The 144,179-nt window shown below is 39.3% G+C and overlaps 3 long non-coding RNA genes across 3 annotated transcripts; 1 reads left to right on the forward strand and 2 right to left on the reverse strand.

The window, feature by feature from the left end:
* The first annotated feature begins 13,654 nt into the window (after positions 1-13,654).
* On the forward strand, positions 13,655-99,457 carry LOC134296299 (uncharacterized). Its single transcript, XR_010002990.1, has 2 exons — positions 13,655-15,297; positions 94,389-99,457. It is a non-coding gene; the product is annotated as an uncharacterized LOC134296299 (long non-coding RNA).
* Positions 46,057-47,563, reverse strand: LOC134296298 (uncharacterized). The gene is made up of 2 exons (XR_010002989.1): positions 46,528-47,563; positions 46,057-46,394 (listed from the first exon to the last, which is right to left on the reverse strand). It is a non-coding gene; the product is annotated as an uncharacterized LOC134296298 (long non-coding RNA).
* A 21,780-nt stretch (positions 99,458-121,237) lies between the features above and the next one.
* On the reverse strand, positions 121,238-122,789 carry LOC134295833 (uncharacterized). Its single transcript, XR_010002428.1, has 2 exons — positions 122,222-122,789; positions 121,238-121,592 (listed from the first exon to the last, which is right to left on the reverse strand). It is a non-coding gene; the product is annotated as an uncharacterized LOC134295833 (long non-coding RNA).
* Positions 122,790-144,179: the final 21,390 nt, after the last annotated feature.

Below are 144,179 nucleotides of genomic sequence, written 5' to 3' on the forward strand. Positions count from 1 at the left end.
CACTGGGCTATTCTGGGTGTTGCCGTCCAAAAGAGTACCATAACTTCTGCAGGCTCTGTAGTTTGGCTTTTCCACTGCTTGAGGTGATTATATTGCCCAGTAAACATAGTGGGGAGGGAGAATGGAAGAGCTTTGAAAAATTCCTGCAAATGGTGAGGATTTCTTAAAGTGTAAGGAGAGGAAGAGAGCCTATGGCTGACATTTGGATGATAGACTTATCAGCTCAGGCAAGAGCATGGGAGATTTCTCAGTTTAATTTCTAGCTTCTCTGTAAAATTTTGGGACAAACATTGGAGGTAAACTGCCAAACCCGTGTATTTTAAAGCTCATGCTTTGGCTCTCAGATTCCATTCCCAGCTGCATCCATGTAGAGCCTGGATGCAAAAAATTCACTCTTTCTCACCTTCACGTATTCTGGATTGTCAGTCCCAGGGGGAAGGAAAACAGTTACTAACAAAGTCCCAGTAAATAAATGAGGCCTTGCTCAGAGGCTGTTGATGGTTATGAAGACTAGCTATCAATGGTAATATTTGCATATGGATCTTTTTCCTATAAGAGGGAAATTTGTTTATTAGGTTTGGAAAAGACCCAACTGTGATATTTTCATCTCCCTCCTTTGCTTTCCTCTTTTGGTCCCTTTCACAAACAACATCCTAATAATTTTGAAGGACTGTTAATGGCTATCTTTTCAAGCATACAAAATACATATCTTTGTAAGCCTAGAAGAAGCAAAGGGTGGATCATGGACTATAGGTTGGTAAGCATGATTAGACCTGATAATGAGGAAAGCTGATATACTGGTGACTGGACCAAAAATGACAGTTCCACAGGGAAATGGTGTGATACATTAGCCTTGCTTCTTTCTCCACATCAAGACATTCAAATATGAGCTTGTCAAGCCATTGAGCCATGTGATATTTTTCCAACAGGCACAGAAGAAGGCAGGTTGGTGTCCAGATTATTAGATTGGTAATCCCAGAACCAGTTCGAGGTCCAGATAGTGAATAAGCAAACCAGAGGATGACCTCAAACCAGTTCCAAAATCTGTATTTGCAGCTTCATAGCCACATGTGACAATGCAGGGTTTTGTTTCAATTCCCCTCTTCAGGCGTGTACATGTGTGCAACAGTGGAGTGCTTTGGGTGTCCACACAGCAATTCACATTCTGCAGATCCAATTTTGCCATACAATGTAGTTAATTCAGGAGAAATATATTTTCTGATTCCCTTTTACCAGCCAGATCACCATCAATTTTTGGTAACCCTTTCCCTATTTTGTTTTTGCCCTTCACATTTTGACGAACCATTTTTCTTCATGCTCCTGAACCACTTATGATGATCACATGCCCTGGATTGACTGCCTGAGATCCTTTCATGAGTTTGGAAATGTTGGAAATGAGAAGCTGCTGGAAATGTCCTGTTATGCTGGATCATACAGACAAAACCAATTCACAAGTAACAGTGTTTGGTTTGCATAAATTGTGATGAACTCATTCAGCACACCCTATCATTGGATAAATGTCAAATGATAAATGTCAAATGCCATGTGTATTTTTATGTGAAGCTACTGTTCGTCATTGAAAATAATTCACTTTGAGGAAACTGCAAGGTGGATGGGTGGCCCCATTCTCCAACCCCATTGATTGCACTGCAGAAGGCAGGAGTTGTGAGGCAATTTTGAAAGCATAGTTGTGGATGAGAAAGGAAAACACCACATTAATTCAGACTAAAGAGGATGTAATAGGTCATTTTCTCCTATCAAGACCAGATTCCTCTCTAGTGTGTCAAACCTGGAGATTGTTGTTTGCTTTTCTGAGCTGCTACATTTGGACTTGATGTGACAAAGGGCATATTTTCTGAGTGAAAAATATTTTTACAAAATTCTTTGTAAAACCTTCCATAGACAAAAAAGTAATAAACAACAGAATTGCAATGAGCTTTTTAAGGACTCAACTGATGGTGAAGTAAAACAGTGGCTGCTACCTAATATTTAATAACTTATGATTTGTATAACATTGTCCGGCATACAAAACTTCACATTTCATGAGCTTCTTGGGCTTGTTAAAAGCATTTTTGTCCCATGTTGCTGATAGAGTAACTGAGGCTGTTAGAGAGGATTCCTAAGACTACCAACTGAACCCTGGAATAAGTCAACCTGATATATCTGTTCCAGAAACTTGCCTGCTTATTTAATCATATCTCCATGGGCATTCTGATTCATAGGCTAGCCACCTGTACTAGCTCATGATATGCTGAAAATTACTTGCTTATACCTGTAACAAAATTAGAGGATATTTTGTTTGAAAAATGATGCATTGAACAACAATAAATGGATAAAAACAGATGCAGATTTGGAATCTCATGCATTATGAAAAGCCTTTTAGAAGATGATTTGGCATATTAAAAAGTGATTTAGCTAACCATTCTTAATTTTCCTCATATTATATTTTCACTCCAAATCATTATTTACCTTTATCTCGAAACAGCTGTATCAAAAGTCCATTAGAGTGTTTTATATATATATATTTCTGGTTAGAACATCTTCTAGAGGTGTAATTAATTGGCAGGTTTGTTCCTGAAGGAAACAATGAATAAGTTAAGCCAAAATTTTTCCTAATATAACAAAGTCTTCCAAAACTGCAGTTTTCAAAGATTGCACTATGCAACATGATTTTTGTTCCTGGGTTATAAATGACATTTCCTAATTGGTTCTATCATAAAAACATGGAAAAAGTTTATTAAACTGCAAAAGCTTTCTTTGTGCGGGACATCCTGCAGCACATAGTTTGTGGCAGCCATAAAAAATGAAGTTTCTGATGTATAACAACTATTTTCAAAGTTAGTACTACAAAATTAAACAGCAAATAACGTTTTTAAGCCAGGAACAGAAAAAAAATTCAAATTTTATTTCATAGTGTTCGTTAGATATTGGAAATTTGATACATATGCTGCACAATATCCTCATGCAATGGCTTTCTGTGGACAAATACATTTTCTACACAGAAAATTATATTTATGAAGTATCTGTGTAGAGAATGCTGAGGGATTTTTCACAAAACTATGATTTTAGAGCAGAATATGTAACAGATAGCCATGTTTTTCATTAGTCCAGTTTTTTCCTTGTCAAACCTGGCTGAAGCTTAAGAACCATTTAAAAAAATATTTTCTAATATTCTTTCCATCCCTACTTGTGACACATCAGTTATTGAAGGCTACAGCTTTGTAGCATTCAAAGGGACACTCAAAGCAATCTCTTTACTCTAATGCAAAATCAGGATCATAGAATTACCAACCTTCCAGCAGTGGGCATTTTTATCTCAGTGTGGAGGAGCTGTTATGGCCCCCACCACATATCTATAGTTGCACATAAATGTACAGGAAAAATTCTTTCATGCCAGGGCAAGCTCAAGGCATCTTGCTGCCAAAGAGGGAACAGACATTCCTCCCACCCTCAATCAAGGTGCACAGTCTTCAACTAGCCAAATTATTTTGGCACCTGAGATACATCATCTCCTCAATGCCTCTCTGCCTTCCTGGTGGTAAAAGTGGAATAATAATACATTATATGACTAACTGTTTGCTGTCTTCTCATGACATCTACAAACTGCTGCTTGAGGCAACCACCTCACCCCATGTAAGCTTTCCACCTGGGATATGCCCTGTGACTGTTCATCCCAGAAGATGTTGGCCATTCTTTTAGCCTCCCCTCCTATTCCCATAACTCTGGTTTTAGTTTTTGCTTTATATATGTACTTTGCAGAATTAAATCATAGCTTTTCAGTCCCCCAACCTTTGCTAAAGAATGCTCTAAGACATTTTTAAAAGTTATGAGATGATATCCATCAGGAGGAAGTTTATTTAAACACACTTTGTAGACCACAGCCTTCAGAGAGATGACTCATCTCTCATCTCTTACTCTTGATGAGCTGTCTCCAGGCTTTCACTTCCTTCCTTCCTAAATCTGTCCTCTGATTACTGTTGGTTTTGGCTCTAGTGTTTTGGGAACAGGCAAGTTGGCCTTTGAAACAGGTGTATTAGACTGATCCAGACCTCTTTATTTGCTTCATTGTCTTGTGTGTTATGCCAAAGCTGTGAACACTTGATGGTTAGAGTTATAGGAGATGTAATAGTGTATGTATGTATACCCACACATCCGCACATATATGGATTTTTTTTTTACTCTGTTTAAAGCTGCTTAGTGTAGTGCAGACACAGGGAAAGGGGAAATTGGAACTGCCAGTGTTGAAACATGTTGGGTCTGAAAAGCACCTTTGGCTCTATTCGAAAGTCCTTGACACGGTGTGCTACAACACCGATAAAGAGTGATCTCAAAAAGTGTGGGAAAGTCTGCCAGATTGATTAGGCCTGGCCTTCTTCCTTTGCCCCACTGCATGCTCACCCAGGAATGCTGTCTCTTATTTGCACTGAGTGGTTAAAGTCCTTGTGAAAAATGGGTGGCATTCCTCCCGGCCCCCAAGAGGTGATAAATGAGACTGTGGTGTGTGTGTGTGTGTGTGTGTGTGAGAGAGAGAAGTATGACTGAGGCACACAGAGATTAATACATACAGATAAAGATGTTTAAGGTGAACAAGATTTGATGGAATGCCCACAGTTTTATTTTATAATATCATTTTGCTTGGTCTGGAAGCTGAGTAAATAAAAAAAATCTAAAGAAATAAAAAGCATGGACATATTAGGCTGCCCTTTTCATATATTTTGGTATTGGAAACAACTATGCGACTGAGCAGCAGCAGGGACCATGTTGGTTTTATGCTTTAAAATTACACTATGATTTTCAGTTCACTTTATTTGTTTAACAGTATGACCATAAACATATTGATAATAAAAGTGTGAAGAATTCTAATATTATTCCACCATTAATTGTATGATTCCATGAACTCTGCAGTAGATAATATACTCCAGTACTTTACAAAATAAACTCCCAATTTGTGTAATTAGAATAAATTAAACCAATCGTTAATGTAATATTAAATAATTATGCCCGCATTCCATATCTGATTTCATAAAATACAAGATTTTGGGCCAGAGATTTTGGGCATGGTAGGAAGATGTCATTTAAGATTTTCCAATGAGTACAATGAGCTACATGATATATTTTAGACAAACCAATGCTGAGTATTCCTTACCTAAGAAAATTCTATGAAATTCATGGGGTCACCATAGGTGGATAGGTGGCTTGAAAGCACAGACACATACACACACACACAGGAAAGGAGCAAGCCCATAACTTTTCTTGTGAACTAAGTACATATACATAATCCTCCTTTGTGTGCATATTTCTTAATGAGAAGAACAGAGGAGGAGATGGAAAAGAGAGAAGCTCAATGCTTTTCAAGAAAACTTGCACTAATGTAATAATTACTAATAAAAAAGAGCAGATTGTTTCAACATCATCATTAGATAGGATTAAATAAGGCTGATCTGAAATTATCCATCCAGTTTGGTGTTGAACGTAATCATTTTATGCTATTCTCCATCCCTTATTCATCTGGCAGCTGGCATTTCCTCCCCCCCTTCCTATATTTGCCTTGATTGGATGAGACAAAATATATGTATTTGTTGATATGACTTCACAATACCATATCTGAACATATGTAAACAGCACTATATGTCGTTGTGACCAATCAAATTAGATCATGCTGAGAGAAAACGAGACCAAAGACCCTTTTAGTTAGGCTGTGCCATTGTGCTGGCAATCACCAGTGAAAGACATGGTGTGTGGGGTGGCTCATGACACCCCACACGCCCTCCCTCCTCCCCTCATCACATGGAGGGGTTGGGAGAGCGTGCTTCGGCACCCTTTCCCTCCTCCCATCAGATGGCAGAAAGGGTGGCAACGTGTGTTACCCTGCCACCCTTTTTGCCATTACATGGCAAAAAGGGGAGGCAAGTGTAGTTTGGGAAGCTACGAAGGAGACTTTGGGGACTTGGGAGAGTAAAGAAAACATCTCTTGGGTGAGTGGGTGTGCTTTTCTTTAGGATGTCTCTGAGCCTTGAGTCACCCTTTAGCTTCTTCCCTTCTCTCCTCTCCTTATATATTTTTTTTCCTCCCTCCGCTCCTTCAGAAATCACTTTTAAAAGATAATTATTATTGATAATAATAACTCCAGCAAACAGCAAAGCCTCATTCTCAGAAAACTACTACTTCCCTTCATCTCTTCCTAAACCTACCACTAATACATTGTCATTCCTTTGCAAATAAGTTCTCTCCATTTATATTTCTCTCTGTACTCTCAGCTTTATTAATTTCAACTAATAATGTCAAAATCATAAAAGGTTAGTGGTGTTAATATAATACTCTTTGAGATTATTGTTCCAGAAAAGAAATGACAAAGTTCTACCTGCCTTAATGATACCAAACCTATCATTTGAAATCTCTCTGCCTTCTTCATTTCAAATAATAATAATAATAATAATAATAATCTGGCTGTGTCTGCCAACTAATAATAATAAACTGGTGAGCAGCCAGCTGCTAGCTGCAACAAATCACTCTGACCAAGAGATCATGAGTTCGAGGCCAGCTCGGAGCCTGCGTTTGTCTCTGTCTCTGTTCTATGTTAAGGCATTGAATGTTTGCCTTATATGTGTAATGTGATCCGCCCTGAGTCCCCTTTGGGGTGAGAAGGGCAGAATATAAATACTGTAAATAAATACTGTAAATAAATAACAAGAATAACAAAAATGTTGGGCTTCTGTGGAATCTTTTCCAAGCCAACAGATCCCATCTAATAAGGGGACATGCTCCTGCTTGCTTGCGGATGGTGGGCTGCTGTCATCTTCCAGTATGTTGTGAGAACAAGAAATGCAAATTACTAAAGCTTTGGAAGAAAAAGTTGAGGTTGTTTTTATTAGTAAAGACAGTGTAATAGTGGGTGGGCTGTGTGATGTGGAGGTGCATTGGCAGGAAGGAATGGTGCCCTGCTCCTGCTCCTGGAAAAGTTACAGGGTGGGGTTAGTGGGGGGATACTTTTTTGGGAATTTTTAAAAAGATTTTATTTCTAGAAAGAAAAATGAATCCTAAAATTCAGGGGACAAACTGAATGTTCTGAAACTTGATGGGCCAGCAGTGGTAGATGTGTCCTCCAAGTGTGGCCATTTTCATCCAGATAGCCCTGAAAATGATGGGAGGGGGAGCCCATGAAGCCCCTCATTGCTGCCAATGGGCTAGATCGAGCCACATTTTTCAGTTGCAGACCGAAAACTGCTATTCAGTTATCCACCTGTTTTTGGGAGAGGCACGAAAACAGAACCACACCCACCCTAATTTGTGTAGCAGAAATGGAGTGAGGTCCAGCCGAATGCACAAGCTTACAATCCCACTTTAGGATAAAGGTTGGATCCTATGGGCTACTTGATTTCATGTGAGAACATCCATAAAATATTATTTTAGTCTATAATTCATAGCAGACAACTGCTTGAAAATACTAGAGCTCAAATAGAAAAACATCAACAATGATACGGTTTTTACTACAGTTATTCCAGACCACGTTGGTTTGCAGTCACTTTCTTTTTCAAATGAATTGCTGAACACAAGCTCTTGTTTTCTGATTAAAATTCAGTATACCTTTAGGACAGAGTAAATAAATGTTTATTGATTGTACCTACTGTGATAGCCCACAGATATGCAATCAATTGGGCAATGGATACCCAAACTTCAAGATTACCTTTTCAGTGATCATTTAGCTCCCATCTACAAAGCCAAAACTGAAAGCGAGAAGGTGAGAAGGGAAAAAGAGGAGAGGAGAGGAGAAAGAAGGCTGTACACTTGATTACAAAATGACAGCTTGTGCTAGCAATTGCAGTTACACAACTACTTTTATATCTTTTATTGTTATTGAATAGTGTAGTGCTCTAACAGGATTCTTCCCTCTTTTTTCTTATGTTTTTTTCCTTTTAACTCTGAGTTGACATAATTTTTAGTCATTGTAATATGTGCTGTTTATTTTGACTCTCATTAGAAAGAAATTTATACATCAGAACTATGGAAACATCTGAAATTCATTCATCAAAATCCCATGAATGCTTTCAGCATTTTGTAAGCTACCCTATGGAAGTGGTCTGATGTTTTAGTCAGAAGTGTACAACAGTATTCAACTGAAGTTTGCAGAGGAAGTTGTCCATGGTTGTGCACTGTGCACAGTTACACATGGATGCACATGTGCATTGTGCATGCTTATTCCTGTACATTTCACGTGCAAATGCACAATTGGTTATGCATTCAGTTGTGCAATGTTGCAATTCACAAACTAGGTGACATTATACAACTGCTTTCAACTTTTTTTGATGTATGATTTTTACACATAATTATCTTAGGGCACAACTGCATGACACTTATATGTGGCGTTACACAATGTATTAGAATTTCACATCCCTTTTTATTCAGAAAACAGGGAGAATTGCACTGTATTCATAATGGAGATATGTCTGAGTTGGGAATCAGTGGACATATAAAAGTAGCCTGTTAGTTATGCAGCAAAACTCAAAATCCACAATCTTTTATCAACTGACCAAAATGCAGAAAATGCATCAAGCAAGCTTTTAAAATTCTTAATATGTGAAACATTTTAGTGGTCATAAAATACATGATATGCATTCAGGAATAAGTATTTGCTTCATGAGTCTACCTGTAAGAAAACACAACCTGGAGCTAAGTTATTAAATGTGAAAGAATTTGAATGATAGCTAGACTGATGATAATCGCTTTAAAAGTCATCATATATTGATTCTTTAGGTTTAGAATACCAGTTTTAACTAGCTGGAATGAAATGATTTCAAAGGTCTATGACTAGTATGGGAAATATAAATGTAAAACATTCCCACCTTCCTTGCATCACAGCTTTGACGGGATTTCTTGATTAGGCACATGCCTACTGTGTTGCAGAGACTTTGGGCATAAGTTACTGTTGACATTTGATGTTTAGCTTTGGCTAAAGTTTAAACAGGACTTATCACAACTGTGACACCCCTGGAAGGCCACAGTGGTTTAATAGTTTGTTTCAAGCCACATCCAGCTTTGAATTTTGCTTCTCTCTTCCTAACTTTTGAGAAAATAAGTTGGACTAGAACAGCTTTAGTTCAGCTGAATGGAGGACTGGGGGCTCACTTGGAAATCTTCTGGGTGACCCTGAGCAAGTCTTACTTATCCCAAGAAGGCACCCTCTGAATAAATCTCATCAAGAAAATCCTATGATATGGTAATATAAGTCAGAGTCAACTTGATGGTCTATAAAACAACAAAAAATAGCTAGTGGTAGGAATAGCAGAAATCATTAGGTCTGAAGCTTTATTCAGTTGACTAATATCTGAAGCCAATTTCTGGGCTGAATGAGGTTGAACAAGATGATACTCAAACCAGATAAAATCAAGGTAATTTTGATATGAACACTCTGTATGGAAATATGAGGCAAACTGGCTTTTGATGGAATATAATAACAATAACAATACTGCCCACTTCTCCTCTTGATGCTCGAGGTGTGGCACAAGAGTATTAAAACAATGAAATAAAACACAACAGTATTAAAATACATATAGCAACATACACACAGACAGCACAAATAACATGTAGGTTAAAATTCCCAATGGGTCATGCACCCTTGATGTCCTTGGTTCCCTAATGCCATTTAGGCTTGATTAATTTAATACATTCAGAGTACAGAATGTGGGTGCCTAATAATAGCATGACTTGAATCCATGCTAGCATGGTTTGTGTCGTAACTAGAATTTTGCTAGATGCCATTTCATTTCCAAGCTCAATTTTTCATGCTGGCCTTAACCTTTAATATTAATCTGTTTGGATCAAATTACTAGAAGTGTTGCCTACACTTATGTCAGCAGGCCTGCAGTTTAGGATGAGCACCAAATCAGACTCTTCTTGGGTGCCAACCAGGAAAAAACAAGTTGGTGAGCAAGGGAGAAATTGTTCTTGATAGTGCAGAAAGCATGGCCAGCTAGAATCAGTCAGGCCCTATCATTAGAGCCATTTAGGCAACTCTTAACACTTATTTTAAAAAAAATAAGAAGGGGGTTCAATTGACAGCTGTTGATTTTAGAAATATTTATTAGTGTTTACTATCTTTCGAGGCAGGATGTTTCACATCGTTATTGCTGGCTCTTGCCAATAGTTTGTGTTTCTGTATTAATGTTAAAATATTAATTTTGTTGTTAACTGCCAACAAGTTGACTTTGGATTATGGTGATCTTATGAATAAAAGTCACCCCATTCTCAAGAGACCTGCTCAGGTCTTGCAGACTCTGAGCCAGGGCTTCCGTGATAGAGTCTATTTATCTGTAATGATGTCTTCCTCTTTTCCTATTGCCTTCTACCTTATGAAGCATTATTGTCTTTACTAATGAGTGATGTCTTCCCATCATATAGCCAAAATATAACAATCCAGTAATAATGGCCTCTAATGAGAATTCAACTTTTGCTTTGCTCTAGGACTCATTTATATCCCACCTCATATCAAAAACATTGCAATCTTAGTTGTTTTGTTCTGTTTTGTTTAAATTTAGAAGTTGCACTGAAAAGGTCTTTTTAACCTTATAGGTGGCCTGTACATGTTCAAAATTAATGCAAATAAACAATTTTAGAGAAATACAGTAGGGGTTCCTGTCCATAGAAGTCTATAAGTTAGATTTTGCTCATCCAGATCTGCCTGAAATCCATTGATTTTCCCTTATAGAATTTAATAAGCAACATGAAAGATCAAATTTGCTCCTACATCAAGGGCCTGTCCTGTTGGTTTTTTATGACATTACTTGAGTTTCCTTGGTAGGTACTTTCTTGCACTGATACAAGTGCTACAGCTGGGTGGAAAAGAACTATTAACATTGTGATTCCAAAGTGCATTATTGTACTTTTGTTTTAATCCAAACAACTTAATTTAAATGTTTATAAACTAAGGTGCAGGAATATCCCCTGTGTCACCATACAAAACATTGGGGGAACCAAACCCTAATGTGAAAGTTTTCAAGCTTTGAAGAAGCCACCCAGCCATCTTAAAAGGGTTAATTTAGTAGCTGATATACAATATAAACACACATCGAGTGTTTTCTCTGTCATAAAGGCACACTAAACAGCATTGAAGTAATTGAATTTTATGCACCAGCTGGTATGACTAACAATGAAGATGGCAATGGAACATAATTGGAATACCCTGGAAGCTGGTGTTATACTGGATCAACAATGAAAATAAGCTTTAGATATGACAGTCCTTTTATCTGACATCTGATAGTAGAGCTGTTTATTCTATTAAAGGTTTGCCAACAGGACATTGCTGAAAATTAACCCATGTTTGTCATCAGAGGTAATAATATCCTTGCTTTGTTGCCTGGTATAAATGTAGAGGTGAGTTTTTATAACATTAAACAAAACCCACAAACAAAGTAAAATAATGTGGACCCCAGATTTCTATATGCTGTGACTTTGATGTGACAGAAAACAAGTTTGTTTATTCATAATTAACTTCACCCTTGCAAGTTTCTTTAGAAAAAAATGATATTTTGCAGGCATTTTGCCCATGAAAACTCTATGATATTTGCCATTCTTACAGAAATTACTTTCACAATCCTCCCATTCAAACATGAAAGAAGACCAAGTAATTTCCACCAAAATATGACTGTCATTGCCCATGAAAACCCTATTTCTATTCTGAACATTTTAAGTTTTCACAACCAGGAACACTTCTGTTAAATATGTCAGTTTCTTAATATTTGATTGCACCTCAAATTCTTGGGGAATACACATATCCTTTTTTGGCTCTCCTCCTAACTGAAAGTTTGTTTTTATTGATGCCCTGACTTGCCGCAACTATGCCCCTGAAGAGTAACAGGTTTGAATCCCTGAAAAGAGGACATTGTTTCTGCAATATTTTTTAATCAAATTATGAAAAGTTTTTTATCGTGTGAGAAGTGACTTGAGAACATACTGCAAGCCACTTCTGGTGTGAGAAAATTAGCTGTCTACAGAGACATTGCCCAGGGGATGCCCGGGAGGCTTCTCTCATGTCCCTGCAAGCTAGAGCTGACAGGCGAGAGCTCACTTTGTCGCACGGATTTGAACCAGCAACCTTCAGGTCAGCAACCCAACCTTCAGGTCAGCAGTCCAGCCAGCACAAGGGTTTAACCCATTATGCCACTGCAGCTCCTTATTAATTATTATCTTTTCATTATGCAAAGTGATTAAATGAAAAGATAACATCTAGGATACAGAAGTGACAGTTGATGGCTTCGGTGTTAGGGAAGGTTGAATCTACTCTCAGTTTTATTCCCTACATTAACGTAGGTTTCCAGGGTGCTGAATCCTCACTTGAAAATAGTCTCAGCACCTCGGATAGCTCTTTGAAATAGAAAACACATTGCATTCCTGGAATGGAAGTTACTCTCTATCACTGGAGACAAATGTTTCTAAAGATTGAAGGAGAATTTTTTTTGCCTCTCAATAAATATAGGAGGCTGAAATAGTTTCTAAATGTAAAATGTCATCTCCTGAAAGCTTCTCCAGGTGATTTTAAAGAGAATTATAAGATGATCTTGAGCCATTTCTTCACTTTAACTGTCATGGCAATATCCTATGGATTCTTAGAATTGGCAGTTTTTTACTTTACAATCCTCAGCCAGGGAGTTCCTCTTTGGCCATTCTAGTAACACCAGGTTTCCATAGAAGGAAGGCATAGCAGTCAATGCAGAAACTTAATGCAATAATTGCATAGTGTGAATGGGCTCTTCTGTAAATAAAACACTCTGAATTTGTTTTGTAAAATGAAAGATTAAAATCAAATTTCTATTTTGCTTTTAACTATGCATTTTTTTTGACAAATATTGCATTAAATGCATGTTTGTATTCAAACAGATCTATATGCAGGTAAGATCATCTTACTTCCCATTGTTTAGACAAACATATTCCCACTAATAGGGGGCCCAGTTCTCCAAAACTGTATCTTTTTGATTGCAACATAATTATTCTTGTTTACTTTGCAAACAACAAACTTTACTTTGTCGTATAGTTTGTTGTCCATCGCCCACACAAAGACTGAATATATAGTAAGAAAGTTCTAAATCCCTATGTTTTTTGCTTCCAATGGCAGGAAGAGTCCCCCCTTTACCTGCTATCATATTGAAGGTGGGGAAATGAAACATTCCGAACTTTCCTTTTGTTGCTTGTTGCACAACAGAATGAAAGTTGGAGGCCAACTTCCAGCCAAAGCATTGTATTGTAATGGAAACCATGGGTAACTGAAACTACAGAAATTAAACCTACAGATAACAGGGTTACTGTCTTTTACTTGCTGCCCCTTCCTATAAATTCTGTGAATTCATCCAGAAATCTGGATGAGATTTGTGGGTGTACAACTGCCAGTCTAGAGCCTCTGTGCTTGATTGATCAGGGTTCCCAATCATATGATAAGAGCTTATGCACAGACTCTGCTGAAACTGTTGGGTGAGTGCATGGAGATCAGAAGCAAGGACTTTGGCTCATCTAAAACCTGACCCAGCTGTCTTGAAAAGCCTTAATTTGGGGGTACAGCCTGCTTTTGGATTCCCTCACCCCTGAATTAGTTTAATTTGGGGGTAAAGTCATAATAAGCAGTGCTGTACCAGGTTAATGTGGATCAACCCTATATGGTATTTTGTCATTGTGGGCTGACTGCTTTGCACACTGATCTAAGTGCTCAGTGTAGATGTACCCATGATCCTCTTATAATTTAAAGCCCTTTGAAATAACTAGTAGAATAATTGCATATTTTTCTGTGATAGTACGTATTCCCACTACCTACCACATCCATTCTCTGTTGAATTTTGAGAAAACTGTGCAAGGAAATTCATTCATGCTGGACTACTTTAATAATGGCAGCAATACAATTAACCTGTGAGCTTCTCTCTCATCATATATTGTACCCTCAAGAAATTACTTGGATAGCTTTAATTATGTTTGTGCCTTTACTTTCAACCCTCTTTTATCTTTTTTTTCATTTCCTTTTAGGATGGGGGAAGGGTCTCAGATTCTCTGAAGGCTCTTTGTTTTCCTTGCTCAGGTATTAAATTGATGGCACAACAATCTTGGAATACATTAGGTCCACTTCCCTGCTCTGTCTAAATGTAGGCCTTGTATTATCTTTCACTCCCCCTCCTTCTGTGTTCACCATTTTCCACCAAGTGTAAATCTTATGCAGGGCACCTAAAGAATGAGCTGCAGGAATGTACCAGAACAGAGACAAATTGTTCATACTGTGTGAAGAAGGAAAAAGAAAAGAGGAGGGAGGACGATGAAGGGGGCAGTTGGGAAGAGAAGAAAAGCATCCCTTGTCAGTTGAGGTTCTTTGGAGATATGTGGAGAATAGCAAAGTTGATTTTTTTAATGAGAAAAAAAAATCTCCTTCCAACAAGAGCATGGCTTTGCCGGCACAGTGGCCTGCACAGAAAGGTGACATTTGAGAGAACAATTGCTAGGCTGTTTCTCCATGCCTGCTGCTATGAAAGAGGCTTAAGAAAAGGTGTCCTTGGACTGGTGTTAATAGTCATCTTCATCATTCCTTCCTTCATGTGCGCTCTAGCAAACACTGCTTTATGAAATAGGGGCACACTGCTAATAAACAAAGCACTATAAAAGATCAGATGGTAGTACTCTCCAGCCTCACTTCCTCTCTGCTCGAAGGACGACAGCAGCCGCCTCCTGACTGCCATAGCTCTCTTTGCATTACTATCCCATCTGTTCTGAGTTATCCTTTTAGGCCTTTCTTTATCTCAGTTTTGTTAATCCTGGTTATTTTTCCAGGCTAGAAAACAAGCTTAACATAATGGCAAAACAATTTGGTATGGAGCATGCCACTATTCTGTTTGGAAGAGACTTTAGCTTTCACTTTTGTTTTGTTTTCAAAACCACCTTTTGAGCATCTGTTTTTCAAAGCTGGAAATTTGAACCTTGGCTAGTGGGAAATACACAATGATCTCTTGGTAAGACAATCTGCAGTGAAGGCCTAGTTGGCTTCTGAAACACTTGCTGGACACCTTACCAGCTACATTAGGACAAGGTTAACAAAAGGAGAAAACAACTATAATGGCATTTTTCTATACCAAAGACTGTAAAGGGTCCTAACCTGTGGAAAAGTCACCAACATGCTATGCTGCAATATACAGAGAAGGCCACTGGGATCTTATTGAAGATACAATTCAGAAAAGAAAGCAAGCCACATCCTACTTGCCCTGGAGAGCTGAAATGTACCTTCTGTCTTTTTTTCAGGAATGAAAAAGAATTTACGTGGAATAGCCAGAACAGAAGGTAAGAACAAATAAGTCCCTTTACAGAGTGCAACAGAAGTCTTTGTATCTGGAGAATTTTGCTGAGCAGAAGATTCTGAGCTCAGTTTTTGAAACAGGCCTTGACCTAAGAAAATCATTATTAGAAACATACTGAATAATAGTTCCACATGCGTAATCATGCATATCTAAAGGTTTCTAGTACTCCTGACAATTATTAATTCTTTTGATTAATTTCCTTGAATATTGATTAAAATTTACAGTATTATTTGAGCATATTGTGGGGTTGTGTTGGCAGGTGTTTATTTACACTGACTAGCTATAATGTTCAGGGAGGGGAGGGGCTGTTGCTGTGTTAATCTGTTGCAGTCTAACACAGCAAAGTGTATTGCAGAAAACTAAGGATGAACATCTTGTATTTGGCATATGCTTTTCTACTAAATGTGTGCTGAGAATGTGAGCTCATGAAGTGAGCATGTGAAATGGCCAAAGATATTTTGCATGATGCTATTTGTCTGTGATGTTGCCCATGTCAAATGAAATTTATACTCTTCTAGCATCCCATGGTGCAATGGGGATTTGACCATTTATTTCCAAAAATGTGGCAACAAATGGCTCGTAGTCTGGAAATTTGTTATCTTCTACCCTAGTTGCAACCTAATTCCATATTCTGGTTGTTTCTCTATAAGATGGTAGAGCATCCATTGCTCACGTTCTATGAAGTGCTTGAGTTCTTGTGCTTTCAGTGTGAGAACATCTATTCCAGGACACTGCTAAGTCCCGAAGGGCTTGTTCAGGAAATAGCTTGGGATTGTAGCTCACATAATGGCACTAGGGGAAGGGGTGGAGCTCATTCAAGGTCACAAATATTGGTATTGACTAATCAATATTTTGAAGTAGTTTATTTTGCCAGTAGGGAGGCAACCAGTTTTTAATGTAAGGATCTTATCATGCTTGTGAGACAGTGCAAGTGCTATATTTAGTGCTATATCAAACAATTCCAATATCATGGTAGAATTTCTTGTAGGGTTTGGAAAACTTACATTTTTTAAAATTGCAAGCTACCAGTCAGCCAACTGGACAAAAAGGGAACTTTTTGTAAGCTTGCAATCATATGCTCAAAATGATCATTTTGAAGAAATTAGGACTGTAGACTTTCTGCCTTCATCCACATTGGCCAGCTAGTATAGTAATGCTTTCTTAAATATATTTGTGTTAATTGAGACAGAAAGAATACTAGCCTGTTAAAGAGCAGTCAGAAGGATTTATTCACAATGAATTGTACCTGGGTTTGGAGTAATATACTCTCCCCCATTTAATTAATATTTTTTAATTTAAAATGTATTCTCACTCTTGTTCATTCCAGATTGTTGTCAAAAGTCTCTTTGTAATAACAATTAGGAATCTTATTCAAATTGCTTTCTTACTGTAGCATATCAGTTTCCAGAAATTCAATTAGAGAAACTATGAATGGGAAACAAGACATCATTCATTTAATTAATCACCCATTATTGATTGCAACCTATGTTTAAGAAACCAATGTCTGAAGGAATCAAGAATGGGTTAAAAACTACTGCATCAACAAAGGTTTCCTTCACAGCACAGACTAGTGTGTGTTCGGCTTATACGGTGGTTGGGTTTGCTTCGGGGGTGTGAGGATTTGAGTGTTGCTGGAGCTATGTGAAAGAGGATTGGACTGTAGCCATGGACTGTTGGCAAATAATCCTAATAATGTTTTCTGTGGTGAGTGTGTGTGCTTGTGTTTTAACGTGATAATAGCAGGACTGTGTGTTTGGGCTCCAGTATAAGACAGTTCAGGGAGGTGAGCGCGTTGAGTGGCTAGTAGGATTTAATTGGCAGATGCCCCAGGCTACAATAAAAGGAACTGAAGCCAAAGTGTTTAAAGCTTTGGCCATTATAGCAAAGCAGTTTCAGTGTTGATAGGAACTGAGATGGGAGTTATGTCTGGGAGTAAATGAACAATGTACTGTGCTGCTTTCTGGGAACAGTGAGAGCAAGTGAGCAGCAGTTATAAAGGTCTTCTCATAACTTTGGAGCTATGAGTCTCTCTGTGTTAGACAGCCAGTTAGAGACTCTAGAAGTCAGAGGTTATCAGACTTGGAATAGATGTAAGCAACAAATCCAAATCCCTTCTATCAATCCAGAAAATACACTGAATGAATGACCTTGGAGCTATTCCCAGCAGGCTGTCTGCCTATCATGCAATGCCTATCCTAACCTAGATCCCTCAAAATATTTGGTTCTACATAAACCCAGACCATTGCTCATGCTAGAAGCTGTATATCCCAAGTATCTAGGAACTTCCCCAGATTGAGGAAGACTACATAATTCAGCCCATCCTCTGTATTCACATAATCAGTACCCATGGATTCACAGCTTTCTTTTAAAAAAACAAAACAAAACAAAACAAAAAACCCCAAAAAACCCCAAAAGGCAAGCCTTGATTTTATAATTTTATGGAAGGGATACCATTTCACTATGCCATTGTATGTAATGGGACTTGAGCATCCATGGATGTTGGTATCCATGGGGGTCCCTGAACTCAATCTTAGCAAATATGAAGGGTCATTGTAATACATGTACCCACAGTGATCTTCCTTTGCCCTCTTCCAGCTTGACTGTCAAAAGGACTTTGGAAGTGTTCCCTTCCCCTTTGAGTTAACTACACGTTGTGGTTTGTTTGGGGCCAGAGTTGTGATCAATGGAAACAACAGTTGCTAGATACTGGAAGTTTTTATTTTAATGAAGTCATCATCTTGAGAACATTCCTTTAGCTAAGAATTAGAATCCCATCTAAATGTGTGAAGGTAAATAGATATTGTTTAGAGTGTTGCATTTGTCTATAGTTAAAAAAGATAAAGTATATATTTCTAGAAAACGACACGGGTCACTGAGGACACCACTGCCACAGTCTAACCTACCCACTTATTGCAAAACCTACAATGTAAGGGAAAGCTGAAGGATGTACCATGAACACCAACTTGATCTTTGAGAAAAGTCTTATCTTAAGGATGCCTTTGTGAAACTGGGAGAATAATGTTTTACCATTTTCCAAGCAATACCTGTCATCCATTTGAGCTTACATCTACAATTAGAAATGCAAATGTTATTTCTTGGAATCATAAAATCAAACCTCCTGCTATACAAAACTAGGAACACCATGGGTAACTGCAGAAAGTTCACCTGCACTCAAACTTTTCCAAGCAATGCTAAAATGTCAATCCTGTTTTCTTTGAATAAAAGCATTGTCACTTTGCTTCTGTTCAACACATACATGAAAATACTATATATGCACAAGTGGCAAAGAATGAAGATATGGATGCAAAAACATTGAAAAAGCAATTTGGTTTCCCTTTAGTATGTACAAATGAGCGTGGAAATTGTTTTACAGAACAGCATCATGGCCCCACTACATTAATTTTACCTTAATCATCAAACTTGATAACAGCCTGACAGCTCTAAGGTTACAGACACCATCATGAGATCTGATGGTGTTATCTGTGAGGTCTCTCAACCACTTTGGTTGCCTATATCTTTCTGTATTCCAGTTCCTTTGCATGCAGTCCATGTGAACAGCTAGAGATGTATTTATTTGGCTGTACCAATCAGTAGTTTCAGGTAGGATAATGAGCTTCAAATGACATCCTACCCTCCAACCATGTTTGAATGTCAACTTAATTAAAGAAACAATAATGCAAGAAAGGGTGAAAAATAAGAACTGAGACCTACTCTGGAAACAGCCTGGCTTGGATATGATCAGAGAGGGGGTGGGGGGATCTTGGCAATATTTTTAATGTCTTGTACGTGACTTCAAGCAAACTCTGATTGAGTTAGAGAACCATTATTTACTAACATTTTGATATCTGCTTTGCTTTTTGTCACACAAGTGAAGGGTTATCTTGTGTGAGGAAAAGCAGCATTGGTTGTGAATTGAAAGTAGTACAATAAAAAATGTCTCCTGGACAGTTTATGAATCAATCTGTTTAGATAAGTTCACATTTTACGCCAGAATTTCACAGTCTAATATCACATTGGCGTTTTAAAGCAGAGGTACCCGCTTTGCTATCACCCACTTTGCTCCTGCAGATTTCTGGGAAATGTAGTTTAAGGTGGGGATTTTGGAATTCTCAGCTAGAGAAGTACTCAGCTTCCCTAAATAATATTTCCCAGATTTTTACAGGAACAAATTGGGCAATAGCAAAATGGGCAAAATGAGCAGAATATCACTAGCATTGGGCTCAGTAGTGTTTTCTTTCTGACAGTGGGAGCTGCATCTTAATTCCTCCAATCACTCCTCATCACCCTATTGTTTCATACCACTGGGACCTGCAGTGATGGAAAATCATAGAATATGACATGGATAAGTATGCCTAAATATTAGAGAGGAGTGGATGCTGGATACAAAATGGCATTTTGTCTCATTCCATCCTAGAAAACTGTTGAGTGGGCCTGGCAGCATGTAGATGCTGGAGAAGAAGACAGAAGATGTAAGGCAGAAGTTGTAGGCAGGCTTTGTGTCATAGCCTTGTGCTCTACTGCTTGTGGTCACATCCATAGTATCATAACTCATGGCTGTCAGTGAGCACATGTGTGGCAAGTTAGCTATCCATGAGGAACTTTTGCACATTAGGTTGCATCAGTGTAGATGGAAATTTGAGGCACACCTTTGAGTGAGGTGCACTATTAAACCAAGAGGGTCACAAAAAGTAACTCAATCTTCATGTTTTCTTCTAAAAATCTTGTGGGTGGGAACTTCTACAATGACACAATGAAGTGATGGATTGCTTCATAGCTTCCTTGCCATATCATACTTTTTTGTCTTCTTCCTGTTAAAAAAGCAGAGATTTTATTAGAAGGCCAACGGCTCCCTGAGCTCAGAACGATTGTTCTTAATGTACTCATAAGTGCATGGGGAACACTTTCTGAGGCAAACTTCCCTTCATCCAGCCACAGCGAGAGCAGCTTAGGGTAACTGAAAGGGAGTTTGCATGGGGCTGAAGTGAGAAGGGAGGGAGCAGATAGGTGACAGCTTGAGGCAACCTGAGTTCCTTTCTCTGTTCGAGGTAGATTAGATTTTACTCAGCAGGGTGAATTCTTAATTAGAGCAGCCCCGTCCTGCAGCTGCAGCCCTATCCTTCGGACCCCTGCTCTGCCTTCTAAAATTTCATGAGGGAAGTTGTCATGCCTTATTTCCTGAGCTCTAAAACTCGAGCAGTGAGCTGTGATTTCAATGGGAGGAAAAGACATGTAATTTAATCATCTTTATTAGAGTCTGGGTAAAGAGGTGGGCACATTGAGCAGGTCCTCTACTTGTGTGTTGACTTTTCTAGTAGCCCTAAAGGACACTTGATAGCTTCTTTGATAAGGAAACAAGTCCGGAAAGTGCAATGATAGTGTTGGTATTTTTTTTGAAAAAGAAATAGATATTGAATATCATTTTAAGTGTGTCTTGTCTATTCCCTTTCTTGTCATGAGCCAAACGGGTGCCTGTAATGGATACATACATCATGTATTTATTAATGCCCAACTGTGATTTGAATCTTTGGCCCTTGGACTATGGGGTGTGCAAATCACAGCAGCCCAGCTTTTTGAGCAGACTGTTCCAGAATAGTGATGTACAGATAAAAAATGAGCATGAACTCTCCATAGCCTGGCTTAAAATTTCTCTGAGGACATGTTCACAGCCTGATGGGTGGTAGGTGATGGAGGCAGCATTTGTTTATATAAGCATTTTCCAGTGTGGTCACCTGCTGGTTCCAGAGGAAATGGGTCATCATCTCTGAGTCTGACTTAAAAGAGGCGAAATGGTTGGGATAATCTATTGGCTTCACTTAAAGGTTTATGGATTCATTTGCTTCAGATTTAGAATCATTTTAAAGACAGAAAAGGCCTAGGCACCAACAGGATATCTTTGTAAGTGACCACGAAAGCTGAATTTCAAATACCTATCAATTTAATCATGAATGAAAAAAATGCATTGATCTGCATATATATTTCATTTAAAAATAGGTCTCCTTATTGTTTACTGTATTAAATGAGCGACATTCAAAGACCTCAATCAATTTGCTTTTTTTCAAAGGAATCAAAGGAGAGCCATCCCATCCTACACACTTCATTTCTGTTTCTATTTAAGTATCTTATTGAAAGATGTAGGGAAAAAATACAAACTGAAAGAATTATGACTTTTGAAAAAGATCCAACACTTTTGGTGCTGAAAATATCTTCAGAATGATACAATCTAAATTAAAAAAGGTAAAATCAGGCTTTAAAATACCCTTGTTTCCTTGAAGGATTTGTTGATTCAGTTATTATTTTGCCCCAATATTAATTTGATGTACTGACACGGGAGTGAACTGGAACATTCACTGGCAAACATTCACCTTCCCACTAAGGGGTTGCAAACTCCACTGGGTGACAGCATCAGAAGGAGGGATTGCAAAATTAAAAGGTAAAGGTAAAGGTTTCCCCTGACATTAAGTCCAGTCGTGACCGACTCTGGGGGTTGGTGCTCATCTCCATTTCTAAGCCGAATAGCCAGCGTTGTCCATAGACACCTCCAAGGTAATGTGGCCGGCATGACTGCAAAATAACAATTTATCAATAATTTTGTGCAGTGTTACTGCAGAAATGTACTTTAAATTTTAAAAATAACATTTTTGTAAGCCCAGCATTACAAAAAAAAAATCAATATACTGCACCTACAAGGTTAAATGTTCTGCCTATATACTTTTTGAACCTTCAAAAGTACATGCAGACTTCAAAGTTGTCTTTATTACTCAAGTACAATGGCATTTTGAATCATAGGTTTTTGTCTGCACATACTAAAAGTATTACTGTTTTCATCGCTGCTGCTATTTTTAAAATAGTTTTGTCAAATAGCCTGATATTTTAGATTCAATATTGTAGTTTGGTGTGATGCTGGAGGAGATCCATGGTGATGCGGGAGTTGCACCATGTATTACCACACTGTGTAGCACCAACCCTACTTGACACCACTGCTGGCAAAAAAAATCCACCTCAAAAAAGAAAATACAATAGAACCATTGATTCACTCTATGCCATGCAAAAGGTGTGAAGGATCCCCTAAAATTAACAGAGCTTAGTGACAATGTAATAAGCTTTTACGGGTCCCAAAAATAAGGCTAGTGGGCTGGATGTGGCCCTCCAAGGTCCAGCCCCCACCCTAATCTTTAAATTAAGGGTTGCCCTAAGTCTGAAACAACTTGAAAGCACACAACAGCAATAATCCTAATTAACATGAGTATGTCATCAGCCCAAAGCAGGTCCACACTTCCAAATGAAATATAGTAGAGTCTCACTTATCCAACATTCACTTATCCAACACATTTTTGTAGTCAATGTTTTCAATACATCATGATATTTTGGTGCTAAATTTGTAAATACAATAATTACTACGTAGCATTGCTGCGTGTTGAACTACTTTTTCTGTCAAATTTGTTGTATAACATGATGTTATGGTGCTTAATTTGTAAAATCATAACCTAATTTGATGTTTAATAGGCTTCTCCTTAATCTCTCCTTATTATCCAACATATTCACTTATCCAACGTTCTGCTGGCCCGTTTAAGTGAGACTCTACTGTACTGGTAAGTTTATGTTGGTTAAAATTGTTAATTCGCTTTAAATATTGTGTTGCTATTTCATTATTATTTTTTTGCACTGCAAATAAGATATGTGCAGTGTGTATAGGAATTTGTTAATTATTTTTCAATCTATAGTCTGGCTCCCCAACATTCTGAGGGTTCATGAATCGGCCCTCAGCGTAAAAAGTTTGAGGACCCCTATTTTACAGCAAGATGTGAAACAGACCAATTGCAAAAAGAGTTACAGTGCAACATCTTATGCTTGCCTACTTAGAAGCAAGGTTCAGCGTGGTCACTCACAGGAGCATCTTATTGCTCTTGTGGGGAAAAGGTGTTTTGTGCTGGGAGATACAGTAATAAGGGCAGATCTGTTTTCCTACTCTTTAAAGTGCTCCTGAGGTGTGTTTTTCTTTTATCATGAATATCTGCCTGCTTTTAATGGAGCATTATATATAGTACATTTTCTCAGTTGTGATTATCTCTTTGCAGCCTGTTCAAGTGGAAGTTTCTGAGACACCTGCATAGATGTTCTAATGTAAAATGAATTACTAGTTGAATCTCACTGGTTCAAAATGCTCGGGACCAAAAGTTTTCAGATTTTGAATGTTTATTTTTTTAATATTTGGACTTGTATAAACATATTACTTTGTCACATGGCCACCAGACATTTTGTGTGTCATTGGGGGGCATGGGGAACTTGCCGCCCTATGCTCCATTTCACCTAGCTCCAGTTGAGGGTGATCCCATGAGGTGATGCGTCAATCACACGGCTTCCCCTTGTAGTTGAGGGCGATCCCCCCCGACCAATAAAATATAATTTATAACCAGGGAATCAGGGAAATTTTTGCCAAGGACACCAGGCTGGAATGGTATAATGATAAGAGTTACACACATTTTTCTGTTCCTTGATGCCTTAGACTAGATTCTACAAAAACACATCATCCACTAGATAGCCTCTCTCTTTCTTCCCATTCTCTCTCTCTTTCTTTCTCTAACTACCTAACCCATAATCCCTTCCCTTGTGCCGGATTCCCTTTCCCATCACCTGTGTGTTTTTCCTTGTTCCTGGGCGCATCATCCCAGAATGGTCCCTGGATGGTGCCTGCTGACCCCAGGGACCCCTCCCCACCATTCTTTTCTATAATTTCACATTCCCTCTACACAAGAGGACTAAGGAAGATAGGAGCCTCTTAGAGAAACTTGTACATCCTGATCGGTGTGTAACCCCAAAACTCCATATTGAAAGGCCTCTGCTCGTACAGGTATTCCTACAGATTAGAGAGATGGACCGAAACTAACAAAATGAAGTTTAATAGGGACAAATGCAAGATACTTCACTTAGGCAGAAAAAATGATATGCAAAGATACAGAATGGGGACAATGCCTGGCTCGACAGCAGTATGTGTAAAAAAGACCTTGGAGTTCTTGTGGACAAGTTAAACATGAGCCTACAATGTGATGCAGCAGTGAAAAAAGCCAATGGGATTAATAGGAGTATAGCGTCTAGATCCAGGGAAGTCATGCTCCCCCTCTATTCTGCCTTGGTCAGGCCACACCTGGAATACTGTGTCCAATTCTGAGCACCGCAGTTGAAGGGAGATGTTGACAAGCTGGAAAGCATCCAGAGGAGGGCGACTAAAATGATCAAGGGTCTGGAGAACAAGCCCTATGAGGAGTGGCTTAAAGAACTGGGTATGTTTAGCCTGCAGAAGAGAAGGCTGAGAGGAGACATGATAGCCATGTACAAATATGTGACGGGAAGTCATAGGGAGGAGGGAACAAGCTTGTTTTCTGCTGCCCTGCAGACTAGGACAAGGAACAATGGCTTCAAACTACAGGAAAGGAGATTCCACCTGAACATCAGGAAGAACTTCCTCACTGTGAGGGCTGTTTGGCAGTAAAACCCCCTCCCCCAGCCTGTGGTGGAGGCTCCTTCTTTGGAGGCTTTTAAGCAGAGGCTGGATGGCCACCTGTTGGGGGTGCTTTGAATGAGATTTTCCTGCTTCTTGCAGGGGGTTGGACTGGATGGCCCGCGAGGTCTCTTCCAACTCTACGATTCTATGGATTCCTTACGTTTAACCCCCCCCCCCATTTTTATGATTTCTTTTTATGATTATATGTATTAATGTATAAAAATGAAGCAAGATGACCCCATTGTGAACTCTGGCTGACAATTCTAAGATCTGGGTATTTCAGGTTGCCTCAGACCATCACCTTTGTCAAAGGATTTCCATGCATCCAACACAGGGAACAATAGGCGATTAGCTTTTCTCCGCAAGTCTTGGAGGGTCAGAGACCAGACCACTTGGGAAGATGAGAACCCCTTGGACATGTTAATAATTGTTCATAAAGGACATTTCCTCAATGCGGGGAGCAGGGAATGTTGCAGCCTTCCCCACAGTGACATTTCCCCATCCCAGGAACTAGGATTGACAATAGGGCCCAGAAAAGGGCCAATCATAATCCTATCATTTAGACAAATATTTTCTGTTGGACTTGTCTGGAAGCTTGGTGTTTGGGACACTGGGCTCAATCAGAGACTGTACATGCAAAAGGACAATAAGAGTTTCAACAGACCTATTGGGGTTATTGTACCCACACACCAGGGATAGTTAATCCCATCATCAGCCATTGTTCAAAGATCTGCCAGCCCCTCTTTCATTATTGGACAGAGGGAAATTTATATCGAAGGTAGGCGGCGCTCTCTCATTGGCTCCAGGGAGCCCCTGCTGACGTCATGCTGGCTCAGCCAATCATGGCAAAGCTGGGTCTAGCTGGGGGCAGTGGGAATTTTGAACCTGAAAACTGTATAAAAGTGCAAGTCTTGCTGTTTTATGTATTTCAGCTTATTTTTGTGAATTATCATGGGCTGGCATCACTTTCAACTGAAATTAAATTAAATACCTCAATGGCTTCTGCTTCAGCTTGGTGAGATCTAGTCTGGAATTATTGGCTTCATTTTCTCACCAGGCCTAACCCACAGCTGCTTGGATCTCACTATCCACTGCTGCTCTAAATTGCTCGCTAACACCCTTATAGATTCCAATGGCAAAACAGGAAGTGTTATACCCCAGCTGCCTTTGGATGCTGAACCTGGTTTAGATATGAACTTTGACCAGGATAAAGCCTATTCTGACATTTCACCTAGTTCTCCTTCAAGTTCTTTCCGATTACAGACCCCAGCTGTGGATAGCTCCCAGGCTTCCTTAATTGGGAGAGATAATGATAACACTACTCCTCTGGAAGAACAAGATGTTTCAAGCTTCCCAGGGAATGCATCTTTTAACAGGAGACAGACTTTCCAGCAACAAAGATCCCAGATACAGCAGCTTCACAGGAGTCAACGATTGGCTGCTAAAGCAGATACTGGATAGCAGATTGCTTTGGGAACATTTGGGGAGCTTTGGTTCCCTTCGCTGTAATTAGATCTAACTTCTATAAAAGTGTCTTGCACTGTGAACCTCTTGTGGTGTCAATATAGCGACTTCATCGTTTCCAGTTCCTTGTTTTCTCCAAGCCTTTGCTGTTTCCTGGCGGCCAAGCCGAGCCGCGACTCCCGTTGTTAATCCGGAGTGAATTCACGCCCTTGCCTTGTTCCTGAATCCAGTTTGCTTTTAGCCTCGTCTTTTGCCTGCCTTGTAACCAAGACTTTCCTGTGACTTTGGACTTTGCTGTTTACTCCTGCTGCTTTGTTGTTTTTCCCCGCTCAAGAACTTTGCAGCAGTTTTGAGCGTGTTTTGGTTTCTGGACTTTGGACAATAATATTGGACATATCTCTTCAACTCTTTGGACTAATTCATACCATTCCTTAAAGGACTATTGTTCACCCTTCCTTTCCACTTATTCTTTCTTGAATTTATTATTGTTCAAATAAAGATATTATATGATTATTGGTCTCTGTCTGGTTTCCAGTGTTCGAGCAGCCTTGGGGTGTTACAGGAAGCCTCCCATGTTGCCATTATGGCAGCATGCACCAGCTCTTCCCTACTTCACCCGTGGAGCCCCGCCACATCATTGGGCTCCATGGATGAAGTAGGGTGGAGCCTGCATATGCCGCTGAAATCCGCCCTTTGTGATGAGTTCCATAGTGAATGAGGGATGGAAGGCAAAAAGGGTTCAGTGACTGTTTGGTGCCTGCTACATTTTCTTGGGGTGGGAAACAAATGACAGCCAATGGGAACACCCTCTCCTCTCCAAGTGACACTATTGGTAAATGTGACCAATGATGTCCATCCTTCACAGTGCCTTCTATGAGCAGCACCAAGGAAGGCAAAGTCTTGCCTCTCACCCCTCTTTCAACCCCCCCCCCCCCACCACCACCATTACTTCTACCTTGCTGGCATTCAAATCCCAGTTTGTTCAATCTCATCCACTTTATGAAAAACATTTTTTTGGGGGGGGGGATTGACTGTTCAAAAGCTAGATTTTTTCCCCCTCTCTCTCCCTGAATTATTTTTATTTGATTTTCAAAGTCAGGGCCAATGCTAGATTCCACTGATAAATCAGATGGAGCTATGGTAGCCTGGTAATGATTGGCTGTGCTTCAGCAACCAATTGCAAAGAGGTGGTATTCTGTTCTTGGACTTTCAAGGATCATCAAGAAATCCAAAAGCATATATTTGGTTCAATGCAGCATGCTACTGAATCACAGCTAGATACTACCTGGATGTGAAAAAAGTATGGTAACTGTGGTTATGTATATATTTTTTCTTAAAAGTAATAAATATTTTTTTAAAAGATACTACCTGGATGTTTCATGGACACCAAATAGCACTCGGGTGCACCTAAAAACCAGAACAAGGAGATTGGCAACAAGGTGATTGTTGCAGATGGTGATGCTAAACAACTCTATCTGCATAAACCATAAAACAGAGATGTCAGATACAAGCTGTGCACTACTTATCAGAAATTCAGAAAACTGAAATACTCCCAAATCTAAACTTATCTACCTAGATGGCTGAGTTATACCATATTAATTAACAATATTACAGTAGAGTCTCACTTATCCAACATAAACGGGCCGGCAGAATGTTGGATAAGCGAATATGTTGGATAATAAGGAGGCATTAAGGAAAAGCCTATTAAACATCAAATTAGGTTATGATTTTACAAATGAAGCACCAAAACATCATGTTAGACAACAAATTTGGCAGAAAAAGTAGTGCAATACGCAGTAATGCTATGTAGTAATTACTGTATTTATGAATTTAGCACCAAAATATCACGATATATTGAAAACATTGACTACAAAAATGTGTTGGATAATCCAGAACATTGGATAAGCGAGTGTTGGATAAGTGAGACTCTACTGTATTGAAGATATTGTGTAAAATTACATTCAGGCTATGAACATAAGGTATATAGGAAGCATAAAACATTTTTGCGTTTAGGATCCATCTTCCAGATATCTCATTATATATATACCATATGTAAGTATTGGTATTCCAGCATTTAAAAAATTTAAAATACTTCTGGGTTCAAGCATTTCTGAAAAGGCATACCCAACCTGAATGTGGAAATGCACTCTAAGATGAACCTATATTTGCTGAGCCCCCCCCCCCCCTCAGGCCAAAATGCAGGAGGGGGCATATAAAGATATAGTATAAAGTACACATACAGATAAGTGCATGCATGTCATTATATTATATTGTGATATATATAGCAAATTATAGTAGCAGTGTGTTTCCAAAATGTGACCTAAGGATTTGGAAACATCCTGGTGGATACGCCAAGAGGTAACCATAAAAAGGAGAGAAATTAGAAACAGAAAGTATTCCCCTTTCCTCATCAAGACTTCAGGTAAACTGGATGTTGCTTATTAAAAGCAGCAAGCCCCTGCTCTCTCTGCACGTATCCTCAGTTTCAAGCGACACCAGAAAGGAAACATTATCTAATGGGATCTAGCCATTTTGAGAACATTAGCTCTCCCCTGCTCCCTCCTTCCTGAGAACGCAAGAGGGCTGCAGGAGGAGGTAGGAAAGGAAAAGGGGGAATCAGGGAAGGTCACCTTACAGTGCCCTGGGAGGGTAACAAACCCCATACAAAGGTCCAGGTTGATCTCTCCAGGGTCATTACCACAAAAGCCTGTGAAAGGTTAGGAAGGAAAAGGCTTTTCGGAAGTCTTTGCCTACTAATTGATTGAGAGGGGCGGAAGGAAGGATGTATCAAAAAGAGGGGGGGGGGGGAGAGTGGAGAGAAAATGAGCCCCCTGCAATCTTTTCCTTCTCCTCCTGAAACGTATGATTTTAGCAAGCTGTAACTTTACCTGTAACAGGGCAGGAGGGAAATCAAATCCAAAAGGAACAGGGGTTTCCTTTCATTCTAATGACAAAGCTGAAAGAGATTGTTTCCTTTTACTATTAAAGAGAAAGGGAAATTTATAACAGGGACAAAGGTAAGCTCTGAGCGAAACAAACCCCGGAGATACCAACTTGCCCAAGCACTTGTGATAACATCAACTGGTCAAATGCAGCTTGTTTGCCTAATAATACAAGGAAATGGTGGTTGTAATTGTACATTGTGTACACTATGCCTAGGAAATTTCAGCTTCCTATTTCACCTGAGTGCACTGAAGTATTATTGAGTGATGTCTTTCAGGGGAGAAATTTAAACATTTCAATATTCAGATTTTTCTAGTAATTGGGATCACTTGAGCTAAAAATGTACCCAATTTCAGGGCTCTTACTCATCTTAATATGTACTAACTATTGTGATACCTTGGGAAATGAGGCCCAAACCTTGCAACACCCTCCCAAAATATTAAATGATATAGAGTCTTCTGCAAATGCAGCTATATCATATACTCCTTATTGCCATGTGAATCAGTCAGAGGTACAGCATTTGGTGGCTTCACTAACAGTGGGAGCAGTGAATCTTTTCTGTGTTTTAGGTTAGATTTAAGGGATATGCCTATGGCTGTAGCTATTGGGGGGGGGGTAGGGGTTCAACCCCCTTCCCCTGAACATTTTCAGTTTTTTTAAAAAAAAAACTGGTTTATTCATGGATTTTAATTGGTTAACCAAATCCCTATGAGTGTCCAGTGAAGTTTATCTGTCTTGAGTGTCCACTGAAGTTGATCTATGGAGCCTGATTTCTAAATTATTTTGTGTTATGGAAGTACTCTTCGTGGTTTGTTAAAAAAAAGTTTCACCTAGTCTGTTCTATGCCCCTAAACTACCCTTTGCCCTCAGGGGGAGTGAGCAGGGCTCTGTTACTAGTGTTGAAGTTAGATTTAATTCCCAATCCAGTTGAATCACTAAACCACCTATGAACACATCCAATCTTGCCTGATTTTTGAAGCTCAGCAAAGTATGATCTTCAAAGTCTGGCCAGTTAGTCTTGGTTTAGGAAACCACAGGGAATGCCAGAAATCTAGTAAAGGCAAAGAGAGAATCCTGTCTAAAATCCAGGAGAGGCCCTGCCAGTCAGAATTGGCAGTCCTAGTCTATATGGATCAATGGCCTGAGTCAGTATAAATTATTTTTGCCTTCCCCTTAGGCAGAAAAATAATTGAAGCAACACTGAGTACCATTGAATTAAATGATCTTAATCTTTTGCCATCTATCCGTTACTTAATATCCAATCTTCCATGGAAGTTTTAAGAATAATTGTGACACTAGATTTCTAGTAGCACATCTGTGTGTGCCTTCAGCTATTGCAACACATACAATATATTAAATATCCGAGATCTACTGCAGAGCTTTCCAAACGGTGTGTTGCAGCATATTAGTGTGTTGGCTGCAGTGTGTAGGAGTGTCACGAGGACAGAATGTGTGAAATAAGCAAAAAATCATATATTTAAAAATATATATAAAAATATTTATGTGAGATATGTTGTGTCCCCATACATTTCATCATTACAATTTATATCTGTGTCCGTAACTCTTATAAAGGGTTGGTTTAACCTCAGGTTGGCTAGTAAAACTGAATTGCTGTGTCATGAAATGATGCATGTCTAAAAAGTGTGTCACCAACATAAATCTCCTGGTGGAAAGAAAAAGCGGGGTATAAATAATAATAATAAAAAGGTTCTGGTCTACGCCAGTGGAAATGGGTAGTCAATTATTAGAACAGAATAAAGTCAGGTTACATTTTTTAAAAGTAGTATATATACTGAATTTTCCAAGACATGGTGGCTCCAAATGAATGCATACTGTGCACTAGAAAGAATTGTCTTTGAAGGACCAATCTGGCTTTGATCTCATTTTCATACCAGAATGAAAAACTAACTCAAAGAACAGCGGCAGATTGATTATTTGTTCTACAGAAGGATGTTCGAATATATTGCCCAGTATTAATTCTTTTCCCATATGTGGATGTCTAAACAGGAAAACAAATGTTTCAGTAGAAAAATTAACAAACACCGAAGTGCACAGAAGAAAATCAAAAACAGCAACACATAGATTTTTTGCTTTTATAAATATACAGTGTTCACACGAATGTTTCTTACATGTACCTAGGGAATACTACTTGAATAAAATTCCAAAACTATGCAGTAGAGTCTCACTTATGCTTAATTTGTAAAATCATAACCTAATTTGATGTTTAATAGGCTTTTCCTTAATCCCTCCTTATTATCCAAGATATTCGCTTATCCAAGCTTCTGCCGGCCAGTTTAGCTTGGATAAGTGAGACTCTACTGTAGTTTGAAAATAATGTATTTCCTTCCACTCAAAATGTATCAGCTTAACTATCAGAAAATCTAACTTTGGGTGGAAAATGCAGGTTTTTGAAAGACATCTACTAATTTTGAATGTGAATTTCTTTATGGTAGAATACAAAAAATGAAATTCATTTTTCAGAGTGTTCATAGCAAAGTCTTTGGGCTACCAAGAACATTTTAGCTGCATAAACAAAATTGGAACCCTGCTGTGGACATTTTGAAAGCCTAATTGAATATATGCAAATGTGATATACAGAGGTCTACTGTGATATTAGGCCTGCATACGTCTTATGATAGTTGAAGAAGAGAATATCAAGCACATTCATCCACATGTCTGTCCAACTCACTATCTACTGCATCATATAGTATCCAAGTGTTCCTTCAAATACCTGAAAAACAAGTCATCTACCTTGATTTATGGAGGTCATCTGGAAGTCCAGGAAGATGATGCCATCTCTGCATATCCAGTTACATAAACATATTTGGATGCTGCCTTGTGGTTTCACTTTACTGGCTACTGAAGAGTCATGTGTATGTTCTTGGTAGGGAAAGAGGTAGATGCAGGAATAGGAAGGACCCAGAGCTGTGGTTTGTAGAACTGTGTAAGATTGTGGTGATTGATTTACAAAATAATAATTAACAACTAGTGAAACACAATGTTCAATGCATTAATAGAGAGATTATATATCATTGGATCTGAATTATAAAGGAGCTGTTAGTGTTGTGGACCTCTTTAGTACCGTGGATAGCTCCTTCCAAGTTTAGATTGACAGTCATAATGGAGCTACTATCCAATTGATGTGGGTGCCATCAGCTATCACTGATTAAATGTTCTTCTCCAATAGCAAGTGAAATTACTTTACTTACTTTACTTTAATTACTTTTTAACAATTAAAATGTTTAACCAATTTTCAGTTGTGGTCTACTTAGCTACATAGCAGGCGCCAAGGAATCCTGTTACAGAATTGCAAATATGTGCAATGGGACATTTAAAAGAGTAACCTAATACATATCAGACTCCATTTCCAGGAATCTAGTTCTTCGACAACACAATCTCATTCTTGTTCAATTCTTTTTTACACAGACAGATCCACTTACAAACACATTAAGTATCCAAGTAAATTCCCGCCAATGTCTGGTCAACACTTAATTCTCATTAATTCTCATTAATTCTCACTTAATTCAACCATGTCCCAGAATAGGTTTAGCACTCTGGATAGTTCTTTGGAATTCTGAATTAAAATTTGAAATGTACTATTTACCATTTGTTGACTCGGGAGTCGCCAGCTGCTAATAGCTTGCTAACTTGATGACAAAGCTGAATGAAGGGCAATGTGAAATGTTGGGGGCAGGAGACTTAAACAGGTTGAGTAAGGAATATCATGAGCAAATAAATATTCTCCAGAATCTCAAAACAGAATATCAAAAATATCAAGATCTCTATTCTCAAAGTGTCCAAATGGGAAATTCCATTTTATATCTCCTGTTATGCACTAACACAGGCATGGGCAAACTTTGGCCCTCCAGATGTTTTCAACTTCAGCTTCCAAAACACCTGGAGGGCCAAAGTTTGCCCATGCCTGCACTAACAGGAGAAATCTTCATATAGATTATAGAAAATAATTAACTGTGGCATAGTAATATCTTTTACACGAGCATTGAAAGACAAAAAAGGCACATAGTGTTGCTCAGTGTATCAGAATATTTTGCAAAAAGGAAAGAAAATTAAGGGATGTATTCTTAAGTTTGACTTCCAGGCAAACATTTTAAAATGGAATAATAATGTGCCCTTTCATTTCAATTTTATACGAAGGTTTTACTTCAACTTGTAATGGAGATGGAAAACTCTTAAGTTTCTATGGCATGCTGCCTAATACATTCAGATCTCTCCTCCCATAATAAAAACATAGATTCCTGCCCCACTGCTCCCATACCCAGTCTTCCAATCCCCACTATAAAACAGGGAAGAGTTAAGAATACTGTAAATGGTGTAGGATGTAGGATATTATTCTTTGTAAAGTAGCGTCTATTCATCCTTGCCATAGAATTAGTTCATTAGCTGCCTACCAAGATCCGAAATGCTATTATGGTACCTTCCTTCCTCCAAAATATTTTTCAGTGTGTTTACAATAACTAGTGCTGAAACAAAACAGCTGACTTTGTTGACTAGTGTAGTTTGGAGATGCTGAAGGCACCTAACAAGCAAAGTAATCTTTTTGACTACATTGTACTAGAGCTGTTCAAGAGCCCCACAATTTCTGAACTTGAGTTATTAATTCAGATCCAGTACTGATCCAGTCCAAATTAATTCAAATCTCATCTGTTGAGTTAAAAACAATAATATTGACAATGCTAGTGCCAAGGGCCTACTGTCTCAGATGTTACTTCTGTTGTCTGTTGAGATGTCCTGGGTGGAGGCAGAGATCCCTTCTTGACCATGTAGGGGCCAGGGATAAAGGGTAATAAAACAGTCAATAAATTTCAAATGCATTACCAACAACAAAGTAAATTGAGATTCAGGATTCCTGTCTCCTGTGTGATGTAATTGTCCCTTTCATAGAAAAAGAACAGATGAAGTCTAAAATCCCAGCAGGATGGTAACACATCCGGGTGTCCCCTGGGCAACTTATGGGTACACTTATATTTTGGTATTAATGCAGGATAACACCACTTTAACAGCCATGTCTCAATGGCATGGAATCATGGGAGTTGTAGTCTGGTGAGGCACCATCACTCTTTAACAGAAAAGGCAGAAGACCGTGTTAAACTACAACTTCCATGATTTCAAACTGCATTAATTCCACAGTGCAGATGCACCCATTTTCTACTTCCTTAGATGCATCTGAGGAAGTAGCCTCAGTCTACGAGAGCTTATGGTGCCAATTTGTTATCTTAGTTTCTAAGGCAGTACAAGATCCCTGTTTATATTAGGTACACTTGAGGTTCCCTCCAAAAACATTTTGCCAAGAAAATGTGATAGGTTTAACTTATGGCACACAACATCAACAAAAGGCATACAACAACAAAAGAAGCAGTTGAAGGCCCAGTCTTGCAAGTCCATGCTGCTGTTGTCTTGGCACTATCCTTTTAGTATCTGGAGGATTTTCTTGAAGTGGCTTGCACATACCCAGGCTTTACTTATTTCCCCATATCTCCCTCACCCTGTTTCCTTTTGTTTGCCAGCTTAAGCCTCATGTGAAGGACAGACTGAAAACTGCCCCCGGGGATTCAGCACTCTTTGTTCCTGCATTATGGGTTTTGCCTCTGCTTCCTGGCTGTAACCAAGAATGTAGATTAGTTACCTAACAATATTAGGGCCCATGGGGGTGGGGCGGGGAATGGAAATGGTATAAGTTTCACTTACTAAAATTCAGTTTATCACAATACATATTATTACTCAAATGAATAAGAAGGCAATCAAGGGATTGAGCCAACCTACACAACAAGACAAAAACCTGGAAAATGAAAGACAAATTTTGCAAATTTTCAGATGATAACCAACAACCTCCAGCACAACTCTTTCTTTCTTTTTCTTTTTTAAAAATTTTTATTGAACAGTTTTTTCATGAATACAAATAAAAACATAGATTCACACCAAGTGGGGGAAGGGGGGGGGTATACAGGAAATAGTGGGAATTTCTATGAAAAAAGAAAAAAAAGGGGGGGGAGAAGGGGTGGAAGGGGAGGGGAGGGGGAAAAGTTATAGATCTTCCATTTTCATCGATCCAGTTTTATATCAATGTTAGTCCGTATTCTTAGTCCTTCCAATCTGGGTGGTTTTGTTCAGAACAGAGTTTTTTCTCCACTGTGTTTTTCAAATGCTGTTTATTTCTGTCTCTTTTTCTTGTATTCCTCGTATAATTTCCAGTCCGTTTGTCTTATGGGTTTACCTTTATGCTGTCTCAGTAGAAATGTTAATGTGTCCATATCGTATATGTCTTCTAGCTTATCAAGCCATTGTTCCCTATCAGGAGTATACTGCATTTTCCATACTTTTGCAAATGATATTCTAGCAGCTGTAACCATATAGGTAAATAGTATGTCTTCATTGCGATTGAAGTCTGTGTCTTCATCCATAATCCCTAACAGGAAATATTCAGGTTTCAGAGGAAAGGTCTTTTTCAGTATTTTTTGTGTTTCCGAGTGTATTATTTTCCAAAATTTTTGAGATTCCTCGCATGTCCACCATACGTGATAGTAAGAACCCACCTGGGTCTTACATTTCCAACAATTATTTTGTACATTTTTGTACATCAGCCCTAGTTTTTCCGGTGTGATGTGCCATCTGTGGAACATTTTCAACCAATTTTCTTTTAAGTCTAATGCATACGTGTAATTTTGTTTTTTGTTCCACATCTGTTCCCATTCGTTTAATCTGATTGGTCTACCTAAATTTTGGGCCCATCTCACCATACAGTTTTTAATCCCTTCTATTTCCGTAGACCATTCCAGTAGCTTGGTGTATAGTTTGGTTATACCTTTTTTCTCATTCTTGAGTAGTTTATCCCAAGTAGTTTCATTATCATTGAATCCGATTTGTATATCTCTTGTGTAAGCTTCTTTAATTTGGGCGTATTGAAACCAAGTTAGGTTACTGTACCTCTTCTTCAATTCTGTCTGGCTTTTCAGTTGAAATCCATCATTGGTTTTAATCAGTAATTCCTTATATCTAGGCCAGTTCTTCCCGCCTAAGATTTTCCTTTGAGTTGCTTCCAGGGGAGAGACCCACATTGGAATTTACCCGTACCAGAATTTTTTATACTTTTCCCAGACTTTAATAAGGGGGGACCGCATGAAGTGATTCCCAAAGTTTTTCTCTATTAGGCTCTTCCCGTAACCGATGTAGGTGTGCCAGCCTCGTCGTAAATCGAATCCTTCCAGATCTAATAATTTTACATCTTTTAGTGTCGCCCATTCCAGCACCCACGTCAAGGCAGATGCTTTGAAATAAAGTATAAGATTTGGAAGACCAAATCCTCCTCTATTCTTAGTGTCCGTCATTATTAAGTATTTGATTCTAGGCTTTTTGCCTTTCCATATAAATTTAGCGATCTCCTTATTCCATTTATTGAATATTTTAACATTTCGGATAATCAGGAGATTCTGGAATAGGTAGAGCATCTTGGGTAATATGTTCATCTTAATTAGTGCAACTCTGCCTAGAAGAGAGATCTTTAAGTTTGTCCACTTCTTTGAATCCTTACTTATTTCTTTCCACTTTTGGAAGTAGTTGTTTTCTAGAAGTTGTGCATTTTTCTTTGTCAACCAAATTCCCAGGTATTTAATTTTGGTTGCCACCTCGATGCCAGAAGACTGCTGTAACATTTCTTGGTTCTTTTTAGTAATATTCTTAGTAAGCATTTTAGTTTTCTTTTTATTAAGGTGGAACCCTGCTAGTTTTCCAAATTCTTCTATTTTATTTATCCATTTTTCCAGATTCTTTCTTGGCTCCTCAACAATGCAAATTACATCGTCGGCGAAGGCTCTCACTTTAAAGTCGTTTTGATTAATACGTAATCCCCGAATCTCCTTATCTTGGTTTATATTTCTTAGTAGGATCTCTAACGAAAAAATGAAAATAAGCGGTGATAACGGGCACCCTTGATGGGTGCCCTTCTCGATCTTAAGTTCTGCTGAGGATCTACCATTAATTAATAGCCTTGCAGTTTGATTCTCATATATTTTATTTATAGCATCGGTGTTTTCTTTTGGTATATTAATTATATCCGCTGTTTTCCATGAGTCCGGGACGTCCTGCCCTTGCAAAATTTGGTTCATAAGAATCTTTAGATACTTAATTATATCATCCTGGAAAGTTTTGTAAAAGCTTGCCGGGAACCTGTCCGGCCCCGGTGCTTTATTGGATTTCATCGCATTGATTGTTTTTCTTATTTCCTCTTCTGATATTTCTTTATTCAGAAATTCCCGTTGAGATTCCGATATCTTTTCTAATTTTTGCTTCCCCAGGTAGTCAGCTATTTTAGATGGATCTATGTCTTCTACTTTGTATAGCTGGGTGTAAAATTTGTGGAATTCCTCTATGATGTTATTATCAGATAGCAGGACTCTGTCATCTTTTTTAATTTTTATTATTTGTTGGTGTTGTCTTTTCTTTCTCACAAGCCTGGCCAGCCACACTCCTGGTTTGTTAGCATTCTCGAAATTGTTTTGTCTAATAAATTTTAGTTTCTTAGCCGTTTCTTCCATCTCCATACGATCCTTTTCTTTCTTAAGTGTTTTGAGTTCTTGCATTGCGTTATTATCATTAGGAAAAGTTTTCAATTGTTTCTCGTTTAGGTCAATTCCCCTCTCTATTTCTTTAATTCTTCGGAATTTTAGTTTGTTCTTGTATGCTTTTTGTTGGATTAGCCAGCCTCTTGTTACTGCCTTATAGGCGTCCCACACCACTTGAATTTTGGTTTCCGGTAGGGCATTTAATTTAAAATATTCTTTTGTAAGTTCTTTGTATCTAGTAATATCTTTTTCAGATTTGATTAAATTATCATCCATTCTCCATTTCGGCTGTTTAGGTTTATACTTGAAGGTTACTTCTATCGGGGCATGATCTGATCTATCTCTTGGTAAAATCTTTATTTCAGATATGTTTGTAATTATTGTGTTGGAGACCCAAGCCATGTTGATTCTCGACCACATGTTATGCCTGTGTGAATAAAATGTGTAATCCCGTTCTGTTGGGAAGAAAAAACGCCAGACATCTTGTAACGCAAGTTCCTCCTTCATTATTATCATATTTTTTGGGAGGGATCCTTTGTCATTCTTTCTATTTCTTTTTCCCATTGCCGATTTATCCAAATGTGTATCCAGTACCCCATTGAAATCTCCAAAAATCATTATATGTTCCACCTGCGTTTTTGCAATTTGCTCTTTCAGAGCTTTTGTAAATAGCGTTTTGGGCCCGTTGGGAGCGTAGATGTTACAAACCAAAATTTTTTGTTCCCTGATTTTAATTTCTACCCCCACATACCTTCCTTCTGTGTCTTTGAATTTCAACTCTGCTGGAATGTTGTCATTTATGTATGTTACCACCCCTCTCTTTTTTTTAAAATCTACGGAATAAAATTCCCTTCCCAGCTTTGTGTTTGTTAGGTGAGCGACGTGCTTTTGTGATATATGTGTTTCCTGAAGAGCCACAATATCATATTTTCCTTTGCTAATCGTTTTCATCAGTGCTCTCCTTTTATTTGGTGCGTTAATACCATTCACATTATTCATATAACATTTTGTTTGCCGATTTATCTCACACCTCATTTTTGTCATTTTCTGTGGGTAATTTTTCTCTCACATCTTCTTCAATGTAGTCCAAGTCCATAGGGTCTGAATCTTCCTTTGCAGTCTGATCTTCGGGGGAGTGAAATCTTGCTCTTTTTGTTTTAGTACCTTTCAATGGGGGTGATTTGGAAGCAGCTCCTAAGCTATCAGTTTTAAACTGGATGGTGGTTAATGTAGAGTTCCCTTCACTTGTCGGCTGATGGTCTGTACTTTCTTTATTTGGATTTTTTCATTTTTCTAAAAAAGTCCCTTGCTTTGTCCTCCGAAGTGAGCCAATATTTTACATTTTTGTAAGTAACCATGATCCCCTCCGTTTTCTCCCATCGGAATCTAATTTTCTGTTTTTTGAGCTCGTCCGTTAAAAAGAAGTATTTTCTTCTTCTATTCAGGATAGATAAAGGAAATTCTTTCAAAATTGCAATTTTAGTTCCTTTGAAGATTAATGGGCGGCGACTATTGTGGGTCAGTATTTCATCTCTTGTCCTTTTTTTCACCAGATGTACTATTACGTCACTCGGTACTTGGTTTCTTTTGGAATAGTTTGTATGAATTCTGTAAATTCTGTCCATTTCATGTTCCATCTCCGGTTCTGGGCGTTGTAGAAATTCGGCCAATAATTTTACTATAATTTGTCTAATGTCCTCGTTTGTGTCTTCTTTGATATTTCTAAACCTTAATTGGAACTCCAGTTCTTTTTGGTAACTATCATTTTTCTCGGCTAGTTTCTGTATTTCCTTCAGAATGTCTTTCATCGAAATTTCTTCCGATTGGGAGGGTCTTCTTGCCATTCCTTTGTTGTCTTTTAAATCTTTTTCCATCTTTGTTCTGGGACCGGCCAGCATTTCTAGCATTTTAATTTCTTGCTTCAAAATAATTGTCTTTTTCACTAATTTTAAGTGACCAGTGCTTTTAAATTTTTGAGTATTGTTCCAATATCGACCACTTTCCCTCCTACCTTTCAACTCCTTATGAAGGTTTCTAGACCCTTACTCCCTTCTGGTTAAATTGCGAATAAGTCCCTCCTTATTGTAGGCCTTTCCAATACTTATCTTTAATACTTCTCCACTCTATTCTTCTGCTCTGTCCGTTACTGCCCGTCTTAATTTATTGTCCTCTCTTCTTCCCTTCTTCCCTTCTTCCCTTCTTCTTCCTCTTCTTCTGCGTCCTCTGCTATCCATCCGGGAACTCGGTAGAGTCCTGAATAGCGTTACTTCTCCCAGATTCCTTCGTCGAGTCCTGTCTCTAAGATTAAAGTCCAGTATTCCTTATGTTTAGTTTCCTTGTAAGTTCCTGATTCTTTTCAGTACAGGGGGTGTCCGTTTCCTAACGAATCCCCTACTCTCCCAAATAAGCTCCTGTCATGTCCTTCAGTCCCGGTAGGTCTCAGGAATTAAAGTTTCACTAATTTGCTCAGCAGGGCTTTCTGCGCTTTCGCTCTTCTTTACTCCTGAATCTCTTCCGCCCTTCTCCTGGCAGCGTCTTGTGGCAGTTTCTGGCCAGGATAGATATCCTCCTCTTCCTGTATGTCACAGGGATGAGGATTGTTTGCAGAGTAGGAGAGGCTGTAGCCGTAACAGTATGGTGTTCAGGGTCGGTGGATTCTCGATTTATTTATTTATTTATTCAGTTAATCTCCATTTCCGGTTCAGCCTCAGATTTTTATTGTCTTTGTTTATAATGCCTTGTAGATCTTTAATTCTTAATCCTTGATTCTTTTGCGGTCCGCGCCCTCCGCAGCTTCCGCGGAGGCTTGCGTTCCCCCCGGTTGTTTCCCGGGGAGAGGGGAGTCACTCGCTCTACCCAACCGCCTGTTGTTGTAAATACAGTTCCTTGGGGGGCTTTTAACACTTCTCTAAGTTGTTCCACTTGTTACTTTACTCTAGCGTCCCAATTTGACCCGTTTCGCAGATAGGAGTCAGATATTGCGTTCCGCATTGGCCCTAGTGGACCTTTTATCCAAATAGTTTTTCAAATCCCCAACCAGCTTCTTGCCAGTCGATAAAAAAGTTTTTCTTCCGGAGACCTTGATCCCCTTTGTGCTTTTAGGCTTTTCCAAGGTTCTCTATTCTTTTTACTTTAAAATGAGCCGGGCTGACGGTATATGTGGAGGTTTCCCTCCGCTTCCCGACTGGCAATCCACGCCCTCCGCAGCTTTCTCGCGGACACTCCGTTTCCTCTCCAGAAAGAGGTAAACAACGGGTCCTTGGACGCCACCGGGGAGGCTTGCGTCCCCCCCTGATTCAATCCTCAGGGGGAGGAGAGCAGAACGCTCTACCCAATCGCCAGAAACGGTGACTTACCGAGTGAGGACTCGGCAGGTCCGTCCCGTCGCCATCTTAGCTCCACCTCCAGCACAACTCTTTCAATAACTTGTTACTCCGTGCTAAATTCAGCAAATAAATGAAGCAGTATAGGAAATATTTAGCTACATAATCTCTTCAATAAGCAATAACAAGATGGGAAAGTGCTGGTTTTTATTTATTTATTACTTATTTCATTTGTATAATGCCTTTTTCCCAAAGTGGGAACAGGGCCATTTCCAGAAAGTCAGTTTTAAAAAATGAATAATAAAATTTTAAAACAATTAAAATCAGCATATAGAAATGATGAGATTCTTGCCCTCTTTTGTGTGTTAGATATCCCTTTGAGCAAATTTCAATGCCCTTCCTTCTTCTCTGCATCACAACTTGGTGTCTTCCTTATATACTGTATATAGCCAAGATAGAAATACATTGTCCTATATATTTATTTATTATTTTTGTTAAGTGCTTTCACCAACATTGTAATAAACATAAACATAAACAAAAAGGGGGTAATGAGTGATTAGAAAAGAAAAAAAAGGGAAGGAATAAAATAACATAAGGTAAGTAACTTTCATCTATTGTATGGTGTATTTAGTAGCATTCAGTTCGACATTGTCTCTTCTCTCTAGTCCATCACAGGTGTCACAATCCTTCATTATTTCTCAGTCTGGAGCAGTATTCCTCGACCTTTTACCCTTTTAATATCAAATCAATATTTTTAATTTGGCTTCTTTTAAATAGCTTTTGATCAGTTCCCAGTCCATTTGTTTTCTTAGTCTGACTTGGTTATTTACTAGTAAATATGTCAGTCTGTCCATATTCATGATCTCAAGGATTTTATTAATCCAAGAGTTTATCTCTGGCACTTCTTTGTCTCTTCAATGTTTGGCATAAATCATCCTTGCAGCAATTACCAAATAATTATACAATATTTCCTTGTTCTTGTCTCTTTCTATATCTATCATTTCTAAAAGGAAATATTTAGCTCCATTTTAATTTTAATTTGTAACATTTTATGTATTTCTTTCCAAAATGCCTTGGTTCTGCTACTATCTGTCAACTGTGGAAAAAAGTCCCTTCTTGTTCCCCACACTTCCAACATTTATTCGACATATTTTTATAGTAATTTGATAATTTGGTGTGGGCGGGTGGGGTCAAATACTATCTATAAAACATTTTGATCCAATTCTCTTTCATGTCGACAGCATAGGTGAATTTTAATTTGTAATTCCTTGCTTTTTCCCATTCTTCTAATTTTATTGGCTTCCCTATGTTTTCTGCCCATTTCACCATGCAGTCTTTTATTAGCTCTGTCTCTGTAGACCATTCTAATAGTCTCTTAAAATTTTTGTTATAATTTTATTTTCCAATTGCATTATTTTATCTCAAAATGTTTCTTTATTTCCAAAGCCTAACTTTTTGACTATATTGAAATATTATTTCAGTTGCATATATTGAAACCACCCAATGTTTTTAAATTTTGACTTATTACTTCCTGTTTTTTGAGATCATAAATCCCATTTTCTTTTATTAAGATATCTTTGCATCTTGGCCATATTTCCCCACCTACTTCTCTTATTTGACATGCTTCTAAGGGGGAAATCCATAATGGTGTTTTTGAGTATAGTTTCCCCTTGTATCTTTCCCACACTTTTATTAAAGACGAACAAATAAAATGATTCCCGAAATTTTTTCAACTATTTTTTTACCATACCAAATATAGGCATGCCACCCTGTTCTTAAGTTTCCCCCCTCTATTGTTAATATTTTTGTCTTTTGAAGTGTCGTCCAATCTTTAATCCATGATAGGCAGCATGCATCATGGTATAATTGCAGATCTGGAAGACCTAGTTTGCTCTTTTTTTTTCATCTATCAAGTGAATTTTTTTGATTCTGGGTTTCTTGTCCACCCATATGAATTTAGTCAAATCCTTGTTCCAACTTTTTAATCTTTGCGTGTTCCTTATTAGGGTTTGAAAAAGGAATAACATTTTTGCAATATAGACATTTTAATTGCCACAATTCTTTAAGGGACATCTTTAAGTATTTCCAGTTATCTAATTCTTTCTTTATTTCTTTCCACTTGGTGTCATAGTTGTTTTCTAACAATTGGGAGGGTTTTTTTTGCTGTTAGTGTTATTCCTAAGTATCTGCTCCCCCCCCCCCTTAATTTGGATACCTGTTGATTCTGCCAGTTCATCTTGTCTTTTCTTTGTCATATTTTTCATTAATAACACGTTTTTTCTGTTTATTTTAAGTCCGGAATTTTTCTCAAATTCTTTAATTGTATCTAGCCAGTACCTTATTGTTTTTTATTGGATCTTCTATTATACATACCATGTTATCAGCAAAAGCTCTAATTCTATAATTTTCTTTTTAAATTTTCATTCCTTTTAATTGGGGGTCCTTTCTTATGTTGTTAAGTAATATTTCTGTTGCGAAGATGAATAATAGAGGTGAGCGCGGGCAGCCTTGTCTAGTTCCCTTAGATATTTTAAAGTTTTTGGATTCCAATGTGTTTACTTTGATTTTTGTTTCTTGTTTATCATAAATCCTATCAATTGCATTAATAAATTTAAATCCCACATCTAATTCCTTAATCAATAATTTGAAGAAATCCCAATTCAGATTATCAAAGGCTTTTTCCATATCAACTGTCAATAATAATAATAATAATAATAATAATAATAATAATAATAATAATAATAATACTTTATTTTTATTCCCCACCTCCATCTCCCTGAAGGGACTCAGGGTGGCTTACAAGGGGCCAAGCCCAGATAAAACAACAATTCATAGCTATTAAAATTCAACACTCTAAACTTATAAAATAATAATCATATTAAAACATATTAAAACATATTAAAACATAGATTTGGTACCCAAAATAAAAAGGATAAAAACGAACTGGGCAAAGTGCATCGAGTGAATGTTATAACATGAGGTAGTTGATTGAATACAACCATCAATTAGAAAGCACCTTGGGAGGGTGGACCCTGTGATTGTAAACAAACTGTTAGGGCAAGATAAAGTGCGGTAGATGAGGAAATGGCAGCCAATATAAGGTCTATCATAGGGATGGGGAGTTCATTCTCTGAGTTCCAGTTCTTCTTTATTGTTTATTTCATAGTGTTCTAATATATTTATAATTTCCCTAACATTATCTTTCAGTTGTCTTATGGGTAGAAACCATGTTTGCTCTTCCTTTATCAATTCCTTTAAGACGTCCTTCATTCTTTCGGCTAGTATACTTGTGAAAATGTTATAATCTGAATTCAATAAGGATATGGGTCTATAATTTTTTATGTTTGAGGGGTCCTGACCATCTTAATGGAGTATAGTTATTGTGGCAAATCGCCATGAATCCGGTACCTCCTGATTGTCTAATATCATGTTCATTTTTTTAAATAGGTGTGGGGTCTTTTTGTCTATGAATACCTTATAGTATAATCCACTTAGGCCATCTGAGTCTGGTGCCTTCAATAGCTCTCTTTGTTGTTCTGTTATTTTTGGCAATTTTTGATTGCCTAGAAATTTGGAGATATCTTCTAATCTAATCTGGTCTCTAATATAGAGCTTACTATAAAATTTATTGAATTGATTTGCTACTTCTTGTTCAGTGGTATAATCTTTCCTTTGGAAACTATTTCAGTTATGAATTGGGCCTGTTTTTTTCCTAATTCTCCAGGCTAACTATCTACCTGGTTTATTTGCATTTTGAAAATGTTGTTGTTTTATAAATCTTAGTTGTTTCGCCATTTCTTCCATCACCAGATACATCTTTTGTTTTTCCAAAATCTCTAATTCTTGTTTCATTTTTTTAATTATTTGTCTCCTCTTTTAGTTTTCTCACCCCTACTCTGATTCCTTTGTTTATTTTATTCATTGCCATATTTTTTTAAGTTTATTTTTTGTGTGCTTTTTTCTGAATAAAGTGGTCATGCATAACTGCTTTGCTGTCGTCCCAAATAATTTGGGTTGGTATTTCAGTGGAGTCATTCAGGGCAAAGTATTCTTTCAAAATTTGTCTTAATGTCTTAATGTCCATTTTTAACAAATTCCCATTTAGTCTCCAATTTGAAATTTTATATGTTTTGTTAATAATGAATTCTAATGGGCAGTAGTCCAAATTATTTCTGGGGAGTATTTTTATTTTTGCCACTTTTGGGATCAGTGATGTCATCCACACCATGTCTATCCTAGACCAAGACCTATGCCGATTTGAAAAGAAGGTATAATCCCTCTCTTTTAAATGATGTGTCCTCCAAGCATCTTTTAGGTCCCAGTCCTGTAGGACTTTCAGAAAGTTTAATGGTAGTTTGCTCTTTGTACTTCCTTTTGTATCATTGGATTTTCATTTTTGTCTATTAAAATCCCCCATAATAATTAATTCATCAAAATGTGTTGTTATTTTTCATTTTAGTTTTTTTAAAATAAAAGCTGTTTTAGTGCTGTTTGGAGCATAGATATTACAGATTAGTAATGCCTGGTTTACCACCTTTACTTTGGCCCCAACCATCCTGCTATCATCGTCTTTAAAGGCTAATTCAGGTCTTAATTTGGGATTTATATTCAGTACAACACCTCTCTTTTTTTAATTGACGAGGAGACAAATTGTTTGCCTATGTTTTTTTGGGTTAAATGCGCTATGTGTCTATGACAAATGTGGGTATCTTGGAATGCCACTAAATCAATGCTATAAGAATGGTATATATATATATATATATATATATATGAAAAACAACAACTTAAATGTATATACTCTCGTGTAGGTTTTAGCGTGTGTATTGTGGTATGCTAGTATATAGACTATTTTCTTTACAGTCCCAACCGGGTACTAACTTATTGTGAAACATATAAAGCAAAACACACATAAACCTCCAACTGAAAACAGTCCACAATTATGGTATATATACAATTATACAACCTTATTGAGTAACATATAAAGTAAAGCATACATCAAACTCAACGGAAAACAGTCCACAGCTGTTGTGTGTATGTAGAATAAAACTATGCAACAACAAGTAATCCCGAGTACACTGCCTCGTTTCGGGAAGTCCTTCTTCAGGTTGTTGTTATTTATGTAAGGTCTTAAATAGTCTTTTGATGTATGGTATTTTTCTTCTTACTGAGATTCTCAGAATCTTCTGCGGTATGTTGTGGATTTATTGCTGTCTCTTTAATCTTAATTACTTGCTTGGTCCTGCTTCAGTTCAAGGCTTTTCAATGTAGTCAATTTCTAAACATAAACATAGGTACATACTAATAGTAACTATGATGGTATACCAAAATAGATATTTATAAACACCCCATATGTTTTCCAATTCTTAATCTAGCACATAAAAGAGTTTACAAAATTACAATTGACTTACACGTCGTTACTCTTGCAGGGCTCTGTGTTTTTTCTCAAGTTGCAAGTGCCCTATGGCTTGCATGGTGAACTGAAATACTCAATTCACTAAAGATAACAGGTGAAATCAATCCTATCATTCAGTCCTTTGGGGAATACAGAGTTTAATTTAAAGGTCCAGAAAGACTCCCTTTGTAGAAGAGCCTACAACAATCAAGCAAAATAATCGGTTAAAACATAACATACAATAAAACATCAAATGACCAAGCAAAATGAGGTAATGATACAAACATCAACCACTATGGATAAAATGGGGTCTAGCATAAGAAAATACACAATTTCAAGGGCTTTTGATAAAGTGCATGGACAAGTGTCAGAGAGTTGGCTGGGATAATGTGGGGTAGGATAAATAGGAAGGAAATAAAGTGCTTGGAAGTAATGTATCAGTGATAGGGGTCTATCAAGTTGGTGGTTATTCAAACGCACGCTGGCAGAGCCATGTCTTCAGCTGTTTGATACAGACAGAGTTCCCTAGCCTGCGATAGTGATGGGAACAAGAGGAGGGCCTCCCATGAAGATCTAAGAGATCGTGCAGGCTCATAGGGGAAAGGCAGTCACGAAGGTAGATGGGCCCCGAACCATACAGGGCTTTGTAGGTGATTACCTGAACCTAGAATTGGGACTGGAAAGTGACCAGCAGCCAAGGGAGCTCCGTAAACAGGGGAGTTGATCGCTCCCTGTAAGTTGCTCCGGTTAGCAAACTGGCTGCTGATTGTTGGACTAGTTGTAGTTTCCGGGCCGTCTTCAAGGGCAGTCCCACGTAGAGTGCATTGCAATAATCCATCCTGGAGGTAACAAAGATTCCTTCATTTGATACTCAAGGTTCTTGGTTTCTTCAGTTCCTTCGTGGTCTTTGAAAGTGAGGTTAAGCTGCTGCTCTAGGACAGTTACCTGTCCATTCTCCCCTTTGTGACCTGCTGCCTATGAGTCCTCAGTCTGGATCTCTCGGCTGACCTTCTTGAGGGGGGAGGGCATCTCTTTGGATCATCGGTGGGGGACCCTTTAAGGTTTAGCTGTCTCCTGGGTCTCGATCCGCCAGGAGAGGGGGCGGAAAACAGCCCAACCCGGTCTTTGTGAGAGGCTGGTGCTTGAGAGCTCTCTGAGCACCAACTGCCATGCTGCCGCACCTGGAAGTCCAAATTATTTTTTATCAAATTTTTCCAGATTTCTTTGAACTGTGCCACCCCAACTGAAATAGCTGATTTTGATCAGATACAAATTTATCTGAATTGGTTTGATTTGCCTTATGTTTTGATAAAATCATTTACAAGTTCAGTACTCTGAACAGTCTAAATACACCACAGACTCAGTTTCTGGATGAACAGCTCGTACTCCTCAGGTTATCCTCAAACTTTCTCTCATTTTTGAGTATTATTATTTTTTTGTTGAAAAAAACAATTATGCATAGTTAGAATAGTGTGAGAATTCTAATATACACACAGAAGAATGTACACAAAATGACATAACCAACTGCTCATTTAAGGGTAGGAATCAGTGGAATTTCACTGTGGAAATGCCAATATTGAAATTAGAGGCGGATGAGTATCATAGCTCCAAATAACTGAAAGATATCATATTGATTTACCCCTGATTCTCTGTATTTGTTTTGGCATTTGGTGTTTGGTAATGGTACATTGCTGTCAATATTATACTCTTCAAAATTCTTGTCTGCTCTAAAAGTTCATATTTCTCCAAACCATTGTACCTGCTGCCATTTCTTTTGGAAGCATGCACCCCATGTTTTGTGGTTTCTTTTTCCTTGTTTAGTAACTTATTTATATATTAATAGCTGAAATCCTTTATCTATATCTATACAGGTTGAGTATTCGTAAACTGAAATGCTGGGGTCCAAAAGTGTTTTAGATTTAGATTTTTTGAATTCATTCTGTACAGAGTACACAAGCATTTTTAGTTAAGATTTTATGCTGTTTTCCAGGATTTAAATCCAGTTGTATTATTTTCTGAGTACAGAGGTTTGATTATATATTTTTCACATACCAGATAATAAATAATATGCATCAGGGTTTCTGAAATTCTGGATTTTGATCCATTTGGTGGGAAGAAAGATGGAAGAGGGGGAAATTCATCTTAAAACCTTAAACATTCTGAAATGTGATGCTAGTAGAGACCCAACATCAATAATGAAGGGAATGGGGATAAAGAAATGTATATTTTTAGACATTTCTTTGTGCTTACTGAAAAGAAAGGTAATTGGAGAGATAGAGGCTCTTGAGGAAAAGTTTCAGGTGGCCTGAAAGACAGCAGAGGTATATCTGGTGAGGGAAGTAGATGACTTTCCATCTCTTTCACTGAATGGTGCCCTTGGATGGTGCTGAGAGTTGTTTGTCCCATTATAATATGAACAAGTTGTGTTCATAATTCTAGCCAGGCCTCTAGCAGCAGAGTGATAGGAAAAGCAGAATTGAAATCTACACCAGTGTGGCTTTCCTCCTAACCATGGATGTTTAAGTGCAGCAGCTACTAGAGTTCACAAACAGCAGCTCTCCACAGGCAGAATTTATTTTAAACATGTGTTTCTTATTTGAAAATGTTCAGATCTAAAACTTCAGTCATCTCACACCTAAGGATTATTGTATATATGAGTGCATAGTTTGTTTCTGTTAAACGCTGGACCACATCCATGGAATAATGGATAAAGAGCATTGCTTTATGTTAAAAACAAACACACAAACAAACATGTCAATAACAAAAAAACAAAAGTTCCACAAGAAAGCCAGCTGGCTGTTTTTTGTTAACACAGCAAGGGAAATGGAGAGTTGAAATCTGATGTGTTCTAAATTTAACTTAGAAGACTTTGAAAGAGTTTATCTTATTTCACTACAGATTGCTTCCTGATAAATGTAAAGATATTTACTGATAGATAGCTTAATGCACTATTTCAATTGGATTTTGTATTCTGAGTTGCAGGATTAGAATGGTTGGCATAGAATTGTTTTATTTTAATAGAAGTGGAGCATGTCTGAAAAATAGTTTAGGATTTAACCTAAAATTGGCAGGGATAAGTCTGTGAGGGAGTAACTTCCTCCAAACTATAAAGCTGCCTTCAATTTGCATATTCTGGTATTCCACTCAATCAGTGGTAAGAAACGTGGATTCAGATTTTTGGAAAAGTTACTTTTTAAAACCACAGCCCCTGAAATCCCAATAAGCATGGCTGATAGGAACTGTATTCCAAGAGTAACTTTTTCAAGTTGTTGGTCTAAACCTGTTTGGAGGCATTTTCATTTCTCTGATGTCAGGCACAATGGCAGGAGGATTCTAGGAGCTGTAGATCAGGAAAGTAACTCTAGTGCAGTGGTTCCCAACCTTTGGTATTTTGACTTCAGCTCCCACAATTCCTAACAGCTGGTAAAATGGCTGGGATTTCTGGGAATTAAAGTCCAAAACAACTGGAGGACCAAAGTTTGGGAACCACTGGTGTAGTGGATGGTAGATTTGGTATAGGTAGATTTGAATTGAAAGTATTTGTCTCGTGTAATTGATCAGAGGTCAGCAAACCAGTGAAACTGGACTGACAAAGGTCCACAAAGCAGATTGTTGTAACCAATGCCACTTACTGGGGAAAAAGGGAAGAGGAAGATGATTAACAGTAAATTTTCATATCAAAGTCTTCAGATCTCTTAGCCTGGAATGCCATTTTATGTCTTTTGAGTTCTCATCCCCCAAACTGTGCAATGTCAAATAAGAACTAATTGTACATGAGGCTCCAAGGACAAACAAAACCTGCAGCTTCTCTGCTTCAGAAGCTTTCCATAAATGAATTTTCCCTACTCTATTGAATCCTGACATATAGATTATGATTAATGTGATATTGGCTGGAATCTTCTTGTGTTGTCAGAGATGTGCTTGTGCCTGTGTATGGGAAAAATAATTGTGAAGATTGTGCAATGTCTGGATCCAGTAGAGGCCTGCTGTCATGTGATGGCAAAGGAATGAAGAGCTATGGAATCAAAGCAACCTGCAAAATATGCAGTATGGTCCCTGATATGCAATAGATACATGATGCACATTGGATACAATGATGCATACTAGGCTATTGCCCCATTATGTATTTTAACAATTTAGTAACTGCATTCCTTAGCATCTCTGCCACTTTAGGTGAGTGAAAACAAATTTGCATTGAGTGAAAGTTCATACCGAATCTGGACTTAATTTTTATTAAGGGCATTGCAGATCTGAAAATACGCCTAACCTAAAAATTTTATCAACAGAAAAATATGAATTAAAAAGAAGAAAAATACTTGAAACTCTTTATCAAGCTGGGAATAATTGTTATAAAACATGATTTGGAGTTGCAAAAGATGCATTTGAGGATTTTTTTAAAAAATTGGTTATAGCATGATTCATTAATTAAATCATCTTTGCATTTTTCTCTCCCGAACACCCAAAAGCCAAGATGTGTTGTCTGTTTGGATGCATTACTATAATAATAATAATAACAACAATAATAATAACTTTATTTCTAGACCACCCTCTCTTCCCAAAGGGACTCAGGGCAATTAACATACATATAAACAGCAAACATTCAAGGCCACAATTTCTTCATTAATATCAAAAGTATAAAATGACAATGACATACACGTTATAATAAAAGTTCCACATTAGAAAAAATAATAAATTTAAACATGACAGTCAGTCAGTAAAAACATTATTGCACAGAGCGAGTGTATACTTGGACCAATTTAAGTGACCAAGTTGCTGAAAATGTTCACTCCTTGTTCTAGTTTCACTTAGACCATAACTTCTATGGGGTGGCAGTTATGTTAGTCCTCCTCCTCTCCATATGCTAAGATGCATAGATATGTCTTTAACAGTTTCTTAAAGGAGAGGACGGTGGGGCCATTTTAATTTCTTTAGGGAGGGAGTTGCAGAGGCGGGGGTGATCACGGAGAAAGACCCCTCTCTTGTTCCCACCAGCCAGGCTTGTGACGGAGGTGGGACTGAGAGCAGGGCCTCCTCTGCTGACCAAAGGGCCCGAGATTGTCTATACAGGGCGATGCGATTTGACAAATAGCCTGGACCTGAGCTGTTTAGGGCTTTATAGGTAACAACCAGCACTTTGTATTTAGCTTGGAAATGGACCGGCAGCCAGTGGAGCTGCTGCAACATGGGAGTGGTTCTCTCCCTGTACAGGGCTCCAGTTAGTAACCTGGCTGCCAATCGCTGAACTAGCTGTAGTTTCCAAACTATCTTCAAATTTTACAGGAAGTATATAGTAATATTTTGTAAACATCCTGTGTATATTTGTCTTTCTAAATTTCATTGATTCATAAAATCAATCAGGAAGAATCTCCTTGAATAAAAACCAAGAAATATAAGTGGAACGTAACTGATGTAAGTTGGTCAAATCCATACTACATATTTCACATTCCCTGTGGGAGAAATGCTGTGGAGTGAGGTGGAAAATAAATTCCTGTGTAGAGCAGAAAACATGTCAGGAAGACTTTTAATATTCTCTCTGACATGGTTGCATTTACTGCATTCAAGCAATTAGCTTTGATTTGGTTGTATTATCATAAGGTATTATGAGTTCTGTTATGGAATAATCAAAAGATAGGTATGTTAGTCTGTTCCAGCATGAAAGGAGGATGGAAAGGTTTGGACGAGGTGTGTTTTTTAATTATTTTTAAGTCTAACCGACTGGTTTTAACATAATATTTTGTCATGATCAATCCACAAAATTTAGCATAAACTTTCATGAATCTCATTCTGCAAAAAAAATCATGCTAAAATAGCCGTAAAATACTGTTAGATTTCTCCCCCTTTTCTTATGAAAAACCAGTTTGCAAGCCATGTCAGATTTGCAACAAAAACTGCATTTTACCTTTTTTGAAAAGTTTTGCTCCCGCACTGTCATCTTCCCTAAGCTAGTTTGCTTTCTTTGGGTCCTAGTTTTATAACTACTACTGAAAGAAAACCAAAAGTGTTTTGTCATCCCTGGCCAAATGATTTCTATCTGGTTTAAAAAAGAACTTGCTATTTCCTGAAAACCTACCACTTTTTTCCCTTCTCTAAATACATTTTGAGAATCGATTCAAATGCAGGTAACTTGATAAGGAATGAATGAAACCAAATGAATTCCAGCACACTGGGGAGAATGATAGTTGCACCGGCCTGGCAAGGGGAAGGGAGTTATTGTCTTGACTATGGAAATTCTCAGAAGTTGAGGCATCCAGCTGTATCATCATTTTTTAAAATGCTGTTTTTAAAATATATAAATAGGAAACAATTTTCTAAATATCATAATTGTATAAGACTGATTTTAAATGAAGGCTGTGATGGAGTTGTTTGAACAATGGTTTCACGGGAAGGTTTTGTTCTCACGAAAACAACATACTAAGACCTGGCTAGACTTTTCCATCCCCTAGTGAAATTTTAAACCTTTTTCCTTGTGTTTATTAAGAATGAAAAAAGAGAAGAAAATAGTTTAGATATTGAGTCCTTAATCCTACTCTCACATGTTTGGGCATAAGCATTACCTAATTCAGTGGAACTTGCCTTTGAGTAGTCACAAGTCTTCATTTAGGCAGCTTTTCCTTGTACACCTATCTGGGAATAAATCTGACTGAATTTAGCAGAATTTATTTCTGAGTAGACACACATAGATAGGTGTGTTAATCACATAAAGTTAGTGAGATTTTCAGTAGGCTTTCTCTTTTAGAAATCCTAGGGTTTGATTTCATCTCTTCTTTTATTACTTCTATTTTTACATCTTTACTATTTGTACCTGGCCACGCATTGATGTGGCCGTCTGGTTAAATGGGAAAGAAAGGAGAGAGAAAGAGCAGCTTTCAGATATATGCGATTACCCAATGCTTGTGGGTATGCAATATTTTTGGTTGATCCATTGTCTATGCAGATATAGAGATTGTTTGGTTTGCCAACTCTGGAACACGCAACATATTATTGTCCAAGTGAGAAGCAATCTATGTCTAGATGTAAATCGTTGAATTCTAAAGATTGACCCTGAGTGTAAATATAGATTGATGGATGGGTGGATGCTTGGATATAGATCTTTTTCCCCTTGGGAAGAATGATAGGGGGAGTGGCTTCCTCGTAGGCCACGCCCCTGTGTTATTTTCCCAAAGGGATAGGCCATAGGCCTCTCCCAGGGAGCAACCCTAATGCCTCCTCCTCCCTATTATTGTTGTTGTGGTTCTTGTTAGTGGGTGGGTGAGGCTCCAAAGAAGCCCTCCATCCCTAAGTGCAAGGATGCTCTTCCTAAATGCCTCCCTTTCTTTCCTTCTCAGTCACTCACAGGCCTTTTCACCTCTGCTATTGCCTTGGACGCGATTCCCACTCTGGCCCATTTCTGAGGCAGGAGGAAAGGCCCTTATTCCCCTATTCCATCTTCCTCCCTTTACTTTCACCTGCTGCATCCTGTTGTGGTTCAGTCTGATGATGATGAAGGAGGATTTGGGTTTCAACAGTTTGTTCCAGGAAATGTGGAACAGCAGTTTGTCCCAGGAAATGTTGAAGATTCAGAAATGCAGGTGGATTCGGAAAATGTTATGGCTTAGAAAAGCAGGCAGATCATGACTTAGAAAAGCAGACAGATCAGGGGAATGTGGAAAGCTCTGAGTTTAGTGATAAGGGTGACCTTTCACAGGAGTCCGAAGATTGTCAATATCAACAAAGTCCAGATGACAGCGAGGGGGATGAATTCTCATTAGACAGGAATTCTAGGTTAAAGTTGAGATCGGGTCTCAGATGCTCAGTGAGAATTGCAGGCAAGTGCGGGGAACCAGATCTCAGAGGAATGTGTTTCTAGCTTGCAAGAATGGTTAAAAAGGGATGTAATTGGGGAAAGATTTTAGACAGAGCAACATTGCTTTTGGAGAATCAACTCTTGCTTTGTTTCCTGGAAATATATCTTGCTTCATTTCAAGCATAGAATCAGTGTTTGGATTATACTTTTGGAGCTCATGTTACCTGGTTTCTTCAGAAGACTCCCTCCCTCCCAAAGTAGAAGAAGCCTCTTCCTAAATGCCTCCCTTCCCTCTCAGTCACTCACCTTCAGGCCTCAGGCCTCCCTGCAGATGTCTTCTGCCTCTTCCATTGCATCAGAGGCTATTTCCACTGTGGCCCGTTTCCATGGCAGAGGGAAAGGCCCCCTTTCCCCTCCGCCACCTTCCTCCCTTCCCTTTTCCTTGCCGCTTCCGGTTTTGCCTCAGCCCTCACCATCTTTATGTGCCCTTCTCCTCCTTCCTTAAATAGTTGTATGCAGTACAACATATGTTGCTTGGTTGTCCAGCAGATGGTGCTGTTTGTGAACCAAAGCATGATTTTACTTGTCTCAGGTGTGACATGTGTGTAATAGTAGGTATGTTAATGCCTAAAATCACTTGCCAGTTCGAATGCTACGTTGTGCCCAAATTTCGAAGTAATCAGTGACGTAGTTTGGGAGATATGAGGTCATTCACAAATGGACATTTACATTTTTATTTATATAAATAATTGAAAAGCAACTATTGGTTGTATGATGATACAAGGTATTATGTTATGCTTGATATGAAGAGACCTCTTTTTATCTTAAATTAAGCATTTGCATAAAGCAATTTATGCAACTTGTTTGGTAATAAAGTGAAAAAACTGGAAGGGAAGTTGGCTTCAATAGAGGTTTCTTTCATCATAAACAAAGCTTGATAAAACAAGGTATTTGATACCTTTCCCCTTCTTATCAAGACTGCTTTCTGGATGGCCAAAGATGCCACTGCAAATGAATACATGAAGAATGCTGGCACAAATATTCAGTTAACTTTAATCAAATGTTCAACTTGCTTTGACTCTTGCCAAGACAAATGGAATATTTTATACATTCTCATGTATTCCTGATGTATGCCTGGATCATGTATATGGGCCTTCAAATCAATGGTCACTGTATGGTGACCTCATGAATTTCACAGGGTTTTTTTTATGTAAGGTATCTTCAGAGGTGATTTTCCTTTTCTTTCCTCAGAAATGTAGCCTACATCACCAGGTATTCATTGGTAGTTTCCTATCCAACTTCTCACTAGGACTCAACTTACTTAGGGCCCTTTTACACAAGCCCTAAAATATGGAAATAACCAGGTTAAAGGTGGGTAGGGCGCCTAAATGATGCTACTGGTAAATCCGTGCTGATTCGCAGCAATGGCCAAAAATGCATGTTAAAAAGCTGTGCTCAAATCCTAATTCCAGCCAGAAAATGTCCATATTTACATCACTGTATATCCCTGCAGTCCTATTCCTTCCTTTCCCCATGAAGACTGCTCCAGCACATGTGTGCTTTTTAAAAGCCCAAAACAGCTGATCAACTGATCAGGCTGTCAAAAGGGCACACAGGTGGTTCAAGGGAAGCACAAGTGGAAAGTAATTAGAACACTCTGAAACTGCTTTTGTTTATATTACAATATTTGCATGTGCACATATACACTCCAGCCCTTAACGGATGGATGTTTTTAAAAAACTTCTCCAAGATATGCCGAGATCTGATACCTTTAGGGTATGTAGGACATTTCAAGCCATAAGTTTATCCCTTTACAAATAAGTATTAATGCAAAGGGTCTGTTCACATGACCAATGTGAGGTAAAGTCACCAAGTCACGTGAAGTCACCAAGATTCTTAGTGAGAAAATAGTTTGATGACACTTCATAATGATTCTGATATGGTGCCATGGCCAAGTGACACTTGTATGGTTGTTCTTGAGCATTGGACTAGAACACCAGGAAGGAATGCTCATTCACCCATGGAAACCCAGTGGGTGGCTTTGGGCAAGTCATGCTCTCTCAGTGTCAGAGGAAGGCAATAGCACACCTCTTCTGAACAAATCTTGCCAAGTTAAACCCATGAACCTGGAATGACTGGAAGGTACACAACAACAATACTGTTTTAAGATGCTCTAAAGAAGGCCTGCATTACTTGGCAGTAGTAAGGCACCAAAATTAAATAGGCTAAGCCTTTTGAGGCTGCAAATATGTTTTTAGCACCTCACTCCAGATTTGTGAGAGGGAGTCTTTTCCTCAGAGCAAGCAACAAAGCGGATTAGCCTCAATATCCCCACTTCCCCTCAGTGTAGTGATAAGTTGCAGTCCTTTTCTGGGTTGCCCCTGTCATCTCCTCCTATGGAGGGGAAAACTGCCAACTCTGCAGCATTCATTTCCATCATTTGTAAGGGAGAAACTTAGCTTCACCATGAAGACTCCACATCAACTTCATGCAGAAGCTACATTTCTCTCTCAAAAGTGAGAGACATGAACAGCATGGAGTTGGTGGTGTTTCCCACCAGAGGAGGAAGAGGTGACAGAGGCAACTTAGAGCCAAAGAAAAAGGAAGAGTAGCATAGCCAAGTGTCTCCCTCATAAGTGAATGGTGCAGAGTAGGAGGTTTTGTTGCTAAATGAGGGCCCTAAAATCCAAGATAAACTGGAATAAAAGGGGGGGGGGGGTGTGGCTAGATGTCACTTGCTGAAAATGCATGCTGAATTGCGCCATTGGCTGCAAAACACGGGTTAAAAAGGTGCGCTTAAAATCCAGGATTGCACATTTCACATCACTGTATATTTCTGCACTTAAGAAAAACATGGGCCTTTATTGAAATGCACTGGTGTGGACTGCTCCAGTGCATGTGTGCATTTTAAAATCCTGAAACAGCTAATGAGGGCTGTAAACCATTGGAACCAATTGACCTTCAAGTCAATTTTTGAGCTGATTTATCTCTTGGAAATAGCCCAAGATGTCTCCAAAATGTCTCACTTTACTTTTCTCATCCCCAAACATTCATGATCCTCAACACTGAACCAGCCCAAAATGGTGCGGGGAAGTATGTAACATCATATCTGGTGGAGGGACACATGCTTGTGTGACCTACATGCAGTTGCTCAATCCATTTCAAAAAGATTTCCATCAAAAGTAGTGAATGTTTATGTATGCATGTGTGATAACTACATTTAACAAAAAATTGCAAACTGCTAAGTGCATTTTTCCTTTTTAAGTACTCAAACAGTTTATTTTTGAGTAAGTCACTGGGTGCATTCATTTATTTCTGAGTGCTTTACCACCTTGTAGTTTAGTTTTCTGTTTACCTTGAGGTTTGGAATACCTCTGGTCAAGGATATGCAGTTTCAGTTAGTTACAAAGCATTTTACATGATGCAGCTCCCCAATACTAACCATTTTTTTTTAAAGCTGAAACTACCTCTCTATTTTTTAAAAAGGGTCTTCCATGTACTTTCTTTGGAATCTAGACTGGAAACCAACAACTGAGAGCAAGCAACTAAGGCAGTGGGAGTGAATGGAGAAGAAGGATATGGAGGAAATCAAGACTGTCAATAAGCGCTAAAAATATTTAGTGTGGCAGCTTCTGTATTTTCTTTTTTGTGAAATGCTGATTAATATTCAGTGGTTGGAAGTTAATGCACCATTCATTTTATTCCCTTTACATCCTTTGCACAGCAGTTGCCGTTCCAATTTTGACTCATAATTCTAGCAGGTCTGGTTCCAATCAAGATATTAGTAAGTCACTGAATAAGCTGGGGGGGGGGGGGGTGAAAAAAGAAGAAGAAGAAATAACACAATTGTTAAAACATGTCTTTCAATACAACCAGGAACACTTGCCAAAAGAAAAAAGGAATACAAATGTTAAAGTTCAGCATCAGGAGAGGATGTCTTTCATATGCTTATCTACAAGGTAAAAAGACATTTCATCATTGGGTCAAGGAAACACGGCAAGAAATGGGGCCGTTCAGTTTTGTCTTTCATTATTAATGCTGACACAATGGCAGCAGGAGATGAAGTTTAGGAGAGGTGCAGGAAAGAGAGGTCTTTCCCCTCCTTTTTTTAACACAACTGCAGATGTTTTCCAATGGTGATATATGAGTTACATGGAAATAAAGCAGCTTCTTAAGAGATGCATAATAATAAGGGGTGCTGAACAGTATATTTTCTTTCTTTCTTTATATATATATATATATATATATATATATATATATATATATATATATATATTTGCGTGCAGTACATTATAAAAACAAGGTAAATTAGTGAGGGTTACAGTTAGGAAGGGGGGGAAGGGGTTACATAATACTGGGATTAAACAAGAGGGAAACAGGGGAGGGAAGGTTGGGGTAGGGTAATCGAAACAAAACTTCCATTCTTTCCCCTTTCGGTACATTACTTTACATTTACATTTCTTACATTGTCCAGGTTCATTTTACAAATTAACATTTTCTATTAATATATAATTCCACTTTTTCCCAATTCGTCTTCTTTATCGGCTTTCCTCTAATTTCTTTCAAATACCAGGTTAGTTTGTCCATGTTCTTTATTTCTTCTAGTTTCTCCAACCATTGCTCAGTCCGTGGGATCTGATCTGTCTTCCATTGTTTTGCTAGGGTTATTCTGGCCGCTGTCGAAATATATGTAAAGAGTTTATCATCATTTGTGTTTAATTCTAAGGATTTATCCGTGATTCCTAGTAGATATAGTTCGGGTTTCATTGTAAAATTCTTATCTAAAATTTTTTGGGTCTCTATGTGAACCATTCTCCAAAATTTTTGTACTCTTTCACAAGTCCACCATAAGTGATAGAAGGAACCTTCAAGTGATTTACATTTCCAACAATTCTTTTGGTACTTTTTATACATTAATGATATTTTTTTTGGAGTCATATACCACCTGTGGAATAGTTTTAGCCAATTTTCCTTCAAGTCCCAAGCATATGTATACTTTAGTTTTTTATTCCAAATTTGTTCCCATTCTTCAAATCTTATCGGACGTCCAATATTCCTTGCCCAGTTTACCATACATTGCTTCACAGATTCGGATTCCGTAGACCATTCCAGTAAAACATTGTACATTTTCGATATTTCCTTTTTCTTAATTTGTAACAACTTATCCCATCTTTCCCCCTCTTCACAAAATCCCAATTGCCTGTCTTTTATAAATTGATCTTTAATTTGCGCATATTGGAACCATGATATATTTCTAAATTTAATTTTCACTTCTTCCAAAGATTTTAATATATACATACCATTTGATTTATTTAATACATCTTTGTATGTTGGCCAGTTTTTCCAGCCCAATATGTGCCTCTGATTGGCCTCTAATGACGACACCCACAATGGTACTTTACTGTACCAGTATCCTTTGTATTTCTCCCAAATTTTTAATAATGAAGCCCTAATGAAATGATTCCCAAAGTTTTTTTCCACCGATCTTTTACCATACCATAAGTAGGCATGCCACCCTCTTCTTAAGTCAAATCCTTCTAGCACTAAAATATTTTCATCCGTCAAATTTACCCATGATTTAACCCATTTTAAAGCACAAGCCTCATAGTATAATTTCAAATTTGGGAGGCCAAATCCTCCTCTGTTTTTAGAATCGGTCATCACCACATATTTAAACCTAGGCTTTTTGTTTTTCCATATAAATTTTGATATTTCTTTATTCCATTCACTAAAAATTTTAAAATTCCTTATAATTGGTAGATTTTGAAAAAGATATAGTAGTTTCGGCAGTACATTCATTTTAATTACCGCAATACGTCCTAATAGTGATATATTTGTGAATTTCCATTGTTGCAAATCTTTTTGGATTTCCTTCCATTTTGCTTGATAATTATTTTTCAGTAGTTGGGCGTTTTTCGCCGTTAACGTAATACCTAAGTATTTTAGTTTAGATGTCACTTCTATACCAGATATTTCCTGAAGTTTTTCTTTGTTTTTTTCTGTAATATTTTTTGTTAAGATTTTTGATTTTACTTTGTTAATTTTGAAACCTGCTAATTTGCCGAAATCTATTTTCTGGATCCAATTACGTAATTGATTTTTCGGTTCTTCAATTATACAAATTATGTCATCAGCGAAGGCTCGAATTTTATATTCTCGACCTTTTATCTTGGTTCCTTTTAACTCTTTGTCATTACGAATATTTCTAATTAGCGTTTCCAATGCAAAAATAAAAATGAGGGGTGAGAGAGGAAATCCTTGTCTTGTTCCTTTCTCAATTACAATATTACTGGATTGTTGGCCGTTAATGCTTAATTTAGCAATTTGTTTACAATAAATTGCTTCAATGGCATTTAAAAATTGGTGACCAATGTCTACTTCCCTCATTAACAATTTGAAAAAGGTCCAATTTAAGTTATCATACGCCTTCTCAGCGTCAATCGCGAGTAAGGCTGCCTCTTTTTCGTAATGTAGGTATTCAATAATGTCAACCATGCATCTTACATTTTCACATATATTTCTTCCCGGCAAAAAGCCTTTCTGGTCTGGTCCAATCCAAATTTGTAAGAATTCCTTGAATCTGTTTGCAAGGACTGTTGTAAAGATTTTATAATCTGAATTTAATAGAGATATTGGTCTATAGTTCCCCAAATCTGTCAAATCGCTGTTTTCCTTTGGAATGGTTATTATTTCTGCGTGGGACCACGTTTCGGGAATTTCTGCATTTTCCAATGCCTTATTCATAATTTTGTGTAAGTGTGGTAGAGTCTCTTCTTGTAGTGCCTTATAAAAGCTCACTGGGAAACCATCCGGTCCTGGAGCTTTATTCGGTTTTATTACTTTCAATGCATTCTTAATTTCTTCCAGTGTAATTTCTTTATTTAATAACTCTCTTTGTTGGTCTGTTATTTTTGATAGACGGAGTTCGCCTAGATATTGAGATATTTTTTCTGGGTCTGATTCTTCTTTTTTATATAAATTGGTATAAAACTCCCTGAATGCTACCAGGATCTCCTCATCCGACATGTGTACCTTCCCATCTTTGATTATTTTGTTTATATATTGTTGTTGTTTTTTCTTCCTTAATTTCCTTGCCAACCAAGAGCCCGGTTTGTTCGCGTTTTCAAAGTTGTATTGTTTTATATATTTTAATTGTTTAGCAGTTTCTTCCAATTCCTCTTGTGTCTTCCTGTTTTTCCAATTTCTTAAGTCTTTTAATGTTCCCATATTTGACGGATCAATTTTCAAATTATTTTCCAGTCTTTCTATTTCTTTTTTTATTTTGTCAATAGCTTTGTTCTTCTTCTTCTTTTTCTCCGATTTTTGTTGTATTAAATATTCTCTAAGCACTGCTTTAAATGTGTCCCATATTATTTGTTCTTTAATGTCTGGTGTGTTGTTCATTAAAAAGAACTCTTTTGCTAATTCTCTATTTTTCTTAATATCTTCCTCCAGTTTTAATAAATTCTCATCCATTTTCCATTTAAAATTCCTTTTTGGTTTATTTATACTCATTGTTATGGGGCAGTGATCCAATTTGTCTCTGGGGTGTATTTTGATCTCTTTTAATTTGGTGCATAGTGAATTAGAAAGCCAAATCATATCGATTCTAGCCCAGGTCTTGTGCCTGTCTGAATAGAATGTATAATCCTGCATACCTGGATTGTGGAAGCGCCAAGCATCCTGGAGGTCAAATTCGTCCTTTAGGCTCTTGAAGTTGCTTGGGAGTACTCTTGATTTTTCATAATTTTTACTCTTAATTTTTTTACTTGTATCTATCCCAGCATTTAAGACCCCGTTAAAGTCCCCTAAAAGGATTAGATGGTCAAAATTGACATTTGAAATTTGTTTCCTTAATTCGCCTATAAATCTTTTCTTCGGCCCATTCGGGGCATAGATATTACAAATAAGAATAGTTTGTTGGCCAATCTCAATTTTTACTGCTACATACCTGCCTTCCATGTCTTTAAATTGGAGTATCGCTGGTATATTATCTTTAACATATATAATCACGCCCCTCTTTTTAACTATACCTGATGAAATAAATTCTTTCCCAATTTTCTTGTTAATCAAATACCCTCCATGTTTTACTGCAATATGAGTCTCTTGCAAAGCTGCTATGTCATAATTTTTCTTTTCCAATTGAGTCATTACACTTTTTCTCTTAATTGGGGAATTTAATCCATTTATATTGTTAGAATAAATCTTTAAGTGATGCAAAAAATCAATCTTACTCATTATCAGTCTCGTAGGGTACGCCAGGTGTCATCCGTTCTCTATCATCTTCCGATTCATGTTCCCTTTCAGTTGACATTCCCTCCTCCTCTTCTTCCTCTTCTTCCTCGCTTCCCTCTTCTACCTCCAATCCTTCTCTCTCACTTCCATTTGTTGGTTTTACTGCTTTGGAGGGTATTTCTACTTTAGATTCTCGTTCATCCGCCGAATGATGTCTAGCCCTTTTCGGTTTCTTTCTCTTAGCTGAGGGAGGAGTGTTTTCGGAAGGTATCTCCCTATTTTCCTTTATATATTTTCTATAAAAGTCTTTAGCTTTCTCTTCAGATGTTAACCAATGTTTTTCTTCCTTGTATGTTACCGTTATTCCCTCTTTTTTCTCCCATCGGAATCTTATTCTTAATTTCTTCAATTCATCTGTAAGAAAGAAATACTTCCTCCTTCTATTTAATATTGTCTGTGGGAATTCTTTAAGTACTATTACTTTTTTACCTTTATAGTACATTGGGTTGCGACTATTTTGGATGAGAGTCTCATCTCTTGTCCTTTTCTTTACAAAATGGATGATGATATCTCTGGCAACCTTGTTCCTTCTTGAGAAATTTGTTTGCACCCTATATATTTTGTCTATTTCATTATCCATAGATTCTTCTGTATATTTAAGAAGATTAGCGAGCATTTTAACTGTCACTTGTCTAATGTCTTCCTTTACGTCTTCCTGTACATTTCGGAATCGTAATTGGAATTCTCTCTCATTTTGTTCCAATCTTTCCTGCATCCTTTCAATTTTCTCTATTTTTTCGTTTTTATGTTCAATAACTTCCATCTTTTTTTGTAGTATATTTTGTTGTTTAATTATTTTAGTATTTTCTATTTTCAAATTGTTAATCTCCTTATTGGTTTTTATCATTTCGTTTTTCAACAAATTCATCTCTTCTTTAATTCTTTTTTCATTTCCAATAATTCCTGGCATATTTCCCTTTGTTGGATGCTTTGTTTGTCTAATTTTATCTGAGATTCTTTTTGATATTCATCCTGCTTCTCCGCCAGTCGTTGGATTTCTTTCAAAATATCTTTCAAGTTGACCTCCTCAGCTTGTGATGGCCTTCTCGCCATGTTTTTGCTATTATCAAATTTAGATTTCACCCCTGCCATCCTAGGGGTGACTAAGTAAGTTCTTTCTCAAAGAAACAGGAAGCAGAGAGAGAGAGGGAGGGAAAAAAGAAAAAAGAAAGGGGAAAAGAGAGAAAAGAAAAGAAAAAAGAGGAAAAAACAAAACAAAAAAACAACTTTCCTCTTCAATGACGAGCTTAGGTTATATTCTACCAATCTCACTTGTAGTTTATCCACTTAATTGTCCGAATTGGTGGATTGCAATGTCAATGTTATATAAGGAGTGTGGTCTTTCCTTTCTTACAATCAGCTGTTACGTTTCTATTGTCCCTCTTCGTACTCTCCACGTTCCAGAGTCCACTAATCCTCGTCGCTTCGCTTTTATTAGTTTTATTGGTCCTCAACCTTGTTCACAGCGGCTTCACTACCCAAACTGTAGTGTCTTATTTTCTTGAGTAATAAAGCCTTACCCTCAGTGTTTCCATTTGGGTCTGTTCGTCCTTGTTTTGTGTTGTTTTAACTTTCCGGTTTGCACTTGTGTTTCTGTTGGCGCCCTTTTCCCATGCGCACCAGCTATAGAGTATACTTCCGCCCTTAGATGAGGTGCTCTTGCCTCCTTCCGCCCTTTCTTTGACAGATATCTGCTTTCGCAGCTAGCGATCCCGCCAGCTTTCCAAATAAGGGCAGCTAAGACTTTGTTTACAAAAAGCCTTCAGTAGACACAACATGAAAATCCTCAAGGACGGTCGCCATTTACAAGGTAGTCAGCATCAGTTTTCTTCAATTATCACAAGTAATGTTCAATAAATCCTACAATCAGTCAATCCTTCAGTCGATTTGTTTCGGGTTTTCTGAATAGTACAATTATATAGAGTAAGCCACTTTTCCCGATGGCTATATCCCTCAAACCCACAGGGGGTTGAGTCTTTAGGATCTTTTATTTCTTTACATTCATAAATCCTTACTGAACCTGGTCGTATCAATTAGGAAAAGAATTTTATTCTTACTGGATCGTAGGCCTCTGGCTTTGGATCCTTCTTTTTTCTTGTTTCTTGTTCTTATTTTAAAATTTGTGAGCCTGGCCGGCAGTAGGTGCGGGCTATATGCCCGCTGCCGCTAATGCGATCCGCGATCCCTACACTCTCCCCGGACCCGTACACCTCAGATCCCTCGAGGTTCGGATCAACAGGGGGTGCTTAGGGCCTTGCGTCCCTTCTCGCATCGGTCCACGAGAAGAGGGGAGCTGAAAGCTCTACCCGATCGCTTTATTACCGGTGATCCACTGGAACACTCAGCAGACCCGACCTGCCGCCATTGTGGCTCACCGGAAGAACAAAAACAGTATATTTTCAAGGAGGGTATACATTTTATATAAGGCTCCTAGAGGCACTTGGGTGGATGGTTTCTGTTCTATTTCCTGTGCTTTCTTGCTAGTTGTTTTGCTGTGATGAACCTGTTGATAGAAGTGTTGACTACATAGGTGAAAAAATCTACTTAGCTCACACTTGCCTAGTCCATAGTGACTGCAATAACTCATCCTTATTTAATCAAAAGGAGAGCAGCATTACCTACCACACATATTCCCCTTATAAGCTCCCTTTGGTGTTAAATGGTGATCTAGTGAGCATCACACATACATTATTTCCAGCCATACAGTTGTGACCAATATTCAATTTTTTTCCCCTTTATGCATGTGAATATGCAAATATATGTTTTGTCCACATTTTAGACTTCTATCTTTTTGGCAATCCTGAACTGAAACACCAGGTATTTAAATGCTGATGGTGGGTTGCTAGTAATGATTAACAGTTATTTGCACAAACTCCCCTACCTGCCGGAAGGTAATGTGATCTACTCACATTTGAATGTTTTTGAACTGCTAGGTTGGCAGGAGCTGGGGCTAACAGCGGGCGCTCATTCCGCTCCCGGGATTTGAACCTGGCACCTTTTGGTCCGCAAGTTCAGCAGCTCAGTGCTTTAACATACTGTGCCACCAGGGGCCCCTGTGCTGACCACTATATATATAAAAATAATAATTGGCCTTCTGTATTCATGGATACTCCGTCCATGGATTCAATGGCCCCTTGAAGGCAACCATAAGGCTGATGTGCCCCTCAATGAAAATTAGTTTGACACCCCTATTTTAAATGATATCCCTGCAAATATGAAGAAGTTGCTTCCATGGGAGATTTTTATTGTATAATCATGCTGCTTTGTTCATGATATTTCACAGCAATCCCCTCTCAGTAGGTTTCCATTGTTACTCCTGAAAGCAAAGACAAATGATGCAAAATGCCTTTTGATTTGTACTGTTGGGAGCTACCAGCCTGCGAGGTATATGGCTTGCTGAATTTAAAGACATTCTCAAGGGCAAAAATCTAGCAAGAGCTGAAAACTGCTTATTGATTATTGGGCTTCCAGATCACTAAACCATGGGTCTTTACATCTTTAGTTCACTAGGTAGACACTGTTATAATGTGTTGATCAATTCTTCTATTCTTTAGGGCCTAAGTGGTTAACAGATTTCATCAATTCATAGTCCCTGTGATCTTACAGGATTTTTTTAAAAAAAAATCTAAGTGGAAGCGTAGCCAAGCCTTTATACTGAAAATGTAAACAATACTGCACATGCACAAACATATTTTCACACACAAACTCAGTGGGGAACTCTCAATATCTTCAACTATTTCTTTTGTTCAGTTTCCAAATGAAATCATAAAATGAAATTATACAAATAGAAATATAGTCATTTAATCAAAACTTGTTCATCTTAAACATCTCTCTCTCTCTCTCTCTCTCTCTCTCACACACACACACACGCACACATAATCACAGAGCCTTGTTTCTGCACAAGATCAGTGAGGTATAATTGACATTTATGACCAATTATGTCTTGTAATATAAGCAGTTGTGTATACTTACCAGTGCAGGTGTGTATTTCTCCATTAGTTCCAGAGATGCTGCTTTTGTGCCTGAACTGGGGCCTCCAAGTTCTCTGAACAAGCAAAAGCTTCTATGAGCTTCTGCATAAGACGTCTAGCCAAAATGCAAAAACTGACCACAGGGCACAAGTGGGCAATGTCTAACCAAGCAAAGAATCATATTCAGGTCCTTTCGTTTTTGGGAGGATGATTTAAACTATATGCAATAATGCAAAGAGAACCAAATGTAAATCAATGTACCCTATTTAGAGGTCTCATGCTGTTCCCAACCACCAATCAAGATAAGTCAAGCTTTTGTAACTAAGGATTCATTCTTTATCATAGAATCATAGAATAGTAGAGTTAGAAGAGACCTCATGGGCCATCCAGTCCAACCCCCTGCCAAGAAGCAGGAAATCGCATTCAAAGCACCCCCGACAGATGGCCATCCAGCCTCTGCTTAAAAGCTCTGCTTTGTCTCGTATCAGACAAAGATTTTTTTAAATTTCTTTAGCACTTTCAAAAGGGATTTTCTAAGATAGATTCCATGTTTCTCATCAAAAATTAGAAATATATTTATGAAGCATATATTTGTGGTCATTTTAAGAGGTTACTGTAACAAGTCTAGAATGGCATGCAGCTATACTGCATAGTATGGTGAATCTTATTCCCTGTGTTCTTGTTTCTTGCGTTTGTTGTTATATCTAGGTAGCTACTGCTGCTGTTGCAACTTCATATCCTCGTTCTTCCCACAAAAAGGACATAAAATTTACAAACTGGAATGAATACATAGTTGAAACCAACAAAATTAATAATAATAATATCTACATTATTACTGGTGTTGCAAGTTGATTGCTCTTATCTAATCCAACCCAACCTTATCTAATTCTAGTATTATTGTTTATATATAAACAATATGCAAGAGCTATGTGCCATTTATTTTACATAGTCTTTGTTTTGTTGCAATTTTATATTGTATTCATTTATTGTGTGTGAAAATCACCTATAGTTTAAGCATTAAAAATGGGATTGAGTGATCTACATAAGAAAAATAGCATAGAATTAAAAAAATTACAGAAAAATAACTAATCTAAAGGAATAGGACAATTTTCAGGCATAAGGTGATCCAGAGACATCATGCTTTTACAGAAAACTTTACTTTTCCATGTGACAGTCAAAGCTTGTCACAATTCATTTCTCAAAATCCATTAAAATTATAGCAATGTCAATGTATATTAAAAAGTAGCAGAGGCTTGTGGCTTCCATTGTCATTGAGGTGATGAATCTTCCTGCATTTTAATAATAATTTTAAAAGGGTTTCCCAAGATGCTGAATCCAGTTCCTCAAGAGGTTCAGCAAACTTAAAAGTTTATACTACAACCCAGGGCAGATTCACTGCCCTACTGACATCAGTGTTAAAGTCCTCTCTTCCAAGCATATTAATTGGCATGTAATTCTTATTCACACAGGAGACATTCCAAGGCATAGGTAGGGAAGGTATGCCTTGAAGTTACTGTCGAAAAGTAGCTCCTGTTCTCCCTCACCATTGGTTATAACTGTAGGGCTGATGGAAGTTGTAATTGCGCAACAATTGAAGGGCCACACACCCTCTTGATCAAACCTAAGATAATGTAGAGCAGGGGTTCTCAAACGTTTTCAGCTGTGTTGTTCTTATTGAAGCAAAAGTTTACTGTGGAGCCTCAAGAAATGTTTATATATTATATTATGCATTATATTATATATAATGTATATATATCAGGCATGGGAAAACTTTTTGATGCATTTCAGGTTGGCTGGGCTAGTGGCAGATGGATGGAGAGTGTTTGTGTGAACTAATTTAAAAAAAAATACAAATATGTATTGTTTGATACTGATTTTGTGTAGGCATAGAATTGTTGCCAGTGTTGTAAACCACCCTGAGTCCCTTCAAGTGAGAAGGGCAGGATATAAATATTGGAAATAAATAAATAAATAAATAAATAAATAAATTCCTATGCACAATGCACATATCCCATTTGTATTGCAATAAGAAAAAATGGAAAGAAAGAACAATTCAATATATAAAATGAAGAACAATTTTAACCAACATAAACCTAACAGTATTTCAGTGGAAGACCCCGAGGACATCCACTCCAACTCCCTTCTACCATGCAATAAAAGCACAGTCAAAGCACCCCCAACAGATGGCCATCCAGCCTTTGCAAGAATAATAGTAATAATAATAATAATAATAATAATAATAATAATAATAATAATAATAATAATACAAACCTCGGGGGTCTTTCAGTTCAACCCCCTTCTACCATGCAGGAAAAAGCACAGCCAAAGCACCCCTTGAGCAGTGGGAGGGAAATAGAATTTTGGAAGCAAAGAAGGCAAGAGAGAAAGGATCTGGGCAGTGAGGGAGGTGAGAAAAAAGGCTTTTGATGACAAGGGATGTGAGGAAAAAGGCATTTGGGTGAAGGAGATGGGAGAAAAGCTTTTGGGGTCAAGGGAGGCAGGAGTAGGGGGAGGAGCAGGAAATAGGAGGAAACGCACTATGTAACATGAATTTTGTTCCTCAGTTATAAATGTCATTTTCTCATTGGTTCTATCATAAAAACATGGACAAATTTATTAAGCTGCAAAAACTTTGATTTTGTGAGACATCTTGAATCGAGTCTCAACCAATTCAACATAGTTTGTGGCAGCCACAAAAACGAAGTTTCTGGAATATAACAATTATTTTCAAAGTAAGTAGCACACAATTAAACAGGAATAACACCTTCAAACCATGAACAGAAAATGTTTAGAATTTTGTTACATAGTGTAGGAAGAGCTATCTGAAAATATCTGAATTATTAAAAACTCTTCTCTGGAGATTTTAAAATAGAGGCTGGATGACAATTTGTTAAGAGTACTTTGATTGCACATTTCTATACAGCAGAGGGTTGAACTGGGTGCCCTTTGAGTCTTTGACAACATTAGCATTCTAAGCCTGCCACATTATTCTACTGCTTAAAGAACATCATTGGGCTAACCTGGATTGTTATTAAACACATCTTTTGAACAAAGGAAAACATCTGCTCAGTTAGGCTGATAACTATCACCATCCCAGTCTGTGGAATAGGGCAGTCCTGGTTTTCTCCTCCCTTGCTGTAATCTTAGGTGAAGGAGAAATGTATCTTCTGAAGGTTTTGTTTTCATTGGGAGGAAATTCCTCCACTGACGCTGAGGTCTCTGTCCACCCCCCACCCCCAAAGGAAATAGCAGCATTGGATGAGAAGGGAAGGCAAGAAAAGGTGAAAACCATGCGCATACTATGGCTGCTGTGGTTCCAGAAATGATTATATTACCAATGCATTGTTGCAGTTTTTTCCATTGCATGTTTATCCTTTTCCTTGCTTTCTTCCATTCCATCTTCTATGCACAGATCTCATAAGTAATTCAGTCTAACCCTATAAAAGTGAGTTGGAACCTGTTATGCAGAACAGTACAGAAGATCAGAAAACAGAGTAGTGGGGAATGCTGATTTCCATCTCAGTTCTCTAGGATTTTGTGATTTAAGGAATATGATTCGGAATTATGGATAGCTTCTGTAAAGTTTGAATTAAAACTTGGACTAGATTCACTGCTCCACCGATACAGAAGCCACCAGATGCAAGTGCAGCAGAGTAAACACTGGCATTATATACTGGCACAATTTTATAATTAATATTACCCAAGGAGATGAATGAAAACATGTTATTATGTGCAAGTCTTGCAACAGTGCAACCTGTAGTGAGATTTGCACAGGAATAGTCCCTAGCAGTTCACATCAGCTATGCCTAGCACACTGAATCATAAGGATCATGCCATGTCCTGTCAATTCATTGGATGACTCACAGTTCTGGAACTGCATAAAACCCTAGATGGAGAAATGTGCTGTAACTCCAATCAATATTCACTTCCTTCTTTTCCCACCCCCCTCTCCCTTCCACTCCTTGCCCTTTGTGGAAAGAAATTGTCCTGACTGTCACCCCATGTTTTTACCTCCAATTTGGGTGGGAGGAAGTGGCTTCACGCTTTAACCATAGAGAATTCCAAAAGGTCTAGGGATCTTGAGACATGTCATAACAAACTGAAAGTATGCCATTTTCTTTAAAATGAGCTCTCTCCAAATCCCAGAAGCCTGCGGCTAATTTTATAACAGGGAGTGGATGCTTATTTTGTGTTGTTGCTGAGGATGTCTTTAGTTGGCTAGTCTCAAAACAGTATCCTGTCAGTCTTCTGCAAATCTGGACATACTTAACAACTCCACGGGTTTGGTTTCTCATTCAGCTGAATGGGAATGACTTCTGGGTGCTATAAATAGCTGCCACTGAACATGTTTCCGGACTGTGAATGGAAAACATTGGGAGTCCCTCATTTGTTACAGCTAATCATCCTAGCCTATGCCATAAACATGTGGTTGCCCCACACTATGCCAGACACTCTGTGACATCAGCATTCAGGACTGAGTATTTTGAACACACGTTGAAGGAAACCAAAATTGATCTAACAAGCAGATGGGTTTCTCTCTCTGCTTGGCAATCCCAGACTGCGCCAGGGCGTGTGCATGTGTTTGTCACCACAACAGGAGATCCCTGAAGAGGTTTCAGGAGGCATGCCAAAGCAAGGAAACAGTGCCAGCATAATCCGATCTGCAGCCTTTCAGAAGGCTGTGGCTCATAGTCTCTACTTTGCTAGGCATGCTGACTGCCAACGCAATGGGGGTGGAATAAATCTGTCACTGGCACTCCCTTTGGAAAAGCTTGAGATGCAATCTCATTCCCAAGGGACTGTTTATAATGTACCTGGCATTGTCTGGGTATGCATTTTCTAATGCTGTTTATTAAGACATATTCATTGTGAACTTTTTGATTCTATCCCACCTGTCTAATGGGAGCCTTTATACCTAAAATCGTATAGGTGATGGATTTGAATTCTCATTAGCCCAATACCTGGTCAGGCTGTGTACTCCCATTATTTCCAGATGTGTGTGGCTGGAACTCCCACAAGCCCTAGATCTGTCTAGTTGCAAATCCCACAAGGCCCAGATCTGGTCAGCTGGAAATCCCATCAACCCCAGATCTAGAGGTTGATGGGATGAGCATGGATTTGAGTTTCCAGATTTGACTGGACTCCAACTCCCATCACTCTCTAATCCTCAACATCTATAAAAACAAGGAGGCAGATTGTGAATGATTTTAGCAGATAGTGTTTTAACTTACTCATTTTATTATCTATACCCACGGATTTTATAAGCATTATATATGAAGCCGTGTTGGTCAACTCCAAATAATGGATTTTCCCCTTTTAATGTTTTGAATCCTAATGTTAATGCTTTTTGTCCACTATCAGACCTACCCCCCACCTACCAAACCTCACCAGCATTTTAATTTGGATCACATTGGATCCCCAAGTTACAAACAGTAAATGTTCTGTAGGTTTGTTCTTAAACTGAATATGTTAGGAAGCTAGAACAGGTACACTTTAAAGTGTAACACACTCTCTCTCTCTCTCTCTCTCTCTCTCTCTCTCTCTCTATATATATATATATATATATATATATATATATAGCATAAAGAAGGATTAACACCCCTGTGGTGTTTGCTTAGCTGTCTGTGCCCCTGTTTAGAAGATATCACTTCAGTTTCTCTCCCTGTGATAACTGGATTTTGAAAAAAAAAACAAGGATTGGTGAGAAAGCTTCAGTGGAAACACTTTTCCCCCCATGATAACTCTTTCAGGAGTGAATTTCCCTTCCTAGGGGTAGATTTTTCCTCACTTCCTGTTGTCTCACCCCCATTCTTAACTATGAGTCATTTGTAAATAGGATGTTTGTAGCCTGTTTTTACAAATTTTTGTTGAGCTCCATTGCTGGTGGAATAATGTGGTTCTCTGGATGTAACTGGACTCCATTATCCTCAATCAGGCCTCCTTCCCCACCCCACCAGTATTTTATGTTGTCTCATAAAGAGTATCTGTACCAAGTATGGTCCAGATCCATTGTGGGTGGGATTCACAAATGTGGCTGGATTCCAATTCCCGTCATTGTCTATCAGGCCTTTACCCCAAACCCCACCAAGATGGATCATGATGGGTATGTGAACCAAGTTTGGTTCAGGACCATCAAGTCATGTCGGAGCCTTTGTAATACAAACAAGCATACAAACCAACACACAATAGCATATGTTGAATTTATATATACATATAGATAACTTCTATTGGCTTTTTAAAATCAACACCCCTTTGTTACTTCCCTTACACTTTATTCCTTTTTTGCCACCACCCAGTTGGAGCTTTTTCACAACTTTCTTTAGGTCAGTGGTTCTCATCCTGTGGGTCCCCAGGTGTTTTGGCCTACAACTCCCAGAAATGCCAGGCAGTTTACTAGCTGTTGGGATTTCTGGGAGCTGAAGGCCAAAACATCATGGGACCCACAGGTTGAGAACCACTGCTTTAGGTAGAGTGAGCTGGACATATATTCACCTGAAAATTTTATAATCAGTGAGAATGACTTCTGTACAATGTCATTTGGTTTGGGGCATGAGGCTGATTGCTACTTAGAACTTGAAAGTATGCAAGAGCCCCAAATGATTTTTTTTTGTCCATCTGTTGGGCCATAATATTCCATATTATTCTGCCTAGACACTGAGATCTTTGGGAAAAGTCATTTACTCAATCCCATCACCCTCCCACTCATATGGAAACATGGGAGAGGGCCTCTCTGGGGGTTGGAAATCCCTTCCCAGAGGCTAAAATAGTCACTTCCATACTGTGTTTCTGCTGCTAAAAGGCAGCCTTTTAAAAATTTATTCCAATAGGCTTTGTTATTTTATGAAAGGCTTTAATGGCTTTTCTCTCTGTTTTGTACTTTTTAAAAACAGATATTTTAATTTATTATAGTTTAATTACTTTTTGACAATCTTTTTCATTCTTCTGCTTACATACATTATAGTTATTTTAATTTTCCAATCTGTCTTGAATTGGCATTCAAGGAGCAAAGTTGGGACATAAAATATAAATAAAATGACATAGTTCTTGATCTTGCACAGAACATAGATGCAGATTTCATTATGGGTTCTGTTAGATCTGTGATATTGAGAAATTGGACCCTAAATTATGAATTATATAAAGTGTATAAATAATAAGATGTGGCTCCATTGGGACATACAGTAAGTGTGTGCACCTTTGTCCTATTGTAATACCTCTATGGATTATCTTTGGAATGTTGCCTAACACACCTGGACTCTAGGCAATGATCTTTTCCATTTTCACAATGAAGTGGAAGACTTGAGGGGGGCACATAATGAATTTGTCTCAAAGCTCCTGGGTTCATTTCCTGTTTTTCTCCTGCAATAATATACAATCAGAACTTTCTGTGGGAACGGCTCTTCTCCAATGCCTCAAGCCAATTTCACCCTTACAGCACCCATTGCAATGGTCAGTCTTCAAGCATCTATTGTGTTCTTTGGACTAACTCTATTGTTTCCATTGGAGTCAAACCATCACACTCATCATGAGCCGATTACCCAATTCCACACTATTCCTTTCCGATTGCATCCATCTCAGAGGCAGATTGATAAATAGAATGACCGTTTTTTAAATTTCCCCCCATCACAAAGAGCCAACCAGTGATGTATGCAGATCCTAGCTGGATAGTGTTTGGACCAATCAGGATCTGGCACAGGTTTTCTTGAATAGTAGTTAAATGAAATAAAAATGATCTGTATTTGCAGTTGCGGTATGTCAGTACTTTGGAGTGCTTTCTCCAGTGGCATCCTCTTTGGCCATTGAGAATAAACACCTCTGCTTTTGCCTTGGGCCTTTTGAGAAGTTGGACACACCGGACCCCTGAACTTATGGTTTTAGCAGAGAAATCACTCAACATCTGGAAACCATATGATTGAATGTGGGATGTATGTGTAGTATGATATGCATTTGTACAAGAAGTACTTAATATAGTCTCCATTGACACTATACTAGTAATGGGGGGCAATGGACCACAAGCACTTTTTCAGCTGTTTTTAAAACGGCTGCTTTTTTATCTTCTTCTTCTACATTTCTGCTCCACCCTCAGCTTATTTCAGTTATTCAAACCGAGATGAAAGTGAAAAAGTATTTTATACCCAATTAGCTCAGCAGGAAGGAAATGAGAGGTGGAAATGAAATCTTTCCTTTCCCTGTATGGCTTAGGCAAAAATGAACTGCTGCAGCCTCTGTTATTTTATATGTTCTCAATTAATTTTTTTGCCATTTTGACCATACTCTGATATTGCTTGGCCACCTGTTTCTCAGTTTTCCTCTATAGAAACTTTGAGTTTATGAATATGAATGGTTTGTGCTATGTCCTGATTCACTGCTTCCAGTTACATGTGCATTTCTGAATGCAAGTGTGCCCAGAAAGGAGCTGCACTCCTGAAACAAAGTTGGTCCTTCAGATTAGAGCTGCGTCCCCAAGGTAGAACTATATTCCCAAGTATTAAGTTTAGAGGGAATTCCTGAAAGGCAGGAGAGAAGTATTAGTCATCAAACATACTTTGCAGCAGGTCCCTGGTTAAGTCCAGGTAAAAAGATTTTGGGTAACAATGCTGAGAAAGAACTAACCTTAAGATCTGGGAAGACTTACCCTTGAGGCAAATAATTCTCTTCAGACAAGACAGGTTTTTTGTTCATAAGCTTCTTATGTCACTTTATACCTAGGTAATTTGTCATCATGAAAAGAAATAGAAGAATAATACATTGGAAAGAATTGTGGGTAGCTGTGCCACTGGCATAGAGAATTTTATTTATGGACAAATCTTTGACTAAAAAAAATTAAAAATGTTGATTTTCCAATTCAAGACTAGTAGGATTTGTAGTTGCAGAACTCTGCAACATTTCTCAGGATAAAATACTGTGCTTGGCTTAGTGTTGGCATCCTATGTTACTTTTAACTCTGTCATGTACATACCAAGTAAGTTAAACAGTAAGGTAAATAGGAAACAACTCTGCCAATGGAACAGCTCTTCAGGCTTCTTCAATTGATTGAAACAATAATTTAGCCCCAAGGGTACATAAGCGGTCAGTGCAAATAAGTGTCATGGCTTGTTAAGTGTGTGTAAACATTGGTTTTAAATCATGTATTTAAACAATGTTGCCTGTATCCCTTAAGGTAAACATGAATGCTTTGTAAACCTTAATTCAGAGGTTTTGGTAACAAAGTCTAGCAGAAACACAGAACTCATTTCCCTCTATTTATCCATGTCTACTCCTGAAGCAAGAAGTGTAACCTTACAGCATTGGAAATTGGAAATTTACAATTGTCACTGCATAAGGTTTAGACATAAATTATTCCATAAATTATACTTCAGATGCCATTCAGCAAAGACAGAACTGCTGGTAAACTTCAAAACTGCAGTATATAGTATATTCATATATTAGAACAATATGTGGATGACATCTATACATTCTACAGGAATTAAGGGAAAATAGAAGGCTTTACGTACACACTAAGACAACAGTGGATCTATTTTCATGATCCTAACTTGTTGTTGATCTCTTAGTTTGAGAAGCCATAGCCCAGTGGTGGAGAACATATTTATATAATAGGTTCCCCAACCCCCTACAGAGCTTTGCCTACCTCTCTAGAAGATTGCAGACATCAAGACTTGGAAAAACCTTTTGCCTTCTACTTCAGATACCTTCCACCATCTGATAGACTTTTAATCTGGCCAGAAATGCAAGTGAGTGAAAATGCCCCACAGCTATGGAGAATTTTGCCTTATGTTGAGTGAGATATTTTGTTCATCTACCCCAGTATTTTGATCAGTACATGTTCTCCAGGCATTTTGGCAGGATTTTTTCTCTGCCCTGTATGGAAATATATATTGTTCTCTATGGTATCTCATCCCCAGCCTTGCTTAACTTCTGAAATCTACTGAAATCAGGTCTATTCAGGGTAGTTACATCTTGAATGTTAGCCTAAGGAAAATTAACTAGCTGGAATATGTTTCACTAAGGGATAAATAAAGGAGTTAAATGTTGTCAACTGACCATTTACTTCTGAGGCTATGTTTGTCTGAATGGGGCAGTTTTGGTGAGAGGGAACCTTTAGGACATATAGATTGAGCAAATGCAATAGAAGATAGGTTTTGCATTTCTGGATGAATTGATTTTGGTAAGTATGACTGTCATGGCAGGATCTGAAATAAATGTCTGCAAAGGGACCCCACAGTTACATCTAATTATTTCAATTAGTCTTGGTATTTGCTTCCATTGTTTCTGGAAATATGTCTATAATGTTAGACCATTTGTGAGTTTCTCTCAGAGGTCTCTGCATATGGAAGGCTAGGAGAAATGAATGAAGATATATAGAGAGGGAGGGGAAGATTGATATTGTGGTGGGAGGGGGACACCAGCCCTGTCTGTACTTACCTTCATTCTGAGAATCACCAAAACTTACATGTACCTGGTTGGTTCCAAAGTTAGTTTAGCCATGAATGCCATGTGGAAATGCTTCAGTAGCCATTTGAATCAGAATAATTACCCTCGTATGACCCCTCTGATTTGTACCATGTTGATGACACTCAGATATGTGCTTTAAAATCAGTGTTAGTTTTAGTTCTTAGTTGGATTTCATTGTTAAGCTGTTTAGACTTTCCTAAAAGTTTTCAACCCAGAGTGCTGCAAATGGGAGGCAGTTTCTTCTCCACCCATCCTTCCTCTTAAATCCAAATATGTGCTTCTGTGTCTAATTTGCATTTTAACACAGGAAGGGAGCAAGGATGAGTCTTGAAACCCAAATCCTTCTCTTGCCAATCCTCCTAATTACACCCTTTTTATTGGCACATTGAGTGGCCTATTGTAGGTTATTTTCTGAGACCTTTTGGAATGACTTTGACCATACAAAAGCAGCTGAATTAAAGAAAGAGTGAACAGAGTGTGCACCTCTAGGCAAACATCTGAATTCAGGTTACAAATTATGTGATGGGTACTCCATAAATTATCCACCAGTTGTTACAGATGTTTAAAGCTTTCCATGTCAGCCTTGGATTTGGCTTCCCCCTTTTTTCCTAATTGGGAACAGAAATCCAATTAGACAATAATCCTATCTTCTTTGAAGTCCCTAACCACAGCGTCATACAATATTAAGTTGTGGATGTTGTGTCGTTGATGGAACTGGCTGCCAGGCAGCAGTTAATGACTTTGCTGATACAGGGTAGCAAAGTACAAGTACATCCCTAGGCAGTGGTCTGCCAATCTTGACTTTTTTGGAAACAGTAGATACGCACTCAGGCTAATGGTGGATTTAAAGCCCGGTGTTCCACCCTTTGAGTGGAACCAATGCCATATGGTTCAGGGAAAAGGCTTATCTTGTAAAAATAAACACATGTTAATATATAATATCCTATGCTATTTGGAAGGAAAAATAAACTCTACTGGCTCTAAAATAAAAATATGAAATAAATTTTATATTCAGTGAATGGGTTGTAATTTAAATTTTCATTCATCACTATTACCATTTTAAAAATGTGTTCTAAGTCAAAAGGAAATATATCATATCCAGAGATCTTGTAATTAAAATAAAAATATAGATTTCTCATTTGTGAAATTCTAGTTGTATAGTTCATTCAATAACTGAGCTGGTCTGTCTACTGTTCTACCAATTTCAAACTTCAACTTTGAAAGAAGTGAGAAAAAGTATGCTGGCAGTCACAGCTGAACAAGACATGGAGAATCTAGTGGATAGTCAGTGTTTCCTTCTGCAGTATTTGGGATATTGTGCTCTGATAATTGTTCAGGCTACTACTGAGCACACATAGAAAAAGAGCAAACTTTGCCTACACAAATAATTTATCTCCTTCCTCTGTCTAGTACTCATGATGAGCTAGAAGAAAGCTAGGTGTAACAATGAGGTTGATCTGAAGAAAGGACACTGTGCCTAATAACTGTCTAGCTATTCACAGGTTCATAAAATCATAGAGTTGAAAGAGAACACAGGGGCCATCCAGTCCAACCCTTTGCTATGCAGGAATGTAAAATCAAAGCACTCCCGACAGATGGCTGTCCAACCTGCTTAAAAACCTGCAGAGAAGGAGACACCATGCACTGAGGCAGCATATTCCATTTGTTTCATGGCTGGGGAAGGCAGCCAGGTGGAAGCATCAGCCTTCACTGTCCAACCCTTAATTCCAGCATGCTGCCATATTGGCCATATGAAATTACATTAGTCTAGTGCTGTAGGCTCTTGGTCATACTGTCTCTAAAATATAAACACATATACATGTGTATAAGTGTGTATGTTTTCTTCTAGCTGCCAAATCTATGTAGATTGCTGGTAAAATATCAGTTGGGATACATCATATTGACATTTCCAACCCCGCACTCCAATGATCATATGTGTGATAGTCAGAAGTGGAGTTTCTGTCATAATACCTTTATTATATCACAGATCATTCATGGGAGAGGGTGGGAACATCAGTCTGCTGCATCTTGATTGACACAAGAACGGATCCTTGTTGCTTACAGTGGTGATGGCTACTTGGTTAATCCGGATTGGGTGATTTTCACAATTGCTATGCATTCCCTACAGTTTTAATATATAGATTGTGAAGTCTAGCCAACAACTTTCAGGAGTGCTTTGATTGGCAGGATTTACTATAGTAAACAAACTATTACCTGCTGAAGCTGTCATCTCATTATATGTTACTGAATGTCAGGATGATACCTGCAGAATTTGGAGAAAGCAACCACAGACCTGTGTATAAGTTTCAGGAACTACAAGTCTACAATCATAGCTAGAACAATTGGGCTGTAGTAAAACATTTTAACTCAGAACACCAAAGTCCCATTTCTTTCAAACCTTTGTTAGAGAAAAGAATTTTCAAATTCCATATTTTCAAAACTCATGCCACGTGATTTCAACCTAGAGGGTAATATATCCTCAGTTTAAGAATGTGATTAATGGAGACAGTCAGAAGCTGAAATGTTTTGCAATTAAGTGAATAAGCTAGATAAATAAACATTCTTAATGAAGGAAGAATATCCCAAACTGAAACGGAGATACTGCTATCATGTTTATTTATATATACACACACTTATGTATATACCTAGGAGAAAAATATAAATCTAAATCCAGATTTATTGAAGATATCAAGAACAAAATATGTTGTCTTTCACCTTCTTTAGTTGTCAAAGATGAAGCTGAGCTATATAGTAGAACATGGTGTTATCAGCAGGACAGATTGAGAGTAGTGTTGGTTTGCCCTTTGCTTACCTATATATACACACTCATGCACACTTACATACACTATCTATCCATCCATTCATCCATCTATCTAATATCACATCTCCAGACATGATGCCGGCTGCTAGTGTTATGTCGAGTGTGGCCTTTTGTCTCATCCGTATATTTTTTGTTTCATCTGCATATTATATTTATTTGGATGAAGCCTAGAAGAATTAATTAAGAAACATTACTGTTGTACTCTTAAGACTGATGATGGGGACTGCAGTGTGTGTATGTGTGTGTACACAGTGGCGGTTTTGCAAAGAGGCTATTGCAGTTTTTCTCAGATATTCAACTGATACCATGACAAATTCTGGCAACTGTAACTTGTTGCCAGAATACACTAGGTCACTCAGAGGCTCACCAGGCTCCTAAAGTGCCATCACCCTCCCCCCTCATGTTGATTCATGTAGGAACCAATGATACTGCTAGGCATACTTTTCCAAAGATCACAAATGATTTTGAGCTCTTGGAACAAAACTAAAACAATGTAATGTACATGTGGTCTTTTCATCAGTTGGTTCTCGCAGAAGCAGAGGCAGCAGGAGGACATTTTTGCTCCCTGGCTTCAGGTAGGATTTGGCTAAGATTTTAAACTGAGTGTGGGCTTGGCTCCTGTGGTCAAAGTCTAACTGTTGTGTGACTGTTGTGTTGAAAGAGAGCCAGGTACTTAAGTTGATTGACAGCAGGCATTGTCCCCTGTTAATTGAGTTTCTGGGAAAGCTTTATTTGCCAGTGTGAGTTTCTGCCAGAGCCTGATCCCAGAAGGGCAGTTGGTTCTCGCAGAAGCAGAGGAAGCAGGAGGACATTTTTGCTCCCTGGCTTCAGGTAGGATTTGGCTAAGATTTGGCTAAGATTTTAAACTGAGTTTGGGCTTGGCTCCTGTGGTCAAAGTCTAACTGTTGTGTGACTGTTGTGTTGAAAGAGAGCCAGGTACTTAAGTTGATTGACAGCAGGCATTGTCCCCTGTTAATTGAGTTTCTGGGAAAGCTTTATTTGCCAGTGTGAGTTTCTGCCAGAGCCTGATCCCAGAAGGGCAGTTGGTTCTCGCAGAAGCAGAGGCAGCAGGAGGACATTTTTGCTCCCTGGCTTCAGGTAGGATTTGGCTAAGATTTTAAACTGAGTGTGGGCTTGGCTCCTGTGGTCAAAGTCTAACTGTTGTGTGACTGTTGTGTTGAAAGAGAGCCAGGTACTTAAGTTGATTGACAGCAGGCATTGTCCCCTGTTAATTGAGTTTCTGGGAAAGCTTTATTTGCCAGTGTGAGTTTCTGCCAGAGCCTGATCCCAGAAGGGCAGTTGGTTCTCGCAGAAGCAGAGGAAGCAGGAGGACATTTTTGCTCCCTGGCTTCAGGTAGGATTTGGCTAAGATTTGGCTAAGATTTTAAACTGAGTTTGGGCTTGGCTCCTGTGGTCAAAGTCTAACTGTTGTGTGACTGTTGTGTTGAAAGAGAGCCAGGTACTTAAGTTGATTGACAGCAGGCATTGTCCCCTGTTAATTGAGTTTCTGGGAAAGCTTTATTTGCCAGTGTGAGTTTCTGCCAGAGCCTGATCCCAGAAGGGCAGTTGGTTCTCGCAGAAGCAGAGGCAGCAGGAGGACATTTTTGCTCCCTGGCTTCAGGTAGGATTTGGCTAAGATTTTAAACTGAGTGTGGGCTTGGCTCCTGTGGTCAAAGTCTAACTGTTGTGTGACTGTTGTGTTGAAAGAGAGCCAGGTACTTAAGTTGATTGACAGCAGGCATTGTCCCCTGTTAATTGAGTTTCTGGGAAAGCTTTATTTGCCAGTGTGAGTTTCTGCCAGAGCCTGATCCCAGAAGGGCAGTTGGTTCTCGCAGAAGCAGAGGAAGCAGGAGGACATTTCTGCTCCCTGGCTTCAGGTAGGATTTGGCTAAGATTTGGCTAAGATTTTAAACTGAGTTTGGGCTTGGCTCCTGTGGTCAAAGTCTAACTGTTGTGTGACTGTTGTGTTGAAAGAGAGCCAGGTACTTAAGTTGATTGACAGCAGGCATTGTCCCCTGTTAATTGAGTTGCTGGGAAAGCTTTATTTGCCAGTGTGAGTTTCTGCCAGAGCCTGATCCCAGAAGGGCAGTTGGTTCTCGCAGAAGCAGAGGAAAAGGCACCTTTACTAACTATCCTTTGCAGTACATACAGGAAACAAAGCAACATAAACAAATACACAAAGACGTGGTTTGTTGCAGTCTGCACATAAAGTGCGTGCATATTACTTAACTGTACAAAGATCCCACTTGGCCACCACGCTCACCAAGAGATGCAACAAAAGCAAAACATTCCCATCACATGCACCAGCTGTGGCATGTTCCGCTTTTTCACACAAAAACTAGACAACTACATCTGCTCCAAATGCAAACAGATGACTCTGATGGAGCAGAGGATCCAACAGCTCGAGCACCGTATTAAGACCCTTAAGGACATTCAGGCACTCGAGCTCTTCTTGGACACTGCACAACACGCTGCTGTAGATCAGCAGCCTGCATCACACCAACACCACCAAGACCATGATCAGGAACCTTATGGGGAGATCAACTCAAAGGTAGACAACCCTCAGGCTTGGAAGGAGGTCACCCATAGAAGGAGACGCAGGACCAGGCAGCCTCCACAGAACTCCTCTGCTCAGCTGCATTTACACAACAGATTTGAAATTCTTACATCATTAACATACAATCAGGAAACACATCTTGTGGAGGACCACAGTTTCTTAGATACCACTCAGTGGACCATCCTGGATCAATGCGCAGGGGATAGCCCTGACAGGGACAGTGCATCACCACAGTCACACTTATGTAATCATGCAAATGCTCCATCCCCAATCATAGACCAGGAGCAACAGGAACATCCTTGGGAGAGTAATGGGCTCTCGGATGTATCTCAATGGATTGTCATTGATGAATGCACTGGGGATGTTGAGGAGGAGGACAACACTTTACACCTACATGATTCACTTCAACAGGAACACTCTTCAGGGGACATACACACTGTCTTGCACAAAAGGGACCCTGTCAATCCTCAAAGGAAACAGGTCTTGGTAGTAGGTGACTCCCTCCTTAGAGGAACGGAAGCCATCATTTCCAGACCGGATGGGATGGCTCGAGAAACATGCTGCCTCCCGGGGGCAAAAATACACCATATCACTCAGAGGCTCAGCAGGCTCCTAAAGCCCCATCACCCTCCCCACCTTATGTTGATTCATGTAGGTACCAATGACACCGCTAGGCATACTTTTCAAAAGATCACAAATGATTTTCGAGCTCTGGGAACAAAGCTAAAACTGTATAATGTACATGTGATCTTTTCATCCCTCCTCCCCGTTGTAGGACATGGCTCTACAAGGGCCGGAAAAATAGTACAGGTCAATAACTGGCTCAGAAAATGGTGTCAAGAGGAGCATTTTGGCTTCCTTGACCATGGTCTACTCTTCCAAGAGGATGGACTACTGGCAAGCGATGGGGTGCATCTCACACAAGTAGGAAAACATCTTTTTGCACACAGACTCACAAACCTCATCAGGCGCACTTTAAACTAAATCCACTGGGGGAGGGGAACAACAGCCTGGTGAACACTATATTACCCACGACCACAGGGAACCGCCGTAAGGCTAAACGGAGGGCTGCACAAACACAGCAAGGACCAAGTACAGAGAGCACAATAATCCCAAATAAACAGTTCGAGGGGAGGTCACAGGGGCTTACATGTCTTTACACTAATGCTCAGAGCATGGGAAATAAGCAAGACGAACTCCAACTCCTAGCACAGCACCACACATACGATGTCATAGGCATCACTGAAACCTGGTGGGATGACTCCCATCACTGGAATTTAACCATTGAGGGCTATAACCTCTTTCACAGAAATAGAACAAAGGGGAGAGGAGGGGGAGTAGCTTTATATGTCAAAAACAGTTACGTTGCAGAAGAAATGCAAGACTGTAATCCGGGAAACCAGCTTGAAAGCATCTGGATAAGAATCAAGGGAACCGGGACTCAAAAAGATCTTGTCGTGGGTGTCTACTACAGACCTCCGAGTCAGGATGAAGGACTTGATGAAGCCTTCTGTCAACAGCTGACCAAACAGGCACAAAGAAGAGATATAGTAGTCATGGGCGATTTCAATTATCCCGATATCTGCTGGAAAACAAACTCAGCCAAGAGTACAAAGTCCAACAAATTCCTCACTTGCCTTGCAGATAATTTTATGGTCCAGAAGGTAGAAGAGGCAACAAGGGGATCAGCAACTCTTGATCTAATCTTAACAAATGTGGAAGACCTGATCAATACAGTTGAAGTGGTTGGATCCTTAGGGGCAAGTGACCATGTGCTCCTGCAGTTTGCAATACAAAGGAATGCTGAAACTAAGACAAGTCAAACACGCATTCTGGACTTTAAGAGAGCTGACTTCCAAAAAATGAAGGAATTACTGAGCGGCATTCCATGGACGCCGATATTAAAAAACAAGGGAGTTAAGGATGGATGGGAGTTTTTCAAAAGTGAAATACTCAAGGCGCAAATGCAAACAGTGCCAACAAAGAAGAAAAATAAGACAAGTGCAAAGAAGCCAGAATGGATGTCCAAAGAACTTCTAACTGAGCTAAAGCTCAAAAGTGACATGCACAAGAAGTGGAAAAGGGGAGAAATCACCAAAGAAGAATTCAAACGTATAGCCAACTCCTGTAGGGAAAAGGTTCGCAAGGCTAAAGCGCAAAATGAGCTCAGGCTTGCCAGGGACATAAAAAACAACAAAAAAGGTTTTTTTGCTTATGTTGGTAGAAAAAGGAAGAAAAAGGAGGCGATAGGGCCACTGCAAGGAGTAGATGGGGTGATGGTGACAGGGGATAGGGAAAAGGCAGAACTGCTTAATGCCTTCTTTGCCTCGGTCTTCTCACAAAAAGAAAGCCATCTTCAACCTCAGCAACATGGAATGGACGAAGGATTGGGGGAAATCCAACCCCAAATAGGGAAACAAGTTGTCCAGGAACACCTGGCCACTCTAAACGAATTCAAGTCCCCAGGGCCAGATCAGCTACATCCAAGAGTATTGAAGGAACTAGCGGAAGTTATTTCAGAACCACTGGCAATCATCTTCGAGAGTTCTTGGAGAACAGGAGAAGTCCCAGCAGATTGGAGGAGGGCGAATGTGGTCCCTATCTTCAAGAAGGGAAAAAAGAACGACCCAAACAATTACCGTCCGGTCAGCCTCACATCAATACCAGGCAAGATTCTGGAAAAGATCATTAAGGAAGTGGTCTGCAAACACTTAGAAACAAATGCGGTCATTGCTAATAGTCAACACGGATTTACCAAAAACAAGTCATGCCAGACTAATCTGATCTCTTTTTTCGATAGAGTTACGAGTTGGGTCGATACAGGGAATGCCGTGGATGTAGCATATCTAGATTTCAGTAAGGCCTTCGACAAAGTCCCCCACGACCTTCTGGCAAACAAACTAGTAAAATGTGGGCTAGACAAAACTACGGTTAGGTGGATCTGTAATTGGCTAAGCGAACGAACCCAAAGGGTGCTCACCAATGCGTCGTCTTCATCATGGAAAGAAGTGACAAGTGGAGTGCCGCAGGGCTCCGTCCTGGGCCCGGTTCTGTTCAACATCTTTATTAACGACTTAGACGAAGGGTTAGAAGGCACGATCATCAAGTTTGCAGATGACACCAAACTCGGAGGGATAGCTAACACTCCAGAAGACAGGAGCAGAATTCAAAACGATCTTGACAGACTAGAGAGATGGGCCGAAACTAACAAAATGAAGTTCAACAGGGACAAATGCAAGATACTTCACTTCGGCAGAAAAAATGGAATGCAAAGATACAGAATGGGGGACGATGCCTGGCTTGACAGCAGTGTGTGCGAAAAAGATCTTGGAGTCCTCGTGGACAACAAGTTAAACATGAGCCTACAATGTGATGCGGCAGCTAAAAAAGCCAATGGGATTTTGGCCTGCATCAATAGGGGAATAACGTCTAGATCCAGGGAAGTCATGCTCCCCCTCTATTCTGCCTTGGTCAGACCACACCTGGAATACTGTGTCCAGTTTTGGGCACCACAGTTGAAGGGAGATGCTGACAAGCTGGAAAGCGTCCAGAGGAGGGCAACTAAAATGATTAAGGGTCTGGAGAACAAGCCCTATGAGGAGAGGCTTAAAGAGCTGGGCATGTTTAGCCTGCAGAAGAGAAGGCTGAGAGGAGACATGATAGCCATGTACAAATATGTGAGGGGAAGTCATAGGGAGGAGGGAGCAAGCTTGTTTTCTGCTGCCCTGCAGACTAGGACACGGAACAATGGCTTCAAACTACAGGAAAGGAGATTCCACCTGAACATCAGGAAGAACTTCCTCACTGTGAGGGCTGTTCGGCAGTGGAACTCTCTCCCCCGGGCCGTGGTGGAGGCTCCTTCTTTGGAGGCTTTTAAGCAGAGGCTGGATGGCCATCTGTCGGGGGTGCTTTGAATGCGATTTCCTGCTTCTTAGCGGGGGGTTGGACTAGATGGCCCTTGAGGTCTCTTCCAACTCTACTATTCTATGATTCTATGATTCTATGATTCATCCCTTCTCCCTGTTGTAATATGCAGCCCTACAAGGGCCAGAAAAATAGTACAGGTCAATAACTGGCTCAGAAAATGGTGTCAGGAGGAATGCTTTGGCTTCCTCGACCATGGCTTGCTTTTCCAGGAGGATGGCTCACAGACTTGCAAAACTCATCAGGCACACTTTAAACTAGGTCCGCCGGGGGAGGGGGACAATAGCCTTGTGAACAGTATTTTACCCATGACCACAGGGAATCACCATAAGGCTAAATGGAGGGCTGCCCAACACAACAAGGACCAAGTACCGAGAGCAGAATAATCCCAAATAAACAGCATGTGGGAAGGTCTCAGGGGCTTACATGTCTTTACACTAATGCACAGAGAATGGGAAATAAACAAGACAAACTCGAACTTTTAGCACAACACCATAGTTAATATCATAGGCATCACTGAAACCTGGTGGGATGACTCCCATCACTGGAATGTGGCCATTGAGGGCTATAACCTCTTTCACAGAAACAGAACAAAGGGGAGAGGAGGGGGAGTAGCCATATATGTCAAAAACATTTACATTGCAGAAGAGATGCAAGACTGCAATCCAGGAAACCAGCTTGAAAGCATCTGGATAAGATGTCAGCGTAATGGTTATTGCAGTGTGTGAAATGTTTACTCATTGTTAAAGTTAATATGTGTGTGCTTCGGTAAGCATTCCAGCAGAGGAATGGTTAATTGCATAGAGTTAGATTTACTGCATAGAGAGAAAAGGAATGAAACTTCTGCTTTTGCCTATGTAGAAGGCAATGTGTCACTGAGGATGGAATTTGGGAGGAGTTATTTCCTTACTGATAAGAGTTTTTGTTGTTGCCATTAATCTTCTGTCGGAGAAAAATGTCTGAGAGCAGCTCCGGCTGCTGTCTATGTAAATAGCTGTGTAAATAAAGATTCGTCACTGCCAGGATCGGTTGAAAGCTATTCAGTTTTATTTGTTCATGCTACTAGGCAGATACTGAGTTGCCAAACGGAGGGGAGTATTGAGACAGATGGCTGTGTCTCAATATATCCGCCTCACATCCATCATCCACATTCCAACATAAGAATCAAGGGAACCGCGACTCAAAAAGATCTCATAGTGGGTGTCTACTATAGACCTCTGAGCCAGGAACTCGAAGCCTTCTGTCAGCAATTGACCAAACAGGCACAACGAAGAGATATAGTAGTCATGGGTGATTTCAGCTATCCTGATATCTGCTGGAAAATATACTTGTCCAAGAGTACAAAGTCCAACAAATTCCTCTGCTTGGCTACTCTCGATCTCATCCTAACAAACGTGGAGGACCTGATCAATGCAGTCGAAGTGGTCGGATCCTTAGGGGCAAGCGACATGTGCTCCTGCAGTTTGCCATACAAAGGAAGGCTGAAACTAAGACAAGTCAAGCCCGCATTCTGGACTTTAGGAAAGCTGACTTCCAAAAAATGAAGGAAATACTAAGCGGCATTACATGACGCCAATACTAAAAGACAAGGGAGTAAAGGATGTATGGGAGTTATTCAAAAGTGAAATACTCAAGGCACAAATGCAAGCAGTGCCAACAAAGAAAAAAAATAAGACAAGTGCAAAGAAGCCAGAATGGATGTCCAAAGAACTTCTAACTGGACTAAGACTCAAAAGAGACATGCACAAGAAGTGGAAAAGGGGAGAAATCACCAAAGAAGAATTCAAACGAATAGCCAACTCCTGGAGGGAAAAGGTTCGCAAGGCTAAAATGGAAAATGAGTTCAGGCTTGCCAGAGACATTAAAAACAATAAAAGGGCTTCTTTGCTTATGTTGGTAGGAAAAGGAAGAACAAGGAGGCAATAGGGCATCTGCAAGGAGAAGATGGGGAAATGCTGACAGGGGATAGGGAAAAAGGAGAACTACTTAGTGCCTTCTTTGCCTCAGTCTTCTCACAAAAAGAAAGCTGTCCTCAATCTCAGCAACATGGAGTGGACAAAGGATTGGTGGAAATCCAACCCCAAATAGGGAAACAAGTTGTCCAGGAATACCTGGCCACTCTAAATGAATTCACGTCTCCAGGGCCAGATCAACTACACCCAAGAGTATTGAAGGAACTAGCAGAAGTTATTTCAGAACCACTGGCAATTATATTTGAGAGTTCTTGGAGAATGGGAGCAGATTGGAGGAGAGCAAATGTGGTCCCTATCTCCAAGAAGGAAAAAAAGGACGACCCAAACAATTACCATCCAGTCAGCCTCATGTCGATACCAGGCAATATTCTGGAAAAGATCATTAAGGAAGTGGTCTGCAAACACTTAGAAACAAATGCAGTCATTGCTAATAGTCAACATGAAATTATCAAAAACAAATCATTCCAGACTAATCTGATCTCTTTTTTCAATAGAGTTACAAGTTGGGTAAATGCAGGGAACGCTGTGGATGTGGCATATCTGGATTTCAGTAAGACCTTTGACAAGGTCCCCCCCCCTGACCTTCTGGCAAACAAACTAGTCAAATGTGGGCTAGGCAAAACTACAGTTAGGTGGATCTGTAATTGGTTAAGCGAACGAACCCAAAGGGTGCTCACTAATGCATCTTTTTCATCCTGGAAAGAAGTCACGAGTGGAGTGCCACAGGGTTCTGTCATGGGCCCGGTTCTGTTCAACATCTTTATTAATGACTTAGATGAAGGGTTAGAAGGCAGGATCATCAAGTTTGCAGATGACACCAAATTGGGAGGGATAGCCAATACTCCAGAAGACAGAAGCAGAATTCAAAACGATCTTAACAGATTAGAGAGATGGGCCGAAACTAACTAACTAAATGAAGTTCAACAGGGACAAATGCAAGATACTTCACTTTGGCAGAAAAAAATGAAATGCAAAGATTCAGAATGGGGGATGCCTGGTTCAAAAGTAGTATGTGTGAAAAAGATCTTGGAGTCCTCGTGGACAACAAGTAAAACATGAGCCTACAATGTGATGCAGCTGCAAAAAAAAGCCAATGGGATTTTGGATTGCATAAATAGGAGTATAGTGTCTAGATCTAGGGAAGTCATTCTACCCCTCTATTCCGCCTTGGTCAGACCACACCTGGAATACTGTGTCCAATTCTGGGCACCACAATTGAAGGGAGATGTTGACAAGCTGGAAAGTGTCCAGAGGAGGGCGACTAAAATGATTATGGGTCTGGAGAACAAGCCCTATGAGGAGCAGCTTAAAGAGCTGGGCATGTTTACCCTGCAAAAGGGAAGGCTGGGAGGAGATATGATTGCCATGTATAAATATGTGAGGGGAAGTCATAGGGAGGAGGGAGCAAGCTTGTTTTCTGCCGCCCTGGAGACTAGAACGTGGAACAATGGCTTTAAACTACAGGAAAGGAGATTCCACCTGAACATTAGGAAGAACTTCCTCACTGTGAGAGCTGTTCGGCAGTGGAACTCTCTGCCTCAGATTGTGGTGGAGGCTCCTTCTTTGGAGGCTTTTAAGCAGAGGCGGAATGGCTATCTGTCGGAGGTGCTTTGAATGTGATTTTCCTGCTTCTTGGCAGGGGATTGGACTGGATGGCCCATGAGGTCTCTTCCAACTCTACTATTCTATGATTCTATGCAGTAGTTAGATTATCTATCATCAGTCTTCTGAGTGTCCAGTAGACCAGCTATGACTGAAAACAAAGTTGTTATACCTCCAACTGCTTGAATCATGAACATCGTCATGTACATTTATATCCCCTAAGGCTATGAAAGAAGCATTATATTATTTATCCACACAGAATTGTCTGACTATACTTTACTTTGCAGACAATAAATGACATGTGCATCTTAGATTATATTTTTAGGAAACTATACTCTGAATTAGATACAGACCTTCAGATTATACAGAATCCTTCAGATAGTGTTGAATGAATTGTATTGTTGTGATCACAGACCAAAAGTATAAAACTTTAAGTCTTTACAACATTAAAAAACAGAGTTTTTAAGTGTTTGTGCAGTGCAAAACTATCATACCTGTCTGCCACAAATAATTATTTTGTGATCCAAAACATTGCAACAAATCAGAAGGGATGGATCAAAGACCTAAGGAAGAAGAAAAGCAGGGACCCAATTTCTTTTGCCTATCTCAAGGTTTTAAAAAACTGTTCTCATTATTTTTCAGGAACAAATTTGCCCATGAATACTTGTTTTAAAACACTCCAGGTTGGCCACTTTGGATGTCCCAGAACTGTGATTTTGCAGGGGATAGCCAAATAGTACACTTTGTAACAGCTTCCATGCAATAAACATAATATATTAAAGTCTGATGTTGACCAGGTCTAGTGGTTGGGACTGAAATTGAAATCGTATTCAGACCAATATTGAATTGAGTTTGTCAGGAAAGCCAACAGCCAAGAATAGCAAGTGAGAAACTCAGATTAGTCTCTTCTCTGTTTCTTCTCATCCACAGTTACAAAGAAAACAGGAAGATACTCTGGATTAAATAACTACTGCTGGGCTTCTCTCGTGGTGTTCTGGGGACAGCTTGTTTTTTAATATCTTCTTCTCCTAAAGTCACAGCTTAAATACCACTGATAGTCCAAAAATTTGAAGCCATGGTTTCCCTCCTTACCAGATAAAGTGAAATGTCAGAGAGAAAAAAGGAAAACATTCAGTTTGTGGTATTTAAAAAGAAACATTTCATCATATGGAAGCAAAAAACCCCCAACATCTCACCCATGTGTTTCTATGTAATGTAGTTAAAATCAACAAGGGGAACAAAATGGTACTTGCCAACTAATTCCTTTCAAAATGTTTTTGTGTGTGTGAACCAGTTTTGTAGTGAGAGTTTTCTAAATAGTAGGGACAGAAAACTCAGTCAATTTTGCTTTCTCCAACAGTGCTTTGTAGTTTATGACGAAATGTGTAAACGTTGCTAAGTTTCTATCTAAAGCAAACTGAACAAAGTAGTCAACCATCTGTCAAGGCAAAATTCAATTGAGATAATTGATATTTCTTAGCATGCCTATTGTGTAGCTGTTACAGGTGAGGAATCTGTTTAAAAAATGTAAGTTGGGGACTCTCATTATAACCAAAGAAATTTAAAATGTGACTTTTAAAGGAAACAAAGATTTCAGAGCCTTCTGGCTTGATGGAGAAATTTATCAGTTTCATTTTCTCCTACCTTTGAATATATCTCAAATCCTTACTCCCCATCCATACCATATTCATATTCTGTTTGTGAAATCATTTCAGAATTTTTGGAAACTCAAATAAACAAGTTCTAGTGAACAGTGAGATCTTCTGAAGGTTAAAAAAAAAAAGAAGATAAAACTTGCCTTCAGCGAGATGAAGAGATACAAGAAAACTATTTCTTCCAAAGAACATTTTTTTCATGCCAAACCCTAGGACTGGGATGACCTCTTCCATCAGTCCCATAGCCAGAAAAAAATGTGAGTGGGGGTGAGGACAAATTTCTATTTTAGGTAGAAAGATTAAAGTCTAAAAAAACCTGAAAATGATTCTTAATTGGTAATTTAGTGGTTACAAAAGAATACCACAATGCCTGTTGGAAACATTTGAAAACTGCATCGATACATCTTGACAGAAACCAGGCTTCATCAATAAACTTCAGTGGATACTCAAGAGTGCAAGTCTAGTTAGTCTTTCTTACCCCATTGTGCTACTTATGTATGTTTTCAAACATTTAAGAATTGAAAATGACCTTTCATTTGTAGCTGTTGACCCTGGAAATGTTGCAGAAATCTGAAGAAGTTTCTTCACATTTGGAAAAAAATGTCTATCACAAACAAGATATGCTTCCAGTGCATATGATGGTTTCTCTGCAGGTGTAATCTTTTTTCCAATTTTATACACCACAGGTCAAACTCTTCTATCAGTGTGTTAGTCTTCAAGGCATTCATTGTAAAGTTACGTGCACTTGTTCAAGTTGGATTTTAAATGGCCACAATTAATAGGTAGGAATAGTTGTAGTTCCTGAATTCCTTACCTAGGCCTTGTAAACCTTTCTTGAAGCTGACTGCAGAAATAGTCCAGAAATGGGATGTACACATTTAGCCTGTAATATTCCATTGGTGTTGGTAAAATTGTCTGGATATTGCTTTTACAAGTTTGCCTTGAACAGATGTGAGGAATCCTAACTTCTCCACCCATAGACTCCACCACTGATCTTGCTGTGTCAAAGTTCTCCTGAAATTCTTTCACAGATTCTTTGTGCATCTCCCTGGCTTTTTCTAAGAGACTGTTGACCATGTTGCAGACTACAGAAAATATCCATATCCTCTTTTAAGCTCTTGAGCAATCTCAAATTATTCCAGGAATTCTCCTCTGCCTTAGGCAGAAATCATGGCCAGGACAATAATTTTTTGAACAAAAGTCTTTCCTCACACTCAGCGGGAGGCCACCCATTGGACACCTGGAACTTCCCCTTTGGGGGACCTCAGCAACCTGCTGGATAAAGACTTTGATGATGCAATCATCTTCAATAGATCTTTTCTGGACCTTTTCTTTGTCTTCTCAGCATGGGAAGATGTCTGGGGACCCAGCATCCATTGTCCCCGCATCCTCTCCACTCCAAGAACCATCTCCATTGGCCGATTGGAGGCCTCAGAGCTTCCCTGCCCAGCTGAGAGGGGAACCTCCTCCACCAATCAGCATGTGCACTGGCTGCCTCTCGACTAATCAGAGACCTGGGAAATGCCAGCTGGTTTTCTGGCACTGGCTCATCGGGGAATGGGAGGGAATTTTGAACCATAGCAATGTTAATGCATGGAAACTCTTATGTATAAAGATGCCTGCTTTTTTCTTGTGATTTACCCTTGTACACTTTGAGCATCTTTGTGCAAGTGTCCCTTCGGCCAATTTAATAAAGTTTCTGTTGCTTGTCCTCACATTGGTGAGATCCTGATTACTATCTCAGAATATTCATGGTTAGCATACCTCGCCAGCTTCCCTCCGTATTCATGGATCCTTGAAAAACTTCACATTTCCGGCATCACTCCAAAGGCAATCACCCAAAAAATAGGATTTAGAATCTTTGCCTGCAGGATTCTGGGGCTTTTAGTTTAGGGAGAGGGGTTTCCCATTCTCATCAAAAGAAGTCCTGGGCTCACTGAACTACAAGCCCAAAACTGCAGGTTTTAAAGTGGGGGAGGAAAGTCCTATCTGATCATGGAAACTAAGCAAAGTCAGTGCTAGTTAATGTTTTAAAGGGGGTCCCTCAATGGAGGTTATGTTTCAGAGGAAGGATTCGAAAGAAATCACTTTGTGTGGCACCGTTGATCAACAGCTTCTGTTGCTTCTGCCTCTCTCCCTCCCTCTCTCCCTCCCTCTCTTCCTCCCTCTCTTCCTCTGAATTAGGGAAGAAGGCTGGGCTTCAGAAGTTTTCCCAAGCCAAGTTTTCCTTTTGGCTTCTGCTTCTGTCTCTCCCTCCCTCCACCCTCCCTCCCAGCTGGGGAAAAAGGCTGGGCTTTGGAAAATTTGGCTTCAGCTTCTGACTCTCCTCTAGCTTTCCCAGGGAGGGAAAGTAGCACTTTCCCCCCTGTTTCCCAACTTGGGGGACAAAGGAGAAATGGCTTGAGGAGGGAAAGGAGCACCATTTCTCTTTTGTCTCTCAGCCGGGAGATGAAGGAGAAAGGCTTGGGGAGGGAAGCCCCTGATCCACTATCATGTGGAGGCTGGCGAGTTCACTAGTCTCAGACTGATGGAGGGGCAAAAACACCTTTTGTCACGCTTTTGTAATGCGCCATCTAACCTAATGCACATTTCAATTTTGGCTAAGCAATTAAGCCAAAAAGATGCACATTAGATTTGCATAAATGCGGTATAATTTACATAAAAGCAGATAATTCAAATAATTTTTTTTTCAGATGCATGGTTGTACTGAAATATTGGCTGTTATTCCACAAATGCTCTTTTGTTTTTTCCAGATCTTTTTCATTGCTGGTCTCTGTCATTCTAATTTTGTCAGTTTACCATGCACAGCATATCCTAATACTGTTTCTATTTGTATTCTCTCCTCAGGACTTATGAGCAATACACTGGCTTTATCCCAAGGCAAAAGAGGTGGAACTGGCATACCTTGTGGAAGAAAAAACAAAGATCCACCCAGGTTCATTTCATCCATAACATGATCAGATGATGCTTGCTTGCTACCATGACATACCCACATGGCACCTGATGGGAGATTTTCTAAACCTGTTTCACATCCCTCATGGGCACGTTTAGCCAGAAACACACCCTTACACAGCTTTCTATATTTGACATGCAGCAGTTGGAAAGATACAGGGTAATCTCTCATGATTATGTCTCATTGCAGGAGACTACACAAAAACATATGCTCAGAAAACAATTGATAGAGGTTTCTAAAATTATACACAAGAGGAGAAACAGGATGCAGAGAATTTTTCTCCTTCTCTGGATCACTAACCTCAGGCTCACACATTTCATGACAGATTCAAGGCCAATGAAATGGAATTTTCAATGAATGCAAAAATAAAGTAAAGGAATTTTCTGCCATAAATATGTGATGATGATGCTTGCAGTTGACTTGAATTGCTTAAAAAGTGGTTTGATAAATTCATGGCTGAGAAGAGGACTATCAGCAATTATGCCCCTGATAGCTAATCAAACCAATATCAGACAGAGCTTGGAAATAATGCATTTTGAGTAATGTTATTTAGAAGCAGAAAGACAATGGAGCAAATGCTCTTTCTTCCTATCAAGTTAAAGCATTACATTGTGGAAAAACATGTTACATGTTATTCCCCCAGTTTGATATTTTACGGTCACTGAAGTGGAAAGCTTGGCTATTTTTTGTCCTTTCTGCTACATTTTAAAATTAAAACATTAATTGTACATTATGAACACAGTACCCAACTTTTTAATATTGATGATTGAGATCTTTGGCTATAGACATAGTTATGAATGTATATCTACAATTTTTCTTCCTAAGTCTGTCTTAACAACCAGCAGTTGCATCAAAAGAGGGAATTATTTTCTGCTGGTGTTCAGGACACTGCAAGATGGTGTTTTCAGCTCTCTAAAACCACAATTTGTGCTGTGACAATCAGAAACAAGACTCCATCATATTTTCGTACTGTAGCTTGGGAAGGGGTTGGCTATGTCATCCTAATGGAATTGATTTCCATTGCTCAATGTAGCTGCTAACTGCTAAGGTAGGTTGGATAGAGGGGGGTAGCATTTGTATTTCTAGTGGAAGTACCACAGTTGTAAATATGAACATGAAGGAGTAACAAAAGGTTTATGTATCTGTAACTGCTCAACAGGATGCCAGCCAATATAGTACAATCTCTGTATCAATGTAATGCCAGACTACCCCCCCCCCCAGCTAAAACCATGAATAATAATGAGTCCTAGATTTTGATTATATATGGGCTAGAAGTATACTATAGAATCACACTGAAGAATCTGAAGAGACCCACAAACCTTTCTGGGGAGTAGGGAGAGGTTATTTTTTGGAATATGGGTAAGTAAAATATTGAGCATGGGGTGTACTATATGTTATAAATATTATAGCACTATATTAGCCATTTTACATATTAATTCTAGGTTCTGGTGGTGGAATATGGTATCCCATTCTTGATCAGATGCAGGAAGAGCAAGTCTAGGGTAAGGGCTCATTCCAGGAGTGAGGATGTACTTGACCACTTGCAATCTAGGGGTCCTTCCAGACCCTATGAGATTTTTACCTGAGGTATCCAAATAATGCCTCAGGTAAAAGCGAAGTAATTCAAGACCAAATTATTTAGATACCTCATTAGATCTTGGTTTTCCCTCAAATGCCCAGTACTAATGGGGTATGAGTCCTGTGGGCATTCATTCCGTGTAGTCCTGGGACTATCCAGGGGCCCATCCCCACAGCCCACCTTGGTTCTTTGGGTTTCCAGGAGGGTGACCCCTCCCCAACCCCCCAAAAGCCTTAAAATAAAGGAAAACTTACCAGGTTGCAGGCCTCCTGGAGCATACCAATGACATACTAGGAGGTGCCAAGGGGATCACTCCTGCCCCGCACTCCCAGCGCTTCATTTGTACATACCAGAAGGCCTGCAGAAAGTCTAATGGCAACCTGGTAAGTTTTCTTTTGTTTTAAGGCTTTTTTAGGCAGGGTGGTGGTGGTGGTGGCAATTTTTGGGATTGTATGAGCACAGCTAGTGGGCGAAGTCCATTTTTTCCCCCTGGGTTTGGGGACTTAAACTGGTTTAAACTGCTCTGAAGCGATTTAATGTATGTCTGGAAGCACCCTAGGAGTCCCCCTATGAGGCCATCTACTTCTGACAACAGTAGTAGTAGCTGTGAAATCACCACTGCCAGGTATTTGAAAGCCTGTAAGTGATTAAATTTATGTCTGCTGAAATTCATTTAATTAACTTGATGCCAGTACTCCGTTCTCCTAAGATCATCTTCCATCTTGAGTCTGTCTTCTTCAATATTAGCAACCCTTCCTAATTTTCTGTCATATTTCAAATCAAAGTGATTTGAGGAGGAGCACTGATATTAAAATCAGAAACTATTATTTGTGACTATGGCTACCATCCTCCTCCTCCTCATCATCAACAACATCAACATCCAGGTTTGTTCTGGTTTCAGAAGAGAATTTTGAATTATTGTATAAAAGATGGTATTCTGTTGTCTGATCAGTAGTAGCTAGCACCAAACTTTCCAGTTCTGTACAAAGTGAATCAAAGTTCTCTGTCATTTTTGTCACTACAGGAAGAGTAGCACCTGCTTTCCAAAAATGACACATGCTGGTAGCTCATAATAAGGATCTACAAACTCCATCATGCAGCCTTTTGTGGCAGTTGGGAGGAAGGGGGAAACAACTGGTACTGCCTTCTCTATTTTCTCTATTATCTCCCACCACTCGTGAAGTAAAAAACTATGAAAAGTGAAAAGGTTCAACACTCCATTTCTTCTCAAAAGAGTAGAATTATATGCTTTTACAAAAACGATGTTCTATGTCTGCCAAATACTTAAACAGTGTGTGTGCATGCCCGCACTAGGGGAAAAAAGAGAGAGAGATAGGGGGAAAAAGAGAGAGGGGAGGAACTCTGGAATAAAGGAAGGAAGCAGCTGTTGAGTTTGTGTAAAATACAGTTACAAAGAAAAAGAAATAGAAAATTGCTAACAAAACCACAGAAGGAAAAATAATATAATTTTCCCCTTTTAAATAGAAAACTGCAAAGTTTGCCACATTTCATAAAAATAATCTTACAGGGATTTTCATGCAATATGAATTCATTGCCTCAGTAGTTTAAATAATATTAATATTAACCGCAGTCAACAATATGTTCTAATAAAAAGTTATAGCTCTTTGTTGATATTATTATTATTATTATTATTATTATTATTATTATTATTATTATTATTAGGAAGAATTTGTGTATTTGGGAAGGGGAATGCTGAGGCTGTGTTGTGGATTTGTGGCTGAAGATTTAAAGTGAAGTGCAATGTCCTTCCAAGGCTCTGAACTGAAACAGTTCTCTATCCAAATCAACAAGGCTGGTTCTGAACTAAGTACTTTTCTCAGAACTAGTTGCCAGCTTTTCTGGATTTTCTCATTGATCAGCAATCTTTTGGCTTTCTCTGATGACTTGTAGTTATATTTGAGATCAGTGATTTAAGAGCTGTTTATTGTTGATTGCCCTTAACCTTACTTAGGCTGACCTTATGAATGAGAGACCTTGTTGTATCGCAGTCTGCATCTGAGCTGTCAGGTGAGCCTTGTGAGCCTTGGGTTGGGCCTGTTCAGCCTGTGATTGTACTAGCATCTGACAAGTCAAAAGACTCTGGGTTGGAGCCTAGAATTCCCATGCAGCCGGATGAGACCGCTGTTCCTGGACAGCCAGAGTTAGAGGAGGTTGCTGCCCCTGAGGATTCTGGGAACAAGCACACAATGTTTTAAAGCAGGCAGCTTGAACTGATTCCTTGGGAGAGTGAAGGTCGAACTTTCCCTTGCTAGATGGGCATTTCAGTTGTGCTAAGACTAACGGGATTGACAGAAAGAAAGCTATATGTGAACAGAGACAAGAAAGGGAGGTTTTGAGATGCAGAAAAAGGCTGTTAATGAGAAAAGGTTTTGAACAAACTTTCCACAGAAAGAAGCCTTGATTTCAGCTTCAAGAGGAACTGCTTCTGAGAGAGATTTTCAGAGGTGGTAACTTTGCTCATTGAGCATGGTTCCTGTTCATGGACTCATGTTATCCTGTTTCATGTTCCTGTGGGTTTTCATGTAGCCTTGTATCTTGAGTTTTGTTCCAATCTTGGTTCTTGTTCCTGGGGATTTTGGATTACTAAGTTATTGTTCCTGTAAGCCTTGCAGTTTGCATCTCTTGTTCCAGTTAAAGATATTTTATTTGTTCCAGTTTTGTTCCTGTGCCTTGGACTAATTTTGATACCTTGTTTGAAGTTTATTCTTGTTTTTGATTTCCATGGACCCTTGCTTCAAGTACCTGATGGACTAAAACCTTGTTTCATTGACTTTGAACTTTGATTTGCTTCTGCTTACATATATCTATATATATAAAAGGATTATGGAATCGCGGCACCGAGCAAAACAACAAAAGTAAAGGCCCCCCAACCTCGAAATTTGACAACACAACCCATCATCCAAGCCTTAAGGTTGAAACAACACAAAATCACGTCACACACCTCCACATGGACAGAATCCACAACGCACCATCGGGAGCCATGCCGGGAGGGAGGGAAAGAGAAAGCATAATGGCCGGCCGGCAAGAGGGAAGGCAGGCAATGGGAAAAAGCTGTCCCCTGGGTCCTAGCGCCCGCCCATCATCCGAATTATTTACAGTAGAGTCTTACTTATCCAAGCCTCGCTTATCCAAGTTTCTGGATTATCCAGGCTGGCAGGGAAGAGGAAAGGCAGGCAATGGGAAAAAGTTGTCCCCTGGGTCCTAGCGCCCGCCCATCATCCGAATTATTTACAGTAGAGTTTCACTTATCCAAGCCTCGCTTATCCAAGTTTCTGGATTATCCAAGCCATTTTTGTAGTCAATGTTTTCAATATATCATGATATTTTGGTGCTAAATTCGTAAATAAAGTAATTACAACATAACATTACTGCATATTGAACTACTTTTTCTACCAAATGTGTTGTCTAACATGATGTTTTGGTGCTTATCTCCACAATCTCCACCATAAAAATAATAATAGAATCCTACAGTCACACAGATAGGAGAGACCCCTAAAGGCCATCCAGTCCAACCCCTTCCTGCCATGGAGAACACAATCCAAACATTCCCAACAGATGGCCATACAGCCTCTTGAGAATGATAATGCTAATAACAATAACATGGAATCCTCATGTTTCCAGACAGCCCTAAGAATCATCCAGTACAACCTCCTTCTACCATGCAAGACCACACAATCCAAACACTCCTGACAGATGGCCATCCAATATCTCCACAATCTCCACCATAAAAATAATAATACAATCCTACAGTCACACAGATAGGAGAGACCCCTAAAGGCCATCCAGTCCAACCCCTTCCTGCCATGGAGAACACAATCCAAACATTCCCAACAGATGGTCATATAGCCTCTTGATAATAATAATACTAATAACAATATCATGGAATCCTCATGTTTATTTATTCATTTATTTATTACATGCATTTATACTCCTGACAGATGGCCATCCAATATCTCCACAATCTCCACCATAAAAATAATAATACAATCCTACAGTCACACAGATAGGAGAGACCCCTAAAGGCCATCCAGTCCAACCCCTTCCTGCCATGGAGAACACAATCCAAACATTCCCAACAGATGGTCATATAGCCTCTTGATAATAATAATACTAATAACAATATCATGGAATCCTCATGTTTATTTATTCATTTATTTATTACATGCATTTATACCCCGCCCTTCTCCCCGAGGGTACTCAGAGCGGCTTACATTCTGCCACGAGGTCCAGCAACAAATATACTATAAAAACAAAACAATTAAAACATGATAAAAACATGATAAAAACATGATAAAAAGTATACAAAAATTAAAACGCTGCATCAAAAAAAAAAAGCCCATCCAGTCCAACCCCTTCCTGCCATGGAGAACACAATCCAAACATTCCCAACAAATGGCCATACAGCCTCTTGATAATAACAATACTAATATCACGGAATCCTTATGTTTGCAGACAGCCCTAAGAATCATCCAGTACAACCTCCTTCTACCATGCAAGACCACACAATCCAAACACTCCTGACAGATGGCCATCCACCCACTATATAATAATAATGACGATAATAAAGATAATAATCATGATGATAACAGCAACAATAATAATAATCATCATCATCATCATAAAACTATACCATCCAATAATTTGGACACACCCCTAACGTCCATCCACCCCAACCCTTTCTACTATGCACCAAGACACAATCTAACCGTTCACAACACTTGCACAACGTATGCATACTATACAATACTCCACAGCGACCCCCTATACTCTCACCACTTTCACATTACACAAACAACCAAATACATACTAAACATAAAGACAACCATACAACAGACATTCAATACCACCACTAACTCAAATTTCTCACCAACACCACCAGACAACACCACAGCAACGCGTGGCCGGGCACAGCTAGTTCTTCAATAAATGACTTGCTTTGTGAAAAGTCTGGGGCTTCAGTGTGGTTTAAGGTGTCTCTGCAGTCTAGGGGTGCAACAGACCTCTAAGTCAAGAAGCGAAGATGACCAAACTGAGACTGTTGTATATTGAAGATTTTATGAGAAGATAATCCCTGGTAGAGGGCAGCAGGAAAAGAAGAAGACAACTTTTCAGCTCAACTCAACCACAGAGACCCTGGCCTCAAGTCTGCAAGACCTGAAAAGGGCTGTTGAGGATAAGAATGAAATGAATGTCTTTCATTCATAATTCCAAGTCAACAATAGGAGTTAATAGCAAGTACCTCTTAAACCCGTAATCTCAAATATGGCTAATGATAATTGTTTACAGGAAAATCATTGTTTACAAGAAAACCCAGAAAACTTGCTAACAGCTGGAAAGACTTCATCTGATTTTTATTTTAATCTGTTGTTTCATGAATCAGAGAGAGAGAGAGAGAGAGAGAGAGAGAGAGAGAGAGAGAGAGAGAGAGAGAGGGCATCTTATTTCAAACATTAACCCTATTTGCACTTGATAGGGATAAGAAGAACATTTGCTCTGATTCATTTCCAGGATGAAAATGGGTTCTCCATCACTTGGAAAACCAGGTTAGGAAGATTACAGTAGTGAGAATTTTACATCTACGCTTCTCATATCCCAAAGAGATTCAAGAAATTATTCTGTGCAGAAATACATGTGAGATGCCTATGTGTGTGAGAGAACTGTGTAACTAAGCCTATCCTCCCCCCCCCCCCCGGTTTCCAGATAGTTGGTTTTTTTTGTGCTAAATTGTGTAAGATTGTATGCAAACCTCCACAATTTTCACAACAAAATTCTGGCAAAAAATAAATAAATCCTAACTATATTAAATTTAAACAAGTCCCTTGGTTTTGTTGTAAAGAAATCCTGTGTTTTCTGCAAGATTTTCATTGCAAGATACAGGAGATGCCATAGTTTGTAAGGTTACTAAAATGTTGGCATTGTTCATCACCTAAAATTCTGGAATCACTTATTAGAAGGGTAAAGACTATTCACACATTTTCTTGTGCTTCCTGAGAAAAATGTGTCAGTTTTAGATTTTTAAATGAAAAATTATATAAGATTTTGTGTGTCAGGAATGACTTGAGAAACTGCAATTCCCTTTTGATGTGAGAGAACCATCCCTTTGAAAGGACATTGCCTGGGAACACCTGGATGTTTGATGTTTTACCATCCTTGTGGGAGTCTTCTCTCATGTTCGTACATGGGAAGCTGGAGTTGACAGAGGAAGCTCACCTGCTCTCCCCGGATTCGAACCGCCGACCTGTTGGTCAGCAGTCCTGCCGGCACCAGGGTTTAATCCATTGCACCACTAGGGGCTCTATATAAGATATATAATTATATATAAGATTGCATTTTGTGCAAAATACATATAGTTTCTGTGCAAATGTTTTTTTTCCTTTCTGCAGAGCTTAATTTCCCCCTACAAAACAAATGTCTTTGTATGAGTAAATTTTTATCAATATCTAATCAAGGATTAAAAATAATTGAGAAATGTATAAAAATCTTGCCCAGTTTTCTGTGCAAATGTTTTTCTTTTTGCAGAAATCCAGTTCCTCCTACAAAGCATGTGTTTTGCATGAGTAAACCTTTCACAAACAACTCTTCAAGCATAAAAAATGGAAATGTGAAAAAACGTTTCCCAGCAAAAATTAACACCTCTCTTACTTAGGGCCCTTCCACACAGCTTTATGACCCAGAATATCAAGGCAGAATAACCCAAAATATCTGCTTTGAACTGAGTTATCTGAGTCCACACTGCCATATATCTCAGTTCAAAGCAGACAGTGTGGGATTAGCTAATTATTGCTTTTTTATTTCTAGAAGGTGGGGTTATATCCATTATTCAAATTAAGAAAGTGGTTGTCAATTAAAAACCAACCCCCCATAAGGAGCATATAGCCTACCAACATATCAAGTAAAACATAAAAGCAACCTTGAGTTTGTTGTTCAATTTATTCTTAAAAGGAACATTGTTATATCCTCGTTGCCTCTCCACTCCCCTCAAACAGAGTAACAAACTCTGGAAGTAACAGCTGGGCAAGGACAAATTCATTTAGTACCAAGGAGTAATAGATAGATATTTTAGTTATGTCTTCTCAGTGACAAAACCTTTTTTTAAAATATCAACAGAACTTTGTGTGACATGTTATCATGCCAAAGAAGACTACTGCCTTTTTGATTTTTTTTTAAAAAAAGGTAAAGGTGGAGTTAATTGCCACTTCAATGACTTTCCCAGAAACTTCTAATCTAATTACGGCAAGCACCAGCCAAAGAACCAGGTGTGCTCACAGGATCTTAAGAAGACAGATAGGAGGCGGGGGAAACACCATCGAGAAATCAAATTAAGATATCAAACCAACCCGAAATTGCTGCTGCTGGCAACCAGGGATGGAAATCTTTCCTCATTTCATTCTCACATGCAAGAAGGAAGTATGTTAAACATTATCTTTCTAATAGGGAGGATTGCAAGAGATTGTTAGCATTTTCTGGGATAATTTTTCACATTTTAGGGAAATGTTTTTAAAAGTTGGGAGGTTTGCCCCACATTTCAACATCTTTGCACAGAAAACAGTGCTTTTTCTGTTAAAGATACTGCTATCTGTGAGAAAATGCCAGTGTGTGTATACAAAAACAAGTTTTTTTTCATCACACAGAGCAAGATTTTTTTGTTTGTTTCTCACGTCATTTTTTTCAGGAGAAAAAGTCCTAAAATGTGAAAAATCTTTCATTTCACCATTTTTTAAATGTGCTTCTCACTGTGAATGAGAAAATGTGTGAGCTTTCATTGGGTTATCAGAAGAGAAAGGCAATGATGCTTTGCAGGGTGAATTTCAGTTCAGAAATCATGAATTTGAAAACTTTCATTAGAACTGTACAGACTAAGATACCATTCTCAAAAACCTTTTAAGTATGCCTGGAAGGATTTATTACCATTTATGGAAAACCTAGAAATTGCCAAACTGGCAGCTGTTTGACACCACCAAAAACCTTGAGCAATGGTGTAGACATCATTTAACAAAATGGGGAATTGAGGCAGCAAGGAAATTGTTCTTAGCATTAACCTCAATTGATGTGCTGAATGAATGAGCATGGCTGGATGCCTCGCCTTTAAACCCTTGTCTGCAAATTTCCAGATACATTAAAATACATTTTGGACAAACTATGGAGCAAGTTTGCTCTCCACTTTTTTTTCCTATTTCTTTCCCCCACTCCACCTCTAAATTAGGCAAGGACTTCATTTGCCCTGAGTATTCAAATCCAACCATTTCCAGTGGTGCCAAATTCACTTTAAACTATAAAAGAGAGGTTAATAATGAAAAGACCATAAAAAAGCAATCACACAATTGGGACAGCTTAAACCTCAAGAATGTGGCATGCCTGCACAATCCCACTGTGCTAGGGAAAAAACCTGAATTACACTCACACACACTCCATGTTTTGGCATCAACATAATTTAGGCATGTGGCTAACATACAAGCCACAGTAGCTGTGCCTATCTCTAGGTTCCAATTGTTTTCTGTCCATGTTTGCATGGATGACATTCTTCTCTCTTTAACTGCTTTATTTTATGTCCACTATCCATAGATTTTATCTCTTCACAACTATTTTAGTCCACATGGGCTATAAAAATAGAAACAGAGACAGAGAGTCACAAAGACGTTTGGTATAGTGAAGACATATCCACATCCAATGTTATACTAGTAACCATTCACCAGCGCTTCCAGAACATGGCCTACCCAGCCTTTCATAGCAAGCTTTAGGGGTGCAAGGAGAATTATGTTTTCCTGTTTCTGTTGATGGACAACTGTATTAGATTCATGCAAAACCATCTGCTCCTTATATGACAGAGATGTCAAATACAAGGCCTGTGGGCCAAATCTGACCCACCAAGTTGTTTTATGTAGTCCATGAGACTTTCAATGCCAAGGCAACATAGTTACATTTACATGGTCTTACAATTCATTACAAACATCTCCTTGAAGGCAACCATAAAACCTATATGGCCCTCAGTAAAAATGAATCTAACACCTCCAAAAACAGTGTTCAGTTACCCGCTCAGGCATAAAATTCACTATTGGACAAGGAGCTTGAACTACTGTCTTTTTTAATGCCAAGCCATGAGATTTGGGAAAAAAAAACAGATCCAGAAAATTTAATGAGACATTCAAAATGCTTTATAACTTTTTCATGGTAATGGACCTCCTCAACAGATCTGTCATCACTTTGACCATGTTTGCAAATGTTTGAATAGGAGTACTCCCTTTTGTGAGTTCTCCAACTGCCCCACTTGCAATGCCCCTAAAATAATATGCTTCAATCAAACTAATTTTGAACAGGTTGTGAAGTAAGAATTCTAAAATGTGAAACAATGAAATAAGATGAAAAGAATGTGTGTGTAGGGGTGGGTGGATGGGAGGGAGATGAACATTATGATTATATGATGAAACCTTGTCCCTTTCTGTAGGGGTGGGAATTGTGTGAACCTCCCGTTCTTTTTGGATCACAACCCCCTTCAGGCCTTGACAACATAACCAATTATAAGATATTCCAGAGTACATGTCCAACAAGCTTGTCATTATATGATGGTAGTGAAAAAGATATTGCCAGATGGGCAGACAGTTGGTGAGAAAAAATATTTGGGTTCTGATATAGCATGCACCCTAGGGGCCCCTGGTGGCACAGTGTGTTAAAGAGCTGAGCTGCTGAACTTGTGGACCAAAAGGTCCCAGGTTCAAATCCCAGGAGCGGAATGAGCGCCCGCTGTTAGCCCCAGCTCCTGCCAGCCTAGCAGTTCGAAAACATGCAAATGTGAGTAGATCAATAGGTACCGCTCCGGCGGGAAGGTAACAGTGCTCCATGCAGTCATGCCGGCCACATGACCTTGGAGGTGTCTATGGACAACGCCGGCTCTTCGGCCTAGAAATGGAGATGAGCACCAACCCCTAGAGTTGGTCATGACTGGACTTAACGTCAGGGGAAAATCTTTACTTTTACTTATAGCATGCAAAGGGCATGCTCATTTCCAAATAAAATTTATCTTACCTGTTACTGTGGGGTTTGTTTTGTAGTGGACACAGCTCCTGTAACCCCTGAACTGCATAGAAGAGTTTTCTGTCATGCTGTGTTCAGGTTGAGAAGAGGGACACCTCACCTAGCCAATGAAGGAATTTGGCAACTCAGTGTTGATCCATGAGCTTTCCATCACATTTTGGCCCGAACTGCACTCGATTCTACACTAGTCAGCACTGCTATTTGCCAGTGATAGCATCTGCCCAGTCATCTGTACTGCTCAATACCCACAACCAAAGCTAGTTATCTGTGAGACATTAGCTCTCAGAAAACTGAACCAGGATGGTCAATGGTTTGTGGGAATTTAGTCCAAAAAATTGCAGGGCTAAAGCTTCTTTGGCTTGTTCTAGAAAACATGAAGGGAAGATGGAGTCTGTTTTGATTTTTTCTTCCCCTCTCCAAGTTTTCCTACAAGGTTAATGTTGCCTTAGTGTTGGCAGAGGTCCTGCACTGTCCTACCTCCCTTTTTTGGATGATTTCTGAACAGAGATTTAGCAAGAAGGTTTGGCGCTATTACCACCCTGTCTCTGGTATGGTTATAAATCTGTTTTAGCACTAAAATGCCAAGGAGGGAAAGTCACAAGCTCTACAGCAGTGTAGCACATTTTCCAGAGCAAGAGTTTCAGCAACCCAGCAGCAATACTGTAGCCACAGGAACACACCCAATGTGTTCATCAAAAAAAGAAGGGGAAAAAAGGCCCAGAGGCAGAAGAAGCAATTAGGCATGGTGTCTGTTCTAGCAGGCATTCTCTCCAAGTCTTCAGGCACACAGGCATATAGCAAACACCGCTTACAGTCTCCTTGAAAAAAGAAACCACCCACTTCCTGTATGCCACTTGGAGAAATTCGGATCCAGATTTAGATTGGACTCTAAATCCCTGCATTAAGTTTCAGCTTGTGCTGCCAAATGTGCTGTACACCTCTAGGCTAAAAAGTGAAGAACAAAAAGCGGAAACCTTTGGAGGGACCAAAATCCTTCCCTAACCTTTCAATTAGTCTCTAATCCCTTCCCTCCCATAAAATCTCTGCTTCAGGCTGACTCTGTTTGTGGATTTTTGCCCGCCAAGAAAGTCACCTTGCTTTGATTCTGTCTCTGTGGTTTGAAGGGTGAGAGCTCTCTGCCTCTCTGTCCCAGTGCCATGGACCACACCTCTCATAAGGATCATGGAAGTGAAAAGTCCATATTGCCCCCCCCCTGCTTTGGCACAAAGAAATCCAGCTTCCACCAATGTTCTCCCTTTCTCTGATGTAAAGAATTTTCACTGGGCAGAATCAGTTATTTACAAAATATTATAAATAATCCCCCCCCCCCCCCGCTTTCCTGTTACCTACAGTCTTGTTTCAAGGGGACTCATTGGTGGAGATATTTTTAAAAGCATGGCCCAAATGATTGTGACACATTCAGTGTTCTTAGTGGGCGGATGCAGTGTTATGTTATGTTGTTCTTGTCATGAAGCCCAACATTACACGTGTGCACCTTATTAATACAGTCTGATAATCATATGTATCAGGACAGCCTGTTCCCAGAAATAGTGTGGAATTCTGAACAGTGTGTATGTGTGAGGGAAAGAATATGAGTGTGAAAGTTGACTGGGGTTGGTAGTGTAGGAGTATATGAGGGAACTCTCAGGTTTTATTTTGAAGCATACTAATTTCCATTCAGAGATTCTTAAAACTGCTTTCCTTGACTCAGAGCTGTTTGTTTTAGCGGGCATTTTGCTGGGTAGGAACAAAAAAACAAAAAAAAAGGTAAAACGTGCCTTCACCCCCCCCCCCCCAGATGAAAGTAGAAAGGGACTTATTCTGAGGGAAGAGTGCATAACATACCAATTAGTTCATACAAGAGACACAATGTCCCTTAGTATTTGAGTTGTGAAACATTACTGCCATATGTATTTTGTGAAGTACCTGAGATCCAAATTTTGCATTTTGGCCATCTCCTTTGGCCAAGCCCTTCCAAGGTGTCATATCATTTTTGCACCTAGGGATGACCATTGGAGTGGTTTAAAATGTTGTCAGTGTCATTTAAGTTATTCCATGAACTAGATCCCAAACTTTTTGTGCTTAGTTATACAACATTTAAAGTATTTGGGTGAGGCAAAAACTGATCGAAATGGCTGCTGCACACAAATGTAAATATCTGGCAGATAAAAAGTCCACCTGCCTACATGCTCATTCATGTATCCAAGTGTGCACAGGTACCATATGAAAGTGATGTAAGGCATGCTCACTATCAATGTTTTGCAGAGAAATGGAGAAGTTTTAGGCCTCTAGATGTTTGGGTCTACAATTTGTACAATCCTTAAGCATTGGTTGTATAGGGCAGGACCTTTGGTGCTGAGGTTAGTAAGATCTGAAGGTCAAAACTTGCCCACTCCGTCTTACTGGTAAGCTACTATGAAAATGTCCCACAAGTAGGAACATGTAGGAAGAAGTTTTCTTTCCTTGATCCTGAGAAGCAAATACTTGTTATTCTCCCATTTGTACAAAACAAAAGCAGAGTTTAGAATGATGGGCATCCTGAAAGACATCTTGGACATTGAACCAAATATGGATATCACTGACATATTAATCTTCATTTATCAGTGGAACCCTAAGGTCCTTAACCTCATTGTGGGCCAGTTATCTTTTCATTCTATTCTGACAACAGGGCATTTTCTTAGGATCACATCAACATTAAATATTTGAAATAGTTTCTAAGAAATCCATGGAAAATATGTGAAAATTTGATAATGACTTCAATAATAACTTTGGTAAGAAATAATAAACACAGAATTTCTTTGTTTGAGAGTCAGAATATCTAATCAGGAATGAATCTGACTTAAATACAAGTCATAAATATACTCAAAAGAAGCAACGTTGTTCTTTTCTTTTCCTTCCTGTTCCTTTAAGGAAATGGAGGAAGGGAAGAACAATCTGCACATACAGCACGACCTACACAGTGAGGCAGTAACATCAGAGGTGATGATGGTGCCAATGGAAGTCTACTCCTCATTCCAATTACACTGGCTCAAGTGCTTGTACATGAACTTTTGGTTTTATAGTTCTATAAAAGGCAGCTTACCACACAGTCCTGTTTTAGTAAGATCAACTGGGCAGGGTTGGCTCAGTTTCCTGAAGCTGGTACCTTGTCTCTGGTGCTGACTTTCAACTACATGATGTCAAAGAGAAACAGGTTGGGATTCCCAGACCGCCAGAAGGAAGGAGCCACAGCCTTTTGCCAAGCCACCATGGTTGGATTTGCCAGAAACCCTAAAAGCTTTCTTGGCTTCTCCTATTTGGAGACTTTGTGCAATGCTTGGAAAAGTCTCTCTGTCAACTTGCTTGCCTGCCTTTACAAGAACAAGGTTCCTCCCTATTATCCTTTGGCCTACCTTGGCTTTTAGTTTCACTTTGGCCTTATTAACAAATGGGAGAACATTGCTGTTTGGCAGAGAATGGGCGCAGATGGCAAGAGAGTACTTTAGAGCCCCGGGTATTTGTTCAGCCCACGCCTCCTTCGGCTCCTTCTCCATATAGATTCTGTTTTATGGCAACAAACAACCCCTTGCCCTTGGCAACTGCACCAGATTCTGAGCTGGTGTGTTTAAATCTAAGTTTATGATCTGGCCCAAGTTGTCCCTTGGGTATTTTTATTGCCAGGGTGAAGGAGGCAAGAGGCGCCTTTCCCACAAAGGTTTTCCAGACACCAACCTGAATTTGATGACTCTTCCTAATTTGGCAGTATTAAAACAACTTTTGCCTGCACTGGTATAAATTAGTCCTTCTGAAATGTCCATTTCCAGGGCATTCACCCCTGCCTTGGCGTATCTTTAAGGTCAGCCCTGTTATCCTTCAGAATTCTCTCATTCTGATGTCATCTTAATGAGGGAAAGAGAGAGCGTCTTTAAAAATATTGAATATTTTCAATTAAAGAGGCTCTCTATATTCATATTGAATCACATTTAGAACCCCAAGTGCTGGTTCACACTTTGGATAGAGTAATAACATCTCCCTGTAATTTTGACCTCAGGATCTTGTGAATTTTTATATCACATCATGAAATCAGGCACCATTAGTTCTGAATCAGTCTCATGTTTAAACACTGATTGAGACACAGTTTCTTAAGATCTTGCCAGTATATTCATCATTATTTACCTAAATAAAAATTGTATGGAGTAACGAGTTTCTGGAAAAAACTGTAGGGAGCTGCAGGCATGCCTGTTAAATAATGTGAAGCTCTTTACTGATGGTCAGAAATCTCTTCAAAATGGGACAATCCAGCCATGTTCAAAAAATTCCAAATCACATTAAGAAAGTTAAACATATTTGGAATCTGTGGAGCATGCAGCACTATTTTGTTTTCATTGTTTACTCCTGAATAAAACCCAGAAGTATCTCTAGGGGAGTATCAGAAGTAAGGGCTATACTGTGTGGCTGTTTATATATTTTTTGTGCAGTGTTTCAGCTGAAGTTTATTATTTCTTATTAAAAATGTCCCTGTAGTTAGATAAAATACAATTTTACATGTATTGTATCAATATACCAACAAGTCTAAAACTTAATGAAAATTTACTTTTTGAGTCTAGTCAGAATTGTCGTCATTCAATAGATGAGAGAAATATTTTGACTAATGGTCTTCCTCAGTAGGCAATTATGTTTTTGCATTTTTCAGTTCTTTTATCCCACAATGTCTGTGAAGGAAGAGAATGGAAGAACAACCAGGCTGTGTCCTTATAATCAGATATGAGATGATTCTGAGACCTTTGGCAAACTTCATTTTTTGCCTGGCTACAGGGACATAATCACATGTTTCTCTGATGCCTTCCTCTAGCTCTCCACCAGATTATGAAATGGGTTTTTTTTTGGGGGGGGGGGGTATGCATCAGCCCTATGGCATGTCAAAGGATCAATGAATGAACAACTTTAATGTAGTTCCAAAAACAGAACTACTGTATTATATGGGACCATAATAAACTGCAGTCAAAATTAAATCTACAAGGTTGACATTTTATGACATTGTCACCTGAAGAATTGTAAACTATTGTCTCAGATTTCAGGTACAACTGGATTTATTTCCTAAGTGATCTAAATCTCTGGCATTAAATATTTGCATAGATTTTGGTGTTCTGGGTGGTGTGTGTGTAAGGTATGTAAATATGATCCCATATTTCTATTGGTTCATAGTGTGGAAAATGTATAGAATAATAGAGTTGGAAAAGACCATGCGGACTATCCAGGCCAACCCCTTGACATGTAGGAAAAGCATAATCAAAGTAGTTCCCATTGAAAGAAGTATGGATGGAGTGAAGTAGCAACTTAGGACACCTGGTTGCAGTGGGGTTTTTCATTTGTTTATTTGTTTCATGTTCTGAAGTCTGGAAATGTCATGATACAAATACATATTTCAGAGATGGATCCTGTGGCTATGGTCACCTAGGAGATAGAAGATCCAAAGAGTGCAAGTTCATACTCAACTCAGTCTGCCCAGAAAGGACCTAGGACATAGATAGATTGGTGACATGAGAAGCAGAGATGTGTTGTTCTGGCGCGAATGTTCACAAAAAATTCATCCTACAGGAGACAGAGGCAATTCTGTCAAGAATTCAAAATTCCCAAGATCAATGAAGATGGCAAATCATGAAACACTAAAAAGGAATCTTTGAACATCACCTCACAGAATGGATTCTTGTTTGTGTTTATATAGGGAACAAGAGGAATCCTAAAACAAACTTCAAAATTCAAAAGCCCCTTTACACCACTGATTTTGAGGCATACATTTGACTGTTGTTTCTTGAGGGGCTGTATAAAAGACAGCAAGGAGGAGCTGAGAGCCTTATCACCAAGATGAAAGAAGAAAGTGCAAAAGCTGGGTTGCAGTTAAACATCAATAAAACCAAGATTATGGCAACCAGACTGATTGATAACTGGCAAATAGAGGGAGAAAACATGGAGGCAGTGACAGACTTCATATTTTTAGGCACAAAGATTACTGCAGATGCAGACTGCAGCCAGGAAATCAGAAGACGTTTACTTCTTGGGAGGAGAGCAATGATCAACCTTGATAAAATAGTGAAGAGTAGAGACATAACACTGGCAATGAAGGTCCGCATAGTTAAAGCAATGGTATTTCCTGCAGTAACCTATGGATGCGAGAGCTGGACCATAAGGAAGGCTGAGCAAAGGAAGATAGATGCTTTTGAACTGTGGTGTTGGAGGAAAATTTGGAGAGTGCCTTGGACCGCAAGAAGATCAAACCAGTCCATACTCCAGGAAACAATGCCCGGCTGCTCACTGGAGGGAAGGATAATAGAGGCAAAAATGAAGTACTTTGGCCACATCATGAGAAGATGGGAAAGCTTGGAGAAGATAATGATGCTGGGGAAAATGGAAGGAAAAAGGAATAGGGGTCGACCAAGGGCAAGATGGATGGTATTCTTGAAGTGAATGGCTTGACCTTGAAGGAGCTGGGGTGGCGAGGGCCAACAGGAAGCTCTGTTGTAGGCTGATCAGTGAGGTCATGAAGAGTCGGAAGCAACTGAACGAGTAAACAACAATAATAGACAATGCTGTGCAGAAACTGTGACATCCACTTGTGGGTTGCTGTCCCTTCAAAACAACAATAATAGTGAAGAAATGTTGTGAATTCACAAGGCACTTGAGATCCCATAACAAGAAAATAAAAATGAAGTATAGCACCATTAATGATCTGGGTGACATTTGGGAGACATAGATTATAAACTAAATCCTATTGTTGGTCTCAACTAGAGCAGAGCTGTTGAATCAGTTGAATTTTCCTATCCATTGACTGCCAATTCAACAACTGATTCATTGGGATCAAATAATAGGATTTCAACTTATGTTTGCTGAGCAATTTTGAAAGTGGGAGATAGCAGGAAGGAATCTACCCATTGCTAAATGTCAGTTCTCCTGGGGGGGGGGGGGGAGGGTTAGCTTAGATGCAGCATGACAATAACACTGGTTAAATCATATTTCACCATAGAGCCAATTGTGATTGGAAACAATTTCACACCAGCATACAAAAGGCAAACAAAACTACATATTAAATGGTAAGAACCACATATCCCTCTTCCAAGCACTGGAATAAGGGCAGTGTACTATGTGGGATTGTTTTTGCAAAGATCTCTATAGCATCAAAGTGCAACACTCTGGTTATCTATTGGCTGGTAAGTACAAAACACATTCTTTCATGGGAGATACCTACCTCAGCAATTTTCTATACCAGCATCTTCCTACAAATAAACAATAGCCTAGCACACCTCTGTTGATCTCTGACTGAAATAAATGATTTGAGTTAAACAATAGCCTAAATGCTATTGTTAGTCTTGACTAGAGTAGACAATGGAATCAATTGGATTAACCTATGTATTGACTATTCAACAATTACATGGGTCTACTTTAATTGAGAAAACCAGAAGTGTTTTCTTTCAGGATTTCTGTTCAACTATGTCGGTGAAGGGTGGGAGTCAAAGCCAAGCTGTTGTTTTTTGAATTAGAAAGAATCCAGCCAAAACTGATAGATCTGATAATGCTGATAAAGTGTTTAGGTCTCAGCTTCATAGGAACTACACAGGGAATTGACCAAGGTTATGGATGACTGTTGCCTACATGAGGATGTAGAAGGGAAGACTAGTCTCTCGCTTACATGGGGAAGAATTCAAGGGAATACTAATGCAAGTTTATCTACATCAGCTGATAATGCTTCCCAGGAAAGGCTAGGTATTTAGCTACTGAAATAACAACTGTGAAATGTGCCATAGGAAACAGAGAAGGAAAAATGTTACACAGCCCTTTTGTACATTTGAGATTTTCCCATTTCCGAAATATAAAGAGAAACCATGACACACTTCAAGTATTAACATTGTTATAAATGTACTTGATGCAGAATACATTTGGTAGGCCCACTGAAGAAGAACCTGAACCAAACTGATTGTTTACCTCACTGGTGTTCTCCAAAACCTCCGAAAGTCTTTTCCATTCCCAAACCCCCACCAAGACCAATGGACTCTGGCTCTTATTTTAATGGACTCCCCACTGAGGCAGACACTAGTTAAAAGATTACTACCCAGCTGTGCAAGGCATAGACGGGGTAACAACTAAATGGTGGAGTGACCTCATATCTCATATTTATTGGCTAAATGTGGCTTGAACTAGTCACCACTAGTAAAATAAACCACAGCCCCTAATATACCAGAATACTTTATGGCAGGCATACGTCAAATGCCTTTACTTTTCTCTTTCTCCCTCCCTCCCTGGCTTACTACACCCTTTTTTAAAAAAAGAAACAATAATGCAAAATTATACACTTTTTTGTCTACTATCCATGTTTTGACTTCTAAAGTGTTCAGAAACATTTCATGCACATGTTTATCCTCCAAAAATGCCCTAGAAAATGTGTTGGTATACACACACACACACACACACACACACAGCTAAGTGAGATACATTTGAAGAATGTTCATCCTACCATTCCAACCCAATTGAACAAACAAACAAAGCTTCGTTTTGGACAGTGGAATGAAAGCTTTTGACCGCAATATCTTGATGGGGGGGGGGGATCGTGTCTCATCTACAAAGGTTGTTACTTTGATCACATCTTCTCCACACAGATGGTAGTGGGAGGTCAGAATGAGGTGCTATGACTTGACGGTGTGTGGCCAAACAGTGGGGGTCCTGAAGCTTAACACTGATGGAAGACTGAAATTATGTCATTCGTTAGTCAGAACCAGATTTCAGTAAGCTAAAGATATTATACAGCAGAAACTCCTGTACCGTTGCAGTGGAGTAATTGCATTAAGGCAGAAATCTGTTGGCAAGTCTGGCTGAAACTAGTGGATAAAAGAACTTGGAAAAGTTACTTGTTTAGATTATAACTCCCACCCCCACCCCAAAGAGACCATGTTGGCAGGTGCAGTACAAAAAATAATATTTCCAAGCTCCGATAGGATGTTCTTTTTAAAACACATGGTAGTTCTGTGAATAAAAGGCAATCTAAGGCAACAATGTAGACTGTAGGGTTCCTGGGTAGAAGATTTAGTTTTGTGCATCTAAGTACAAAATGGACATGGTTGGTTTGATAGTGTTGCTGGAGACCATTGAGAGCCAGTGTAACATAATGAATTGAACATGTAGAGGGAAAGATATTTGGGGAGGATGTGTCACTGATTGAAAATGACAGACAAGGATCCATACCTTCTTTGTTCTTCTTGTGGCTTGAGGCGGTGTATAACAAATTATCAAGCACCCCTTCTTCATAAAGACATGAGATCAGAGAAAAATTGTGATACAGAAAGGTCAAGCTGAATTTTATTATCCATAAGGACTCTCTTTCCTGAGGCAAAAGAGTCTTTCTCATTTGATTCACTTGAAGGAAAGAAAGAAGATCCTATAATGTCCTGGAGTGGTTGCTTTCTATGGGCCTCTTAAACCGGGTTGCAAGAGAACCAGGTTGCAAGAGGAGGGAGTCTTGTTTGCTGGATCTGCAGGATCTCCCTTGCAAACCACTTGCTCTTCCCCTTCGCAGTCTTCCCTCCTGCTTTTGCCAGAAGTTTTAAGTGAAGAAAGTGGGGAAAGGAGGGGGGAATCAATCCCAATCCACGATCCAGATCACTTCACTCTGGTTTTGTGCTGGCAAAACCCCAAACTAGAACTCTCCACCCAGGTTGGTGTGTGACTGACTTTTCACTTCAGGGGGAGAAGAAAATTGGAAATGGGTGGGGAAAGCTAATATATATATAATATTAATAGTAACATTCTGGGAAGGGAAAGGGTTGCATTTAAATTTGTGTATTAGTAGTTTAACTTTTAATATTTGCTCTATATTTGTGTGTATGTGACATGTGTAAGCCCCACTCCTGAGCGTGTTCCCTCCCCTCCTGGTTAGAAGCAGGCTAAGACCCATCGGAAGAAATCCACTCCTAGATTCTTCTTATCCCAGATTATCTGGCAATGTGGACATATAATCCAATTCAAAGCAGATAATCTGGGATCAGATCCTGGGATAGATGAGCAGTGTTGAAGATCTACACTGCCCTATATCCTAGAATCTGATTCCAGATTATCTGATTTAAACTGGATTATATGAGTCCCCACTGCCATATAATCTGGGATAAGAAGAAAAGGAAGGAAGGAGGAGGAGGGGAAAAGGAGAAGAAGTTTCCCTTGGCTTCCCTTTCTGTCTCCCTCTTTTGTACAAATGTTCTCCAAAACTTTGCAAACCTTCTCCTCTGAAAGGAGGAGGCAAAAGAGGAGGAGGAGGAGAATATATGTCCCCACTGCCATATAATCTGGAATAAGATCCTGGGATATAGGGACAAGGCCTCAGGCGAATCTACACTGCCCTAATTCCCAGGATCTGATACCACATTATTTTCTTATCCCAGATTATCTGGCAGTGTGGACTCATATAATCCAGTTCAGAGCAGATAATCTGGGATCAGATCTTGGGATATAACAGCAGTGTGGAAGGTAACATAGGCAAATCTACACTGCCCTAATTCCCAGGATCTCATCCCAGATTATCTGTTTTAAACTGGATTATATGAGTCCCCACTGCCATATAATCTGGGATAAGAAGAAAAGTGATTGATCTGGACCAAGCTTGGCACACAGACCCAATATGGCCAGCTGTGAATCTTGGAGGAGTTTTGGGAGGGTTGACCCAAGACTTTTGGGAACTGTAGTTCACCCACATCCTTAATACATTTTCTTATGGGAGCATTCATAAAAAACAAAAGACTGAGGTTTTAAGCCTCATAGGAAGAAACAGCAGCCCCTTTTTGGGACAGCATGGTGTAGTGTAGTGGTTTGAGAGTTGGACGATTATTGTGGCTTCATTCCCCACTCAACCATGGAAACCCACTGGGTGATCTTGGGCAAGTCACACACTCTCAGCCCCAGAAAACCCAATGAAACAGTTTCAATCCAGGAACAGATTTCCTTATTCAGAGGCTGATGGCCATCTATCAGGAGTGATTCGATGGTGTACTATGATTTATGTTCCTGGGTGATAAATGTCATTTCCTAATTCGTTCTGTCATAGAAACATGGCAAAATTTTATGACACTGCCTGAACTTTGTCTTTGCGAAAGGGCATGGTGTTATAATAGCACATTATGGTTTCCTGGGACACTATCCACCAATTTAACAAAGTTTCAGCTACAAAAACAAAGTTTCTGTAGTAGAACAATGACTTTCAAAGTAAAGACACCCAATGAAACAGGAAATAAGACTTTCAAACCAGGAACAGATTTCTGCAATTATTAAAAATGGTTTATTATAAAAGCTATGAAAATTCGCCAAAATCGGAGGATAAAGGAAACATTCTGAATTTTGGTGAGCTAGCAGTCTTGAATGTGTTCTACCACTGTACCAAGTCTGAAGAAGATAGCTCAAAAATTAGGGTGGGAGAGTCCTGTAAAGTTCCCCCCGGTGCTATTTTTGGCCACTGTGCATGCGTGTCCGCCATTAATGAATTAATTTCGAATATTCTGAATATTCGTTAAGTTTCAAAACTTTTTGGGCCAAATTTTGGAAGTAGTTTCAGAAATGAAGTGCCAGCACCCCTACTTTAGAAGCAAGTATTGCACTATTTTTTTCATGGATCGCACATGCCTACTGGATAGTATACCACTATCACACAGTTTGGATGATCACTGCTAAATGCACATGATTGACACCTTGTTTTTTAGTGCAGTGCACAATGTGATATGCAGTGTTACATGTTCACCCCTGGGCTTCTGGACAATCCTCAGTGGGACATCTAGCTCTACTACAGAATTAACAGGGGCCCATTGCACATCACACTCCTATTAATAACCCCACCTATTGTACATCAGTATCATGTCCATATCCATTAGCTGGATATGGCCATTGTGGAATCTCCAATGAAAATACTCTGTATGCAATACAACTTACGTTTATGTATGTCTTTAACTGGAAAGTGGCCAATGAGTCAAGGAATCTTGTTAAAAGGGTATAGGTTATATTGAAGAGAGAAGGGATATCCATTAAAATCAGTTAGAAATACCTTCATTTGCAGTGATATCACCTTTCAGTTTGCATGGATTCTCTAATTTCTTCCTCCTTCACACCATAAACTAGTGGTTCTCAACCTGGGTCCCCAGATGTTTTTGGCCAACAACTCCTAGAAATGCCAGCCAGTTTATCAGTTGTTAGGTTTTCTGGGTTAAAGGCCAAAAACATCTGAGGACCCCAGGTTAAGAACCATTGCCATAAACCATCTAGCCAGGATCTCCAACACTGGTGTCTGGAATTATAGGTGGCAGAGTTATTGTAGGCAAGAATACTATCATATGTGTATGTGTGAGGAAAACAAGTGGTGAGAAGCAGGATTTACAGATTTAACTTGTCTAGAAATGGTATAAGGATATCTTCAAATACAGAGGGAACTGCTCACTGCAGCAATGTATGAATATCATGGCAGTTTTAAGGAAATAAATGGAAGGAGGGAGCACGCTTGTTTTCTGCTGCCCTGCAGACTAGGACACGGAACAATGGCTAAACTACAGGAAAGGAGATTCCACCTGAACATCAGGAAGAACTTCTTCACTGTGAGGGCTGTTTGGCAGTGGAACTCTCCTCGGACTGTGGTGGAGGCTCCTTCTTTGGAGGCTTTTAAGCAGAGGCTGGATGGCCATCTGTGGGGGTGCTTTGAATGAGATTTTCATGCTTCTTAGCGGGGGGTTGAACTAGATGGCCCATGAGGTCTCTTCCAACTCTACTTTTCTATGATTCTATGATTTTATGATTCTAAGTGTCTTAGACCCTATTCAAGGGTGGCATAGGCGTATATATATATACACACACACACACATACACACACACACACACACACACACATTTCAGATTTGACCCAGAGAAGTCAAAGCTATTGAACAATATGGACATGAGAAAATAATGAAATCCAGTGGTTAAATCATAGGTGTGGAAAAGCAATTCATTTAAATGAAATGAACCAGAAGTAATACATCTGTTTCTGATAGATGGGTATTTATTCATCTTTATCGCAATTTATAGTGCAGTGTATAAATTTGTCATGGTTGATGCACTGAATTATGACCAGGTTTTGAATCCCCACTTGGGCATTAAACCCAATGGATGACCTTGGGAAAATCACAATCTCTCAGCCTCAGAGGAAGGCAAAGGAAAATTAACTCTGAATAAATCTAACCATGAAAATCCAATGATAGGTTCCTCAGGGTCATCATAAGTTGGAAATGACTTGAAGGCACAAAACAATGAATTACAATTTATACACCTTTTCTTGCCATTAATGGGTGGAGGGTTGGGAAGAGGCAAAGTCCTACATTTCTTTCTCCCTCTCCTACCTCATGTTTATGTTTCCAGCTCATATTAAGACTCTTCATTCAAACATTTCTTATTCTTTTCTGTTTCTTCATTATGAGTTGTGAAAATTCAACACACATGCTCAGGCTAATTCTAAGTAAACATATTATGAGGAAAGCTCCACTTTAATTCACTGAGACGTATGTCTAAACAAATATGCTTTGGATTCCATTGTAAAGTCCATTTATTTTCGAAAGCTCAGGTTGCTGAGACAATGGCACTAACCATCTATTTTTTAATTATTATTCAGTTTGTCACTCACAAACATTTATTTTACTATGTACATTCATTGCCTCCTCCCTTTTCACAATCCATGTTTGAGGCTTTCATGCAGTGCTGTTTTTCAGTTTCAATTTTACTATGTCCCCTTTCATATAAAAACTCAGCACCATGGAGATATAATCCCTCACCTAATCCCTTATATGGAAATAACATGATCACACTGGTAAGAAAGCCATGTGGCTTGTCCCTTGAGTCTGGCAACCTGACAGAATTTCAGAGTTGTCACGGGAACAAAATATGCAAGTTACCAGTTCCACAGAAAGTTCTCTGTATGCTGACTTTTATAAGAGGGAGAGAAAACCTTTCCTTCTCCAAACCATATAACTGTGTGGACTACTATTACGTTTCATCTTTCTCACCTTTTGTCAAAGCTAACAAGTCCAAAACCTTCCTCCACCAAATGCTTCGACAAGTCCCTTGATAATTTTGGTTGCCTCTTTTCGGCATCATTTTCAATATCACAATAATCTTTTTGGGGCCTATTGACCAAAAACATTCACAGTATTTTATGTATTCTTCGTTATCTGTTGATCAAGGCATGACAGTATTGGTCATTTATTTTCAATTTCCTTTTTGCTTATCTTTAATATGATTTTTCCTTCAACTGGTAGGCATTCTCATTCTGCTGTCCACTACAACTCCAAGATATGCTTCCTAGCCAGTTATGACAAGCTCAGACACCATCACCATGCATGTAAAACCAGGACCTTTTTTTTGGCCCTGTGCCAGTAGTCTTGTGCATTTGTATAGAATCATTATCTGTTTCTATTTGTTTCATTCTTAAGGCCCCGTTTTTGTTTTTGAGCACCTCTCCTGGTAACGGGCGCCTTTCAGAATGAGCCTTTTTGTTCCGTGGCTAAAAATATAAATATTTTCATCCCATTGGCAGCAATGGGCAGTCTTCCCAGGCTCCCCTTACTGGCACATGCTTTAAGGAGGCTTTTTATCAGGGTTTGCCTCACCTTCATTTGGGGAGTCAAAGTACTCCCTGGCTGGGGCTGAAGACACTCCCGAGACAAAGATAGAGGAGAGAAGAGGGATTGCACTCGGTGAAAAACTAGCCAGCTCTGCCCCCATTTCTCGCTGCTGTTTTCCCCTTCAATTGGGAAACCTACTTTGTGCCACTGCTGAGATCTCTTCATCAGAACTAGGGGCAGACCCACAGAACATGCATTCAGAACATGTTTAACACATCTGATCTAGGTAAATCTTAGAGTGGGATTAATGAAATTAGTATTCTGTTTTTCATGGGATAGCATGATGATTATTTGATGGTTTCTACCAAAATTTCCTCTAGTTTAAATACAGTGAGAAAACCAAGTCTTATTAAAAGGCTAACTCATCCTAATATTTAAACATTCCAAATATAGCAAAAATGACCTTGATGTCTATAAACAAGTACCATAATCCTAAGGAGGATAAGGAAAGAAATAGCAACAAACCATCTGACTGTGTTACAGGAAGAGGGGTAGGCATTTTATTTGGTTCCATCACACATTTTACTGAACTTGGTTAAACCTCTTGGGATGAGATGAAATGAGAAGCTGCAGTAGGAAAGCCTTTCAAAACAGATTTTTAAAAACTAAAATGAAGTAAAATGAAAACAACCATCACCAAGTTTTACTCAGACTGGACAAATAATTATCTTTTCATCTTCTCATAAAATCTTAGCTGTGTTTGCTTCAAAAAGTGAGACCCCAGTCCCTAATTCAATTACTGGTGGTTTTTCCATTCAAGTTGTAGGATTATTCCAAACCATAACAAGTTCAGCAAAAGCTGCTCTTCAAAGCAGAATATAAGCCTTTCAATAGAAAAAGAAAGAAGAGTTAGAAGTGAGGCGTGGTAAAATGAGCTTTAATAGGAACAGGACTGGCCCGAGGAAATTTAAAAGGGTACGCAAAGTTTTTTTGCGCCCCTTCTCCCGTGCCGTGGGAGGCGTGACCAGGATTGGCTCCGCCTCCCGCGCCCTAACCCTGCCTCCCGCGCTGGGCGGCCATGCCTCCTGCAGCTTGGGCGGTGTGGGAGGCGGGGCCAGGGTGCGCGGCGTGGGAGGCGGGGCCAGACATGGCCCCACCTCCCACGGCGTGTGTCCTGGCTCAGCCAGTCTGGGGTGGGAGTTCAAAGCCTTTTAGGGGTTGTTTGAAAATCCTCTCTTCCCGTCAAAAGCAGGCAGCCCTTGTATTTGAACAGCTGCTTTGAACGGGGGGGGGGGGTAAGGAGAAGAAGGGCTGAGCTGAAAAAAGAAAAGAATAGAAACGCTTGGAGAGGGAGAGAGAGAAGAAAAGAAGGAGAGCGAGAAGGGAAACCTTTAGTGGTTTCTCTGCCCAAGACACCGCCCCACCAAGCCGCTTCTCTGTGGGAAAGGAAAGCTCCGGGGACCTTGAATCCATCAGGGTCAGCCAGACGGGAAGAGACACACGCAGGACTCACACACATGGGGCTCGCCCACACAGCGCCCTGGACCCGAAGCCCTTCCAAGACCCGGTTGGAGTGGGGGGACCGGTGCTGGTTCTTCAGACCGCCCTCGCCTCTCCCCTCCGCCGCCTCCTTCTTCTCCTCTTCCTGCATGGCTCCCGAGTTTCCTCCATGGAGAACAAGCCAGCCAAACCTGGTCACGCCCCCCGCATTGTGCAACCCTGCCTCCCAGCCAGACTGCACCAGGGCACGCCCCGCCTCCCGCGTCACGCGGCCCCGCCTCCGCCAGGTGTGGCCCCGCCTCCCAGGGGCTCAATAGCGCCCCTGGGAAGGTGGCACCCAACGCGGGGGCGTGGTCAGCGTGCCGTGTTGGGCCGGGCCTGAATAGGAACCTAGAATGGTCATGGAACAGGTCAATAAGTGGTCATTGTATCTTACTATAGAAACAGAAGCACGTAGCATTCTATATTCCAGAAACCTGCTAACCATGGTGAGAACCAATAAGTCTTTTATCATATTTGATTTTATGGCCTTTGTGAATCTATAAATGTACTATTAAAGCTCACCAGTTTAGAATATGTGATCTCAGACATCATATATGGGAAAATTCAATGAAGCACCGAGAAAATAAATCTCAAAACTACAGTTCTACAGAAAAGTTGGAAGAAAGATTTATCATAGAAAAGAGCACACAAAGAATATTTTTAAAGGGTTGTTGTATGTTTTCCAGGCTGTATGACTATGTTCCATCTGGAACATGGCCATACAACCCGGAAAACATACAACAACCCTGTGATCCTGGCCTTGAAAACCTTCGACAACACAATATTTTTAAACACTTGATATAACTTCATTTCCATAACTTATTTTCTTTCAAATATTTTAAACCATCCTATATCTCAGAATGGTATAAAATAAAATAAGTTTTAATAACCTGATTCCTGGATGAGATTTATGTATGTCTAGGACATACAATGAACATAGTAAAATAAATGTTGTTTCATAGAGCCCTCAGGTGTTACCGGTGGCACAGCGGGTTAAACCATTGAATTGCTGAACTTGCCAACTGAAAGGTTGGCAGTTCGAATCCAGGGAACAAGGTGAGCTCCTGCTGTTAGCCCCAGCTTCTGCTAACCTAGCAGTTCGAAAACATGCAAATGTGAGTAGATCAATAGGTACCACTCTGGCAGAAAGGTAATGGCACCATGCAGTCATGCTGGCCACATGACCTTGGAGGTGTCTTTAGACATCGTGGGTTCTACAGTTTAAAAATTGAGATGACCACCAACTTCCAGAGTCAGAAACAACTGGACTTAATGTCAGGGGAAAACCTTTACCTAGAGCCCTGAAATATATTCCTATCCAAGTTCAGCACTGTTGAGTTCAGTTTGATGTTACTGACCTGGGATTAATCCATTCTGATTTAGAATGCTGAATCTAAACTGTAATTGCTAGTCTTCACCTTACTTGCACTAGAAAAAATGGCTATATATTTTTTGTTTGTTTACGGATCCAATATAATGTGGAGGCATGGTATCCCTGAAGAACTAATTAATTCTACCAAATTTCAGTCAGTTTCAAAGTTTCTATAGCGTTTTTTTTAAAAGAAAAAACAAACAAACAAACAATTTTCAGGTTAGTGACTTTATGTTGCTTTCATGCAAGAACCCTTTCCCCAGGGCATCAGTCAACTAAGTATGTTAAAGCATATTAAAATCATGCATGATAATGATACCAAAATAACAGTTTGTTTTCTTGCAAGTTTGATAACTGGCATTTTTCTTTGAAAAGTATCCAAGGTGGCCAACATCCAGTTAAAACAGGGTACAGTTTAAAAATATCCTAAAGTTAAACAAATAAACAATTACATTAAAACACAAACTTAAAACATAGATTTAGAACATAGTCAAATATAATTGAAAATATAAAAGCACAGTGTCATAAAAGACCCCTTTCTGCCACATGGTTTATAAATATAAGGCCTGCCTGAATAAGAGGCCTTCACCTGTTGGAGAAAAGCGAGGTGAAAAGGAGTCCACCTTTCATGTGAACAAAAAGGGACAACTTCCCATGGAATGGAATTGTATAACCTGGGAGCAGCCATAGAGAAGTCTCTTTCCTAGGTCATACATGGCTTCATGGTCTATAAAATCTGGGTCTGCTCCAAAACATTGCTGCTTTGGCATGGTATTTTAATCACTCAGCTCCTGAACCATATCAGAAGCAAGAATGAAGTTCTGACTGTCGAATCAGGCTGAATGTTGTTTGGCTATGCCTGACCCATATGGTTGTCCTTTTTCGTCACCACAATGGTAGCTCCTGGCTGTTGCTTGGTTCCTTTGCTTATGTTAGCAATGGCACCTATGCAACTTGGAGAACTGAGGGGGAATGGAGGGGGATGATTCCCCTCCAGTCTCCAAGTTGCATGTTGTAGTTCCTAACTTCATTATATGGCAGTATAGATCCAGCCTAAACACATTTTTTCCCAGAAAATCTGGAAAGGATCCAACAAATAGCACATCAGAAAGTTACTTCAACACCCAAAGTAGTTGAAGGCACTCATAAAGAACCAAGAAAACAAGACCATTGAACTAATGGACTGTTTATCATAGTTACCAACATCTGTACATTTTAATTAAGTAGGCCCATGATCGTGTACTGCTTTAATATTGCAAGTGTTTGAATTTATGGCAGAGTTTCAAAAATCTTCAGTACACATTTCAAGCAAATACAAACTAGGCTAAAGCTGGCAGTCAAATTAGCATGAAATATGGTATCTTCTACAGTGTTTAGCTTTGGAGTGTAGAGAAAAGGTCCACATAAAATTAACATGCATACATAATAGCAAGGGTTTAAATAAGAATGAAAAACAAAGTTTGAACTGGGCTTTTAAACCCTTGTTAAAAGAGAATATGATTGATATAAACTAGGGGTGTGCAGAATTCCATTTGGCGATTTGGGATTTGAGAAAATCTGGCAATCCAGCAGCCAGATTGCTGAAAACAGACCAGACAGGACCCAGCTGAAGCCTTAACCTGAATGGATCACGGGCAGCTGGATCTTTTGGTTAATGGGGGTGATGGGGCTGAGTGGCACCCCTACCTGAGGCAGAGGCCACAGCATGTGGGCAGCCTTGCAAATCAAGCAAGAGTGGACACCTGGCGGTGGTGACTCCTCCTCGTCTTTCTTCCCTCGCAGTCTCCTTCATCCATTCCCAAAACCCCCTCCCTCGGCGGAGTACCTGCTCGAGTCAAATAAGGCTGGAAAGAGAGATAGAGAAAAAAGAGAGAAAAAGATGGGAAAAGCTTCTCCAGGCCTCTCCTCCAGAGAGGGCTCTGTTGGGAATTCGCTTTCGCAGCACTTTGCATGGCATAGAATCATAGAATCATAGAATAGTAGAGTTGGAAGAGACCTCATGGGCCATCTAGTCCAACCCCCCGCTAAGAAGCAGGAAATCGCATTCAAAGCACGCCCGACATATGGCCATCCAGCCTCTGCTTAAAAGCCTCCAAAGAAGGAGCCTCCACCATGGAGAGAGTTCCACTGTCGAACAGCTCTCACAGTGAGGAAGTTCTTTCTGATGTTCAGGCACTGGCATTGGAGGAGCCTCTGCACTCTCTCTCAGGGCATGATGGGATTTGAGTTTTTTTTCTCGGTTTCTCACATTTCTTTCTCAGCCAATCAGAGGTCTGGTGGACTGTGTCCATTCTCCTCCCCTCTTTTGGTGCATGCTAGTTGGGACTTCAATTCCCAGAAACCCCTCTTTTTATTTTTAAATGAAAAATGTTATGGTATTTTTTTAAGTTTCTCAAAAATCAGTGGATTGGTGAAACATTCTGAAACTATGCAGGCTTGCAGTCGCAAATGTGGCCTGCAAGTGAGGCAAGATTCATCCTGATAGGCCTACAAATGATGGAGAAATGAACCTTTAAAGTTTCCCCATTGGCACCAGTGGACCAAATCATACTGGAACAAAAATGGCACCCCTCTCCTGATTTTGGGCATTTCCCAGAAAACATAACAGTGGGCAGCTGAAAACAGAACCACATATGATACAGTTTTTGCGTGTTGTGCACACCTCTACTATAAACCGTGGTTATGTATGGTAAGACACCAGCACTCTGGTAGAGAAGGCTAAAGATCTTGTAAAACCACAACTCTCATGATTCCATGGCAGTAAAAGTGGTGTCAAATTGCATTAATTGAACCGTGAAGATGCATTGTCCATGGCCATCTGGGGATTTGAAATTTGGTTTCCAGAATGGCAGTCTAATGCTCAAACTACTACTGGAATCAAACAATGAATATTGAATTAGTTTTATTCCTGTTGCTAGTCCTAAACCGAGTAGACACCTGGGTTATTTTAATGCAATATTCAATCAGAAGGAACAGGAACAAAATTGGAGACTTTACAATTAGTCATTATGGACTCTTACTGATCTCAGATAATCTTGGTGTGTGTGTGTGTGTGTGTGTGTTACACCACTTTACTTGCCATGGCTCAATGCTCTGGACTCCTGGGCTTGCAGCACTCTTTGGCACAAAAAGGCAAAGGGCATGTAAAAGTACAACTCCCAGGATTCCATAGCATTAAGCCATGGTAGTTAAAATGGTGTCCAACTGTATTAATTCTACAGTGTAGATGCATTTCCAGCATTTCACAGCCTTAGGGCTTGATCTAGTTTCATTCTACCTAGGCATGATAATACATGTTATCTGAGATTGCGTTATCCTTCTTCCCTCCCCTTTTTTCTTTGTCAGGTCCTTTAGATATTATTGTTAATATGTGTAGACTTGCTACAATGCTTGTTTTTGAGTAAACATGAAAAGATTGCATACTGAACAATTCCAGATAGTTTCTATTACAGATATCGTTATCCAATTATAACTACTTAGAAATAATTAGGAAGAATTCTACATGTGATCTACTGGAGCTAATACTAAAGACTGTGCTAAATTGCACTTATAGGAAACACATTGGATGTCCAGCTAGTTTCCTGTCCTGGAGTTCAGACAAGTGAAAGACCATCTGGCTTTTAGTATTCAGAGATGAAGGCTGTATAAGCCCCATTGAATTTAGTGGGATTTACCAGTGAATGGGAGTATATAAGATTGTACTATGAATCATTTATAAGGGGCAAATTCTTTACCCAGGCAATAAAAAAGCTAACATTTATAAAAGGGTCTATACGTTTAAAAAGAATTTTATTTTGGCTCACTGCAGAGAACTGGAATAATAAAATAAAAATTAGATGGGGAAGAGGTTTTAACATGCAAAACTATTAGTAATGAAGACTCCGTAAAGCAGGATATTATACCTCACAGCATGTCGACTGAAGAGAGTATTTTCAGAAAATATTATGCTAATGGCATATTACATGCCAGCTAGACCGTATAACATGTACAACAGTTTAGACTGGGGTGAGCAGCTGTGGGCAGTCCAGATACTTTCTGGCCTGTAATTTCTATCACACATACACTTGCAAAGCCAAGGCAGACAATTATTTTCTTTAGGCCAAAGTTACATGCTCTGATTTGGCCAGCTACTCCTGGACTACTGTAGCTCCTGCACTACAATAGAGTACAAGCTAAGGGCAGATGTATGACCCAAAAGCCAGGACCAATCTGGCATCTCGAACTATGACATTAGCAATGGGGTGCTGAGGGAGGAGGTGATGTCACTGCCAGGCCTAAACGAAGAATAGCTAAATCAGCTACAGGAATATCTCAGACTATTTCAAGAGAATCCATACAGTGACAGGACTATAGCAGCAGGTCAAAAACTATCTACAGCCTTAGCTAATGCTAAGAAAGACCATTGGATAGAGCTGCTTGAGAACCTTGACATGTCCAAGAGTAGCCGAAAAGCCTGGCAACTGCTGAGACGCCTGGATAGTGATCCTGTGGTCAACCATGGACACGCAAATGTGACACCAGACCAGATAGCTCACCAGCTAATTCAGAATGGGAAAACCAACCACAGTAGAATAAAGATGAAATCAACAGGGTGCCAGAACTTGAAACCCACCAGTTGTCTTCTCCTCTAAACCTGAAAGAACTCAGAGAAGCCATCAAGCGATGTAAGACTGGTAAAGCACCTGGCCTAGATGACCTGATGATGGAGCAAATCAAACACTTGGGCCTCAAAGCTGAAAACTGGCTTTTGAAATTCTACAATCAATGCTTGGCACACAAACAGATTCCCAGAGCATGGAGGAAAACTAAGATCATTGCCATTTTAAAACCTGGTAAAGATGCCTCCAATGCCAGGAACTATCGACCAATCTCCCTCTTATGTCATCTATATAAAGTCTATGAGAGGGTGCTATTAAATCGACTAGGACCTGTTATCGAACCCAAGCTTATTGCACAACAAGCAGGTTTCAGACCAGGGAAAACTGTACAGGTCAAATTCTTCATCTGACTGAGCATATCGAGGAAGGCTATGAGAAAGGCTGCATTACGGGAACAGTTTTTGTGGACCTTATGGCAGCCTATGACACGGTGCAACATAGAAAAATGCTGCATAAAGTCTACCATATCACCCGGGACTTTGACTTTACAAAAACTGTCCAGACCCTCCTGGAAAACCGCAGCTTCTATGTGGAGTTTCAGGGCCAGAAAAGGAGGAGGCAAAAGAATGGTTTACCCCAAGGCAGCGTTCTTGCACCGACCTTATTTAACATCTTCACGAACGACCAGCCACAACCACCACTCACAAAGAGTTTTATATATGCTGATGACCTTGGCCTCACAACACAAGCGAAAGATTTTGAAACAGTTGAAAAGCAACTCACTAATGCCTTGAAAGATCTCTCCAGCTACTACAAAGAGAACCACCTGAAGCCTAACCCTGCCAAGACACAAGTGTGCGCTTTCCACCTACGTAACCGTGAAGCCAACAGGAAACTGAAAGTTACTTGGGAAGGCCAAGAGCTCGAACACTGTTTCCATCCTAAATATCTTGGTGTCACCTTAGATCGAACATTAACATATAGGAAACACTGCATGAACATCAAGCACAAAGTAGCTGCACGCAACAACATCATGCGGAAACTGACTGGCAGCTCATGGGGTCCAGACCCACAAGTAATAAGAACATCAGCCCTGGCCTTGTCTTTCTCAACTGCTGAGTACGCCTGTCCTGTCTGGCAAAAGTCTGCCCATGCGAAGCAGGTGGACATAGCACTAAACGAAACATGCAGAATCATCACAGGATGCCTTAAACCTACACCTGTTGATAAACTCTACAAGTTAGCTGGTATTGCCCTTCCTGACGTGCGACGGGAAGTTGCTGCTAACGGTGAGAGAAATAAGGTCGAACACTGTGAAAGCCACCCACTGCATGACTATCAGCCTCCTCCCAGTAGACTCAAATCAAGGAAGGGCTTCATGAGAACCACCGCTCCTCTTGATGGTCCTCCAGCAACAGCAAGGGTGTCCCTCTGGGCAGCTAAACCTGGCAATTCTAACTGGATGGCCCCCCATGAGGGTCTTCCTCCAGGGGCAAACCAAGAATGGGCAACTTGGAAGTCCCTGAACAGACTCAGAAGCTGAGTGGGCAAATCAAAAGACAACTTGGCAAGGTGGCACTACCTGGAGGAATCCTCCACCTTGTGTGACTGTGGAGCTGAACAAACAACTCCGCATATGTATGCTTGCCCACAATGTCCTGCCTTATGCACAGAGGAGGAGTTGTTTAAAGCTACAGACAATGCGGTTGGTGTTGCCCGTTTTGGTCTAAAACTATTTAGTTGCTTGTGATTTCCTTTTTTTTCATCATTTTAAAATGTATTTGTTATGCAATGCTTTTGACACAAAATAAAAATAAAATAAAATAAAATAAAACTGCATGTGATGAGAAAAATGAAGAGCCGTGTCACAGCTGGGGACTGCCACAACACAGGAGGTGGGGAGGGGGCTGCCATTCCATGTCCCCAGACTGACCCATCCTGGGAAGGGCTAGATATAACAGTGAGTACAGTTGCAACTGGGGCCCCTGGTGGCACAGTGTGTTAAAGCGCTGAGCTGCTGAACTTGCGGACCAAAAGGTCCCAGGTTCAAATTCCGGGAGTGGAATGAGCGCCCGCTGTTAGTCCCAGCTCCTGCCAACCTAGCAGTTCGAAAACATGCAAATGTGAATAGATCAATAGGTACCGCTCCGGCGGGAAGGTAACGGTGCTCCATGCAGTCATGCCGGCCACAAGACCTTGGAGATGTCTATGGACAATGCTGGCTCTTCGGCCTAGAAATTGAGATGAGCTCCAACCCCCAGAGTCGGTCACGACTGGACTTAACGTCAAGGGAAACCTTTACCTTTACTACAGTTGCAACTGGCACCATTTTGACCCAAATTGGCATGACTTTGGCTAATGCAGGGCAAGGCTGTGTGAAAGTGGCCTTGTTCCAGATTACCTTGGACGGCCCCACATGACATTTGACTGACATAGGACTAATCCACATCTACACCGACCTAAGTGGTTAGGACAATTATTGACATTCCATATGAGTGTGCAGGGTTGTGTTTATGTTTGTCTCTATGTCTAGGAACAGGTAAGTAGAGTTAGATGCAGTATCATCAACCACTCCTCATCTATAACAATCTGAGGGTAAGAAAAACAGCATTTAAAAGGGGAAATACACTACTATATGATCTTCTCAAGATGGATTGGACAGTTTCACTTACCCACAGTCCAATTCCCCCCTTCAAACTATTTGTGGGCCTCTCTAGATTCTCCAATGTGATTCTATGGTATGCTTCCATCCCAAGTATAGCCATGGTTTGGTCCAGGTTACCTACATGATCACCTGCACACAAGCCGCCCTTTAGGACACTGAAGTCCTCTGGGGGGGGGGCAGCTCTTCCAACCAGCCAGAACCCAACTGGTGACTGTCACCCAGAGGACCTTTTCATTTGCTGCTCCACAATTGTGGAACGACCTGCTGGAAGAGATCCAACAATTATACGAGGAGTTGGAATTTAAAATGCAGTGGAAGACCCCTTTCAGCAGGCCCCTTTTCCAACCATTTGCATCCTTTTCTGTTTGCACCTATATTTTTGACCCTTCCATTTCAAATTCTGATAACCTGGCTAACTGACTTGCTTCATAGTATATTCCCAAAGAAGAGGGCCCCTATCCACCCATTTCTTGTTTACCGTAAAATAAAAAGTCATGGCATGTATATGAGTGTGCTTTGGAACATATTCCCATTGGATACACAGGTCAGACTAGATAAAGCAGGCATGGGTAAACTTCGGTTTTCCAGGTGTTTTGGACTTCAACTCCCACAATTCCTAATAGCCTGTAAACTGGCTGGAATTTCTGGGAGTTGAAGTCCAAAACACTTGGAGGGCTGAAGTTTGCCCATGCGTGGTATAAAGGAAAATATTACAAATTTGGAGGCATAAAAACATTTGAGCCTGCACACAGCCTCTTCCCCAAATTACTGGTAATGAAAAATGCAAGTCATAACTGTACAATGTAACTTACAAATTACATTTAAAATTCACATTAGCATTTTGCATGTGTCAACATCTCAATTGAAATTGCAAGCTGTCACAAAGATGTTTGAGTGATTCAACACAGCTTTCAGCCATATATCTCAGATGCAGAGGATGGTGCAAATCTGAGACATATGTTATGAACTGGGCTGTGAAGTTTTGAAAAACATTACAGAGAATGAGAGAGGATCAGAGTCTACTGTGTTTGCCTCCACAATTCTTCCTTCTAGAAACCACATGTAAATCAAGAAGCACTTGAACTCTAAGCCTGCCATGATTTAGTAAGGTGTAGCAAGGTTTGGATTTAGAGCCACGTGTTAGGCCTGCCTAATGATCTATGGGCAAATTCCAAGAGACCCCCAGCAAGCTGAAATATGACTATTGCTTACTTTCTGACTATCATTAAAGCATCCTTGTTCTTTCCTACATTATTATATCCATGGCTTTCTCTTTCCTTCTGGATTCCATATGTCTGTCATTAACCAGTCAGATTGCTGATTATTCCTTGTGGCTTAAGCAGCTGCATCTCAAAATGCTTGTCAGAACAGTTGTCATGTTTTTTATTTTCATCTGGTGAAAATCATCTGGCACAAAGAGTTGATCTTGGTGGTTAAACCAAGACAGCTGGTAACTCTTCTCATTTCTAAACATTTGAAAATAAATGTTTGCTTCCAGAACAGAGAAAAAATTAACTAAAGGTAATTGGTTTGTTTTCAGACTTATGGTAGTGTACAAAGGAAACATGTGAAAAATCCACATCACATATATGACTGACTCAGGGCAGATCTACACTTATCCGCTATCCCAGGGCTCATCTGGCATGGTGTACATTGGATCACCCCCTTTATGGCTTTCACAACCACCCTCCTAGCTGCTAGAGGAGGGAGGGAATCTAGAACTCTATGCCTTGGGAGACAAAACCGGCCTCCTCTCTGCTCTCCTTCTGATGGCAGGTAAACTTTTTTTATCTGAATGAGCACTTGGTGACTAAATGTGCATCTACACTGTAGAATTAATGCAGTTTGACACAATCTACACTGCCATGGCACAATGCTATACAATCATGGAAGTTGTAGTTTTACAAGGTTTCTAGTCTTCTTTGTCAAAGGGTGCTGGTGCCTCACCAAACTACAAATCCAAGTATTCCATAGCATTGAGTCATAGCAATTAAAATAGTGTCAAACTGCAGGAATTTGACAGTGTAAATGCTCGAATCATCTCAAGAATCCTGGAGAATGCAGTATTGCTTGGTTTACCATGGTCACTTCCTGCTGAGGAGATTCTCTGTCTTGAGCTCAGAAATAAAAACATACTTGACTCCGAAGAAATTGGCATTATATAATAAAGGAAAAATGGATGAGAAGTGTTGGAAATGTGGAAAGAAGACTGGCACTTTCATCCATATGTGGTGGGAGTGCAAAAGGGTAAAAAAATTCTGGTACAAAGTGTATAAAAATATGATGAAAATTCTACAAAAACAATTTGAATTCAAACCTGAAATTTTCTTATTGGGAATTACAGATCCACATGTAGATAAAAACACAGATAAACTTATATTTTATTTTACGACTGCGGCTAGAATTATATTGGCACAGAGATGGAAACTTGAGGAAACTCCCAATACCGAACAATGGATCTCTAAAATATTGGACATTATGAACATGGACATTCTTACACAAAAAATGGCCCAGGACAGAATATCAATTAATAGAACTGATTGGAAACCACTGATAGATTACTTACGAAAAGAAAAAATAAATATGTATATAAAGTTGGATTATTGAGAATCCCAGGGCGATTCTAAAAGGCAAATGTATAGGGTATAATCTATACAACTATAAAGGAGAATGTAAAAAGGGAAGGAAAAAAAACGCCACAGTACGGACTCTGGAAGCAGTAAGAAATTATAGCAACTGTGTTTAGAGGGTTTTTTTTTTAGTTTTTTTGTTTTTTGTTTGGTTTGGTTTTTGTTTTGGTTTTTATTAACCATTCTCTCTCTCTCTCTCTCCCTTTCCCCCTTTTTTCTCTTCCTGCTCCTTCCCCTCCCCTCATATTCCTCGCCTGACCCCCCCTCTCCTCCCCTTCCCTAACACTCCATAGCAGTCAATTTGGTTTTTATTGTATCAAGAAAAATGATATATATATATATATATATATATATATATATATATATTAAAGAAAATGTAACCCTGTTGCTTACAAATCTTGCAGTAAAAATGATTTTTTTTAAAAAAGAAATAAAAACATAACTAGTTAAATCAAATTAGTTATTTTCAAGCTCTAAACAAAAAACAAGACAGAAGATCACCCCTTTTCTCAATGAAATTGAATATGTTAATTTGTCAGTTAATGATTACCGTACACACTCGAGTATAAGCCGGGGTTTTCAGCCCTTTATTAGGGCTGAAAAAATTCCCCCTCAGCTTATACTCGAATGAGGGTCTTGGCCAGATTATTTGGGTCAGTTTATACTCAAGTATATAGGTAATCAGAGTTGGACAGTCTTATTAAAGTTTTATTATTATCATAAATTACAGTTTTATGTAAATATTCAAAAACGTTTAACCCACTGATGCCTCAATTAATGTAATGTATTGGTATCTATTTTTATTTTTGAAATTTACCAGTAGCTGCTGCATTTCCCATCCTCATCTTATACTTGAGCCAATAAGTTTTTCCAGTTTTTTGTGGTAAAATTAGGTTCCTTGGCTTATATTTGGGTCGGCTTATACTCGAGTATATTCGATAGCCCAATAAAACTAATTTTGTGGAATTTGCTTCTCCTTTCCTTCCATGAGAATAAGTATTCATTCCTGTGATACAGCAAATAAGGTGTACCGAGGCAGATTTACTGTTTGGTTCTGTGCTGGCTTCTTGTATCTAATAATTCAAACAAAGCTGCCTTCTGGATGGAAGAATATAAAGAAATGCAGAGAGGACAAATCCAACCATCTCTACAATAAATAAAATGCATATTTAAGGGTAATTGTTACAAGAAATCATGCCATTCTGGGTCAGGTCCATGGGTTAAATTAATTATTCACTTGTGACAAATTAATATCTATAAAATAATTGAATTAATTGCCAGTCTTTCAGTTGTGAATGGCATTGACTTAATTTCTCAGTTTCCAATGGGCACTATTAATAAATTAATATTTAAACTTAATGTTCCAAGTGCAAAATCTGTTTTAGAGTATAGAAAGATATACTTTCCATTTGGAGCAGGCTCAACACTGTTAAAAAATGTACATAATTACTCAATTTTGTAAAATAAATAGTAAAAAACCTTGATTTAACTTAGGCATCAACTATTGCAATTATAGGAGTTTGAACCTGAAGCTCTAGCACAACACTTTAGCATACCCTTCTGTGATGTGGCAAACTTCAGATGCTTTGAACTATAATCCCCTTGGCTACTGGCCATGCTGGTCCAGGATGAGGGGTTGTAGCCCAACACAGCTGAAGCACAACAAGTTGCAGGGGAACCAACTATACATGTTATGATATGTTTCCTTTGACTTCTGTCATGAATGTTTATGATTCAGTCCAAAGTCCTAAAAATATAATTCAACATGATATTTAAAATTTATCCAGCACCCCCAATTCTTCTGCTATGATGGGCTACAATTTCTATCATCCTCAGTTAGTATGAAACCCAACCCCGTGAAGAAGACTGCACTAGGGAAATTGTTTCTCATTACAAAGAATTGCCCTAACATGTGTATCTCTGGATTCTTTCCCTAGGGCTACATCCCTGGGGCTAAAAACCTGTCCTAATATAAACTGGCTGATTAAAAATGTTCTACCTGTGCTGATAGTTGAGGATTATTTACTCTTGTGGAATGTACTTCATTTCAGCCTAGACATAATAGTATTAATTTAATATTCCAAGCATATTGTATTTCCTATTACCGCCCACGCTGCCCGTGGCGGAGGGCTAGGAGAGGTGAACAGAGTTGTTCTCCAGTAACATCATCTGGCCTTGGATTTAATTTCTCACAGATTTTTTTTGCTCTTCAGTAACTGCAGGGGGAAAGATATGTCTCTTCCCTCCAACATCCTTAAGGAATGGGAAATATTTTAAAATTGCTACTCTTCTAAAACCCTTAGGGATGGATTCATTTGATTTTACTGTGCTTTAAACAACTTCCCTGCACATTATATTTCATGTTACCACCATAGTAATTTCACTACAGTGAGCAAGCACAAGTGTAGTTTGCATATTTTGTACCATCATCCAAGAAAGTCATGGGGAAATAGAAAAACAACCGATATGAAGATAAGTTTCTGTTTATCAAAATAATTGTTTTTGAAACTGTTTTGCATTTGTTTTTGTTTTTTAAAAATGGTAGGTTCAACTCACACTTGACCACCAAGAAAAATAAAAAAATATGATTCAGGAGGTCCAACCAAAAAGACTAAATCAAAATGTGTATTTCTCCCATTACAATGAACTGAAATTGCCAGTACGGCATTCACTTTTGCTTGGATCATGTTCTGTATCCTTTTAAACCGGGTTCTGCTCCTTTTTCTCTTATCAACACTCAAAACACCTTTGAATCTGTAACTTCGTGTACTAGCAAACTAATGCTATCATTATAACTACTTGTGCCAAAAGGTTGAAGCACATCACTTAAAGTTTAAAAAATGAAAGAAAGCTACCCCTATGTGGTTGGAAAAGATCAGAACCAAATAACATTTGGGCAAACACAATCTCCCTTAATGAAATGCAAATTGGTCTGAGTAGCACTGCCAAATGCTCTTCCAAAAAAAGTTTTATAAAGTTTCCTTTCTGCACCCCCTTCCCCACCCCTGCATTGAATAAGTAGCAATAGCAGGAAAGTACATTGGCCTGATGAGCAATCTGGGAAACATTATCCAACTCCTGGTCTTAATGAATTGAGGGCTCTTAAAAACCAACAACAGAATGCTCCATTCAGCCTGGCTTCAACTCAAAAGCTTTCAGCCCCACTAGGATCTCAGCCAAGCATTTGAGTTTGTTTTCCTGAGGTTAGTACACCAGTATTTGTGAGGAGGTTTTGGAAAAAACTGGATCTGAGATTCAGCAGATCAAAAAAGAGAGGAGGCCTGTTGACGGCCTGGTCACATGGGACCATGAGGCTTTCCTTTGGGGAAGCCACAAGGTATTTTTTTCATCTGCTTTTCACCCTATGTTTGTTTGAGAGACAGAAATAGTTTTTGCTAAGAGGATGACAAGGTTGCACACCCTCAGCCATCCTGATGAGTCAATAATCTTAGAACAGAAGGACTGCCTGTAAGCTGCCATTTCTTTTCCATCAGTTTGTGGAACCGAGCATCTTGATATGACAGAGACACTGTACTGTTTACAAAACTGTATCCAATAATAGCGTGTGAATCCTAATGTCTACTTATGTCACTTCCACAATCAGTCAATTGGGTTGCATTTGGACATCAGGAAGGATAATGCTGCAGAAATTTGAATAATAATAAAGATGATGCAAATTATACTTCAATTAATTGTTGATAAGAATTTGCCCTTTTTTCAAGTACAGTAGAGTTTCACTTATCCAAGCCTCGCTTATCCAAGGTTCTGGATAATCCAAGCCATTTTTGTAGTCAATGTTTTCAATATATCATGATATTTTGGTGCTAAATTCGTAAATACAGTAATGACAACATAACATTACTGCGTATTGAACTACTTTTTCTGTCAAACTTGTTGTATAACATGATGTTTTGGTGCTTAATTTGTAAAATCATAACCTAATTTGATGTTTAATAGGCTTTTCCTTAATCACTTCTTATTATCCAAGATATTCGCTTATCCAAGCTTCTGCCGGCCCGTTTAGCTTGTATAAGTGAGACTCTACTGTATCTTCATATGTAGGGGAAATTGACTTTTGCCTACTGCTGTCCTATGTAATGGATGATTTAGGGCAGGATTTCTTAATTTTTTCCACTCTTGACCCCTTTTCGCCAAAGGGTTTTTTATGCAACCTCAGGTATAGCTATATAAAATAGGAGTACAATTCACACTTTTTATTTAAAAAATGGATGGAGAAAACTGTGGATAGAGAACCAAACTCAAACTTCTTAAGTATAATACAGTATCTGCTCAAGTTTGATTACAGGACCCTCTGGATACTAAAACTCATGGAGCCTCAAGTCCCATGATATATAGTGGTGTAGTAAAACAATGCCCCTTATATAAAATAGCAAAGCCAAGGTTTGGTTTTTGGGATTATTAATATGAATTAAAGAAATCAATTTATGTTCCTGAAAGCACCCAGAGAACTGTGAAGAAGCTCCTGCAAAATTCACAATGCTCTACTCATGCTGAAGTGATGCAACATAAATTAAAAAAAAATCTTAACCTGCTGGTAGAAATGTTGAACAGAAGCAGCCCATTGGATGAGAATCAGTGATGAGAATCATGGCAGGGGGAAACAAAAAAGGGAAAGCAATTCCCTCTTGAGAAAAGGGTTTTTTTAAACCTTCCTGAGTTCCTGTATCTGGAAATTCCAGCAATGGATGCTATTTCCATGAGCGCTGAATACCTGCTCTGCAATGGCCATACGCTGATCAGCTGCAGTGCATGTTGTCGTTAATTTCAGACTTTCTGGAGAGTTTTTTTTAATACACCATATCGGGTTAAATGTCCACTCCAGTGTGTGCTTTCTAGCTATCCAGAAAGCCATTTCTGTAGCTATCTTCTGATGCAGAATCTTGGACTTAACTTTAACATAGAAATTAATGAGGTTCTTCCTCAACCTCTCTTTGTTCAGCTTCCTCCTTCTCTCCCACTTTCCATATCTTATATATCTATTTCAGAAGTCCTTTCTACAAATTGAATGGCTTGCATCTACTCATTTTGATGTTCCTCCCTCTGGGCAGCTAAACCTGGCAAGTCTAACTGGACCCCCCCCCCCCCCCATGAGGGTCTTTCTCCAGGGGCAAACCAAGAATGGGCAACTTGGAAGTCCCTGAACAGACTCAGAAGCGGAGTGGGCAGATCTAAAGACAACTTGGCGAGGTGGCATTACCTGGAGGAATCCTCCACCTTGTGTGACTGTGGAGCAGAACAAACAACTCCGCATATGTATGCTTGCCCACAATGTCCTGCCTCATGTACAGAGGAGTTGCTTAAAGCTACAAACAATGCAGTTGCTGTTGCCCGCTTTTGGTCTAAAACTATTTAGTTGCTTGTGATTTCCTTTTTTTCATCATGTTAAAATGTATTTGTTATGCAATGCTTTTGACACGAAATAAATCTACTCAGGGCTTGTCTATGCAGGCATTTCAACCCAGACTCATGTTGAGCTGCTGAGCTGAAGCTCTGTGTCTGACCAAAGGGGTCATGATGAAATGGAAGGCTGATGATGGTCCAGTAGGACCAACACAGTCTCTGTTTGGCTGAACCATGTAGACTCCAAACTGCAATCCCAGCAGTCTGGTAATTTTTGGGGCCATTTTTTCTCCAGGCTTGCAAAGAAATTTATTGACTGGTGATATGGCCGCAATTTTATATCTTTCAGTTATACCATGAAAAACCTGTGAGGATTGACTTCTATTTGACTTTGAAATGTAGGGTTGATGAAATGTGGCCACAACTGCTGCATTTAGAAAATCCTGTGTCATTTCCCATTTTTGTGTCATGAGGATGCACTTCTCCAATGCACAAAATTAAATGATCAAGTTATTGCATATTTGCTTTGCTAGACAAGTAGTGTTAGTGCTTCAGAGTTTGTGGTTACTTATCATCTTGTGTTCCATTCAGCCCTTTACTGGTGTATTCTGAATGGACAGAACCAGTCAAGCAAGGAAAGAAAGGCTAGACAAACTATTCAGAATTTATTTATTCACATGTACTCAGTGTGTTCACTCACATAAATAAATCCTTTCCCAGAGGTACAATTAGAAATAACTTCATCTGCCTTTCGACATGTCAAGCCTGACAGGGCTTGCGGTGCATCAAACCTTTCTCGGTGACACAAGTAAACAGGCTGCAGTTTGCCCAGAGGGTTTGGTGCTCAAAGCTGTTTGTGGTACGGTGCCCTCTGCCAGAACTATGGTTTGGAGTTGCTTGCCTGTGGGTTTACATGGAAAATCAGATGGGATGTTTCTCAGCTGTTTGAAAGAAATTTGAGTTTTCTTGTTAGGAGGCTAAAACTGGGGTAAGAATTGGTGTAGCAAAGTAGACACCGAGTTAGCATTTTCACATTTGTGAGGCTTTTCTCAAGTTATAACAGTAGTCGTTAATACCTTTGGCACAAAATTACGATGTACATCATAGCATTCCTACTTTTCAATACCCTTTTTAAAAAGCATCCTTGAACCTAGTCTGACATCTCTAGTTTTGTTAGTCAAGTGCGTTGAGAGCCTCAGAGTATGTAAATTTCCTAGAATTCCTCAGCCAGAATTGCCAGTGAAGATTCTGGGGGATATCATCCATAAAAATAACTTTTTCATGCTTTATTCCCAATTGTAATGAAATGTAATTCTGCCACTGTACAAGACTAATATAGTACTTTTTGGTAGAATTTATCCAAGATGATTATTTCAGATTCTTATTCTTTTTCATTTTTAGATAAAACCTTTGCTGATTTCTAGCCTTGATGGATCAAATGCTGTGTGATAGCAGGTCAGCATAATGCTTCCTTCACTTCAAGTCTCCCAATTCTCTTCAAAGTTCACAATATAATAAATAATATGGATCAGGGTGTATGGGGACCTCTTCCAGATGTTCCAGATATATTGTTAAGTTCCACTTATTTATGTGAGAGTTAAACACATTACTAACTCTTTTCTTTATAATTAGTCAGAGTCCAAAATCTCCAGTTGGTTTGGGCCAGTAAAGTTTTTTTTAAAAGCCACTCCATTTTAAATACAACTGATTGGAAATATAATTATCACCCATAAGTTTCTACTTTATGAAAAATAGAGTTTAAAATCATAAATAGTGGTTGACATCATCTGCTCTTGCTTCAGAAGCAACCTTGGAATCAGGTACGTTGCATAAACAAATCTTTTTTTTTTCTGGGATTCATCCTGAAGCTGTGTCTTTATTGCTGTATTTGCTGTAATTAAATTATTCATTTTAATACCTGTGTTAGGTCCCAAAAGAGGAGGGAAAACAAATCTTAATTCCATTTCACTGTTTTCCACAGATTTCTTTGCCAAATTGGCCATCCTCAAAGAACAGCACAATATGATTATTTCATGCTTGCTTAAAAACAACAATTTGTTCTCTTACTTGCATTCTTCCATGCTACCTTGGCTACAAAGGAAGAGTAAAATCATAAGATGCTGACAACGAAGGAGCAGTAGCAAATTAGATTGAGAGGGACAGGATGTGCAGATGGGCACCAACAACAGCAGTGAGGAGAATGAGGACTTCCACAGCAATGCCTTGTGGCTATTTTGACCTACATCCTTCTTGGCTAACACTGACATAGTGTGGGAAAGTTGCAGCTATTCTTGAGGAGGGGAATGAAGAAAGAATTGGATTTCAGCTCCCAAAATCCAGCCATAGATACTCATGCAGGCTGGAAAGTGCTGAGAGCTATAGAAAAAAAAGTTTCTTTCCATTCTTTGCTGCAGTTATGCTATGATGAAAGGTTCTCCAATGTTCCATCATGCCAGAATGAATAGGAAGATAGTGGTTTTGCTTTCATTTCTACACCAGGCTAATACAGGGGGGAGAGAAGACCGGTACAAGAAAAAGAGAAAGGGGAGAAGCAGGACAGAGGAAAGAAGAGGAAGCACTAACAGCAGGATGTACACAAATAAGATGCTGAACATATGTTTCCTATAACAAAGGTCAAATGCTACATTCTTAATTAAGAAATGGGAATTCTAATGTCATCAAGACAAGCTGCAGGCAATGGAATTGGCTGTCGAAATCATAACACGTAATTGTTTACTAGCATCTTACGATGCTTCAGAACTTCAGGAGGCATGATGTTTTGGACAGCAATTAGAGGTCTATTTGAGTAAATCCCCTTGAGACATCTGATGTGGCGAGGCACATTCTCGTGTTCGGGACAATTAAGGTTATGTTTGCCAACTGAAAGGTAGTAATTTGATTTTGGCTCAGATGATTTGGGAAGACTAGGATCGCTATTGTTGGATAGGGGAAGCCAAATCTATGACTGGTCCACAGATTGCAGCATTTTAGTTGTTTGCTTTCAATGTACTTGGCTAAGCACAATTTGTTCTAGGTGGGTTGAAATGGAAGTAGTGAGTGTGTCTGAAAAATGATAATTTTTGCACTATAACTCAAAATCCTCCATGCTAACTGAAGGATTCTGACAGTTGTAACCCACCCCCTTCTTTTTGAAATTCTGGTCTGAATGCACACCTCTGTCCTATAAATAATAATAAATTTTTATTTGTACCTTGCCTCCATCTCCCCGGGGGACTCGGGGCAGCTCACAGGAGCACTATAGTGCCGCCTCTGAACCACAATACACATTATACAAGTAACAAATATAAAATATTTGTGCGGAATGGCACAATCCTATGTGTGCAAATTGAGAAATGCATACCAAGGAGACTGGTTGGCTCCTGGGTTGTTTGTTCAGATGACATGCAGTAAGTACTGGTAGCATTGAAACAGTGTGAGAAAAGACAAACAGGTGTATTTGTGTTGTGAGGGGAAAATAATGTAGAGGAGCTTCACTGGCTGAGTACCAATCAATAGCTGAGTTCTATTGTTGATGACTGAGGGAACCTATTTCTTTAAGGAAGTGTTAAAATTGTGTAAGTCTGGGTCTTTGTGTGGACCATGTTTGTGTAACAATTCTGACTATGAGTCTAAGGCGGAAGTGTTTGTGTGCTCCCTACATTGGTTCCAAGAGGATTTAGTACATGTGTCACTTTGACCTAGTTTGTGGTTAACTTGGCTCGCCTTCTTGAGTTTTCTGCTCTGTAATTCTTTAAATATTATTTTAGCTATGTTTAGTCTTTATTCTCTGTCATGAGCTCTATGGGAGCTCCTAGGTGTTCTCTAGGTAGCTGCTTCATTCCTTGATCGTCAAATACGTATATGTTATTTTACTATTTATCTATATTTTTGTTTACTAAGTTGAGCCATCTGCACTACACTTTCTCTCTCCTTGTATATTACATCCATGGGTTGTATGTCATGGATTGTTATCTATCCTGATTTTTTTTTCCCAAAAAGAGACATATAGTCTCAGGATTTTCTATTTGGATATATATTTCAAATACCAGGTGCCTTAATGTTACTGCTGAGTTCACATGAGTGAGTTATCTACAATGCATACACACACAGAGTCATTTCTTTTGGTCTTGTTCTGTGCTTATGACATTGGTGGATATATTTTTAATATCTTAAATTTTAAAACTCAGACTCCATCTATTTTATTTCATGAGATGGCACAAATAATTAGTAGATGAGCTATCTCTTTATTTAAACTCTGTCCATTGTATTATGAATTGAATGTACTGAAATCATTATCAAAGAAATCTAAGTTTTCATCCTCATTTTAAAAGATGAATTTTCAATAACAAATATCACATGAAGATATGATTGCAGTCTAAACAGAATAATTGCAATATACTAATGGAAAGAATTGCAATCCAAAATGTTACATTCTGCTGTGTATATCTAAAAGGGGTGTGGGTGATAATTCCATTTGAAAATTGGCAAATAATATATCCAAGAAGAGTGGGCCACTGAAAATTTCTCTTTGGGTGAGTGAACAAGGGCATGTAAAACCAGATTTACCCTGAATTGACTTCTGGCTGTTCTCATTGCCTTCTTGTACCTCAGGGATTGTCTTGGGTTAAACCAGTTTTGCCCTGCTTCAAGTAGTGGCCATGAGCTTGCCTGGAGCTCTGTGGCCAGCTGGGAGTAGTCACAGTGACATAGTGATGGTCCAGTGGGGCCAATGTGGCCTTGGCAAGGTAGGACCATATGGAGGTCAATGTACTGTAGTAGCTTCAGGAGGGTGTTTGGAGCTTTCTCTGGGGCTGGGAAGTTGCCTCCAGGGCTAATCTGGAATATATATGAAGAATTCTGAGAACTGTAGTCCCAAACTTTTGTAGACTTTATCATGATTGAAGCTGATAGAAGTTAATAGTGGGGTCACTGTTAACATTTGTCTCCAGATACTTTACAAAATGTATTGATTGGGTGGAAGACAACCAGATCCGGATTTAAAATACTTGAAAACTATTGTTATTGATGCCACAAGCACTTCCCCAAACTGACACCAACAGCAAGATTCTCTGTGACTGGAAAATTAAGATTTACACTGGAATTGGATCTCCATGGTACAGAACATGAGCTACCCCCTCCCCTGTCATGGGGTTTAACCTTTTGCAAGCACCATTTCCTGGCCAGTAGCTCCAAAAAAATAGAACTCCTGGTTGGCATTTAATGGAAGTCTGCAGAAAACTTGTCAAAATACACCACTTCATCTGTCCGATGTTTGGGACAAGACCTCTACAGTAGTTTCCAGA

This window comes from Anolis carolinensis, chromosome 2 (assembly GCF_035594765.1).
Source record: "Anolis carolinensis isolate JA03-04 chromosome 2, rAnoCar3.1.pri, whole genome shotgun sequence".
NCBI classification, from domain to species: domain Eukaryota; kingdom Metazoa; phylum Chordata; class Lepidosauria; order Squamata; family Dactyloidae; genus Anolis; species Anolis carolinensis.